Consider the following 121,743-nt stretch of genomic DNA (forward strand, 5'->3'; position numbering starts at 1 on the left):
GTTTCAGAGATATAAGAAGGTCCAAGACCACTTAGGAATTTATATACAAGTGCGAGTATTTCAAAATCAATTTTGTAGGATACTGGAAGCCAATGCAGCTTTGCTAAAACAAACATTTATTCTTTCAGGTTGGCGTCTTGAGCTGGCTCAGCTGGCAAGATTCTACAAACTTTCCACTTTCTGCAGATGGATATGAAATCAGCCTTTTAGGCTCAGACTCTGACAGTGAATCATTTTGCATGGAGAAGCCAAGACATCCAAATGTAGCACGTTTGAGTGTCGGGCACTTTAAAAAGTGAAAGACAGATATAAAAATCATTCTAAACATGTTTGTTCAGTGCGCAGGTTACAAGATAGGACAGGCAAATGATTTGTCATGAGTACTGAGGATTTTCCTGGAACATCTGTCAGCTACATGGCAGAATCTTATTATTAATGCTGCTCAACCTTGAAACACTAATCCCCATCTTTTTTTTTTTGGTACGTTTATGTTTGCATGTGGTGTAACCACAGACGTGGATGATGACGAAGATTTCTTTGGTGAGCAGAACTGAGCCACTTCTCATCCATCCATCTTCTTCTGCTTATCCTTTTCAGGGTCACGGGGCGGCTGGAGCCTATCCCAGCTGCCATAGTGCGAGAGGCGGGGTACACCCTGGACAGGGTCGCCAGCCTGTCGCAGGACTAACAGAGAGACGGGCAGCCATCCACACTCACATTCACACCTATGGGCAATTTAGAATCACCAATTAATCTAGCAACCAAAAAAATCATCAGGAGATTTTTGTAACATCTTTTTTGCAACCGATTTCACCGAACCCAACAACCTCCAGGAACCACTGCCTTCCAGTCGGGGAGTACAAGTTTCCCTAGCAACCGGTGGTTGCATCATGTCCAATATTGCAGGCAACACTTCAGCAATGTTCGCATGACATCACATAGAGGTAGAGGTATCAATGGCCAGTAATTTATCCTGTAGCGGGTGAAATACCACGATCATTTACATGGTAAAGCTAGTAATAAAGTGAGGTGAGAACATTTTTAATTAGATGTTATAATCAAATATGCTTAAAGCTTTCCAGCTTCATATTTTTATTTCTGGACACTCCTAGAGTAGCTTTGGATGGGCCTTGTTGCAGACCATCAGTTAATTCTATGTCTGAAACTGATTTAGCTCCTCCCTTTTAAAGTGGAACCATGACACCGCCACCGCTGGATGTCTCAAAACTTTTTAGAACTGAACAGACACAAGACAGAAATACTTGCTGTTGGTCCAAAACAAAATCAGAGACAGACAATTTGTTCATATTTATCATCCCTGTTTCTGAAACACAGTGAGCTAGTCAGGAATCTTGGCATCATTCTGGTCAGTGATCTCAGTCTTGATAATCACATCAATGAAGTTACCAGAACTGCTTTCTATCACTTACAAAATCTATCTAAAAATTCCTATCTCAAAGTGACTCTGAGAAATTGGTCCATGCTTTCATATCAAGCAGGTTAGATTACTGTACTGCTCGATTTGCAGGATTGCAAATCACCAGTATGACGACTTCGGCTCATTCAAAATGCAGTAAGCCAGAATCCTTACAGGTACACAGAAATTACAGACCCCAATATTACACCAATATTGAAGTCACTTCACTGGCTCCCAGTACAATACAGAATTACTTTAAAAATCCTGTTAGTTCATAAAGCTCTTTACCATATCGCTGACTGTTTACAACCCAGTCAGACCTTTCAGGTCATCAGGTGCAGATCTTTAGATCCAAGTGTGCCGAGTGTTATTATGGCGCTGTTCTTTGGAACAAGCTGCCTGCTGACATGAGATCAATTACAACTGTGCAAATATTCAAAAACAGACTAAAAACCTTTTTGTTCACCCAGGCTTATTAATAGGTGCTGCTGTTTTGTTTGATTTTGCTGCTTTCACTGCCTTAAGGCATTGCAAACGTACACAGGCTTTTATCATTTTTATCTTCTATGTTAAACACTTTGAGTTTACATGTAATGTGCTATATAAATAAAACTGTCATTGCCGCTTATCAGAGTGTGAGCTGCAGAAATCAGCTGTAGCTGTCTGATGTATGGGTTACAGTGAAGGGCAGCAAGGCGATGGAAGCACTCACTTCGTTCTCTGAGGGGCTGTACAGATAGTTGAAGAAGATGGGACTCCTCTGGTGCATCCTGTTGATGCACTCCCAGATACAGATGCCTCTCCGGGCCTGCTTATCACACTTATCCTCAAATAATAAGCCTGCAAAAAACACACACAGGAGAAAGTGATGAGGATATGAAGCCAGTTCGTCTCAAAGACTATTTTAACTGATTAACAGCCTCCTGGGTAGCTATGTCTATTTATATCAGAGACCTACACTCCTTTAATTACAGCCACAGAAAAGCCAAAATCTTGCAACCTAGGGAGGAGAGTGGGGCTGATGAAGGTGGGCCAACGATCTTTTCAAATCAATAAAACTGTTGTGACTGTTAATGAAACCAATATAGATACATAACTCAGTGTAATGAAGCATTTTTAGAGGAGAAGGGGGAAAAAAAAAAAAAAAAAAAGATCCCCTCTGGTTTAAGGACACTGACCGTGTTCCAAACGCTCGTAGTCCGAGTCCAACAGGAAGTTCTTGAAGCGGTTAGAGACGTGATGATAAGCCAGGAACTTCAGATAATACTGATTAAACTCAAACTCCAGAGGATGCTGCTCCAAAATCTGCAGAGATATAAAAAGATGGATAAAGACAGTTAGAAGGAGGTCAGCGTGTGGGCGACAGCTGCATCGTGTCCTCGTGTTGTGACTTCGCATCTATCCAGTGTATAAATGACCAATCGGAAACAGGAAAGAACCTCTCCTGCCTTTGTGAGGGCAAAGGTCAGTGATATCATAACCGCCAGACACAATCCAGACTGAGCCAGCAGGACCACTGCACCATTGTTCCCATCCAGCGCTGTGAGGTGGCCAATGATGGTGTCGAATATTTGAGGCCACCTGGGTCTGCTGGAAAAACAACAGCTGTTTTGGAGATGAGGCACTTCTAATTTTGAGCTCTTGTCCGAATCCCCTTTCCCCCACCGTTTATACCCTCAGACCCCCGATTCCTGCCAAACTGTCTTAGCCCCAAGCTTCTTTCAAGACAAATGCCGAAACTATCGTTGATGTAATTATGGAGTGGGTCTGTGTGACCCCAGACACAAAAAACCCCACACATTCCTAATGATAGTATTTCAGAACGACCAGCTTTTCGAACTCATCTGTGTAACTTCATCTTACTTGACAACCCTCCTCAAAAAAAATCCTAAAGCATACCCAAGCCTCCTAACACCTCAGTCCCCAAAACTGCATCTTCCACATCTGTTGTAAACACACTAAAATGTGAAGAGATGCTAAACACGCGAAACCGCACAGACGCTCATGCTGATCACTGTACAAATGGACCATCTGGCACAGCCTCGCTGCGTACTCCCGGTCCAATACACTGTGGTGAATTACATATCCAGTGTTGGAAAGTCGAAATTAAATTAAACATAGTTATTGACAGCTGACTTTCCTGCCTTCTCCCCCCTCGCTCACCTTTTCACTTTTTAAGGAATGTGATGAACTCATGAGGAATTAATGAATGACTCCTCAGGAGGGGAAAGTGGAGAGGAGTCACGTAGCAGAGATGCTTCAGGGTTCAGAGCACTATGGTACCTGCAGCGTGGTGAAACTCACCTGGTGCACACAGTCCAGGAATTGCAGGAAGATGGGTAAAGCCGCTGCCCTGGCTGCTGGGACTCAGGTTGCTCCTCTGCTGAATTTGTGGCCGAAGGACAGCCACTCTTTCTCCAAAAGGACCTGAAAACCCTCCAGAGTAGAAAGGATCGCTCAGGAGCTGCACCAAGGACACCACCTGCAGAGAGGACGAGAGAAAGGAGGAAAGATGACACAGAAAATTCCTGAATAGCATCCAGAGTACTAAAAATGATCATTTTGTTCTTTACTGTACTTCTTCTGCACAAATTCAGCTTATATGAACACAAATCCTGCAGTGTAAGAGCATGTTGTTCTTGGGCACTTCATAAAACTAACCTCTATGATTAGTGGACAACCTGCTCTACCTTCTGAGCCGAGCTGCTCCTCTGAAAGATTTTGAAATAAATAAGGGAAAGGGAAAACAATCATTTAAACTTAAAAACTAACGAAGGAAATGTGATTTAAGTGACTTTGAATGTGGCATGGCTGTTTGGATCAGACGGGCTGGTCTGAGGATTTCAGAAATGGTTGATCTATTGCGATCGTCCCACACAACCACCTCTAGGGTTACAGAGAATGATCCAAAAAAGAGAAAATATCCAGTGAGCGGCATTTCTGAGGCCACAGTTTAGACTGTAAAAACATTACTTGGTCTGATGAATCTCAATTTCTTTGGATGGCAGGGTCAGATTTTGGCATAAACAACATGAAAGCATGTCCATCCTGCATTACACCACCCCAGCATCCTGAACCATAAACATAATGGTTCAGGATGCTGGTGGTGTAATGGTGTGGGGGATGTTTTTCTCTGCACACTTTTGATCCCCTAGTACCAACTGAGAACCATTTAAAAGCTGCAGCCTGCCCGAATATTGTTGCTGACCATGTCCATCCATTTATGACCACCGTGTACCCATCTTCTGATGGCTGCTTCCAGCAGGAAAAACACACCATGTCACAAAGCTTGAATCATCTCAAACTGGTTTCTCCAACAGGACAATGAGTTCACTGCACTCAAATGGCTTCCACAGTCACCAGATCTCAATCCAGTAGAGCATCTGGACCAGCCTCTCCTAGCAGGACACTGTGCCTCAGCATAAACACGAAACACAAACAACAACAACAACAAAAAAAAAAAAAAAAAAAAAAAGAAGAAAAAGCCCAAAGTGATGATCCCGCCTCCAATTTTGGGTCAGAGTTGTTTTGGTGGCAAGATAAACACCTGGTGGCTTTAATGATGTGCCTGATTTTCCAATAGCACCCATCCTATAATGCAGACCCACTTATATTTCATACTTTTATTATATACAGGGTTAAAAGCCCATACATTTTGATAAATAAGATGTTTGAACATCTTACCACTAAAGGAAATTGGCAGCTGCATCACCACATCTGTGTGTGTTTTTTTCCTACTTGTCATGCATGGTTGCAATTTAACACACTCTAGTCTTTTTTATTTGGATGGCATGATTTTGCTTTCTATCTCCCAAAAAAAAGCTAAACACAATCTAAAAAATGACCTTTCATCTGACAATGCAATGTTAAACTGATCATCTGCTATCAATAACATTTATATAACAGTGTAGCAAAGCTGTAGCTTCAGGCACGCTTGAGCTCACTCCACAAAACGCCAGTTGAGAACCACTTGTCCACACATGCAATCTGGTTGGCTCGCTTCCCTGCCCGCGTCTCCTCCAACACAGCTAATGAGCCCTGACGCGTGTGGAATGAGCGGGAAAAACAGTTCATGGTTTCCCCGTGAGTTTACAAGAACATCCAGCCCTGCGTGGTCGAGAAAGCCCCCTGCAACCCAGCAATGAAATGAGCCCCCCTACGGCAGACTGAAGAGCGGATTTAAAAAGCAATCATGGAATGAGAGAGGAGGGTATATAAAAGCATAATGGCAGAAGATGGGAAGGAGAAACAGGAAAAAAAAAAAAAAAAGCATTTAGAAAGACAGTTCTGCATCCTGCCTGCTGGGTTTCTATGGTCCATAGCAGGAGAGCCGGCGCATATGGAGCCCATTTGCCTGTGCGGGTTGATCTGGACCTAGCGAGTTGGAGCCGGTGGCCCGTGGAGAAAGATGCTCTGGGCCGAACACGTGCCCCGCATAAGGGATCCACAAAATATACTTTTAAACGGCAGCTCGGATCTGCACAAACCCCATAAACACATCTGAAGGACACACACTTGCAACACATACATGTGCACTTTAACAGGTCAGTGTGGAAAATATGAGCTCAGAGGGAAGACATGCAAAGACAAACAGAGTTTAGCAGGAAATGGATACTGCGAATTGATCAGGATCAAAACAGACTTTTTTAAATTCCTAAAAATCTAAACTATGAGTTTTCATGAATGAAATCAGCACAAATCATTGACATAAGGCTTCGAGACTTTAGACTGTTTCACCTTATCTACACAGGTCATCCACTGACTAAACTGATTAAAATGGCCAGAAGAAGCAGGTGCAGTCTGGACAGATGCCGTGGGCGTCTGTGGGGAATCCCTAAAAATGTTTTCAATATCCAAAAATCACATTTAAATGGTACAAAATATGTTTTTGCTTTCAGTCTTAATTTGTGACTATAGAATAACAACAGGAGCTACATTAGCAGCTCAGAGGTATCCTCTCCCCTTAACATTTAGCCTCTTTTACGTAAGACTCAAAGCTCTGAAGAATTTTGCTTGTTGGAGTCAAAGTGACAATATTGTGCAGAGCACACTGATTAAATAAGTGCATGCCCCCCAAAAATGGAAAAAACAAAAAGGACAAAAACTTACTATTTGTTGTGTGTGCACACTTATTATAAAGTAAATATGCATTGTTGCTGTGGTGTATATGGGTATGAGATGATGCACTCATTGCTTGTTAAGTGTAGTAGTTCACATCTTCATTTAAGTAACAAAAAAAAAAAAGGAATAAGAAAAACTAAAAACTGTTAAAAGTTAATCATAACATAAATAGTTACCTATTTTTTTTAATTACTAATTAATCTTTAAGAACTTTGTAAACTACAGCTTGTATCCACAGGGTAAGTTGCACTTTCATTAATAAGCTGCCACAGGTTTTAAGCTCATTTTTGAAATTTTGGCAAATAAATGCGATCAAAAGTGTGGCTGAAGTTGACCTGAATTTGACACCCATCTCCCTCAAGGCTGTCCAAATCTGGACCATTTCAGGTGAGGCTGCAGTTTGTTTTTTTTTATAATAACTCCCTGGGTGTCCTGTTCAGCCTAATTGCACATGCATAATTTCACTATGGACTCAAATATCAACTTCTGTCTCAAACTGACCCAACTTTCATGCAGCTACCGTAACACCCTGAAGTGAACATTTATTGTAAATAACCTGAAATGGGACACACTTTTCACTCCCTACTACTGCATTTTATTAACTTTTCTACTCTCTCCTGCAGTCTGTGGCTTGTAGAGGCTCTTCTTTTCTGTCTTCTCTTTCCCCACACCACCTAAACAGTTGCAGCAGATGGCAGCCCCCTCCATGAACCTGGATCTGCTGGAGGTCTCTTCCTGTAAAGAGAGTTCTTCCTCCCCACTGTCACCAAGAGTTTACTCATAGAGGATCACATAGAGATGCTTAACCCTCTTAACTGGAGGGGAAGGCGAAATGTCAAAAAAGTAACTTAAAAGGCCAAACTGTATGTTATTTTTGACATCAATTCGTGGACCGGAAGTGGGCGGGGCCGCAAGTTTGGAGACCCCCTGACATAGAGGATCACTATTCACCTTACAATTTAAAGTATCTTCAGATGACAGGTGAACAGCTCCTATTAAGTAAAATAGAACTGAAATGGATTATGAAGAGGGGTTTGAAATGCAGCAAGTGCGACTTGTACTACGGGAAACTGTGTTTTTGTGCACTTACAGTCACAATCCCCTTTCAATCCTTCTGTCTATTGGCTCTGGAGTCCATGAATGATTAGTCTCAACTAATATCGAACAGCTTTTACAGTAGGATTTTGTTCATTAGTCACGCTTTCTTGCCTCGGCTCAAACCTGATTTTGCCCGTTTTTAATACTTCTTCTTTTCTCTAATCTGCTGTATTTTCATACAGAAAGTTGTCTGTGGAAAAATACCTAAAAGCAAATTTTGCACTATTTTAAACCTCCCCCTGGATATTTTGTTCTACTTCACATCTGTCCGTTTTTAATGGACGGTATTAGTGCATTTTTCTCACTTGTGTAGTAATGTCCCAGCCATCCTCCAGGCTGAGCATAACAGATGATCCAGTGTCCAGAAGCTCCACCAGAAACAAAGCCAGCTGCAGGATCTTCTGAAGCTGCGGGAGGTCAACATATGTGCATGTGAACAAATACACCAACACAGACACACAGACACACAATTAATCCTCTCTGTGCATATATCGCCATGTTTGGCCGGTCAGTAAACTGCCTTCTTGTTTCTCACAGATGATATTTTTCAGCAGTGTAGAATATGTTCAATTTAAGGCTGCTGGGGGTCAATCAGATAAACAGCCCGATAAGGACTGTGCTCTCACTGTATCGCTGTAAATCTGTTTCTCTTGGGAAAATGGCTCCAGAGTGGATTCACATAATTTATCCATTATGTGAATCTGATACACAGGATGAGCAAAAACAGTGGCCCGATGGGTCATTCTCACACACTTTTAAGAGTCAGACTTTGAGTTAGATCAGATGGTTTAGAGAATTAAAAACTGAGTGTGTTTGTAGATCATAAAAACAATGTTCTCCATGTGTTTTGTTACCTGCTGGATCCATTCGGAGTCTTCCAGAGCTTTGAGGAAGGAGTCCTCCGAATCAGACGAGGTGGCGCTGGGAGCGCAGGCCCTCAGTAGTTTTTTGAAAGCAGCTTTCACCTGCCGTGTGTCTGCAAAATCCACTGGCACCAGTTCACAGTTCAGAGAGGAGTCCACTCTGAGGCCCTGCAGACAGAGAGATTTAACATGTCACCAGGAGACAAATACAAAAGCGTGCAAAACGTAGTACAAGAAACAGATACAGTACGCTACTTAAAATGCTGCATTTTTGTCAGAATAATACTTAAATTGAATCAATTAATTTGATCATTTTTAAAATTTTTTATTTAGGCTTCAGGCTGTTTCGGCTCTCTGTGATACCAAAAAGAACAGAGAGCCTTAATGTCATCATTTTGGGCATACAAGTCTTCTTGTAGCAAATTGGAAAAAAAGTGAATTAAATGGAGGGAAGCTATAAATGGAGAGGAAATAAAAGGCTTGTTTCAGACAGTAGATGAACTGAGGGGCTGCACCACGGCCCAGTGTAAGATAAATAAGGATTATTTTTAACTCTGAATCATGCAAAGTGAAAAATTACAATATGCTCTATGTTATGCTTAAAAGGTGTGCAAAATATTTTCCTCCAACTCATTTATACATACGTGAATGAGAAATGCAGAAACAAATAAACACAGGCTGTGATGCACTCATGCATTGTTCTACATTGTGGTGTTGTTCGGTGGTGTTTTTTCCACTTATCTATAGACCTACCTTTAACCTCTTGCGTGCTGTAATGGTTAAAGGAGGGGGAGCAATGCCGATGTCAGTTACTTCTACTGCAGATTAGAAGTCATTCTACTTGTGTCTTATGGATGCCAGAACAATAACTCAAGCTGAGATTATACACCTTTGCAAACAAGGACACGGACAGCTGCACACATGGACGAGCAGTCATTCCGGTTACAGTTCTGTGAATTCCGCACGGAGCCTCACGCTCAGTCTGACAACAAAACTTATGTCATTTGAACTCTAGCAGACTTTCAGACGCCAAAACTACAACACACCTCTCAAAGGCTTTGTCTTAAAAGTTGTACTGACATAGGTAAAACTTTGTAATTGTAGGCTTCTGGTAAAATGATTGAGTCATCGCAGCAGAGGTACTAATTCATGTTTCAGCACTGAGATTAAAAAAAGTGAAAACTTCATGAACTTTAAAAAAAAAAAAATAAATATTAAAAACATTTAATTTCATGTGCAAATGTAAAAAATTATTTCAGACAGCTCTGACTTTTGTGACCACCTGATACTGAATGATTAAGAGGACTGAGTGCACCACAACCCTAGATAAACTGTCTTTTTTTTTCTCGTGACATTGGACATTCGGAATGGGACTAAAGTACTTTTAAAAGTCATCCGGCATCAGGTCAACACAATTTCTGAAATGCACACTAAAAGCAAACAAGTTATCTGACTCACTTGATAAGGCAGCATACCTGCTAACAAAGCATCTTTTGATAGTACAAACTAACAAAGCATGCATGACCATGAGAAAAATGACCTCCTCCTCAACTGAAACCAAGCTTTCTCCATCTTGCTAACTTCTGAGGGAGCTCTCTCTGGGATGTGACTTACTCATCAAACTCTTCTCCAGATTAGGTTACAGTATGGATGGACACGTGTCCAGGGGAGTGGCTGCAGCCCTTTGCAGCTTGCAGCAGCAGGTTGCTGTGAGGCTGCAGCATGTGAAGGATGTGGCCACCTTGGTTTGTCTTGTTGTCCTCGCTGTCTCTCGGCTTCTCATTGCTCCAGTGAAGGATGTTGTGCTGCTTCTCGCTCATCGTCTGAACATTTGAACTGATTCTCAGGTAATCACACTCGCAGGCTTCACCAACTCATTGAAATTCCCTTTGGAGTTTCGGTATAGGGGTTTGAAAAACTTATGTGGCTTGGGGATGTACATCATCAGCCCCAATTTTCTCTGCCAACATGTTTGTTGTGAATAACACAAAACTTCATCAATTTGTAAGTTTAAATATTTCTTTAAATTTAAACACAAACTACTTTATCAGATGTGGTACTTTATGACTTTCTCCTGGTATTAATTCCACGTTTTCCTTGGGGATGAATGAATCACGAAACAAACTGTGCATGACAAAATCTTTGGACAAACTGCCATTTTTCAAAAATCCAGACCCGTTTTACAGCAGCACCTTTGATTTGAAAAAGCAGGTGTTACCAGTAAAATGAAGTTTTAGTGGAGTGGAAAGCCTTAATTAATGTGATTACCAAAACCTGTGAATTAGGTTTACTAGGAAGACTCCTATGTCTTGATGCATGCTCAAAAAAAATCCAGGTAAGGAAAAATGATTCTGTTCATCTGGACGCAACGTTTTCAGTGAGAGAAATGTTTCATCCAAGCGACGTCTTCAGCCTCAGCTGACTGCAGGTTTCCCCAACCTTATAAACAGTACAGCTGCATAACGACTGAACCAGCCCCTTTGGGCCCCTTCCTCACTTCAGCGATGGCAGACACCTACTTTCTACTGCAATTTAATAAAACTGTTCTGCCATTAACTCCACCCTTACAGAGTTTACAAGAATAATTTATGTTGACTTTGTTTTAATTAAATAATATTTTTATTGCCGGGTCTGAGTTAAAAGTGGCATTGTACTGGACTTCATTATGTCTGTTTACACATCTAGTACACCACAACCAATAAAACATAATTTAACACGTATGACAGCATAAGAAACGTAACGGGGTTTCATAAAACTCACAGAAGAACAGATGCGCTGGATTGCACAAGGCTGCGCAGAAGGTTGTGCAGGTGTACCCCATAAAGAGGCCGCTGAGTGCAGATTTATAACAATGTACTACAACACCCCATAGCATCCTGTCCTCAGTCCCCAGCAGCTTTGTTTTCATTCTTACCCTCAGATGTGACTTTTCCCCAAAGATGTAAAGGGCTGCTTGATGTTTGAGGAGTTGGGCCTGCAGACTGTGGCTCCCTGCAGGGGGTGCCAGATCCTTCCCTGCTAGTCTGGCACCCACGTCAGCTGTCAGCGGATGCTGACCGAGTCTGCTGCTGGAGCGCAGGCTGGCCCACATGCCTGCAAACACACAGATACAAACAGAAGTCTCACACACACGCATACATGAGCCGGCTAGTTCGAACGCCAGAGACGCACACATGCTGTCAAACAAACTCAGACTAAATGATGAACAGCACATGACATGCGAGCTACGTTTACATGCACAGCAGTACAACAGGGATTATGCAAACACCTTCATTCCTTCAGTCCACCAACAAAGCAGTTGCTCTGACACTCGGATGTGCTGGGATATTAGAAGCAGAAGTTGGTGGAATTTTTAGCAAGTCAACAAGTCTAGATGATGTTTCTCTGAATACCAGCATGCAACGGCTTCCAAAGAGAATGAATCACTGCCAGGAAGGACGTGATTTTTCACACTAATCAGTTTCAGGCCTTTTCAGTTGCACTTGCAGGACTATTGAACCACAACTGTCAGCTGCTGTAGCCAGGTCAATTATACAAGAGCATAAACTGGTTTCAGTTCAGCATGTTTGAACCCAAAAACGCTGTTTTTTTTTCCGTCCAGATGTGATCAACAATGTAACAGTTCCCACCTGACTGGCATACCTGGTGACTGTTGGTTAGACCTTTTATGATTGAGAGATAAACAGGAACTCAAACCCCGTAATCAACAGTGCTGAGGAGGTAACTTCTGAAATGTAATGGTTTCCAGAAACTCTGCTTAGCAGGTAAAATGTAATAAAAAGTGCAACTGTTTTATCACATTAATGAGAAGTTTTTTTTTTTTTAAGCCTTATTTTTAAAAAAGTTTTAAACTTAAATACAGCAACTGGTTGCGACATTGCAAATATTGCTCTACATAAAAACATAACCATGCTTAGATATAATGAATTCCATATTTATTTTCCGCAAGTGCAACTTACTACAGTTAAAATGACTCATTACTAGTTACCCCCCCAACACAAGATATCTAAGACTTTACAAGACTTTTTCCTTATTAACTAAATCCTACTCTCCGTGAGTCACATCTACAGAATATTTGAGCCGTCTTCATTATACTGCAGGAGGGCCTCAATGGCGGGGGCCTCATTTTGTGTGATTCATGATTTGTGTGCCATGACAAACAACTCCCTTTCCTCCCCAGTTTTAACTCGCCGCTGACTGACCACAGTTAGCCCTGCTGAGCCAACACATTAACAATAGAAAAGACCACATTAGAGCAGCCACTTAGGTTTGTGAAAAACCACAGCTCCCAGAGGAGCACCCACTAAGTCAGTGAAGATTAGCACTTTGCCCCGGAAAGTCTTTGTAAGGGGTTTGCAGCACAGTGCACTGTGGTGCTCGGCTTGGTTAGTGAGCGTTTGTGTAGGTTAGAGAATGTGTTAGGAGTGGCGCTGTTACAGTACTGGCAAGGGGAGAAGGAACAGTTTCACTATACCTTGATTGGGGATTTTCTCCTTACTGGGAGGCTTTTGGTTTGAGTGAGTGAATAGTTTATCTCTGTACTCAAGCACTGGATGGATGTTTTGTAGAGGAGAAAGGACGAGGGCATGGAAAACATAAATCAAGTCAACATCAATATGAACCACCACGATCACCTACACTACTACAGAGTACAAAACAAAAAAATCATGCAAATGAGGATCAAAGATGGGACTTGTGTTCGTAAAAAACAATGGAAAGTGCTTTATTCTAAATGATCAAGTGAATAATGGTTGCATGCATGAATACGACTGTCTGTGGTTATGATTGATGGTGTGAAGACAAAGGGTCAGATTTAAGTTGTTTTTTTGTTTTTTTTTTTTGTGGAAATTTGCACGTAACAGATGTGATATGTTCACCTGTAGGTGTGCCAAACTGGAATTAAGATATGTATTCCAACTGATTCAATTAAGTTACTGCAAGGCACAGTTTTGCATAGCAAACCCTCTGCAGCTTAAGAGAAGGGATTACATTGTTGCAAAGAAATGAGATAAAGGTTTCTGGTGGGGGAAAATAAAACAACTTAAGGGAAAGAAATATAACTTAATGGATTTTACGTCACCGTTGTGTCGTTACCTGCTACTAACAAGACCCATCTGAGCAGACATTTAACAAAAATTACTTCATGCATCATTAGCCCTATCAATAGCCTCTTATTATGTCGCTGCATCTGTTTTTCATCTCTAGCAATTCATCCTTAATGCCTCAAACTGCACTGTTATTATGAGCAGAGAATCATTTTTTAGAGTAGAAAGCCCTCAGCACTATCAGAGGTTTCCTGACCTCAAAAATCTCAGATAAACCAGATCAATTTATCTGAGCCCCTCTTAGCAAAAATGTGTCACTGATACTGCTCATGTTCCACAAAAACTTAAAAAAGCTGTGTCATCCTTTTCAGTGCGTTTAAAAAACAAAACAATGAGTCACTGTTTAAACATCGTGTTTGCATTCGTCTGACTAACACCTCGGACATGTGCAGACTTCATGCAAACATGCGGCCCAGACGAAAAACTCGGTGCTCCTGTTTGTTTTCAGGACTTTACATTCCAGTTTAGATGGTCACCACGATGCGTCAGCTTAACAGCACGTTAAACTTTTATCTTCTAAGATTAGATTTAGAATAACGGTAACATGCCGAGAACGACAGGTCAGGGCAGTTAATGTAGCTGCAAGTTTCTTTTGAGATATAAATCCTTAAATTTCACATAATTATATTTCTTGAAGTTGAGGTTGCACAGCTATAATGTACAGATATCCACAGAGATAAACAGCAAATAGCTGCCTGATACTTTCAGTCTGGGGAGTAATGCTTGAAAAGTTACCCAACACTCACAATATATGCTGTAAAAGCTAAATATGATCACAACTCCTTCAAGTATAGTGTGCTGCGCTGATCTGTAAGCAAAAAGTACACCTCTCTCTCTCTGCTAAATTTCCTTCAAATAACTATGCAACTGTAACAGTTCTGCTGTTTCATATTTCACCTGGCAGCAGGAAGGCGCATGAACTGCCAAGCAGGAAACAGAGTAAACCACTCACCTCCTCTAGTAAAGCTGTTTGAGAATGGGATGTCTAAATGGACAGGAGCCATCTTTGGTATCCTGGATATCCTCCTTTCGCTGCCTGGGAGCAAAAAATTCACACAGCACGCAGGTGTTCATTACAAACACACAGAATAAACAGCAAAAATGAAATCCTAACAAGGCGAGATGATACGACAGCTCTGAATGATACAAAAAAAAAAAATTAAAGAAACAATTTTTAATCAGAGTTTAGCATCAAGTTGAACTTCGGGGATATTGATCTGGTCACTTAAGTAACAGAGGGAGTTGTTAATCAGTTTCAGCTGACGAAAACAACCCCCAAAACAGGAATGGTTTTACAGGTGGAGACCACTGACATTTTTCCCTCCTCATCTTTTCTGACTGTTTTTACAATAGTTTTTGCATTTGGCTAAGGTCAGTGTCAATACTGGTAGCGTGAGGTGATACCTGGACCCTACAGAGATGGACTACCTCCTGAAGGAGGTAGTCCACCTCCTCCAGGATGGCACATCGATATCTGCCATTGTCAGAAGGTTTGCTGTGCCTCCCAGCAAAGTCTCAAGAGCATGGAGGAGATTCCAGGAGACAGGCGGTTACTCTAGGAGAGCTGAACTGGGTTGTAAAAGGTCCTTATCCCAGTACCTGCCCCTTTGTGCAAGCAGGAACAGGATGAGCACTGCTAGAGACCTACAAAGTGTCCTCTAGCAGGCTGCTGGTGTGAATGTCTCTGACCAAACAATTCGAAACAAACTTCATGAAGGTGGCCTGAGAGCCTGGATGATGAATGAACTGATGCCACTGACTGGCTCCCATACCTGTCTGACCTAATCCAATAGAACACCCCTGGGACATTATGTTTCAGTCCATCTGAGGCTGCCAGGTTTCACTTCAGACTTTCCAGGAGCTCAGTGATGCACTGGTCCAGATCTGGGAGCAGATCCTCCAGGACACCATCCGTCATCTCATCAGGAGCATGCCCCAACAGGCATGCATACAAGCACGTGGGGGCCATGCAGAATACTAATACCATTCTGAGTTGCTGCAATGAAATTTTGGCATAATGGACTAGCCTGCCACATCATTTTTTTCACTTTGATTTTCGGGGTGTCTGAATTCCATCCTCTATAGGTTGATAATGTTCCATCAAACGATGTGGCATCCTTTGGTTTTTAACACATTATTCACTCCATATCAGAATAAATATCCAGCATGATTTTTTTCTCACTGAGATCTGATGTGTTTTGAAAGTGTTCCTTTAATTTTTTTGAGCCATGTATGTATATATGCAACTGATCTTAGTTTCACTGATTGCAGCACTTTAGATTGATTTTTCTTGTGTTTAAAGCTATCATAATCATGCACAGGATTTGTGCGTGTAGAGTTTATTCAGGATACAGGCAGAAGGAGGTGAAGTCAGAGGATGGATTGGTGGGGCAGTGTCCTGTGATTCCTACACAACCTTTCAACCTTTCATTGTACAAAATTTCCTTCTTAATATCAATAAATATCACATTCTGTATTTCTCCCATACAGCTGCTCTCTCTCCATATCACTCACACACACACACACACACACACACACACACACACACACACACACACACACACACACACACACACACACACACACACACACACACACACAGAGATAAGTAGGTAAAAAAACAACTGCTGACCAGAGCAAACACAAAAAGGAAGAGAATGAAAACATGAGGAAAAAAAACAGCCGCAGAAAACTAAAATAACCTTGAGGGGTGCAAGTCTGCAGTTTTTCTGAAGACGTGAACTATGTCTGTGGCCTCTTGTCCTGTTAAAACAAACTTCTTTTCTTTTTGTTTCTTTTTTCCCACGGCACATACAAGGCCACCTCATAAAAAAAACTTTCAGATCAGGTAGAAGCCCGTGAACCGGGTGACACAGCTTAGGTTTAAGGAAACAAATTACAGTAATTGCTTTCTACCAGTCCCAACAGCTGTAGTACAATTATGGCCCGTGTAATGCTGTGTTATAAAGTGGCATAAAGTTATCTGATGAGGTATCCACCTATCTTTGCAAGTTGGATTTACTGGAGATTTACACAAGGACACAACTTAAGGTCATGGTTTGGGGTTGAGGTCATCCACAATCCTTGTAAAGATGGTGAAGTATGTGTATGTCTTCTTTCTCATGCCCCACAGTTTGACCAACAGCCACCAATGTTCACTGATAACACTTATGGCAGCGTTCCATTTATTGTACATGTTCTTGTTTCAGGCACTGGGCAGGGAGGGTCACGGGTGTGTCTTTGTGGGAAAACTAAATGAAGGCGAGCCACTGTTACTGTTTGATTTACACCTAAGATTTACAGTATTTACAGTATTTTCTCTCTAAATCAACAAGAGACACTAACAACAAAAGGCCTCACATTCCCAAATCACAAAGAATACTAACACAAGTTTGAGAAATCATCATCACTGATGCCGATCTCTAAACGGTGAAACCACAGAGATGCTCTGCCCAAAACTGGAACTAGTAACATCAGTGGCGATGGGAAGAGCTAGCTCAAAAAAAAAATGAACAGATAATTTTGCAGATGGAGTCCACAGATTTCATCTGCCATTAATTTCTTCCCATGAAATTGGTTCATATACTAATATTTGGTTCTAAAACCTTTCAAAATGTGGTCTACTTCTCAAAAAAACCCCAAACAAACACACACACAAAAAGTCACAACGTCAGCACTGGCTCTGGGCCACCATCAGCACAGTCGCAGGTTCTGTGTTGGCAGATGTGATGTAGGAGTTGCATTTTAACAGATGCCAACTTGCATCATTATGAACCTTTACGGTCTATGTGGCACATAAAACATACACGTGAGCATTATAATCTTGGTGAAGTGTACCTGGCGAGAGGCCTATCAGGGAGCGGTTGGTCAGCGTGTTGTTTCCATTCATTTTAAAGTAGATTGGGATGGACTCCAGAATAGCCCGCAGGTACTTCTCCTGTTCAAGACTACTGGATGAATCTGAGGACGAGGCAGGCGCTAAAAACAGAAAATGACAATTACCTTCACATTAAAAACCTGTTTGAATAACAGGCCACGTGATAAGTGTTTTATATGGAAAACACTACTTTTTTTTTTTTTATGAACTGCTCCAATAGAAAAACTGTAATCATTTACAATTTGCATGCAGAGAAACAGGACATCTGTGCCTCTCAGCACGTAAGCACACCTGTTGAAGATGGGTTCTGCGACTTGAACAGCCCCACTACACTCTTGCCATGGAAGCCTCCTGAGCGGAGTAGAACAGCTTTGGTGCGAGGATGTTTCCAACACACAACAGGCAGACGGTTGTGTCTGAAGCAACGTGCTACTTTGTGTAGACCGCTGTCCTGTACAACCTGAGGAACCACTAGCAGTCCTGGGTAGCTGTCAGAGAGAGAGAGAGAAGGTGTTAAAGACTGTTTGGCATTAGTAAGCTGCAGCAAAGCAAAATTTTTGGTACTCTTGTAGCAATGCATACATATGCAGATAAATAACCCCCCCCAGGCCTTTTGAGATACTCAGGCTTTAACCATTTCAGCACCACTCCATCAATAGGTGGTGTACCTGCGGCATAGAGCGTAGAGTCTGTTTACGGCTGTGATCCTGAACTGCTCGCCTGACTTGGAGCGAGACAAACTGGCGGTGATGGTGCCCATGCCCAGACGCTGGTAGTCACGGAAGCAAGACTGCTCCACAAGCTGCTCCATCGTGGACTTCTCCGACGCTCTTAAAGTGCTGCTGGGTGGTGGCTCACCATCGTCTGATACTAAAACACAAACGGGATTTTCTTTAGTCGTTTTTTTCCCCACCCCCACCCCCTCGCCACATTAAAATATGTCATTTCTCACTTGAAATATCGTCATCTTCATTCCAGGTCATCCTGCTGCCTCTGTCATTCTTCTTCAGCGAGGGCTGGCTCCCTCGGCCCATGGTGATCTTTCCAGCTCTCTTTGCTCCCTTGACAATTGTTTTTGACAGTGTTCTGTGACGAGTACAGAGCAGAAATGATTTACTGTAGCGTCAAAACTACTGCGGCATGTCTTCACTCACAATAATATCTCAGATAACCATATGTATGAATCATACCGGTGCATGATTCATGCATGAAAAACAGCAGTCAGTGATGTCTTTCAAATTCATTTGCAATAACAAGCCGGTGCAGACGGCTTGTTAGTAAAGCTGCATGACAAACCTGAAGCCAGTGTTTCTCTCTTTTTGCTTTGGAAGGATTAGCTGAGGTGCTGTTTGTCCTGCAGCAAATGCAAAGGAGCTGAAGATGGACTGCGGGTAGCGGATTCTCTGGAGGTGCTTCCTGAAGATCTCCACCATCTCCGAGCTCACTTCCTCGTCAAAAGCCACTTTAATCAACTGCAAAAGCCATCCAGATCAATCGGGTTAAACTGACCGCTCGATCACACAAGCAATAATTCAAACACAGAATTAAACCAAGTGCAGCCTACAGGGAGGAACATTTAAGCCAATATGAGAGTGCCAAAAACTGCTGTCTGTGGTTTTTTTTTTTTTTTTTTTTTTTTAAAACACCTGGTGTGACAAGCAAAGCTGAGGGACACTGCTTTAGCATCCACTTTTACTCTAATGGGGGACAAAAAATGTACAAAATAAACATCAGGTTGTATTCAATAAGAGCTGAAAGTAGCAATTCAGACCTTAGACTTATCAGGAAAGTGTGATACTGAGACTAATTTGACCTAATTTGAGTTATTGAACCTCTCAACTGTGTTTGTGCTAGTCCTGCCTTTGGGAGCATTTTTTTTTTTTTTTTGGAACTTAAAATTTTTTATGAACTTTTTAACAGAGCGGTTACACAGCAGCATCAGCAACAATTCACATACATGTTAATAATGTAGAATCTTTCAACAATTAAACATCTCAGCATAACATTTAACAGTTTTATGTGGGTTTAGCATCATACAATACTAGAAAGAAGGGGAAGGAGAGAGGAAAAAAAAAAAAGGCAACGTAATTCAAAATTCCATCTCACTGGACCTTTACATGAGTAGGGCTTCTGCTGGCCCCCACCGTAAGCTAAAAACAGATTTTTGAAGTCTTAATAAATATGTTATCTTTTCCATTTGGTACAATTCCTTTACTTTTTGAACCCAGACATTATAGGAGGGTGGTTCTAATTGCCTCCACCTAATTGTGATACATTTCAGGGCAGCTGTAAAAAGGATATTTAAAAGATATGATTTAGCTCGTCCTTGCACACCTGCAGGTATAATACCAAGTACTGCGACTGTTACATCCTTTGGTATGACCTCCTGAAAAATCTGGTTTATGGCCTTATGTACCTCATCCCAAAAGTTTCGCAGTTTAGGGCATGACCAAAAAATGTGCGTATGATTGGGCACTGTAGAGCCACAATTTCTCCAGCACAAACTTGGTGTGTTAGGATCTATCTTAGCAACTACATCTGGGGTCCTGAAATACCTACTAATAATTTTCCATTTATATTCCCGCCATGTATTTGAGCTTGTGGCCCGATGTGCCTCAGTCCAGACTCCCTCCCATGTTTCATCAGAAATGGTTGTGGCCGTCTCTGCCTCCCATCTTTGTTTTGTCCAAATGGGCCTATCAAGATTCATTGACTGAAACACCTTATACAACTTTGTAATGAATTTCTTAACCCATTCACCTTTTTGAGTTTGGATTAGAATATTCTCTATAGGTGAGGGATTTAATACTCTTTCCCAGACTCTATGTGTGGTAAGAAAAGAACGTAACTGTAGATATCTAAAGAAATCACTTTTCTGGAGATGGAAATACCCACATAACTCTTCAAATGACATAAGGTTATTACTGTTGATTGATTGATGCAAAAACATGAGGCCCTGATCAGCCCATTTTGTAAAACTTTTGTCTAAGGAGTTAGGAGTGAAGGATTTAATATGACCAATACTTGTTAATGTTGATAAACCTCTTGGTAACTTAAATGCAACTCGTACTTTGTTCCAAATGTTTAATGTGGTTCTAGTCCACACTGATTGTTCCTTTATTGGTATGTCCAAAAATGGCAATACCTTTAATGATTCAGTGCACATTGTTTGTTCAGTGTTCAGCCATCTTGTGTGGGAATCCCCTTGTATCCATGAAATTAAAGGCTTTAATTGTGCTGCCCAGAAATAATATTTTAAAACTGGAAGGTTAAGCCCCCCCTTCTATCTTACTTCTCTGTAGTGTTTTATGTTTTATACGGGGGCGCTTACCCTGCCATATAAATTTTGATATTATTTTATCCAGATCTGTGAACATGGATTTTGGTATTCCAATTGGCAACATCTGGAACAAATACAGTAATCTTGGCAGAAGATTCACGCAAATAGTTTCAATGCGGCCAATGAAAGACAGAGGTAGAGCCATCCATCGTTCAAGATCCTTCTTAATTATGTCCAGCGTTTTACTGTAGTTGGCATGAAACAAATCATTTAGTGAGAGGGGACCTTTGGGAGCATTTTTAATACATAATCTTACAAATAATACAGACTGCTGTGTGGTTACTTAAACTAACAACCCATCCAAGAAGTTGTGCTTCAGTTTTGGCGAGTAAAATTCTGCTATTGAAAATTACTTAGCACCAATTAACTATAAATGCATCTTGCTGACCAGTAATGTAGAATTATTTGATAGCTTCACATGCTCTCATGCAAATATGGTGACTTCTAGCTCCAAAGAAAACCTCAAATACCAAAGGCCAAAATGCAGGAGTTGTGTGTTAATCATTGTCGATCTGCAACTTCAATATTTGAAAGAAAGACAGCAGCCCACATATGGTTTCTACACCACACACGCACGCACACACGCAGAGAACACCACATCTAAACTAAAGAAATGTCCACACGGATCAAGTGACCTGCACTCACTTCCATCAGCCTGGCAGTAAAAAGATAGGAATGAATCATAAAAGGTTTTACAGCAGTACATCTGAAGAGTAAAAACACATGCTTGGCTGAAAATTAGGATCACACCGAACGTTTGAATGTTAACTGAAAATTCTAGTGTTATTACTTGTGCATTCCGTTAGTTACAAATTTGTTTTTTGTTTATTTTTTTTTACTCTATGGCAGCTCAGTGAGTAAAGAATGGAAAAAGTTCATATAATAATGGGAAATAAATACTTGAGAACCACACATTTGCCTTTATGCTTCATCCTCATTGCTCTGACTTGCCCACCAAGCAATTCAACATCTTGTGCTCACACTAATTTGGGAGAAGTGTCCTTTAGTGTTTACCTGAAACAACGCAGAGCGGAGCTGCAGGCCTTCCTGCATGTTCTGCTGCAGCTGGTTCTGGATGCTGATCTTCTTCTCTTTGGTCAGCGTGGACACTGGGAAAGCTCTGATCACTGCCTGCTCCCCCACTGGACGCAAACACACCGGCATCACATTAGTCAGATCGAACGACAACAGCAAAAAAGTTGAGATGCAAACATGAAAATGGAATGCAATGCAAATCTCATAAACCCTGATTTGATTCACAACAGAAGACATATCAAATGCTTCAACTGAGATATTTTACTATTTAATTAAAAATAACACATTTTGAATTTGATGGCAGCAACATGTCTCAAAACAGTTGGGACGGGGCCAAGAAAAGGATAGAAAAGTAAGTGGTACTAAAAAGCAAGAACTGGAGGAACCTTTTGCAGCAGACACCATTCCTCTCCCAAAGGTCCAGCAACTGGGCTCCTCTCCTCAGGAACAACAGTTCCCAAATGTTTCCAGTCTGTAAACATTTGGGAACTGTTGTTAAAAGAAGAGAGAATGCTACACAGTAGCAAATATGGCCTTTTCCCAACTGTTTTGAGATGTGTTGCTGCCATCAAATTCAAAATGACCTAATTTCTTTCTTAAAATGTTCTCTTTTACAACATTCAATATGTTTTTCTATGTTCTATTGTCAGTAAAATACAGGTTTACAAATCACTGCATTGTTTTTCATTTAAATTTTACACAGCCTCCCAACTTTAGTTCAACATTGAAAATTAGCCAATAAATAAATATATGAGTATTTTTCCATTTTACTGAGACTGTTGCAGTGGTTCAGTATTTACCCAGTGGATCATGGGGTATGCCTTTGAAGATGATGCGGTATGTGGTCAGAAAGAGAGCTCCCTCTGCTGGCAAGATGTGCGGGCCCCCAAGGAGGCCTCCAGTGGCCTCTTCCCTGCCATCGGGGTCCAGAAGCACCCTCAGCCCCTCCGCCACCAACTCTTCTCCAGGAAGCAGCACTGGACGCAGAATCTTAGGCTGAGAGGTAAAAGCATAATAACACATCAAAACCAGGGCCAGACACGCACACTGTACCTGTCTACAAACATGTGTGAGCAGCAGTTTAGGCATTTTTCACTGACAACAAAGTACTCAAAATTGAGCACATGTGCGTCACTGAATCAGATTTAAAAGCCTCAGCAAATCAATTTGTCTTCATAATGTCAAATCACACCACCACATGAATTTTCTGGACAAACTTAAGCTACGCACAAACGTCATCATTTTAAAAAAAACAAAAAAAAAACATAAAAACCTACACACACACACACACACACACATACATCTTATCCATCAAACGGCATTCAAAAATTAAACTTCCAACAAAAACAAATTCCTGCTCTCCGCAGAGACCAATTTACCATTTCAGCCCTCCCAACAATTCATGATCTGCTTTTTAAGTGAAAATGTTTCTGTTTATCCAGTTCATTGAACGTCTGAGCAGTTATTGGTTTTCACTTTATGTCCTGAACATTTCAACATCTGGAAGCTGACTAATGTAATGCATTTTCTACCTATAGAACAGCAGACCGTGATAATGATAAAAAAGCAGCTGATAGGCAGTACATTATGTTCCCTCCATTTAATCATTTTGAAATTAAAAACAAAACAAAACAGTGCAGCAAAAACAGTAGAATTAATGTAATAGCAGCTCTTTAGATTGGAACACAATCTTGCATATGCAGCATCTCTTAGCAGTAAATGCTTTTCATATCTGTGTAATAGTTCATTCATCAGACAACGGCTGCAATTCGCTTCGGTTTAAGCTCACCTTCCAAGAATAAGTTAATGGCGCTTGAACTGCCACATAGAGATGTGTGTGACTCAGATCTCTGTTTTATAAGGTGTCTGATAATTAACTGTGTCCTGAACACCACATGACCATCTTTTCACACAGTATAAACTGTAAGTCAACAGTCACGTCTGCACCCAGCACTGCTTCGGCTCCTTCTGGCGTCCAAAGTAGGCAGAAACACTCAATTGTTCCATTGTCACAAATGTGAACGAGGAGGAACGTTAGATCATTCACAACATTTCCCATTAAGCCCACAGCTGACCTGGGGGAGTGGAGGCCCAGCCAGGAGATAATAATTGCTTCTTGTCCTTGAAGAGAAGAAGAGAGTCCCTCTGCACCTCATTACTGCTGCGAGCTCAGCTACTTATTATAGCTGCACCTTAAATGCATTCACTGTTTTTCTTCTTAAGTGTCATGGCTGCCATTACTACTACTATTCAGTCTTGTCACGAATCCACAGTCGGTGCTGTTTACACACTTTCAGCACTTTTTTGGCACGATGCTCGCAGCTAGCAGTCCAAGATGGGAGCTCTATCCAACACATAAACATGTGAGGAGTTAACCAAAAGCTACAACAGACAGACTCCTCACCGCAGAGTACAGGTTACTCCCTGAGCAGCATTGGCATTATGTTTTAATGTGTGTATGATTGTGTGATTTGCCAAAAGTTGGCAGGCATACGGTAGAGCAAGGTCCAAAAAGACCAACTGGTAAAATACGAAAGTGCAATGATGTGTGGAAAAGGCTGGATAGCAGTGGCTGGGTGCAGAGCAGCAGCAAACCAAACCCAACTGAGCACGTGGACTACACTAAGAGATGCAATATGAGTAAAAACCTTTAAGTCAACAAAGAAGAATATAGTGTTTAAAATGAGTCAACAATTGTCTGTGTCTCTGTGTTAGCCCTGCAACAGACTGGTGACCTTTCGCCTGTGACAGGCTCCAGCCTCTTTGTGACCCCGATTTGAATAAGTGGAAGAAAATGGACAGGTGGATTGTAATATCAGGTAAAGTAATTCAGATTTCTTTAATCTGATTTCGCCATAAAGCATGGACACATACAAAAACAGGCATAGCCACAGTGATGTCACCCATGGAGGGGTGGAGCTGACTGAGAAACCAAGCACGCCATCAGTAAATTGTTTACTGAGGTCTTAATCAAGTAAGCATCAGGGCTGTTTGCCTATAGATTTTTACATTTGGATTTAGTTTTGCAACCAGAGGAATCGCCCCCCTACTGGCCATTTGTGAAAATTCAGGACTTAAGGTACGTTTGTACTGCCTTAACTTTTCACAGTAGGAGGCTATGCCCATCTTTTCAATAGTTTATAATAGAATGACAGTCAGAGTCAAATGTCTCAATTAAAATTTGCTTTTTTTTTGACGGTTTATAAATTAACAAGTCTAAAAGCAATGAGTTTTAAAAGTATATTACCAGTGCACTCCTCACACATTTGTAGCAATTTGCAGAAATATGGGTCAAGTTCTCTATAGCTCATGATATTTGAATTAAATGGACCTAAAAACAGAAACAGATCTGACCCAATTTGGGCCAAGCTTTTTCATTTTGACAAATGGCCTCACATTTGACCCTAGAATACTTTGGTACACAGAGGAGTTTATGGTTGACTCAGGGTGCCCAGGTCCTGTGGCTGCAAAGCAAGCCCAAATTATCACCATTCCACCACCGTGTGTAACAGTTGGTATGAGCTGTGTGTACTGATACGCCACATTTCTCCACATTAGCCTCATTCACACAAAGAGCATTGTTCCAGAAGTCTTGTGGTTTGTTCAGATGCACCTTTTCAAACCAAAGCCATCCTGTCATATTCTGTTTAGACAGAAAAAGCTTTCTCCTGGAAACTACTTCTTCAGTCGTTTTCTAATTGTGCTGTAATATACTTTAACATTTGACATACTAACCGGGTCCTGTACAGCCTAAGATGTAGCACTTTTTTCTGAGTATTGCATGAATCTGACCTTAGGGTGAATTTGCTGGGAGATCCACTTTCACAGAGTCATTTGAAAACATTTTTCATATGATTGTAGCTGTATAAATACTGTATATACAGCTGCTCAATGTATGTAGTATGTAGTCCCAGCAGCTGAATGTAAAACAACACTCACTTTTTGAATGGGAGGTAACCTCCTGCTCTCCCGGTGAACCGCCTCCAGCGCCTCCATCTGCATAGCTACAATGCCTGTGGGTCAGAAGCTGGGGTCAGTTAACATATGTACGTACACATACATGCAACATGCATGTATGTGGTTTCTATCAGAATGTGTATTTACAGCTTTTATAGCCACTTGACATGTCAGAAGTTTAATGAGCTCACAGGCCTTTGTTGCTGTTGGCCTGAGCTGAGAAAAAACACACATCAGAGATTTACTCTGAATAAAGGTAAGGGAATCAGAGCAGTGACAGAGTGCAAATAAATACAGTTAGTGCTGTACCTGGGATCATGCTGTGCAGGCTTTTAATGTGTTCCTGCGTTACGCCACTCTCTGTGCACACCTTGTCAATAAAGCGGGCCACAAACCGAACCACAGAGTTGGCCACGTCGCTGTTCTCTGAGTCCTCAAAGCCACTTTCTGTATCAAAGCTCTCTGCCACGCTGCCAGCAATGCTGCAAACACACATGATGACACAATGAAAATGAGAAAGGTCGAATCATCAAGTCCAGGAGGAGATCTAGATTTAAGAGGTGTGTGTTGACAGAAATGGATTTAAACATGCACTGTGATAAAGAGCAGTGAAGGTGAGAGTGATTTGCAGCCTGGCACGAGCTATGTGTTGATGCCTGGATCAATAGCACAGACTCTATTATCCAAGGGGAATGTTTCACATGAGAAACTGATGCAACCTTCCCTTTGGATGCACAAATACTGAGTGATGAAATCCAAATGTCTTCTGTGGGAAACAAACAAGTCTGGGGTGAAAGCAACAGAAATTGAAAGAACTTTTCCACATAAATACATTCTTGGCTGCAGATTTTTCTCTCATCTTATTATAAATAGAAACGAAAGACATTATAAAATAGTAACATTGTGTTCGGAGCAAAATGTAAAACAACACTACATTCTTCTGATCTGCAGGAAAACAAGAAACACGAACAAGCAAATATGCCTGAATACCCTTCGATTTTAGGGGAAGACATTCAGGGGGATCTTCCCATGTTTAATAGACTCTACAGTTGCTGCAGAACATAGGAAATCACTCCCACTACTATTTTGTTTGGTTTGGGTGAGTACAGCACAGCTCCATTAAAAGACACCCTGGTGGTTTTAAAGTTTCCAGCAGAAGTAAATGAGCCGCACACTTGTTTTGTGCAGTAGCGATGTAAGCCCACAGGATGGATGTGTTCCGGAAACAGAAGAGGTGCTGCGATCCATTTGGCTAAATAGGAAGATATCATGTAGACCGTGAGCTTTGCCACATCCACCCACATGCTTATCATCACCTTATTAAGAGAGGTACACATACTCCCAAATCATGAAACCTGAACTGGAAGTTTCCTCCAGATAAGACTAATCGCTCTACCTTTTAAATACAGAACAAAGTCTTTGTTTTATCTGAGAGAAAAATAAAGATGTTAAACAGCAGCAGGTTATCGCTCTCCTGACCTGTTCGTCACAATGCTGTTGCTGCCGCTCTCCCAGTCAGCTGTGGGGTTGTTGCGCAGCAGCTTGTTCTTGCTGGTGTCCAATGGCACCAACAGGTAAACCATGAGGCTTGCATAATGGATGGCCTGGCTGAATACGGTGCTCTCCTCGTTCTTCACCAGCTCCTGCTGCTTCTCCTTGCTCAGGCTGGGCCATAAATGCAGCTGCTCCGCTGCCAGGTCCATGGCTGTCGTCTCCTCATCGTGATCCACTGCAGGCACGGTACCAGCATCCTAAAGACAGAGTTACACAGGTTTTTTAAAAAATGTTTTTATTTTAAGGCTTTTGACCCTTGACCTGCAGCAATGCCTTGTTTTATGGCATGAAACTCTTGTTTTGTATGCATTACTTAATGCATGCATAATATTTAATATAGTTATATTATTGGGTGGGGCATTTGGTATATTTAAAAAAAAATGCCCCAAGTCATTTTTTTTCAGGCTTTTCAGAAAAGACAAAAAAAACTGAACCAAACATTGAAAATATGATGATTTCGGCAAAAATAAAACTTTTGTTTAAAAAAATGACTTAGGCCATTATTTTAAGAGGGTGATAATATTTGACAACCTCCGAGGCTGAAAAATGTATGTTAAAGTGCCACAAACTGCAGTCCTTTTCAACTCTAATTTGGATTTAAACAGATTTAAAATGATTACTAAATATGCAACAGTCACTCCTATCCCTGTTTCACCTTTAGTCTGGCAGTGATGCTCCCATTTTCCTTCGGGGTGTTAAGATAAAGAGCTCGGATCTGGCCCTGAACTTCACTGTAGAAAGTGGCTTCCCAGAACTGCTGGTTGGTCCAGATGGGATGGTCCTGTATGCAGGTGTAGGCAAACTGGTTCACCCCAGGAGCCAGCTTCTGCAAGACAAAATGTAGATCTAACAGTGAGGACCAAAAAAAAAAAAAAAGAAAACAAAAAAGAAAGAAAAGAAGCAAGATTAAACAGCTGGCTGCTTGCGGTTACAAGTCTGTGTGGGGCTGATTTTTCACAGGATTTGTGACCAATACTGCACGTTTCTGCAGACACGCAATCTGAACAATGCTGTGTAGCGAAAAGAGCCGTCATGAATTTAAATGTCGGGGGTTATTAAATGACTATTAAACTAAAAAAAGAAAACAAGAATTTAAGAAGAAAAAATGTTTATGTCAGCACTGAGAGTGAAAGATACCAGATGTTTACTTGTCGGGCTTAAAAACAATGAAGTCTCATTGTTTACCACTTAGATACATGTCAGAATGGCAACTTAATTTAAAAAAAAAAGTGTATGTATTAGCTAATATAAGTAGTATAAACAAAATGATAATCCAAGTCAACCAAATCTTTATATGTATGACTTTGTCACCCCCAGTGCATACAAACACATGCTGCACAGCCAAACAAAGCCACACGACTTCATTTTGAATGGAAACCACACAGTGGGGACACAAAAATATCTACAGTACTGTGCAGAAGTCTTGAGTCAGACTTTCTTGTAATTTTTTAAAAGGTTCTCCAGGCTTTCTGAAGATTTTTCATATTTTTTCTTTGGACATTGGCTGCTTTTTTGCCCATTTGCAGTCCTTGTACCTGACTATGTTCAGGGGAAAGTGTTTTTGTTTGTAAGGCCACCTAACACTGACGTATGAATCATTCAAGTATAAAAAGCCCGCTATTGCAAGATGCCCTGTGTTGTGTATATACATAATGGACAAAATAAATGCATAATTTGTTCCTATTTTTTTAGGCAAATTATGTAAAGAATTCCATAGATAGCCCAATTTGAGAAGGCATAAAATAGAGTTTTTGCAATAACAAGGTGATTCTTGAAGAGCTATTAGTCAAAAGCTTGGCATATCTCCACATAGTGTACAGAGTCTCCTTCAAAGAATTTGAGGAATCTGGACCAGCGGAGGACAAAAGAAGTGGTGCATCTTAAAAATTATCTACAGCAGATGGACAGTATCTAAAAGTCATGTCCTTAAGAAATAGGAAAAATCCATCAAAGACCTGACACAGGACCTGAGATATGCATCTGACCCTTCAGCTGATCTACTGTTCACCAAAGCCTAACCAGAAATGGTCTCAGTGGAAGGGTGGCTGCGAAGAAGCCATTCCTAAGGAAGGGAAACAAGGAGAAAAGGCTGAGGTATGCCACATTACACAAGCACTGGACTGAAAATCAGTGGCAACAGGTCTGATGGAGTGATGGATCAAAAATTGTCAGTTTTTGTTCTAATCATCTTCTGTATTTAAGGAGGTCGTCAGGAGAGAGGTACAACAGTCAGTGTCTGCAGCTATCAGTAAAACACGGTTTAGACTCTGTCATGGTTTGGAGCTGCGTTACCAGCCAGTGGTGTTGAACCTCTTTTCATAATTCCATCAATTCTGACACCAGAAAAGTACAGTGAGATTTTGCTCCACCGTGAAATACCATAAGAAAGCAACAGCTTTACTTTTTGGGACAATGATCACAAATGCTAATGCAGTAAAAGCATACCTGGATAGAAAAAACACACAATGGAACGCTATCAGTCATGGATTGGCCTCCCCAGAGCTCAAACCTCTTTTGACAGAGAATGAAACAAAAAGACAACATCCAAAGAAGAGCTTTGAATGTCCTTCAAGAAGCCTCAAGAACTATTCCTTACTTAAAGAAAGCACAAGAAAGCTGACCAAGAGAATTCAGGCTGTATTAAAGAATAAAATGTGGTCATACCAAATATTGACTTTTTTGTTTGAGGGAATAGTACAGCCATAAAAATAAACACTGAATATAGTCAGTCACGTCTACAGTCTAAAGGTGTCACTTTTATATTTTATTTCTTCCCTTGAAGATGAACAGCAACACTGCCCCAGCACTGGATTACAAACTGGATCTTTACACCAATGCAGATCCACTCTTGTGGGGCTGCATACACTGCGAGCTGAACAGATATCAACTCCTAATCGAGCATCAACACACATCCTTGTGTTCTTATTCTTCTATGAAACAGAGCTGTTGTTTTTCACTTGTGTAGGCCAAGCAGTGAATCACCAGTTGCTTGCAAAAACAGCTTCTGTACGCACTGTACAGTACTCAGCAAAAGACACTGATGTTGCTTCATAATGTACTGTAAAAAAAAAAACAACAAAAAAAACTAACACGTTAAACCACACTGAGGAATGCTGAGGAAACAAAAATCACCCCATGAGTAACATCATCCAAATAGAAGCACAGTGTGCCATTAAATTACCATGACAAACCAAACGCCCACAACCGTCCACCTCCCTGCACAGTCTGACAGCCATATGTAAGGCTGAAGCCTCTTATTAGATTAGCTTCTGAACTCTCCCCCTGAGGCTGACACAACACAGTGGTTTCTATTATCACTTTATAGTTTGCCTTTGAAGGTTGAGAACTTTGGGGGGGTTACTGTAATTCTAATAGACAGAATCAAAATAGTTCTATTTCCAGTGAGATGGGCCAGAAGCCAGGAGACCGGAGAGCTGGGAGCTAATGCCCACAGCACTTCTTTCTTTCTGGAGCTGTGTTTTGTTACTGGTTCATGAGTGTTAATAGTTCAGACATTTTTCTTTAGAATTCAGATAAATTTAGTCTTCCGCATTTAATGCATACGTAATCGAAAACAAACAAACAAAACCGGCAGAAACATCTTGTTTCGTAAAAATGTATGAAATGAAAAAAGTAGATTAAACATCTTGAAAAAGTTAATTCCAACACACTGTTACACAACTGATGCTGAACCTTCCTCCGCTGTTCTAATATTAAATTACCAAAATGGAGCTGCTTTTTCAGGAAACATGACACTGCTGTGTCAAACAGACTCATGAGTTTTCAAGGTGGTTAAAATAAGAAGCAACAATATCCTGCTGGCTGATGATTGAGGCCAAGACAAAATCAAATTATCTCAATTCAGAAAAAGATAATATTAATAATAGTCTAGGTTACTAAAGGCCACTTTTTTTAAGCTCTTTTCCCAGAATTTTTTTCATATTTTAATAAATTATGGGCAAAGAACACCTGGAATCAAACCCTGGACACTGCAGTTATGTGGTGAGCATCCTAGCCCTGCATGGTTGGTGCTATTGCTTCACTACATGAAGTTTCTGTTCAAACCTGCATTGGCTGGGGCCTTTTGGTGTGGAATTTGTATGTTCTCTCTTTGCCTGTTTGAGGTTTTCTCTGGGTGACCCAGAAAAATGACAGGTTGTGTCCTGGGGGATCTCCTCCCAGATCTGGACCAGGGGATCACTGAGCTCCTGGACAGCCTGAGGTGCAACCTGGGAGCTGGACAGAAACATAATGTCCCAGAGGTGTTCTATTGGATTTAGGTCAGGCAAGCGTGGGGGCCAGTCAATGGTATCACAATTAACATGAAGAACCCAGGACCCAGTGCACCGGCTCAGGATCTGACAAGTGGTCCAAGGATTTCAGCCCATAGAGGTCTGTGTGTCCCTCCATGGATATGCCTCCCCAGACCATCACTGACCCACCACCGAACTGGTTGTGCTGAACAATGTTACAGGCAGCATAACAGTCTCCACGGTTTCTGCTTCAGGGTGATCCTACTCTCATCTATGAAAAGCACAGGGTTCCAGTGGTGGACCTGCCAATTCTGGTATTCTATGGCAAATACCAATCAGGCGCCATGGTGCCGGGCAGTGAGCACAGGGCCACTAAAGGAGGTTGTGCCCTCAGCTCGCCCGCATAAAAGACTGTTTCTGATTGCTTGGTCAGAGACATTCACACCAGTGGCCTGCTGGTGGTCGTTCTGTAGAACTATGGCAGTACTCCCGTTACTTCTTGCACAAAGGAGCAGATGGGTTAAGGACCTTTTGGAGGAGGCCATCCTGGAGGAGTTGGCATACCTGTGCAACCTCTGTAGGGTCCAGGTATCACCTTATGTTACCAGTAACGTAGCGACACTGACCCTTGCCAATTGCAAAACTAATGAGAAAAAAAAAAAAAAACCGTCAAAAAAGATGAGGAGGAAAAAAATGTCAGTGGCCTCACCTGTAAACCCATTCCTGTTTTGGGGTTGCCTCATTGTTGCCCCTCTAGTGCACCTGTTGTTAACTTCACTAACACCAACGCAATTGAAGCTGCTTAACAACCCCCTCTGCTATTTAACTGACCAGATCAATATCCCAGAAGTTTAATTGACTGATTAAAAGGTGTTCCTTTCATTTCTTTGAGCAGTATATGATGTTGGTGTTGATGTACACCTGATTGATCGTCTGTCTCTCTGTGTTATAGAGGCAGGGTACACCTTGCAATGAAGAACTGATAAGATATTAAGATCTAGTCTCACTGACCACTTCATTACCCCAGTCAATAACATGGCAGAAACTTAATGCATTTAGTCATGTAGACATGGTCAAAATGGCCTGCTGAAGTTCAAACCAAGTATCAGAATGGGGAAGAAAGGTGATTTAAGTGACTTTGAATGTGGTATGGTTGATGGTGCTAGATGGGCTGGTACTGCAGAAATCTACTAGGATTTTCCACATAATCATCTTTTTTTTTTTTTTTTTTTTTTTTTGCATTTTTGGCCACAGCGGCTTTTATCATCAGTGGAGAGAGACAGGAAATGGGGGAAAGATACAGGGGACGACACGCAGGCAAATTGGCGACAGGCCGGGACGCGAATCCGCGCCGCCCGCGCTGCAACGCGGCATGTGTATGTGGTCGCCGGCTTCACCACTAAGCCACCCAGGCGCCCCATAATCATCTCTAAGGCTTATGAAGAATGGTAAGAAATAGAGAAAATATCCAGTGAGTGGAAGTTGTCTGAGTGAAAATACCTTGTTGATGTCAGAGGCGAATGGCCGGAGTGCTTTGTGGTGATAGAACAGCAACAGGAACCTAAATAACCACTGGTTTCAAACAAAGCATACACATCAAACCTCTACTACTTCTGATACAGGAGCAGAAGACCACTGAAGGTAAAAGGGGGTCCAAATGAGTACAAACAAGTTGTAATGAAGTGGATGGTGAGTGTATATGTGTTGGCAATGCTAATGTGTTTGTCAAACTACTACTATAGAAATAGTCTTTGACTATTCCATGAAACAAATAACTGTCTTACAGCTGAAATAGCAGGGCTTAGACATGAAGTGATCCTTAACTGTAGTATACCGCACACACCTGAACTCTCCTGCCATCGAAACCACTCGTATTAAATAGAGATTTCACCTGATCCTTAAATGTGGGCCACTAGAAGACAGACTTGTAGAAGATCAAAGCCCAACATTAGGATGACATTAATGGGAATTTGTGTAGAAGAGCTATTTCCTCAAAATGAGAGATGATTATCAGCAAAACCAAGCAAACTCCTTTAATATAAATATGGGAATTATTAGGCCCAAGATGCACCAGATAAAATGACGACAAACTGAAACTAACAGATCTGCAGACAGAGGACAATACGTGGTTTCTGACTGTACAAAGAGCTCAAACTCAGTAGGAGTGGAGCGATGGAGTTGAACTGAACACAGCTATAAATAAACAGTGACAAATAGGGTAAGAAGAGCTGCCCCCTAGATCGTACCGTACTACCTTTTGTCAGTGTTATGCATCTTGCAAGAGATGCTGTGTGGGAGTGTGTCAGTTTGTGTAGGAGGGCCCAAGTGTGTGTGATTTGTCAGTGCTGTCTATACTCAGCCTGGTTGTACTTTCCTGACTTAACAAATGTGCTCAGGTCATTCTGACCGAGGTCGGCTCTTCCGAATTTGAAATCCACCAGGCAGATGTGCGAGGAGGAAGAAAAAAGGAAAGGACAGAAGAAAGGAAAGGGAGGAGGAAAGAATGGTAGGAAGCAAAGATGAAGGGAAGGAGGGAGTAGACCACTATTAGCACCATCTGGCTGTGTGATCAATGAAGAGGAGGAATGCAGGGCTGGGTAAAAACAAGCTGAAAAACCACAAGAGGAGACAGAAGGGAGAAAAGGCTGTGTACAGGTCAGAGGAATTAGGCTATCAGGATTTGGGATCTTGCTTTGAACTCTGGGACTTTATCCAGAGGTCCATAACATGATTGATAACGGCCTCCAAACATCAGCTGAACAGCCATACAGCATCATACGTCTCCTGCATCTCCGAGATGGTGAATGTTGTCACTGAAGGGAGGATATACTTGCATGCGGCCTGCTGAATCTGATATGTCACCAGCTTCGGGGCAGCAACATTATTTACGTATTTTGGAAGAATTCATAGCATTCCTGAACTGCTGATATAAAAACAGCCATTACTTCTGGATGAGTCTTCAGTGACCTGAACACAATCCATCTCGAACTTTTGCAATTCTAACACAAGTCCGTGTATTGTGAGGAAAGCTACTCGAGTCGTGAAGCGTCTAAAAGCCTGCTTTCGAACAGTCTATTTAAGTCAAACAAACAGAGAAACACATGCTGAAAGTCAAACTAATAAACAAGCCTATCGTGGCATCCACAACTGTGCAAAAACACAATGTACGAGTAACATAAACATTCTGAAAGAAAAATGAAAACATAGATATGGTAAGACATTTCAGAGATAGACAGGGGTCACCGAGTACGTCATCTTCTTTGTGGGGACAAAGGGGAGAGCGGTTTGACAGAACGAGCTGCCAAATGCCTCCAGGCATAAACTCTGGATGAAAGAATGCTAACAGTCAAGTGCTCTTGTTGTATAAGTCATCCAGACTTGTGTTTGGGTTTTTTTTTTTAAACTGCTGCTGTGTTCTGTGTTTTTCCCCACATGCAGAGACACTTAATCTGGTGACACATTCAAATGCAAGAACAAAGAGCTCAGGTGGGACAGTAAAAGGGCAGAATAACACATCTACACATTAATGACACCCTTTCATCTCTTGATAAACCCACGCATCACTGCAGTAGATAATGCATTTAAAAAAAAAAAAAAGACCTCACCTTTAACAAAAGGGCTGCTGTCCAAAGGTTGTGAAGCATTTAAATAAAACTTACCTGCACAGGCCAAATGACACCACCCACGCATGATTCAGACTAGACAATCTGAAATATTTACATTGCTTTAGTGTGAGCAAAACACTCAGGGAGTGGAAAAGCTGAAGGGAAAGCAAAACAACTTAACAGAGAATTTGGGTCAATAGCATAGGCTGCGAGTGCGAACATATGGCCAGTCATAAGTCTAAACACTGTCTCCATCCAGCAGATTCTGGGAGCCGACATTTGCAGAGAGAGAGGGAGCTTCCCACGTTACCTGACCTGGAGCCTTAAGGGGCCGTGGGGACAGTGCCACTGTAAGCATGAACACACTGTGAGCCTGCCAAAGTCTGGCCAAGAATATCAAACAGGAACTTGACCAATGTCTGACTCCTAACCTTGAACTAACAGTATTTAAAGTGCACTGTCTGAACAGAGGAAGACAATTTTTACCCAAAGTTTGGCATGTAGTTCAGTTAGGAAAAAAAAAGAAAAAAAAAAAAAAGGCACTATTGATTAAATTGTGCTTAGGCTCTGATTCAAATGACAAAAACAGAAACTAATTTATCTTTTAAATTATTTTATATCAAAAAGTGCAAAATCTCCTTCTTATGGGACTATTTCAAGACTGTCACAGTGTGAATCATTTGCAGACTTTGAAAAAAAAAAGTTTCTTTACTCATGTAGTCCAACAATGGCACTGGACTGTTACACTTTACTGCAACAAATCAAACTTATTCTCCAGTGTGGCTGTCAAACAATATTATGAGATTAAATCAGTTCAAGCGATGGTCATTCATTTAAATGCGTGGTTTATTGTGACTAATGCCTCTCATTTATGCAATAGGTGCCTTGTAGGTGAGTATTTATCACAGCTTTATTACACAATGCTGGAAAGCCCTGCAGAAGGGCTACTCAAGCAGTATTACTCAGAACAAGACAAATAACATACTGCATCATTCATAAAGTTAGACTTTATTTTTTTAACTTGTCAGCTATGTTTTAATAGCAGCTGCAATAATTAGGGATGCTTCATACAGCTACAGCAACACATCCTTGCACACTTCAGTAAAATTCAGCCAACGGGTCAAGGAATTATTCAACTGTGAGAGCTCACCTATCTGAAGCAAAGACCACAATGTCATTTGATGCAAGCACATGATTGCTTCTGTCTGCAGGTCGAGGGACAATTTATTTCTTATTTTGGAGAAGCTTATGCATGAACTTTACTGCTGTCTGATGCTGCAGTGATGTAATAAACTAAGAAAAAGACTTCAATAAACAGCTGGAAACATCGACCTAACCTCAGCTGCTAACATTTTATCAAACCTACTCATTTAGGGCAAAGTCGGTACAGGTGAGCATCATTAATCTGACCTGCCACAGACTCCGATACTGTTCAGTAAGTACATTATCATAAAGTTGTATTACAGTTGATTTTAAAACTGCTGATCTACTGGAATTTTCCCACACAAGTATCTCAAGGGTTCACAGAGAATGGTCTGAAAGAATGACCGGCAGTTCTCTGGGAAAAAAAAAAACCTTGCTGATGTCAGAGAAGAATGGCCAGACTACTTTGAGCTGATGGGAAGGCAACAGTAACTCAAACAACCACTCGTTACAACTAAGGTGTGGAGAAGAGCATCTCTGCACACACACAACAAGCTGATCCTTGAAGCAGATGGGCTAGAGCAGCAGAAGACCAAAGCATGTGCAGCCAACAAATCTGCAGCAGCTGTGTGATTCTATCATGTCAATATGCACCAAAATGTTTCTATGCCATGAAGAATTAAGGCTGTTCTGAAAGTGTAAGAGGCCCAACCCAGTACCAACAAAATGTACTTAATAAAGTGTCCAGTCAGTGCAGATGTGAAATTGTAAAGTAAATCAACTGAGGGAGAACAAAGTCTCCCTTGTAAAACAGATCTGATCCCAGTGGGACTTCCTTCCTAAATAAAAGGTAAATAACATAAACGAAGGGAGTTTCGTTATTTTGGAGAGGTCAGTGTGTGCGCTTCCAACACCCAGTGGAACACAGGCTATCTTTTGCGCTCTATGTGAACCATATGGACCATCTTAAGGTTTGTTATCTTAAGATAAAAAAAAAAAGTTAAAAGAAAACGACACGGCAGACTGCTTAAAGTTCTACATCCACAGTCAAGATACTTTTAGATATAAAGAAATCTGATTTATGTCACCAACCTAAGGTTGCATAGACAGATTTGTAAAAATTAATTTAAAAAAAAAAAAGGTTTAAAAATGTCTAGAAACATATGAAACAGGGTATAAAAATCAATGGTGAGATATCAGATCATGCATGCTTCTCTGTCCCCACCCAAGATGACAGCTGCTGCCATGCTCCATTACCGCGCTTTGTTTTTCTCACATTTCCACTGCATGATCCTTGTGTCATTAAACCAGAGATTACAGACATTTTTGGCAGATTCTCTCCTGACCTCACTTTACTTTTCCCCATTTGGATGAAGCATGGCTCAATGCTGTCATTAATTCCAATCATCTGTAAATAACAGAGAAAAATCGGTTGCTCCAAATGCCTTCGCGCCTAACAAGCTGTCTGTGCCACACAAGGAATTATTTTTAATCTTTTCACTGAAAAAGCAGGAAATCGCTGCAGTGTGCGGTAACTGTGACTTATGATCAGTTAATGTAGTCGGGACAGGAACCACTTTGTAGTGATGTTACATGGCAGATTCTGGGAGAAAATGATGAATTTTCAGTGCTGGTGGGATCGAAGAGAAATGAGAAAAAAAAAAACAAAACAACAAATACGGCTCATCAAAGAAAGTTACGCCAGTCTGTGGCATGTGAACTGGATAAGTCACACACAACGGGCCAGGTCCCAGTCCAGCCCATCAGGGTACAGCACTGGTATCCAACAAAAAGCCAGTGTGGACAGTTGTGTCTGTCCCTATAGCAACAAGTAAGCTGCTAGAACATAGTTGTGGTTGATTAGATGAAACCAAAGGCCACGACTGGCTTTAAAATACAGCTTGCTTCCAGCAAAGGTTGAAAAGTCAAGAAAGCTGTTCTCTCTCTGGCTATTCCCGGTCTAAAAACTTTTCTGTAGTGCAGGCAATGTTTACTTAAGGTCAACTAACACTTGATACACAGTACCAATCATTAATATTGCTGCCAGCAATGTTAATGATTGAGAAGTGCAAAAATCAGATAGATAGTTATATTATTATTTGCATGAACAAATAACTAATTATTATAATTTTTTTTTAAAGGATAGAATCTGTTTTTGAGAGAGGACCACAGTAAAGTGCTGTATGGGACACGGTAAAAAAAAAAATTGACAAGCTACTGCATGTAACAGTCACTGTATCCAGCTTTTGGTTACATTTTGGCTGATATGCAATCTAATCTAAAGCTGATTTTATTGCCTTCCTGCTGTATTTTTTTTTGCCTAAATCAGCTGTTACAACACTTCACTGTTTTTGCATAATCACACTTGTGGTGACAGTTAGGCCAGGGTGAAGACAAGGGAAAAGGTTCACAGTTCAGTTCCTTAAACCAGCTGTGCACACAAGCCCATCCACAATTTACAATAGCCAGCAAGAAACCAAAACACAATGAAATTCAAAAGATCTCCACAGTGGAATTCCAGACAGCGACAGTCCAAAATATTGACAAACACTGTCCCGCTCAACCTAACCCCCATGTCCATGTTTAGAAGTTCTCAGTTTGATGACACATACGTGCTCAGACCCTAACATGTTTAGGCTGACAGGTTTAAAGCCGACACTGCAGAAGAAGATTTTCTGCAAAGAAAGTCTATCAGTCTATCAGTGTTTTGAGAAGCTAAAGAACCCCCAAAAACCCAATCATCTAAAAGTTTTTACAGTGGTGTTTAGAAACAGTAGTTATATGCATGACTAGAAACCACAGGGGGGTAAGTAAAAATCTGCATACAGCTGTGTGAAAAATAAAGTTCACAGGACTCAATGCAGTCATGTGAAAAACTAAGCATACCCTCTGATATAACAGAACAACCTTTAACAACAGTAACTCGCAACGTGGCTGCAAAACAAGCCAAAATCATCACCCCGTCACCACCGTGCTTGACAGCTACTACGAGGTGTTTGTGCTGATGTGCTACTTTGGTCTCATCTGTCTAAAGGACACTGCTTCAAAAGTCTTGCGGTGTGTTTCTCCTGGAAACTACTTATTCAGTCTTTTCCTGATTGTGATGTCATGAATGTCAACATTTAACATGCTAACTGAGGCCTGAGATGTAGATCTTGGGGTTTTTTTTGTACTTTCCTTGAGCATTACATGGACTGACTCTGGGGTGGATTTGCTCGAATGTCCACTCCTGGAAAGATTGTGGCATTGTGTTAACACACATCTAAATGCTGCAGACCAGCAAACTGCCAAAACTTCTGCAATTTATTAATTGCTGCTAATCAATCAATCAAGTGCATCTGATTGGCAGCACCTGGCTGTTACTTACCCTCTTAATTCCTATGGAAGCAGCAAAGATGTGCTTAGTTTTTGTCACAGGACTGCAGAGAGTCCAGGGAAACCTTTTTCACATTTATGTTTATGTATTTCTTTTCAGTTTTTTTGGTTAACCCGATCCTTTAGATGATACCTTTCCACCGTATGTTTGACCTAGAAGAATATGTACATTAATGCACAACAAAGAAAATAGGTGGAAGAGAACATTTACATTCAATTCGCACACTTCCTTGTTTTTAAATAATTTCCTTACCCTATAAAATGCTGTTGACAGGGGCAGCAGTGCAGCAGCCACTGTGAACTCCTCAGAGCTGGAGCAGTCCTGTGGGGTGAGAAGTAGGGGAGAAGTGAGAGCAGGGCAGGAAAACAGCGGGAGGCATGCTGCAAAGCTCTGTGAGACCACCTTCTCAACCCCAAAACAAATGGCACAGGCTTCCAACACAGATGATAGTGCAATCAGTTTTGATAACTTAATGGGCAACAGAAGTTAAAACTGCAACAGAAGAAACTTGGTCTTTCAGGGCTCCACTGATAAACTGCTACAAATTAGCAATGCAGAAATGTGGTTTGGGGAAAACACTGGGTGGCAAAGAATCCATCTTCAGCAAGTCTAACGTCCTGTTACATAAAGACGCTGTTTTGTTAAATGTCAGGGCAAAGCTCAAAAACTGGCCTGCCAAATCCACTCACTCTGCTCTTTTGCACCATTATGACATATGCTTTCAATCATCTTATATAATCCCTGCCTTGACACAAGTGTCAGAGAGCCCCAGTCTTCAATTTATTGATACTGATTTGACTAAACTGCCATACAAGGATAATTCAAAAAAGAAGAAGAAGAAAAAAAAAAAGATGTTGCGTAAAATGCAGTCAGTTTGGCTACAAAATGCTGCGTCCATTAATCAAGCAGCCACGACCAGCCAAAAAACAAATTCAAAATTTATTTTTTTTTATAGATGTTTTTTTAAAAAAATGTTAAATCAAGGATTGGGTAAAAATATTCCCTCTATGACATTTAAACACCATTCCAAAGCATATTTGTATTTGAGACTGTTTCAGGTCACAGAGGCGGTGCTTAATGGTGCTTTTAAAAGGATGGTATTAAGACAAACACTACACGAGAGGCTTATGGTGGGAGGGGCCTAGGGGCCCAAACTAAAGTTTTCTTACACAGAACCTAGAAAACAATGAGGAACAAAAGAAAAAGAGCCAAGTTGGACTCAAAAGTACTTCACCCACAGGAAATTGGTACTTAACTGTGGTAAGCTTTGTTGGGATTTATTCGTTGAACTCTGCAAATGAAAGCAGCCAGAGGAAACTTGACTGAAGACCATGTACAAACAACAGCACTGATTCTGACCTGGTGCCTCACGGATAACCCTGAGTGGGACCTCGCAGCCACAGAAAAAACATGTATGACAAATATTTTCTTAAATTTTTATTTATCTATTTTTTTAAGACCGACAGTGCTCTCTAACATCACGTGCAAATGCAAACAAGAGCGCACACAGAAATCTTAAAAACACGAGTGCGTTCTTTAAAAACTGTGCACCACGCTATCAGAGTCCCTCATTTTGAAGTGGGGGAGATAGGCAGAGGAATGCTCCCCTTTCTGATAGCGGTCTGTAATGGGGGGCCTCTGTTACCACCATTCCTAAAAACGCACACACGTAAGAATGTACAGAGGGGAGAAAATGCAAAACACATGAAAGCCTGGGCCCCCCCATCGACTCAAGCAACACAGTTTCTGTTTTTGTGTTCTTGTTGCTCGTATTTTTTTTTCTTTGCAGTCATTTGGGCTGCGGTAAAAATGTTCCAGCCCACTGGAGCAGCACCAAAAGCATTGTTTACCCAGCATCCTTAACAATGCTGCAGGTCACAGGAGTTCACGGACCCCAGACAAAATAGAACAACAAGTGGAAAATGCACAGGCAGAAAAGTGTGAATATTTTACAAACCAGTATTATTCCAAGGAAAAAAGATGGAAATTTAGCATTGAGCGTCAACACTTCTGTGGAACAGAAACTCAGGACGACATGTATCATCACTGAAATGGTCCCAGCCTGGCGAAAAACAACAACAACAAAAAAAAACTCTACAAAGTTTTTGGCTGCAGTACTTCAGCATGTCACATCTCATATAAAGTAGACTTTATCAGCTTCACTTAAGCCACACTTATCACTTAAAAACCTCCACTTTAATCTCTTGTGAGCAGACAGAGAAGCTAAGTGACAGCTCAAAAGCTTTGGAGGTCAAGCAACAAAGTGACGAGATAACAGTGAAATCTACAGCAGATTAGACTGAATGAGCGCTTGCAGTCAATCAAACACTTGACAAAGGTACTGCATTTAGGACGCAGTCATTGTCACAGCACTGAATAGATCCATACGGTGCAGAATGGGGAACTCATGGTTAACATATGTTATTTGGGTTTTCAAGAATAGACGGAGAAGAGTCTGTTGCACATCCCCACATTTCTATTTGTGCGGACACCCTGCAGTCTCCATTTCCTTCCATTATTTACTGCCTGTCTAACCGTTTTCCCTCATTCTTTAGGATCCTGGAGCTATAACAGCAAGGATGACTAACACTACTATTCTGTCTCAGACACGTATGCAACGGACAAACACAAAAAGGCTGACCATGTGACCGAAACTCAGTAGGATGTGAACAAACAGTAACTTCCTCTGTTAGCACCTTCCAGGAAAGCTGCGGGATGACACTCGCATGGCATGAATTTATGAGACTTTCACCGCAATAGGCGAACAGCCATGCCCTGCCTCAGAGCCTATTACTGTTAATTGCGTCTGGAATTACGAATAGGAAGGGGAATAAGGCAAAATAAGTAACATAGTTGATGTCTGTGTCATCCGGATGAAGAACAAACAGAAATTCCATAGTGAAAGCATGATATCCGATTAACACTGATGTTTACCTGGCCACACTGGTGGACACTCTTGCGAAACATTTATCCGAACATGGGAATGATACAGAGAACAGATTCCCAGTGACCAGTGAGTTACATAAGGCAGTCCATCAAGACCACTAAGGCAGACGGGGGGGCATTTTCTCACAGCAAGAGACTAATTTATGAGCTAAATAATGTACAAATGTAATCAGTAATGACTATCAAAGGAAATGTTCAAAGTGATTAAAGCGCAACCGACAGCATTCAAGCTACAGTGGAGGGCTGAGGGTAAAGGGTACATTAGGGTTCATTAGCTCAGACTTGGCAATGTACAGTCCATACAGGACGGTTAGAGTGCCTCTTTTTTTTTCTTTCCAACAACATCTCTGTGTAACACGTGTTACTGCACACTTTTGCCCGTCACACGGTCGAGCTCGGGATCATAAACGACACATGGACTCCACGCTGCTGCGATCACTTCCTGTGGAACTCGCACCCTAATACCCTCTCTCAGTAAACCTCCATTCAGAGCGTGTCAGTGAGCACCATCACGATGCTCCGGGCCATGAGAGAGCAGAGCACAGAAGGCTAATAATCCTACCCGACAGGAAATGGTTGGGATGCCAGGATACATCTACAGCAGGGCTCATTCCCCCACATGGTTTGCGCAACTTTTACTTCTAAAAGCTAGAGCATTGACCAGTGCATACACGCACGCACGCACGCACACACTCACGCATGCACAAGCAAGCAATTAACAGAAATACCTCAATGAGGGGGGCATTACTCATGGCAGAGAAACACAGCAGAGATAAGGACTACAACAGATGTTTAAACAGGAAAAAATGTCTAACTATAAATTTCTTACAGACACTCACAGATTGTTAGCACTGATTTGTGACTAACAAAATATGTAAAAAAAAAGACTAATTAACACATACTTCCAAGGCGTAGTTCCGTCTGATTCAATGTCCTAACCTTTAACCTACTCTACAGTGTATGTACTACAACAGCACTTCCTACAAACTTTCCAAAGAAAAGCTCTGATTATAACCAGAGAACAGAAATGCTACACTGTCGCCTGAAGCTGACAGTTTAACGATAAATGTAAGTGTAAGCAGTTTCTTAATGATGATGCCACTGCAAATCAATGTGTCACATCAACACATGTGCCAGGAATACTAAGGAGGCATGTGGCTGTCATCACGCAAACAACATGAACATTTTTCTCAGAATAGGTCACTTTAAGCCGCGAAGAACCTTTGCACACACACACACACACACACACACACACACACACACACACACACACACACACACAAGACCTGGCTGGCCGTGGCGTGCTCTGTGATTTCTTTTTGGGGTCCTTATTTGGCTGGGTACTGAAACAAAGGCCATAGAGCAGAATATGAAAGTAATCACTGGCCCCACGCTAACACACGGCCAAGAGGTTTCGTGAAGGCCAGCCTGGCTTCAAGAGCAAAAGTGTTTTTACTACCTTGGAAAATATTATTTTTAAATACATTTACTTGTATGTTGCAATTAAAGGAAAAGATCAAATTAAAATGGTGAATGTCAGCATTAAACTGTAGTTTCACTCGCTTGTATTGTAGACAGCACAAAAGATACAGCTGGCCTCTTTATTTTTCTAGATGTGCATAATAATTACCTGTTCAACAGAATCTGTCTTTAATTAAATAAGAACTGCAGAACTCATTAATATCCTTTTGGGATCCTTCACAGAGGTGCTGCACGGTTCATTAGCTTAGGTTCATTAGTTAAAGAACAGATTTTTTTTTATAAAACACAACCAATAGATCACAATCTTGATTGTAAAGACAAAAGGACACACTGGCTTTGCTGCAGTCAGACACCAATGCAATCACATGATACAGAGAGCACACAGCTTTGCATCGGTTTATACTTAAGAGACCGTTTAACTAAAAGAGATTGTGGTTTTAAAAGGCTTTGGTTTTTTTGGCAAATGCAGAACAATGAAAGTCGCTGCTCCTGGAAATGAAGACAATCAAACAGCAAAAGGGATGAACAAACAACTGTTCTCTTCCCTTTTTTTTCCTCTTTTTTGCGCTTGATTTTAACGACTCTGAAACAAACGACACGTCCTGCACGTCCCTGGAGCAGCAGATGGTGGGATTCATTGGCTTTCTGTTACTGGAATGACTGGAATCTCTATAAATGTTGCACTTGCTGAGTATTTAAATTTTTAAAGTCCCTCTGATAGGTTTATTCAAGGTTATAAAACAAGGGTAATTACCAATTAGGACTAACTACCCTGTTTGAGTAAAGCTTTATTGACTGCACAAAAACACATTACATACTCACTTTGACAAAAAGCTGAGCCAGTAGGGCACCAGAAAAACAGAAACATACTATCTGATAAATAATGAGAAGCATGGTTGAGACTAAGTCTCATGACACAATGACAGACTGTTCCAAATGAAGACAAACTTGAGAATAAAAAATAATAAGTTACTGAAGATTAAGAGCAGGCTTGCAAGGCACAGGTTAGGCATCAGTCACACAGACCTAGAGATCGATCAGCGACACCCTGGCAACCTCCGATAGCTAGATAAAAATGTGCGTTCCCTTTCTAGCTGGCAAGTGGCTGCTGGTGGTCGGACGATGAAATCGGTCACAAAGGGGGTGCTGCCCCAAAAACCTCCTTGTAATTCCTTTGGTCTTTAGCAGATTCCCACACTTGTCCCTAGTTTCCATGAAAGGCACCGACTTGTCTGCAAACACATGTACTGCCAACATTTACTCTCTGGGCTTTATGGAAACAGAGACCGTTTGCCTTCCTTCAAAGTAAATGCGCCCTGCTACTGCAACCAACACATTTCAAAAGGCGCAACTTTTACTTTGAAGGTGAACATTCTCCCTTTCCAGTTTGCATCATATTTTTCACAGTTTCACCCTGACTTGGCAAGTGGTTTGCGAGTGTTTGCAGATGAGTGGTGACCTTAAGTACTGCTGCCTGGCTAACTACAGCCACTCATGAAACTCATAAGATACACCGTGTGGTACTGAGCTAAATTATTTACATGCATGTCAAATATATTAGTTTTACATAAAATGTTTTGTTAAAAAAATATCATCAAGAAGAACAACACAGGAATTTTGATATTCACAGTTTGCGGAAGCAATATGGACAGAGCATAATTTCTAAGAAAGACCTGTTTAATGAGGAGGGAAAAATCATTTAATTTAGATACAGTTGATTAAATGCATTGCCTTATAAATTATGAAGCAATTTTACTAAACTACACAAACCATCAGGTTTGTGGAGTTCTTTCATTATTTATTTATTTAGTATTTATTTTCTTAGAATGAAAAAAAAAAAAAAAAAGGCCACCACCCAAGACGACACGGTTAAATTGACTGCTTTGTTTAAAATCACAGACCAAAACCCAAATCTGGAACAAATAATGCAACTTTAAGCAGTCAGCTGATTATCAAAATTTTAAGCATTTCAATTCCTCGATGAGCTGACTGATTGCAGAACTAGACCCCCACATTGCAGGGAAAAAATAAATAAAAAAGCTTTTTTAACGCTGACTGCGCATGTTTACAGCACAGATGAAACAGTCTGTGACTTGTGTTGGCAGGATTATCTGTCACGTCACTGACCTGAAGGGCACAGTTCATCATACGAATAATGTAGTCAAACTGTTGGTGGTCCAGTATGGCGCGGTTCTGCTGAACATGGAGACTGAGTTCTTCGGTTAGACACTGGCGGGCTGCCTTGCCTTTCAGTGCACGCAGTGCAGCCGGCAGCGTCTGTTAAAATGAAGAAAGAGGGCTTTAGAAAGAAGTAACTGACCTGAGAGAAGAATTTGATTAGTACAAGACAAAAAACCAAAACAAAACAAAACTATCATTAATTTAAGACCATTCAAAAAATGGGAAACAACTCTGTGAGAAAGAAAACCTTTGTTTTAAAAAAGTATTGACCAAGAGTACAATTTATTCTTTACCAACTACAGTGCTATGAAAATGTACTTGCCCCTTCCCGATTTCTTCTTTATTTTTATGTTTTTGCATATTTGTCACATTTAAATGTTTCAGAACATCAACAAATTTTAATATTAGACAGATAACCCAAGTAAATACAAAATGCCGTTTTTAAACAATTTTATTTACTATGGGAAAACAAAAACTATCCAAACGTACCTGACCCTGAGTGGGAAAAGTAATTGCTTCACTTGTTAAATCATGACTTAACTGTGAATAACCACATGTTTTAGAAAGTTGAGTTCAATGTCACTAGCCACACCCAGGCCTGATTACTGCCAGACCTGTTGAATCCAGAAATCACTTAAATAGAACCTGTCTGACAAAGTGAAGCAGGGTAAAAGATTGGGCAATGATCTAAAGAAACTCAAGAATGGCTGAGAAAGTAATTTCTGGAAAGGGTTTCAAAGTTGTTTCTAAGGCTTTGGGACTCCAGTGAATCATGGTGAAAGCCATTATCGGATAATGACTTTCACCATGATTCACTGATTCAATGATTATCCAGTAAATGAAGAAAACTTGGAACAGTGGTGAACCTTTCCAGGAGTGGCCTCCCTACCAAAATTACTCCAAGAGCGCATCAACGACTCATCCAGGAGGTCTTAAGAAATGCGGGCCTCACTTGTCTCAGTTAAGGTCAGAGTTCATGATTCAACAATAAGAAAGAGGCTGGACAAAAATGGCATCCATGGGAGGGTTCCAAGGTGAAAACCACTGCAGACCAAAAAGAGCACAAAGGCTCATCTCACATTTGCCAAAAAACATCTTGATGATCCCCAAGACCTTTGGAAAAGTCTTGGGGACTGACGAGACAAAAGTTGAACCTTTTGGAAGGTCTGACTCCTGTTACATCTGGTATAAAAATAACACAGCATTTCATAAAAAGAACATCACACCAACACTCAAACACGGTTGTGGTAGTGTGATGTCTGGAGCCGCTTTGCTGCTTCGGGACCTGGATGATTTAACTTGTAATTGATGGAACTATGAATTCTGATCTCTACCAGAAAATATTGGTTTGTGCCCTGAAGCTCAGTTGCACTCAGGTTATACAGCAGGACAATGATCAAAATCACACGAGCAAGTCCACCTCTGAATGGCTCAAAAAACAGAATGAAGGATTCGGAGTGGTCTAGACAAAGTCCGGACTTAAATCCCATTGAGACGCTTCGGCATGACCATAAACAGGCTGTTCATGCTCAAAAAGCCTCCAATAAGGTTGCATTAAAACAATTCTGCAAAAAGAGTGGGCCAAAATTCCTCCACGGCAATGTGAATGCCTCATTGCCAGTTATCTCAAACACTTAATTGCAGTTCTTGCTGCCAAGGGTGGCACAACCAGTTATTCGGTTTATAGGGGGGGGGGGATTACTTTTTCAGGGCCAGGCAGGTTTGGATAGCTTTTTTCACTTAATAAATGAAATCATCATTTAAAAACTGCATTTTGTATGTACTCAGGTTATCTTTGTATGATATTAAAATTTGTTTAATGATCTGAAACCTGTAATAGTTACAAATATGCGAAAAACTAAGAAATCAGGAAGGGAGCAAATACTTTTTTTTCCCACAGCAATGTATATACCAACACTGTATGTCAATCAAAGATTTACAAACTCAGAGAATTCCTGCTATGCAGTTTTACTCATTGCATGCAGATGCAGGTCCAGATAATATAATTCCTGTATGAAACTACAGGGATACAAAAAGAAACTGTCAATCCCATTTTAAACACACTGGATTCAACATTGGACTGATTGTTCACCTATGAACTCCTACAGATCAGGCTACAGTGTGAAATAAAAGTTTGAGGAATGATCCCCGTGCAGTGTAAATACTTGCAGAGACAAACACATGAGACAGTCCCAACTGATCAGTCCCAGTTGTAATTATTGCTTGGCAACTTAGCCTGGCACAGAGATGCAGAAAGATTGATTACAGGCCCCTCTTCATTCCTGCTTCTGAGTGTCTGTGTGCCAGCTGGGAGATAATATGACTTCAAAGGTGAGGAGAAACCTGCAGCTCCATAATGACCTGAAAAAGCGGTGTTACCCAAAACACGGATGTCTAATGAGCTTGTTTAACATGCATCACCTTTTCAGTCTCCAGAGTCTTGCTGTCAAAGATGGTCGAGATGCAGTTCCTCACGACCTCCAGCCTGCGAGCGCTATTAAACACAGAGCCACACTTTCCCATGATGGATGCTGGAATAAACAGAGACAAATGAACTGGGAAATACTTTTTATAACAAAAACTGCAGGCAAACACTTTTGTGGAATGTATATTTTGTGCATCATATGGTTTTGAAGTGGGTCATACCAACAGGTGGTCCAGCAGGTACTACACACTTTTTCTCAGGTCGTGTGGAAGGAGGTGCACTGCTATATTTTGCTATACCCTCCTGCATAAGCTTCTCCACATTTTCTTCCTCTAGCACAGGGAAGGGTATCTGGTGTACACGCAGGTGGGATCCCTCGGATGGCCGAGGCACTTTCTGGAATGCCATGTGGGGGTTTGGGTTCTCCTAATGTATATCCACCAGGAAACAACATGTATTAATGGGACTGACTGTTGTAAGTAAAGCAGATTTGCAGGAGCATACATGTAGAGCAGGCTATAAGGAATGAGGAAAATCAGACCTATGCAGCAAACCAACCCGACAGAAGAAACTTTGTTGTTGTTACTCGCACAAATACTTACATTTCTGTATAGCTGCTCGGAGAGCTCCCTGATGCGCTTCTGCAGTTTGGCAGGGTTGACCTCCTCTTCCTTAAAGCTGTCAAAGTCTAAGGCCACCAACTACAAAGCACACCAACAAATAAAGAAAACAAAATGTAAACTGGGTCAATTGAATGAAAAGATGTTTATGTATGAGCTTCTGCGTTTAAAGTTAAACTGTGAAAGGTTTCAGTGGTGCATCACGGTACGGTACCTCATCAAACAGATCGCAGGCTCGGTAAGGTGGACCCCTCTCTGAGACAAAGCCAGCAAAGGCCATGCCATCCAAAACCTTGGTCAGGAAGTCATTCTCAATAAGGCCTCGCTGGCCCAGGAAGGCAGTCTGGATAATGTCAAATTAGAGCCGTTACAATTCCATACAGATGGGAGCAATGCAGTTGTGTTCATATGGATTTACTACAGACGGGAAAACAAGCACAGCCATAGCAATTTTTAGAACAGGATCGCAAAATCTTCAAAAATATCTCTGCAAGGGGGGGACTTTTATTATTGCAACGTGGATAAATTCTTCAGTACACACAGAAAGGGAAATAAATCCAGCTATAAATGATCACATGCAAATGAATTTAATTTACTTTACGCATAATTATATGTGCCTGTGGCTAGAGGAGATAAAACACAGTTCACTCAAGCCTCTCCCCCCCACTCCAGGATTCCAGGCCAATAAGCAGAGCTTTAGTTTATAATGTGATCCATGTGGGGTACTTTGAGGGGTGATTTGCTGATGGGTTACCACGGAGACACCACAGACACGAACAAACAAAAACCCCAGTGCAAAACAAAAATGTAAACCTAATACGTTTCATATGGCTCATTGCCGGCTTTGCCCAAGGTTACGGGACTGTGTCCGAAGTTTGCATAAACAAAAGGATAGCATCATGGAAAAGTCACAAAGTTTTTGTGACACGCTTAAAACAGCATGCATACACACAAAAATGCACACACAAACACTCGCATTATACACCTCTGACAAGTTTATCTGTCAGGTCTTTATGGGCAAGTCCACCCACATTGCTGGCTAAAACAGTCCTGGCAGATTGATGGAATATCATGTTTGCAAGGGAGGGATTGCTTAAGGAGTTTAATCGAAAGCTTTTGCAAAATGCTAATTTTAGCACTGGAAATTTCATTATGTCGTTTTCTTACCTTGTGAAAGTGGATAACGGGTTCGGAATGGATGCGGATGAGCTGCAGGCAGGACCTGTAGCCCTGGAAGAGTTGTGCAAACAGCCTGAGAAAGACGGCCCTCACCTCCTTGTCCTGGAAATCACACACACATACACACATGCACATTACACATCAAACAGCTATGCCACAAATGCAGTCTGATAAGTTAATAATACAAGAGACACGCTTTTTTTCTCTTTAGGGTTATGGGTTACCGTCAGTTAGTACCCCCACTCCAGCGCTAACCCCCCCCCCCCGTGATAAGAGATTTTTTCTGGGCAGTCTGTCCTCCTCATGTGGGAAGAGGAGGACATCACTCCTTACAATGAAATACACTGAGGATCGTGAATGAAATGAGGTCAAGTGTTAACACTCCTGACTTACCAACAGCTTGAGGTTGGAGGATGCAGTGCGAGGTGGAGGGAATGCATTGTCTGCTATCTCCAAATCAGGGTGCAAAACCTATTCAGATGATACATTTGTTTTCATTAATCCCAAGTTTTTAAATGGAAAACCACTTGGAATAATTCCAACATCAACATAATAAACACTGCTTGTGCACAGTGAATAACCAGGTAATGCAGTAAACAAGAAGTGTCTCATGATTTCATTAGGAAGATAAACATTTTAACAGAATCTAAGAATTCAATTATTTGATTAAGTCTGTATGTGTGTTCTCGATGTCTTTGTGAAAGATGAAATGGCAGACATGTTCTTGGTGCAATCAAGAGGTTCTGCAACTCTAAAAAAGGGAAAAATACTTGATTCTAATTCAGCTGATCCTCCCTTCAAGTCTGTCTCTCCTCTGACTTCCAGGGAACACTCGCTGCGCTCTGGCTATGCTCAGATCACAACGTGAATGCTTTGTTCTGAATCCCTGAATCAGATCCCTGCACGTATCTGATGGCAACTAGATGATCTCATCAGCATCAAAATGAATTCTTTCAACTAATTCTCATTTTCAAGAAGCGGAGAGTCTCAGTGCTAAATCCAGCAAGTAGTGCAGATGGTGAGTGAAGACTCGAGAGTTTGGCCAAAAAACAAACAAAAAAAAGATTCTCAGGGCACCTCAGGACATTACAGACAGTGGCAATTCTACAGTCTGTTGGGCCGGTAGACAAAAATACACAGGGGAGCCCTCCAACACCTCCATCACCATTCTGTTCTAAATAATCTGACACCAGCAACAACAGCCTAATAAACAATGAGTAAAAGATTATTCTAGAAATGGCAGAGATGATGTTTGTTTTTGGTAACAATACCTATGAGCCAGCTGTCTGGATATGAAGTGCTAATACTGTAACTACTTGCTTCAATGTTCCTTCAGCCTATCTGCTATGCTAACAAGTCCACTGCTAGTGTCTCAACTCTGGTGGCTGGATTTCTAAGGAGAGATTTAAATGTTGCGGGAGTGCTCACAGCACTCTTACTGTGCACTTCACAGTAAGACAACCTTGAAGGGGTCAGTGGCCAAGTTTAAATCAGGTGTGCTTTTTCCTTTTCTGTTTGGAGTTGCAGAACTTTGAGAGTGCACAGAAGCTAAACGAGGACATATCCCATTTCATCTATAAGGTATTCAAAGGTAACCAACTTCAGGAATATTTAAACCTTTGGGTGCCCGCTATACATGTTATCATCTTTAAATAATGTGGGTTTTAGGTGTGTGTGTGCTCACCAGGGACAAGGTAGACTGCGTTTGGTGTAACAAAGGTTCAGGGAGCAGGGACAAGGGCAAAGACTCGGGAATCTTTACTGTTCCTCCATCCAGGTCAGCAATAACAACATCCAACTGATCAAAAGACACAAAACAAGGTAGTTTTACTGCAGCTGGAGGGCGTGCTGTGTGGTACAACATGCATGTCTGATGAGATTCAACTGCAACCAGCTAAATAAATAAAAATCTTGTTAAGGGGCACATTAATTAACCCTTATGTGTATAAATGCCCTAAAAAAAAAAAAAACTCTCCTGGTCAGTAGAAAAAAAAAGCAAGTCCTTCAAGCAAGCCCTGCTTTGAGGATATCAAAATAAACCTTAAAAGACTCTCTTGTTTGTTAATGATTCACAGGTGTCTTTCAACAATTTATAATCTTTGACTTCTGCATGAAAGTAGGACAAATAACTAGATGGCCGTGACACATCTGCACTCACCAGATCCTGGATTTCACTCTGAAACATGGAATGCACGCCGATGATGAAAGGAGTGGGCGAACTCAAAACCTCCAGCAGTCGCGAAGGTAGAATAGGGATGTATGGGTAGCTGAACACATGGAGAATACACAAATTTACTAGTAAGACAGATTAAGAGAAATTATGCAATGACTGGTCAACCAAGAGCTTAAAATATACTTCCCCACAGGGAACAGGATGTGTTTGATTGCACGTTATTATGAAAACGGAACTCGGATGAGTAAACTTATTTCAAGTGATAAGAGAGCAGTAAAGCACGGGTGACTTTTATAGATTTTGCAAATTTTACAAGATTTGGAAATGTTGCATTATCATCATCATCTACTGGAAACTCGGGCTGTGTCAAAACTGGACTAAACCCCAAATAATTAAAATTTAGAACACTGTGTGTTGCCATCATGTATTTCATATCCTGTTGACACACACTCTCTTTCTAATTCTACCTGCAAAACAGAAAGACCGTGAATTGCATACCAGTCATCTGAAATGACCGTTTCAGTCTGGTTTAACATTTTCAAATAACAAAAGGGTTTGTTGAGACTTGCGGCTGTGTTTGTGCAAACTTCCAGCAGCTTAGGCAGACAAATAAACCGCTGCTGTCTTTAGCCATTTTTGTTGCTGTTGGCAAACTCAGCCCGAGCAAACAATAAAGGACACAGCATGCAAGGCAAGGGAATGGCAGAGTAGCATCATGGTTTCAATGTTTTATTAACTCCGCCAGAAAGGTTATGTTGTTGGGAGCGCTTGTGTGTGTGCGTCTCATTCTGCCTGTCTAAACACGATAGCTCGAAAAGTTTTGAATGAATTAACTGTCAGAATGATCTGCTGGAAAACTTCCATCCACCGAGGACTTCAAAGTCAACTTAATAATTTATTGGTCAAAAATTGACAAAAAGCCTTATAAGTTAGAAACTACGAATATTATGTCAAATAACCTCTGACCTCTCCTTCAAGGTCGACAGATTGATCTGAAGGGAAAAGTGATAATAATGCCGCACAGGGCTATTTAAAACTATGTTTCTAAATACCATTGTTTGTACTGACAACACACTGTATATGCATATAGGAAATGACATAAGGATTCTAAATATCAGACTACTTTGGACCTTGGACTTCTTCTTCAAGGTCAAATAAGGTCAAAATTTCATAAAATGTCTTTTATCTTTAAAACTGCTTAAAATTTTGCTGCCTTCATTTGTATCGGCAACATTTAGGAAATGATACTGATATATGGAGATTCTAAATATCACAGTATAGTCTGCATTCAAATATCATCTCACATTTGACCTCTGATCTCACGTTTACATTTCACATCTGCCTTTCTTTCAAGTTGACCCCAAAATGTGCTCCATCTTTAAAGAAAGTGCTGTCGAGAGAAAGAATGAAGCCACATAAATAAAAAATAATTATACTCAAAATCATGTCAAGCATTTTAAAATGGGTCTCAATAGGTTAAATAACACTTGTTTTTACTCCACTACAAATGGCTTAAAGTAGTGGAGTAAAAACAAAATAAATATATATTAAAAAAAAATCAATACTATTCCCTTTAAAGGAAATACTGCCCAGAGTGTGAGTTTGGTGAAGGTCTGTGCTCTCCAAGTGCTCTTTACTTATAAAAAAAAAAATAATAATAATTTTCAATTCATTGCCATGCCAAATTGTGACCCTAACATCTGAATGGTGCAGCAGAAATCGAGAACGGGCAATCTTTTTTCCAATCACCTGTGTAATTTTGGTGAGCCTATGTGAACTGGAGCCTCAGTTTTGCCAAGCTGACAGGAGTGTGGGTCTCCTGCTGCTGTAGCCCATCTGCTTCTACATTCCACGTGTTGTGCATTCAGAGATGCTCGTCTGTAAATCTTGGTTCTAATGAGTGGTTATTTCAGTTACTGTTGCCTTCAGTTACTGTTGTCTGGCCATTCTCCTCTGACCTCTGGCATCAACAAGACATTTTAGCTCAGACAACTGCCGCTTACCTTCCGCTGTAAACCCTAGAGATGGTCGTGTGAGAAAATCCCAGTAGACCTTCTGAAATACTCAGATCACCTGGAAATCCAGGGTGTGCTCAATTAAAACTGTTACTAATATTACTACAATGACGCCTCAAAATGTCTTCTGCGAAAAAGGCATACTGTCTCCTTCCTCCTGTGGTCTTCCTTCCTTTAGTCACGTGTTTTGTTCTTTTGTGCTATGTTTGAAGAGTCCCTCATCACATTTGGCCCAATTAGCTTAAAATACCTTTTCTTGCAATATTTGTTTCACAAGCGTGAGTGTGATGCATAAATCTGCTTTGAAAAGGGAAGTAAGTTAAATAACCACATATGTGAAAGTTAATGGGGAAAAATAAGAGGATACACAAGGTTACATTTTGTGATCTTAAAGGGTGAATTCATGCAGTGGATGTAACTGTTTCTATAGAAATGAATAAAAAATTAACAAAGTTAATGATCAGTCAGATCACAAGACAACAAAGTCACAATACCAGTCGGTGAGTTAGTGGAAAGTCACATGAGAATCTGTCTCATCCAACCATTTCAAACACATGCTCACCTGTATTTAAGAGGAAACATGAGGGCTTCCAGGGCGCGGCACGCCTCTCCAAGCCTCTGGTAGCTGGTGGAGTGGAATAAGACCTTTTGTTCTGTCAGAACTGCACAGAACAGGCTAAGAACATTTTGGATTCCTGAAACAAGGGAAAAAGGAAAAAATACAACTGAGAAGGAAATAAATGAGGTATTTGTTGGAATGTGACATTCACATTTTCCAGATCGTTCATCTAAAATTGATTTGCGAGGGGCTTCAAAAACTTCAAAAACAGATTAGAGCAAACAACATGTACTTTAAACTTCTGCGATAACCATAAAAGCTTCAAGATGGATCACTGACACACTAAGGAAACAATATTCTGTACACTCCTTGTTGTTAGAGGAATCTTAGTATAGAAGGTTTGAGGTTTGGGACACTCACTGAAATTTGATCTGCCTGTGATGGAAAAGTACAGGATGAATTCATAGGGCATAAAATGTGACTTCTTTTAAGCTGAAGTGCAAAGTAAAAGTAAAGTTCATTTATTTAGCATGTAAAGGTTTAAAGTCTTCAATTACATTGTATTTATATAGTGCCAAATCACAACAAAAAGTCACCTAAAGGCACTTTATACTGTATGGTAAAGACCGTATGGTAATTAGAGAGAAAACCCAACGGTCAAAATGACCCCCTATGAGCAAGCACTTGGCGACAGTGGGAAGGAAAAACTCCCTTCACAGACAAACATATTGAAAAACAGGAAAAGAAAGATAATGGCTATTTCTATTTCTATTAGAAATACTAACAAATAGAAAAAAATCTAATCAAATCCTGCAATTTAAAACAAAAAACAGGAGAGTGAGAAAACACATATAAAAATAATAGCAGCAGAAATGGGATATGAAATATAATAAATATACATCTGCTCTAGTGTGGAGGTTGCAGTATTTGCCTCAGTTGGTTCCTCAAATTAGATCCAATATTTAGTAAGAACACTATTCAAATAAAATTATTGAAAAAAGTGTGTATTTTAGGTATTCAAGTAGTGTGGACTGAATAGGGTGTCTCTGTACTTCACCTGATATAGCATTCAGCCCACGTATTGATGTCTGCAGTCCTTACTGCAGGTGCATGTGCTCGACTCAGGTCATTTACTGTGTGTCATTGCCCATCTCACTCTCCCCAGATTCCTGTCAGATCTACGCTATCACACTACACTACTAATACTACTACTACTACTACTACACGACTAATGCAGGCTTAAAAAAGGCTTAAAGTAGTATTTACTTCCCCCAGTGTTTTGTCTGGGGACATGAATAGAAAAGGTTTTCTCTGCAAAGATTAAATTGATGTTTAACAATTTGGAAGTGAAGAATTTAGGTACGCAGGTTTGGTAGATAAAGCAAGAAGCTGTCAGCAATGCAGCATGGTCCGAGACCACTAACGGCTTTACATACAAGTCCATAAATTTTAATGTCAGTTCTGTAGAACACTGAACTGATGCAATAATGTTTTTAGGAACAGCCTTTCCAACAGTCTTTTTGGGAAGTTCAATAAAAAGAGTGTTACAGTAATGCAGGCTGGGTTGTGCCAGGTCTTTGATTGGGAAGCAGTTGTGGTGGCAGCCGACTTTATTTCTTATCAGTATTGTTTTATGTGCACAGCTGACAGCAGCTTTAATGTTTTGTTTGTCACCTCCTATGTAAACGAAGCTTTCTTTGCTCTTTTGAAATTTTACAAAATTCCCCCCCAAATAAAATTGTTCACATTTCTTAGGGTTTTTTTTTTTTTTTTGCCTTTTTGTTTCTTTTTTGTGTGGCTGCCTGAACTGCAAAAAGAATATGAACAATTGAAGCAACTGCTGTAATAAGGGTGCATATCACTGTATAATCTGTAGTCAGTCCACAGTTTAAAGCCATGTAGCCTACTGGTGCCAACAGACTCATGAAAAACAACAAAAAAAAAAAAAACCCCAATACAATACATTTCCGCAACCAAATGGGACGTTTATACAGAAACACTGAATATAAAGGTAGGTGAAAAGTCATCTCTGAAAAACAAAGGAAATTACACACTCTCATACAGTATAAATAATATTTCAAAACCTGATGCGACAATCAGGAAGAATTCTAAGTTTACAGTTCCTGTTATTGTTTCCTATCAAGCAACTGACAGCCCAATTCATCACACATTGGAGTGATAAGGAAAGAGGAACACAGGCAGACATATCCGCACCACTGGGGGCGCTGGGTCTGGATGTTTGGCTGCCTGAATGGCGCACTTTAGTAATAAACAGGAAACATGCACCTCAAAAACCAAAAAAAAAAAAAAATCTACCTTTTGGAAATGAAAAAGTCTGTCTAAAAAGACATAGCAAGCCTAAATGATGTATTTTTGGTGGCGCTTTTTACTGAACTACTGAGGCTCCCATTTCACAATCACACCTCAGGTTCAGGTGTTTACTTATCTCATGGAAACAGCAACTCATTTCCGAGCCCTAAATAAAAAGTGGCAGCAACAGCAGAAGAGACAAAGGCAATAAACAACAACACCGGGGCTGTTGATGGTCGGTTTTATCTCGCCCCCGGTGGGGCTGGGGGGGGTGTACTTCCTGTGCAGTGTAACATGTTTAAAGCACATTCCTCTCTGGTGACTCGGTGACCTGCGTGCACACAGTGATGTCCCGACCTGCCTGTCCCCATGCTACTAGCAAATCCTTATATGGATGTAAGGATGAGCTAATAACGGGAAACAAAACACATTCGGGCTCTGCTGACGTGTAACTTATCAGCTGACTTTCCAATCAACGTGCAGAGAAATCAGACTCTAAGGGCAGAAGAATAATTAACTCTACTAATGTCTGACGAGGTCTGTAACTTTCACTCTGCATGCCAGATTTAAGCACATATTTATCCTGCACCTCAATCAAAAATTATTCTAACTACCTGTAACAGAAGCAGCACTGATTAAAAAAAAAAAAGAAGTTTATATTAACCTTGTGGCATATATTAAACATAATTGGATGGAGGAACATTATTATTGCTAAAGGGATAAGTTCAACCTTATGGAAAATAAGATTAGAAGTTCACATTCTTGCCAAGAATTGCATGAGAAGGATAACACCAAAGCCATGTCTACATATAAGGCTTACAGTTAGGAGATGGTTAGGACAATTTAGCCTAAAGCTGCAAACTGAAGAAGTCTGCCTAACAGCACTTCACTATACAAAATCTATTAAAATGTACCACTGCCTGCCCGTGCTACAGTACTCTTTGCTCTCTACATGCTGTTGGCAAACTGATACACTGGCTGGCAGAGCGTCTTTACACAAACAAATAGAAGATAAATATCAGACTGATTGTGAGTTTATATACAGCAAAATGTATTTACATCAATGTATTATTAAGGCACACAATCAACCATCCATTGTCTAAGACGTTAAGTGTAGTACTACACTCATCAGACACTATCCACCCACATTAAGTTTATAGAGGAAAAACTAGCATGCAAGATTTTGTCAAATCAAATATACAAATACAGTAAAAAAGGATTCCATAACTTAACTTTGATTATGGCTTCATATTTATGTGTGTTATGGTTTATCGATCTTTATGCACCTAAAAAATGCACAAAGATTTAGGCTGGACTTGTTCATATGGCTTCAAAACCTATTGCCTTGATGTCATGAAATGAAAACAATACCATGCTTTTACTGGGTGTTATAGGTGCATAAATGCTAAAAATGGGCCATTGTAGCTGGTTGGCAGGTGGTTGCTAGGCAAAATGATGACGTCATAATATCTGGTGTAGATAAGAACCTTCTGGGGCTCAAGATGTACCTGTGTGCAAAGTTTTGTTGGTCAAATCATGACTGTTTAGGAGCTGATGGACAAACAGACAGATATTTGGTGTACTACAGTAACAGAGAGAGTAGCTTTTCTTCATGCAAGTCACAAAGTTAAAAATACCATAAATATGAAATTTTCTGTAAATGTTGAGGTACATTCTGTGGTGACAACATATTGCTTTGCATGCAGGAAAAGCACATAGAGCGCATTTGAAAGCGTTGTTTTAGCTATCTGAATGTTTAATGCAGAACTTTTGACCAAGCGGCCAATCTGTAAACATTTTGCACTTCTTACGTGACTCTAAACATTAAAAACAACTAATACGTGCAGCTCATGTTTCCAGCACACATGTACTGTATGCCATTTGTTGCTTCAAAGACAACACTGAGCTGCAAATGTACTGGCCTGATTAAAGGAAGCAGGTTTATGAAGACTGACTGGCTGTGATTCGTAATTATGTCAACATTATTTTGTTTTGTGGATCCAGATTGGCAACAAATGTATGACTCTGACATGACCCTGATCGCATGTATTGTGTAAGTGTGCCCCCCCCCATGCTGCTTCCAAACAAAAGGAGGATGGTGTTAATACACTCAGGAAATAGAATCTGCTCTGATTTGAAGCACATTCCCCTAATCAAGTGAGGCCAAATGAGGGCCAACTTTCCATTACAAATCAGATTTCAGGTGAATTATATTTAATCACACTCTCAGCTCACAGATGCAAAAAGTGAAATAAGCCCCGTTGTTCAAGAATGACCTCAAAGTCTGCAAATATAATGTAAAAAAAAGAAAAAAGAAAAACATTTCATGGCTTATGCCAAATTGTGATTTTTCAAGTGCTAAGAAAAATGATAGACACTCTAAACAGGGCTGGACTCATTCATGATTGAGTCATCGCGAATCAGGCACGCCGTATCTTTAACAGAGCACGTATTGCCTGTTCAAATCGTTTAAGTCTGGACCATTAACATATTGTGCAAACACTGCAATGTGAAACCACAAAACCTAATCAAATCTTCATTATTGGCTCCTTCTTGCCCAGACAAAATTACAGAAACACTGATGGGACACAGAGCAAACCACACAGCCTTGCTTGAGACACATTTCATGTAGAATTAATCTGACCCCTTAATGGCTCACTGCAAAAGTCATCCAGTAGTGTAGTTTGGCACTGTGTGTTTAACAGTTACACTTACGTCACGTGCATAAAGCCACTTTATTAAAAAAGCTAAGATGTTTAATCCTTTAAAACAAATGTTTTTAAAGGTATCTGCTGTCAGATTATAATAGCTAACAGAGATGTCTTTGAACCTAAGTGGCGATCGAGTCTACATGACAAACTGATGAAGTCATAAACAAGTCATGTTGTGGCTCATGATTGCTGGTTAGTAGTTATCACAGTGACTCGACCCACCCAGCTGCTGGAAGAGCAGAGCAACACTCTTGCACGTGACAGGCAGTGTGTCGTTCAGAGGTGTCTGGATGAGCTGACGGTCTCCCGCTCCCAGGCTAAACAGCTTCTGTAAAAAGAAAAAAAAAAAAAGAAGTCAGAAAACAGTAATAGAACACTTTAACAACCATCACGTCTACAAGGTCAAGAATTCCAACAACTGGCAGTCACCCGTTCAGATTTATGACTGACTGCACCGAGCCTGCAGGGCATGAAGACGATGCATGCTAGTCAGTGCTATGCAAATACTGCAAGTGCGGAACTGAATGAACCATCTGAATATGTTTGCTTCTCACCAACCAAAATATCACTGATATGGCAACACAGCTGCATCAACATAAAGAGATTCTTGCACTGCAAACAGTGCGTGCTGTTCAAATCTGCATCCACTCTGATCAATCAAGTCAAACGGCTATGCTTTTAATATTTTTTTACAGATTCTGTGCAGGTATTCTCTAATACAATATCACAGTATCATATAAAGGTCCCGAAGGGTCTTCATTCATACAATTCCTGACATACCTGTACATTTAACACTGCTTTGTTTTGACAAACGAGTCTGCTTGGGTCTGGCAGACTTGAGGACAGATTGCTTTGTGGCGTCTTGCAAGCGAACGAGACAAGAGGCCAAGTTGTTCCTTCTAACAGCACATTATCCCTCATTTAAAACAAAATCAGATGATAACGGCGAATCCACGGCGGCAGCATGACTGGGGTACGTTTTTTGGTCCAGGTGTTTTTAATAGTCTAAGAAAATTATCCAATGCCAAGCTCATTATATTTATTTACAGTGTCATCTTCTGAAATTTGGCCACCAAAATACTTCATTATATAAAGAGGGATCCTATTGCAGTGATGCTTCAAATATTAAGTCCTGAACACTGATATAAATGTTCAAGAACTTTTCTTTCCTCTAACCTAAGACTATTTTTTTCTCTGAGCAACATAACAGAAAATGACAAACGTCACCTGAACACGATGATCATGACTGGCTGCAAAGCAAACATCAGTTTGCATCACTGAACCTCAGTCAGCCACATACAATCTGGCTCACAGTAGAACAAGGCTGATATTAACCAGTTCTAGCACCAGGTCCTGGACCTGTGGCCCCCAGTAACAGGCCAATAGCAGAGCTACAAAGTGGCTTGTAAATTGCAGTATTTGGGCACGTTCTCTCTCAGGTCAGACTTACCTGAGATCCACCGGCAACAGGAACCAGGAATGCAAAAAGGTTGGCCACCAGTCCCTCTAAAGGGAAACTCAGGCTATCGATGTAGACTGTGTAGATCAGCCCTAAGCACCCCTGTGAGAACAACACAAAAGGGGAAAGAAGTAATCAATGTGGTTAATAAGTGTCTGCATTTACTCTTTCTGGGCAATGAGCAAAATATCCTCAGTTTGACTGACATCTAGGTAAGGTTTGCTAGTGAAGTTATTACCACGGGTGGTGTGACTGGCTTTAGGTCAGCACAAACTGATTGTAATAAAAAGATCAAAGTTCCTTATGCACCTGTGACTCCTGTACTTTCCTGAAGTGCATGCCTACATTTAAACAAACTTGACCTATTTTGCAGACAGAACAAAGCAGATGAGTATCTGCAGGATGAAAACAAGATTTGACAAAAATTCAGAGAATTCTTCCAAACAGACAGAAAAATATTTTTTAATCAAGACTTAATCATATGGTGTCTTATTACCCGGAATATTTCAGGATAATCCAGCCTGGACACGAGAATAAGACTTTTTGGTGCAAACACTTGAGCTGGCTGGATCAGGCCATCCTCTTCTGCCTCCTCATCTTCATCTCCATCAGCTTCGATGTTCTTTGATCCCTGAAACATGAAAAAAAAGGAAGCTATGTAGAGCGTGCCAGCACCACTGAGCTGCTGGTTTAACTTGTGAATACACCGTGTGCCTCAAACCAAGCGCAGTACCAGTATGTATATGGCATGTATTACTCATCACGTGTGTCAATTTAAACATTTCTCAGGAAAAAAAAATATATATATATAAATTTGTGTGCAGGTTTTATGGTTGGACATTTCACTTGAGGTAGGTAGCTGAATTCTTGCATGAGACACTTATAGATGCAGCCCAAAAAAAAGTTTGAAAATGCCCCTTTATCTACAGAGAGAGAAAAAAAAAAGGAGGTGACACATTAATGGATAATTAATTATCCTCTTTCACAAGGCTGCATTTTAGTTCACCCACCACAGCCATTCAGTGAATTTCTAAAATTATGACGACGCTAATAAAAGATTTCTCCAAAGGGAAAAAGATTAAATGAGAAGATTTGCTTAGAGTTTAGGAAATGAATGCTTCTTCTCTCCCAGGATCACATCATAAAACAGCAAATGCAAACCATCAGCAGCAACAATACCAAACAAGTTAACAACTGCACAGTGCTTAGTATCTGTTGTGTAAGATAGAAAATTTACAGTTCTGATCTGGTCTCTATAGTGATCCATGAGCTGTATTACAACACTGATGCGCCAATCTCTCGGTGCTCATTCCAAACTAAAGCCTTTATCACAATCTAGTATATTTCTCCAGGCAGTGAAAACATGCCGCAAGTGCTTAGGTATCTCCAGCACCAAGGAGTGTAGGATCAAAATATCCCATTGAGATAGGGGGGGGGTCACATTTCTCCATCATTCTTAGGATTTGGTTCAATTATTTAACAAAATACATTCCTGCGCCGCCTGTCTGGACGCTCCCTGGAATCTAGCTGAGCAGATAAGGATGTCAATTTAGAGAGTTAAGATTGTTATAACACCCTCACGTTTCAAGAAGATCTTCAGCGCTATGAAGTAAACGCTGGAATGTCCGTTTGTTTGAAGTACCATGATGGGCTGGATGAGGCCAAATATAGCCTGATCTAATGATTAATATGAGCCTGACCAAAAAATATAAGTTGGTGTCATGGAGCGCAAATGTCTATAGGTGCAGTCTTTTCATTAGAGTGTGAAATCTAAACCAAGCGTCTCCATCAAGAGTCTCGCTAGCAAAGTCAAACATCTCAATTATTGTAATATAATTTAGTGAAAAGTATCAGTTAAACTGCAAGACAAACTGTATTTTCATATCATAATCTTTTCCATGCTTTTTTTAATGCTTATGCAGGTCACAACCATACTGACAGCTTTCAATATTAATTATATTAACTTTGCACTTTATAAACTAGTACATGTATCTGTCTCCTTATTAAAAATTAGAAGTATGTGCTGATCAGCCACAACATTAAAATCAATAACAGGTGAAATTAACAACAACGATCATCATCTTCCAGTGCAGTGCTCTGCTGGGAACCCTCAGGTCCTTGCAGCCAGGATGTCACTTGGACATGCAGCAGGTATCTGAACATTGCTGCAAACCAAGCACCCCACCCGCAAATGACAAACGCATTCTGTGACTCAGTGGCCTCCCCATCAGGACAATGTAGCTCACAACAACGCAAAATCTGCTTCAGAATCCCTCCAGGAACATGGCAAAGAGCCTAAGGCCTTGACCAGGCCCCATTTGAACTGAAAAAGGCTGAAACGAGCCCGATTCACAAGGCCCCCACATGATCTGCTGCCAATGTCCCAGTGCCAGACACCCCCAGAGGTCCAATGTCCACGACCCAATGGAACAAAACTATTCACGTGGCATCACTGACACATGCATTACTGATTAAACCAAACAAAACAAAACAAGAAATTGTTTGTACTGACTTTATTTTGCACAACTTTCTGCTTCAAGTGTGGTATGTTTGAATAGTTTAAAAAAAACGAAAAAAACCCCCAAAAATATATGTGTGTGTCACTTTTCAAGATTAAATTTTGAGACATGATTACTGTGTGATTATCCATGTGTTTACAGTCCTCTGATATATGTGAAACAAATACTGCATTTGAATTTTAATCCATTGGTTTGAGTCTTTCCTGTAGAATTTTGATCATGTCTGGTAAATTTCTGGAACAGTATTGAAATGTTCAAACGTTTCCTTGAAATATTATTTCCAGAGCTTATTCTCAGCATTTCTCAGCATGCTATGTCAAATTCTGCTGTAACGCCAACTCACACTCGCCACAGAGCCTTTGTGTAAGGAATTGAAAGAATGAAAGCGAAAGCTAGTTTCCGTACGGAATGAAGATCATCCACTTATCCATAAACTCTAACATGCTTTACACAGCCGAAAGGCAGAGCTGCAAGAGCAACAAGTGGTTGTTGCTCTGACAAATGTTGTCAGGTTATTGTCTTTATTTACTTTCTTTTCTGTGATAAATTGTCTTCCTCTCCTACTTTTAAAACCGATATGGAAAAATCAACCAGATGAGTGTTTGTGTAACTATGATCCGATCCACACAAGTTCAAATGGTAATGAGGAAAGGATGCACCACAACGAAGCTGAATCTGAACATTCCACCAAAGTGACTCGGTGCTACTTTAAAGCTGACACATTTCTCGTACGCGGCTCGATTTCAAATTTCACTCTAAAATGTTAAGCTAATCTAACTGGAATGTGATTGACGACCGCCTTCCACATGCGAAAGGATGTGAGGTCACACTGGGCAGACCGACAGAGTCATTTAAGGCCTCCAACAAAGGCCAACACAGTGAAACAATTATCTTGGTGGGCCTCTGGCAGGGAGAGAAGTTAACAAGATCATTGGTAAGTATAAAAATGATCCCATCGAAACTAATCTGTAATAATCAATAATTTATGGTGGTTTTGGACATTGGTGCTGCGATCACTAATCTGCAATCAAATACAATCTTGTATGCACGAGTAAATCAAATGCTGGAGGGGAGCAGAGGGTATCCTGTCCTTTATAAGAGAATTCCTCAGCCAAGTCACAATTTATTAGGCTGGATGGAAACAAGCTGTTTTCTAATAATGCCTGACATTCTGGAAGACCTCAACCACACGACAAGCATTCCTGAGAGCTTAAAAAAAAAGAAAAAAAAGGGGGCCAAAGACTTTTAAAACAAACAAACAAACAAAAAGTCAGTTCCAGCATTATTGCCCAACCATCATATCTCTCTAAGGGTTTCTAAGGGTTATGAGACACACCAGAATGAGAGTGACCTCATTCTCATCAAGAGACTCCAGGAAACTGGTGATTATCATTTAGATATTAGGGCCTTGGTGATAATGTAAAGAGGAAAGGTGGCTAGAGATTTGTATTATTTTTTACTGAGGCTCACATGGCAGCTCAGAGGTTAGCAGCAATGCACCAATCTGACATCTGGATCAGATACCGGCACGATTCTGACTTGAAAACCTGGATCGGATATCGGTGACAATGACCCGATGCTGCCTACAACTGAAGCATCACCAGCAGCCCGCAGGTTGCTAATGGGAGAGTTAAGGTAGCATGGAGGAAGCTACGAACAAGCGCAGAGCAAAGACACAGCAGCTGGAAGGTAATTCACTCTAGCTACACCAACAGTTTTTATTTGTTTGCAAAAGTTTTTAACATAACCACAAGATGATCTAGTGAACTAGGAAAAACTCCAACGACGATTATGCTCGTTCTCGCTCACTCGCTCAGTGTTTGGAAGCTTCTACCGCAGTTACAGTAACATTAAACGGTGTCACCAACTCCATGAAAATGATGTCTCCTCATGCGTCACTTGTCAACTCCACTCCACACACAATGTGTTTGTGTGGAGCGGTTAATGGTGGTGTGTTCAGACTGAGAGGGGACGAAAGGAGAAACGAGCGCTACTGTAAAATGATTAAGGTGAAATGAGACTGCAATCCTGCACCTTTAATTTCGTGTAGTCCTTTCTCTGTATATGTTACATCATATTTGTATGTTTTAGACGAAGGTAAGGAGCGGCCGTACCTGCAGGTTGACCTCAGCTTCGTAGAAAGTGAGGCAGGAGCAGTAGTGTCGGTCTGAATCGATATCTGTCAGCACAACAGTGAAGAAGGTGGGTGCTTTCCGATCCCTGGACAGCCTCCAACCTCCAGGCTGACAAAACTGAAAAGACAAAAATCAGTAAAAACAGCGTTACATGAGGTCAGCAACTGAGAAGAATCTGGTCAAATACAGTATATAAATAAACATTTGAATTTCTTAATAATTTCTCAGCGGTTATCACATCCTCTGAGACTTTTTGCTGGTAAACCATTCAAATTTCCAAATTACTGTAGCACGTCCTAGCTAATCAACGCTCCCAGAGAGAGCAAAGACAGGATGTCCTGTTCTGGGGTTGCAATTTCATCTCCTCTGCATTGGCACAGAGCGGGGAGTGGCATGTTCAGAATTTATTTTCTTTGAAAGTCATCAGCGATTGTGCCCGTCCTAATTTAACTGTCCGAACGAAAAGGAAAACATCACAAATGGGATTTATAGGGAAAACAAAAAAAAAAAAAAAGGAATTAAGCAAAATACCAGCTGCTTATAGTTAAGCACAGTGCATTAAATAAAGGTAAAAACTGAGAATAACGATAAATATTATTCATCCTGCAGCCTGAATTTTATTTTTATTATATTTTTGTATTCCTTGCCAATTAAGAAAAGATGTTCGAAAGCCTGAACTCTGTTTTATTGATTCAGACAGTCCAGAGTCAAACTGGTTAAGTCTGGACAAAGGTTTGGATTCTCCATGGGTGAGTCCAGTTCTTCCAAAAATCCTTCCTGGAATAACTTAGTATTTAGATTTCCAGACACTCTTGTTTACTGAGGATTTAAGTATCACACAAATCAATAATTTTCTATGCGTGACAGAACTGAGCCATTTTTAGAAAACTGTGGGCACAGAAACTCTGAAAGACCATTACAATAATAAGAAGCATCTTAAGCAGGTTTCAGGTCCCAGAGCAACAACAGTGTGAGTCATTTCCAATCCCGACACAAAACATCTGCAAAGTGTGGAAAAAAACAAGCTGCATCGGATACGCTGTTTGGTTAGACAAAAATGTTTTATCAATAAATTGACTTTACGGCTACAGACATAAATTGATGTTGATGTTGCCTTCGCATAAACACCTCCAGTTCTTCAAGCCAAAAATAAACCCATCCACTGTTTGGAGAAACGGATGAATTATCTTTTTATGAAGACAAACTTTGAAAAGTTTATCTTTCCAAAAAAAAAAAAAAAAAAAAAAAAAAAAAAAAGGACACGTGGCACATGAGAGAGCAGAAGGCCAAAATATGAGAGGCAGGCGGGCATTTGGTCAGAAAGTTGAGTGTTTGTGTCTGATCCTCCTCTGTTTTCGCTGGAGGCCTAAGTGACTCTGTTTTTGAAAATGGTGTTTAGACTGCTCCTCGGGGGTTATACAGGGGATCACCAGACACATGGAGGAAGAGAGGAGACTGGGTTAAGGAGGGGTGGGTGAGGGCAAAAACAGATGGACTGATGGGTAGATAGCTGGCTCTGTGTACAAGGTAGTGTCTCTTGAGCAGAAAACGATAAGGGGCTGACTCAAAAACAAAGAAAAAAAAGAAAAGGGAATTAAAGAAGAAGAGCTGGAAAACAGAGATTAAGAGAGGAAGGGGGTTGGGGGAGCTTGTTCAACCTGGTTTAGACCAGGATGCCATCTTCCAGCAGATACAATAGCTCACAGGAAATCTGTTAAACCTGTATTGTGTGTGTGTGTGTGTGTGTGTGTGTGTGTGTGTGTGTGTGTGTGTGTGGGTGTGTGTGTGTGTGTGTGTGTGTGTGTGTGTGCGCGCACATACATGAATGCTTGGGCCAGACAGGATCCAAGGACAAGTGTGGATAACTGCTCCTGTCCTGAACTATTCCAACTATGCCATTCATTGTTGTCAAAAAAGAGACAAACACATTTGGGACCACATAGCTCTGAAGATCACAGGAGATAATAACATCCTGTGTGTGTGCGTGTGTGTTTGTGTGTATGTTGTATTGCTCTGTGTCTGTTTCCGTAGTGGTGAACACATGTGTGAGACAGGGACTATGAGACAGTGACATGCAGGCAGCAGATGAAGAAATGATGGTAAAATGAAGAATTGCCTTCCATAATATTAAATAAATGTTTATTAAATCAGACGTTTCTCTCCTGTAGGTCTGCAGAGACACTTGAGGGCTGGCACAGGTTCAAAGACACTTTGAGGAAGGTCGGTGTTTTGTAAACTTCATCGTATTCGGGGACCAATGCATCCAGACAAGCTTCTGACATCCATTTACATACAACTTATGACTGTCTAAATAAAAGATGAATTATTGTCTAGCTTACAAGACTTTATAAAAAGGTGCCAGTTAAAGAAAATGATTCCATATATCCAATGCAGTTGCATTTTTAGGTCAAAGATCAAGTAAGCCAAAGGTTTTTTTTTTTTTTTTTTTTTTGCTACCAGTGGAGTTGCCCCCTGCTGGCCATCAGAAAGAATGCTGGTCTGAGGCACTTCTTTGCTGGCTTCGATTTCAGATCTGGAAGCTGTGCTCAACTTTTATGTCCTGCAAAAAAATGTAAAAACCTGCATTTGTTTCCTTCTGCACTACATTCTGCAAACAAAAGCAGTAATTGATCCTGGACAGATTACAAAGACCAAGCAAATGGTAACAAAGTGTGACTGACAGCATCAGACATAAGCTACACGCTGACCTACAGTGTGACACAGGAATCGATTACAGAGCAACGCACGCTAACAGTTTAGCCTTTATACAGCTGAGAGAGAGAGAGAGGACGTCTCCTGGTCCAAAATTAGACCTCAGTCAAATGACAAAGGAACTCTGGGACACACTTGCTGTATTGATGTCAGAGGCAAGCAGGCTGCAGCCCTTGAGCTAAACCCACTGCATCGCATCATGTGCTACAGCCCAGCATGACTGTCTCCCAATAACACAATTCACCAACTCAGTCAGTGACACTAGATATGCAGCCTGACCTGCTAAGCATCATCACAGCACCAAGCAAAGGAGGAAAAACAGCTGCATTGCCTGAACAAGACACGCCAACATTCTTATATTATGACAAGAGATTAAGGCCTGCTTAGGCCAGTGCAGGCCAGCTATAACAGGGGCAGCAGCCATTGCTAAAGATGACTCAGGGAAAAAAGAGTCAGAGACAATGCTATCTCGCCTTAAAGTCAGCTTTGTTTTCCTCTGGTATGACACACAATTGAAACATGACTGTAAAGGGGTTTAAGTGTTTTTATTACAACCACAACATTTCAGAGTCCTGTACTAGGGGAAATGCAAACAGACTCTGAAAGGTCATAAAACCTTGAAAGAGTTCCCATTACCACTAATGAACACAATCCCGCAAAACCACTAAAAGAGAGACTTATTTCATGTTTTGGTTAGGCTACAAACCCGAAAAAAAAAAAAAAAAAAAAAAAAAAAAAAGAGTCAGGGACAAAAGTTCTCGCATGTTTTCTCTCCACGGCAATAAAGTGTGTATAGACGGAGCTGTCTCCTCTAATCTGATCACCAAGAATGACCCAAACTGAACGAGAGAAAGAGGAAAATATTTTCTTCCACAATCTTCAAATTACGTATGCAACATTTTTTGTCTGTGTAGAAGTATGGACACTTTTTAAAACATAGAAAACCCACAAAAAATAACCTTTAACACAACAAACAGATGCAACGTGCCCACTAACATTTACAATCCTGAGAATATCCGTCTTGTCACAGCTTTGAAGCAGGTGCTACTGAAAGGAAACACACAAAAAAATGGCAACTTTTAAAGAATTCCAAGACAATACATAGCAGCAGATGTGCCCTACACCACGTGCTTCCATCATCCTCTTCCCTCTACCTTGCTCTTTCCCCATTCATGTGGAAGCATGCCAGGAAGAACACACAATGACGGAAAGTGAAGTGCAAGGTGTCAGGGGCTGGCCGGGGGTGAGGAGGTCAGCGGCATGCTGCCTGGCCAGGACTCCCATCTTTTATCAGGTCTGCAGGATGAGCAGCGGACAAAACAACCAGAGACGGCTGCAGGGTGAACAAACATGCTTACACCTCCTACCCCAACCCCAACCCCCACAACCCTCACCCTCACCTCATCTCCGTCTCTCAAGGTCACCCCAATGATTACAAGAAATGAAACTGTCAACAAAATAACCACAATAGCTTTTTCCAAATACTAGTCAGTGTTTGCAGTGAGTTAATTTAATGCACCGCAGCACAGATGCATCACGAAAGGCTCTGAGGTGACATCTGATCTCAACTTCCAATCCTGAGCTTGGCTACATGTAGGCTGGAAGCCTGGTTTTCTTTACTGATCTGTTATGTAATACAAGGGACATATGGTTCATTTTAAAGACAGATTATTTTTAGACAACCATGATAGAGCACAGTAAGCCAAAAAAAGAAGAAGAAAAAAAAGGTCAAGTCAGGCAGTGAAGGAAGAGTCATTGAGCAAATATGGCAAACATTAATGTAGTAATGTACACAAAATTTTGTGCTTCATAAATGCCACATGTGTAGGAAATGTAACACTGGAAAAGGACCCCACTACAACATTTTAAGTGAAAAGGTACATTTTTTTTTTTTAAATATTGCCGTGCACAGTTCAGCCACAAGCCTGCAAGGACAACTTTGCTTCAGGGCAAATACTTCACTTCAAAAACAGAACATAAATGAAAACCATGCAGACATTTTCACCACAAGCGACTTGAAAATAGAAATGCAGAAAGGGGAAAATAAAAAGGTCCCTTTGGAGAATTAAACATTCCTACTCATAAATCAACCCACTGTCAGCTCATCCTGTATCAAAACCTTCTCTCTTCAGCTTCACCTTCAGTTTACACGTAACGTTCTCGCCTGGCATGTGGGGTCCCAAAATTTAAACTATGCTAGTTTGGTCAAAAGTAGGTTAATAGATTCCATTTCTTCCAAGAATAAATGAGTTGAATCGTAGTTCAGGGAGGAATCTGCCATAAAATGTACTCAAGAGTAGAAAAATTCCCTGTCAGAATCCAAGGAAAGTCCATGGATTTTCCCAATACTGTTCAATCGCAGGTTCAAGCGATAAAACTGATATTAAAACCACCTGAGCAGCATGAAAACAATCATAATCCAATAAATTCTCCGATTGTGATGATAGAATCTGTCAAAACGGACAGAAAGAACAGCAGTAAAATCAACTGTGTAACGCCCAGCACGCTGTTAAAACAAACAAAAAAACAAAAAAAAAGAAAAGAAAAAAACCAGACCTGGTAAGTCATGTATGAACATGTTAATCACTTGTCACCACACTCAACTTCTTAAACAAGATTAAAATTGATGTGAAAGTCTTCTAAACACTACAGGATTTCACAATTCAAGGGAAGTGTTTTGTTTTAAACAGAAATCATGGCTTGTGATTTCACAATGTAAATAGTTTGAGAAATGACGTATGGGCAGATAATGCCAGCTGAGTACAACACATATTACGCTCCACACGACTTTCAACTTGTGAATGTAAAACTCAAGCTGGCAGCTTTAATCGCCCAACTTTAACGTAACGTGCCGATGGCCGAGTGAAAGACGCCACCAGACGCTAACAACATGATTCTGACATCTGTGACAGCCATGGGGAAAAAATAGAAACACGAGTGCCCTGCTCGGGTTCTACTTTCAAACACTGAAGGGACATATTAAACGAAAAGCAGGAGGCTTTTAGTAGAACTGGTGGTTCTTTTCAATATTTACAAAAGGTATGCTCGAGATATAGTAAATATTTGTGGAACAAAGGATTAGACTTCATTAGGATTCAAGCAACAGTGAGCCACACTTGCGCCAAACAACTGACATACTTTATTACATAAGATCATCCTCTCCCTAAATCATCCTCTTATAAAGACACTGGCACTCTTATAAAGACAGGCTTTCAGCCTTCTTTGCTGTAAGTTTTGAAATCTGCTTGCGCCTTTCATAACAAACTTTCTAACAAACAGCGGGACTCTGATTTTATTGACTCTACCAGGAACCCCGATACCTCCCGAGGACCTGCTGCACGCTCACATTTGGCATTCGAACCTAGACCGCCTGCAGATGTGCATCTGACCTTGGAGCACTTCATCTGCAAAACTGAGACAGGCCAGGATCTATATTAATTTTGGAGTGCATAGAAAAAAAGCAGAAGCAGCTACAGCTGTATCCTGAACGCCTCCTTTGTCCACAGGTCAGATCTGCGGTGGATTAGCTTTGTCTACCACAGGATTCTTTTTTGATAGGAAGTCTGAGGGTGCCAAAGTTAGAAAGTGGAAACCAGAAGCTAAAAATTTACAGGTGTGTGTATGTGGGGTTTTTTTTGTTTTGTTGGGGGGGGGGCTCGTTTTCCCATTAATGTATTAAATCACAATTATCACTAATATCAGATAAGTGCTAAATTTGCTCTCCTTCTCTATGTGCATAACGAGCATGTGGGGAAGGGCTACATTAATCAGAGGGAGGATATTTCTGTTGGCTGTTTTGATTTCCTCTCCTGAACTTTTCATTTCACTTTTCGTGTGAGCCATTATATGCATATGAAAGCAAATTGATTGAATTACTATAACTAAAAAACTAAAACGATAAAAACATTTAAAAGAGCTAATTGAATGCAGTTCAAATGGGCCAGACTTATTTTTACATTTCAAAGTACCAAATTAGGGCTTTTTTTTTTTTTTTTTTTTGGCCTTACACAAGGATAGGTAAACATGGTTGTTAAGGTTATCTGTAAAAAGTAAACATGAAACATCAAAACACATTTCTGAGCACATGGAGTGATGCATGAAAGAGCAGGGTAAACAGCTTTATCCTGATGTTGTGGATCAGTACAATGGCTGTCCAGCTCAGCAAGATAATAGCTTTGTAGCAGGTGCTTCCTCCACTGCCTTGTAGGGGCCCCTGGCTGAGCTGCAGGAATCACCATACATACATACACAGGCTCTGCTCTCACTTCTGCTGCCCTCCAACCACAACATGTTTTGTTCCTCTTCTGACTCTGCATTAATGTAGTGTGGAGAGTAAATGTGAACCTGTGAAATACACTGTGTTTGAGTGGGTATAAACTCAGAGGGATCTAATCAACTTCCCAGTGTACAACAAAGACAGACACATACCAAAAAAGATTCACAAAAGTTTTACTGTGACAAAAACATGACAAGAGGAATTGTTCAGAAAACAATATTTTACTTGTCAGGTGTCCTATTAAGGAGATCATGCAAGATAAAAAAATAAAAAAATAAAAAACCTGGATGATGACCTGTCCAACTCTTAGAAAACATTTCTTTTAAGAAACCCAGTTAACATTTAACTGAGTATTTTTTCTTTCTCAAAACATTTTCCTACTGAACTGGACTACACCGGAACAGACAGCTCAAGGAGAATAATAATGTGTACTATATGGCTGTTATTATTAATAAGAAAAAAAAACTTGGCGTCCAGCCATAGGAGCTTTGGTGTTGTTCTCAAAGAACACTGGATGTTATCTGTGACGTATGTACAACATCACCTCCTCTGCCCGGGGGGGTGGTGGTGGTGGGCTGTTATAACTGCACTTCCTTGCATGGCCAACTTGAGGCTGGCTCCAAAAACGGAGTCAAATCTCATGTTAAAATGCCCAGCTTTGGAGCTGAGGTCCAGAGCCGGTTATAAAAAGCAGTTTGGGTATTTATAGCTATGTTCCCCCTTATTGCAATGTGTTCTTAACCTGTTTTCACTAGCTAATATTAGCATCCTATTTACTATAACAATGAATCATAAATGCATCTTAGTAACCAAGCTAGATAGATAGACCATATTAATCCCACACTGGGGAAATTCACTTGTTACAGCAGCACAAAGGTCAGGAAGAAAAAGTGAATTAGAGTTATATTAGAAAAATAAATAAGAAAATGGGTGTACAAAAACCCCAAAACTGCTAAAAATGCAGAATCAATAAAATACTATAGAAGAGCAATTTGTACTATGCACAAATGGTTATAACTAACCAGTGTTAGCTCACAACTTGCCAACACCAGGCCCTTGTTTAAATATGGCTTTACCTCAAAGTCCTTATATAGGCTGATGTTTTATTCAGCACAGTACAGGAACCATAAAACATCAAGGATGCATTTGCTGACTTTAATTGACTTTAATTTCCTTACACAACAGTGATTTACTGAGTAACTGTAACTTAGCTGAACACCTAAGGTGACCTTTGCACTAAGACATGATCTCAGTGTGACCTGTGCCAAAGTTAGAGGTGACTTAATGGTAATGCTCATCTTCCTTTATACCAGAACAAAATTAGCTGAAAAATAGATGTTTGAAAGAGACAGACTCCATCCATCCATCTTCCACCTATCTAATTCAGGGTTGCAGGGAGCCTATCCCCAATTGTGACAGGGCAAGAGGCAGGGTACACCCTGGACAGAATGCCAATTTGTCACACAGCTAACACACAGAGACAGACAACCATTCATGCTCATATTCACACCTATGGGCAATTTAGAATCGTCAGTTAACCTAACCTGATGCATGCATTTGGCCTGTGGGAGGAAGCCAGAGTACCCAAACAGAATCCATGCAGACACGGGAAGAACATGCAAACTCCACACAGAAAGGCCCCAGGCTGGATCCAAACACAGGAAATTTTTGCCGTGAGGAGACACTGCTAACCACTGGGACAGACACAGACCCAGGGATAGACTAATGTGGAGAATACATCAGCAAGTCTGGTTTTATAGTGGAGATGCTGTATAAAATGAGGATATAAATCCAAAACCCATGCAACCACATTTTCCTTAGGACATGCTGCTCTTTAAACCCACAGACTAACAGAGTTGAACAACCACCCAGCACTGCTATCCGAAGAACCCCGGTCTTCCTAGCACTTAAAAAAAGATTATATATTAAGAATATATTATTAGTGTGGCATGTTTTTATTCTTTAAGTGGGATGAGGATGTTTTCTCCAATATTTTAATGGTGATAAATATTTAAGATTTAAAGCACATAAGTAGGACTCACAAGTTGTGCTGAAGTAAACAGATTCAATCAAGCGACGGGCTGCATGTATGGAGGCAACGGCTTTGCGGTTATAGGCTATGCAACCAGCCATTGGTGTCAGAAGCAGTCATAACATACTTACTAGCAACTGTGGTATTCACCAGCAACCACAGAGGGATGTCTAGAGCAAGCGGGTGGGTGGTAGGAAATATACAGGATAGCCGGAGTATCCCAAAACTTTGCCCTTGGACCTGTTAAACTGGCACCATTTCACAGCCATTGTTTTCACTCAGCTCCCAGTGGCACCTGAGATTGTTATTAACCATCATCACTTTCATGTATTGTTTGCTCGTATGGGGGCTTTCTATGTTATTACGCTCGGGTCGATCAGGAAATCACATTTCTGTTAAGTGGACAAGTCAGAAAGCTCTGCTGTATTTTATCTAAAAGTATGTGTGCTCTCCAGTGTACTGTGGCTTGATTTCATCCTGTGTATTCCCATTTCCTGGTTAGCTCATAGCATGGAAAGTCCTGCCTGCTTGACAACTCCCGCTTTGTTTCCTGATGTGTTTAGCTTCACTGGCACATAAAGCATTGATTACTCATCTGTGGATCTTCCTGATATACACATGATCCTGCTAGCTGGAAGGGCTTCCTGCTATTTGGAATGCACTGTTTAGTTTTTTTCTCTCATAGTTTTACAAACATCAGAAGACTGACGTGCAGCGCGACATGCCGCATTTGAGTCAATCTATAAGGTGACACAAGTGTGTTACATTAGTTCATAAGTATGGTGTTTGGCATTAAGCCTAAATCTGACTAACAAGGCCTGCTGATTATGAACAATACAGTAAAGCTTTGTCATGTTTTGGTTATCTAACCAACAGAGAGGTTAGATAAATGACCCCACATAGCTAAAAGGGTGAGTCTTGTCTCAAGTGAACTGAACTTGACCTAAGCCCAGATGCTAGGAAGTTTAACAAAACAGATTCAAGCTTTCTCTTTAGGTATGAGACAAAAGCTTCATTTATACGTGGCTAAAATGTTAAGGCACTTGATGCACTAAAAGAGATTTTACAGGAGTAAAATGCAGTAACTTCTTTCATTTGTGCTTATTATATTGCCTTGCCTGTAGAGCTGGGTGCAATATCAAAGATATTGCCACATTAGATGCTATTTAACAGATTATTTCGATTTGATAGACTATATTGCCATAGATGGAATACTGAATTTGTGTTTTAAATTGGCTACATTTTATCAGTAAAGAACTCTCTTTGTAATCGGGGTGTGCGGATATACTGGGTCTTTATTTCCTCTCTGAGGATAACTGGACAACTCTACTCAAATACACTGTGACAGACCTCAGTATCTTTATACACTCGCTGGCCTGCACCTCACAGGGGCTGAAGCTTTATGCTGGTAAGAGAGTAACTTACTTCCCACAAGGGTCAAAACTTCAATTTCTTAAAGGGGGTAAAGTTCATCCAGAATACTGCTGTTATCATGGCTGAGCACAGTGCACAGCTCTTATACTGTACAGTTTATGTCAAATTATTCTGTACAGAAATGGGGCTTGTTGCCTTACAGTTAATACTCAGTCACTTCATATTATATCAAGACAAGACCTTTAGCAATAATGCCTGCTCTACTCACATCATACTAATATATATATATATATATATATATATATATATATATATATATATATATATATATATATATATATATATATATACATACATACATATACACATACACATACACACAGACCAAGTACAGACCAAAAATTATATTCTATCCAGAAAATAATGAGTGTGGGAGGAGACTCTCAATTTCAAATGTAATCATCCATTCTATCAAAATGATTGCTACTGCTCACTGTAAAGCATATCTATAGGATTCTGCCGGCTGAGAAACATTTCCTTTGAGTTTTTTCATGCTTTCAGTGCTTAGGTCATTTGCAGGGGTTCCTTAAGAGCAGGATGATCAGAAAAGAAATACTTAAAGTGAAACCTTAAAGGGAAGGCTTAAAGGGACCGGCATGGTCGTGTGTTGATTGATGCTGTAGCTGTGTTAGGTTTAGGTGGGTTAAGGTTATTTGAGTCTAAAAAGTGTTAGGGTTCTCTTAAAGTGCCAGATTGAAGAGGAGAAAAGTTTACCAGCAACTAGAGAGCAACAGTGGCAGTATATCTTACCAACATTATTTGATCAGCAATGGGAATATGGCGCCAAGTCACCTGAAGCACAGCACTCCCTCAGACAACCTGAAAATTTTTGCTATAAAACCCTTTTTTTTCCCCACTACATCAGACAAGTTAAACACCATGATGTCACTGATGTTACTGTTTGTATTTTTAATCTTTGTCATTGAAAATGGTATTTGAGTATCGGCATCAAGTCTGCATTTCTAGTATTGTGACAACCCTACTCCACGTAGGGTTGGGTTGGATTAAATTTGGCCTCGCCTGTAACTTCAAGGAACATTTTAACTTAAGGGTGATTCAGCCTCTTGCTGCAAACAGGTCATAGACCTCTTTTTCTTGAAAATATCTCTAATTAAAACCATAAATAAATTTCTGTTAAACTTTCTCCATTTGTACTCTGGCCCAGTGGACATAAACCATCCACACATGACACTGGCAGCTCACATTTTTCTAATAACTTGAGCATCTTTTCTGGAAGTGAAAGCCATGCTCCTCATTACAGCAGGGATTTGGGGGAAAAGCAAGAGTTCAACAAGTTAAAGTTCTAGACAAGAGACATGACACATATGAGTCTGGCTGAGTCAGGTCACATTCCTTCAAAGGAAGCTGGGCCCTTAAATTTCATGTTTGAACATTTCTGTTGGAGAAAAACAAGTGAACCCACAAAAAAAGAAATAAATTTTATATATATATATAGATTATCTATCTATCGATCGATCGAGAGAGAGAGAAGTCTGCTGTAACATAAGTTTTTACAGTACATTTACTTCTCTGCATTTGATGCACGTACTCTCTATCTGTTTGCATTTACTAGATATACCAAAGGCAAAAAATGCAGACTACAAGCTAAGCAGTCTTTTCAACAACAGAGCACAGAGTGCAGTAACCTTTCTCTAATTTATACTAATGTCTCTATGCTATCATCTAGCCTTGGATTAGCCTCCTGGCACATGTGATTTAGTGTTTGGATGCAAGACACTAATTGCAATGCCTCAGAGAGCACTACGTGTACTGTAATTCCACAACTTGTAAACTGAAACAAGCAATTCACAAAAGCGCGCACACACACACACACACACACACAAACAAAAAACAATACAATTGAATAGGCTTAACTCATTTAATTGCATTCCTGTCTAAGTACATAAAACAGCAGTAAAACTTTTATACCTAAGTGTCAGAAGTTACACCTCGTCTCAGAATCAGAACATAAGAGGATCAAACCAGAACACAAAGGCCACAGCTTGGTTAGACAAGCTAAATGTCCTTAGAAATCACAGCTGTAGTGAGGGAAAAACAAACAAACAAAACAAACAAATATACAAAAAGTAAAACAATAGGAGAAGAGACACCCCCCACCCACCAAAAAAGAGAAGTTTCCATTTCTTGTTTTATACTCGATACCTTATTTCCTGTATTTCTGGTGACTCAGCTCCATATTTTTGGAGTTCATAAGGTAGGATGCAACTGCTTCTGTGTAGTTGCTGATAAAGCTTCAATCTTGGACTTTTAAGAGAAAAGTAAGCACTTTGAGGCACAAATAATTGTGTAATCCTGTTAAATTAACAGTGTCTAGTAATATAACACATGGTCAGAACTGATAATATTTGCTGCCCAGCTCCCACATTATTAGCTGCTACAATACACATTACCTTATTAACAGATGGCTAATGTAGCTATGAGCTAACTGCAAATAGTCAAACAGCTAATGTTAACGTGCGCACTGGCCAGGTTACCATTTATGATAACGGAGCTTTACAAAATTCTTCATGAAGACCGGGGTGTCGGTCTTTAAGATGCTTTACCAGGTTTGCTGTGCTGCTGTTCATGTGTTCAGCTGCTAGTGAGGGGAGGGGCTGAGGGTCAGCTGTAAGAGGTGAATAAGCTGCTGCTGGTATCAATATTGTTGCAAATGAGTATCTAATTCAATAGGAATATTCAGTATCAATTAGTATCCAAGAATGCTGCTTAAACTGCATACTGTACTGAAGAAAAAAAAGTGTATGTTTTCAAAGGTATGAAAGGTACTATAAGTATCAGTTCTGGTGACACCATTAACCAGTATAAAACTACTAGGTTAAAAAAAAAAAAAAAAAAAAAAGATGTGTCTGAGTAGCCAGAGTTGACCTTAACATTGTTAAGTCAAATGCTGACAATGCCACAGGCTTGTAGGCAAACAATTGGGGGTAAAAGGGTTAAACCCACATTTGCTGCAACAACTCCAAAACCAGTTTTCCAAAACCATCGCATTTAGGAGTTGTTTATATCATAGTTACTGGACTTAGTCGCTCCTTCTTTAAATAGCAGAGAAGCCCAGATATGCTGCTGTCAACTGGATTTTCAAGGATCATTTTGAAGAATGAATTTGGGTTCACCACTGACCACCATACTGAATGTGGATTAGAAATTTCAACAGAGACGTCTTAGTTGAGCTGTGGAGGGACGAGAAAGGAGACTGACACCTCACCTCAGCGTGACAGACAATCAAGAAATCATCTAAATTTACTTTTAAAGACCACGAAAATGCATACCAAAGATGACTCGGGCTAGTGTGAGACCATAATGTCATCTGGAAATTTATTGTAGCACTGCATCTTCAGGCCCTTTCATACTGGCTTCAGTGATTGGACCACTGTAGACGCCACTCGTGCAGATGTCTGTCTCTTAGTGACTGACATTCACCAATCTGAGGAAATTATTGCTGTGGGAAGTATTAGCACAACGCAATTAAAGCCAAATTAAATTAATTGCAGAAAATGGGGGGAAAAATTACCCCCTGAGGTCAAGATAATTCTCTCCCATCAGTCAGAAACCTAAAAACCATAAAAAAGCTGGAATATTTTTATTATTTAACATATTATTTTAAGGACGAATCAACTGTCACATCTTCTGCCAGTCATTTCTCTTTAGACTTACTAATCATTTCAACACTTTGACCTTTAGCGTCACATGCACAGCTCCAACCTGAGCGCAATGTGGTGAACCCTGTGCCTAACACATGATCAAAGGAGACTGATTTGAGGCTACATCTTCAGAGGAGTTACTTTGTTTTCCTGCCTGGAATTACAGAGGAGACAGCAGGAATGAGTCTGTTGACAGAACATTGTCTGCAGGCTACATGTAATAGACTCACCCTCATGTTCAACACTGAACTTTGTGGTGGTTTGGAATGTGTTTGACCTCTCGGGCATAGTTGTTAAGATACTTCACACAACACACATAAACAGATGGAAAGCCAAGTTAAGCATAAACACAAAGCCCTATCCATTTCCATTCCATAGTGTATTGTGTACGTACCGCTCAGCGCATGACGATGTCACTTTGAGTTAGAGTATTACATGTCAGTGACATTTCATAGCCCTCCAAATGATTTTTCCCAATCAAACTAATATTGTACGGTCAAGTTACAGATGGACCACAAATTGCAGGATTAAAAAACAACGTAAAGTGTGTAAATAAAGTTGCGTGTCACCAAGAACAGGTTTGGTAGACCCTGACAATGGTCCTCTGGAAGTCTGCTTCTAAAAGATGTTGGTGTTTTGATGTTGGTGGACAGTACTCCAAAATTAGGTGGAATTCTGGCGACTGTGAAGGCCAAAGCATAAGACTCAGGTCAGGTCATTCAAACTCCTCAAACTATTCAGTGAGCTGTCGTGCCCTGTGGATGGTGGCACTGTCATTCTGTAAGAGACCGCACCCATCAGTATAGGAATCTTTCAACATAAGATAAAGGTAATCACTCAGAATAGCTTTTCTGATTCGCAGTAACCCTTTTTCACTTGAATGGTCTTGATTTATATTTGTGCATTACTGTTTGCTACCTGTTTGGCAGCAGTTTGCCATGTCCACAAAAATAAGGATTTGCACAAATAGGCCTGTGCAAAGGTCTCTAGAGTCACCCCTCATTTCTTTATATACTGCTAGGAAAATGGGAAATAGGTGCAATGATTTATTGAAACACATGCAAACACAAATGTAAATACAGTTTATAAAGCAAAATTTTATAACAAGCTTGAAAGTGTGACCACCTTTATTCTTCAACACAGTCTGAACTCTCTGAGGCAGCTTTATTGTCATTTCTTTAAGCAGTCTTCAGGAATCGCTCTGCAGCCTTCTTGAAGGACATTCAAAGCTGTTCCACTGTATGTTTTGTATCCAGGTATGCTTGTACTACACTGGCAGAGTGTTTAGGATCACTGTCATGCTGAAAAATGAAGCTGTTGTCAATCAGACACTTTCCAGATAGTATCGCATGGTGGAAAAATCTGATGGTACATTTCTATGTTCATAATTCCATTAATTTTGACAAGATCTCCAACATCACTGGCTGAAATGCAGCCCCAAACCATGACAGAGCCTCCACCATGTTTTACAGGTAGCTGTAGACACTCACTGTGTTATCTTTGGCATTTTTTCATAGATTCAACTAAAGAAACGGGGACAAATTATGCATTTTTAAAACTGGTTGCTAGTTTAAAAAAAAAAAAAGTGTAAAATTTATTCTTTGATTAGTTGTCTGTTATATAAGACACAACAATGGTTCATTCTTTATGTACCTTTTTTATGCTCAACTGATTTTTACATATGTGAGCTTCCATCTATCTATATATTGTAATTATTAATATTTAAATTACATATAGAGATATAGAGCATGTGTTTGTGCCTTTTGAGTAGTTTCTGGAGACACAATTTACATTTGAATGGGATCAGCATACCTCATTTAGTTTATGTACTATATACAACAAATAACAGACAGAAACCTTTTCATCATAAACTGGAGCCAAAACACAAAACTGGTGACAAAACATAAAGGTTTTAAAGGTGAAATTAGTGGGTAGAAATTATAACTTTAATCAGCTAAAGCAAATTTGGACAAGCTTTTGTGTCTGTTGCAGATCAAACAGCTTCATGTCCAAGTGGTTGTCTGACAGCGTAGATTTTATACCTATAATTAATAGAACCAATTAAATATTTCAGAAAGCAGAAGGCTTTCTAAAAGGGGAAAGGGAAAAATCCACAGCTCACAAAACTACATTTGATACCAATATGGTGTCAACAGCTCCGAGCAGCTTATGACCACTATGACAAGTAAGCTCAGCAATTCAACAGTGAACACCAAAATTATACCAGGCAGTCTTTAGGAAATCCGTGTGGCACCGATCATTTGCTCAAAAGTATTTGACGGTACCACCAGGGCTAGTGGTGGGTGATGTTTTAACATCTTAGACCAAGCAGGCAACTAGTTTTGTCTATGAATGAGTAATTAATTTAACTGAAGAGTATTTCTGGCGCTGACTAGTGATGGCAGAAATCTTTAATCATATGAGGCAGCTAGTAACACATTTCCCTGCTGAGTACTGCTAAAGCCAAACTTTTTTCTATTGCCAGTAGGGGGGTCTTTGCCCCATTTGGCTTAAATAAACCAGAATCTCTACATGCATGACTAAGGCCACAAGAGCAGCAATTTGATAACTGAATGTATTGGTGGGCAGAGGTGGCAAAAGTACAGACATTCTGTACTTAAGTACAAATACAGATACTTGCATTAAAAAAAATACTCTGGTGAAAGTTGAAGTACTGATTCAACTTCTTTACTAAAGTAAAAGTAAAAAAGTACAGGCTCTGAAAGCTCCAGTAGATTTTCTTTGTGTGTGCACTGTGATCAGCTGCTGCTGTTTTGAGGTTTACTGCTCTTTGTGGATTTACACAACTGAATTAAGCCAATATTTCATCAGCTATCTTAGCTGATTTCCATCCCCTACACTGAGAGTATAAAATTGGTATAAAAGGTTGAATTCAGTGAACCAATCTAAGCTTCATCAGCTTAAATTCAAACTCATCTCTGCAGTGCAACAGCCCAACACTGAGCTTCACTGTAAATTCACCAAAGCTAACCTGTTTATCCTACACTAAACTGCAGTACTTTCATGCAACATTTGAATAACACAAACTTAATGTACCTCAGTTTGTTTTGCACGATGTTTAACATTATGAAAAATCACAACTTCACATCATAAACATATCCAATTTAAAAATGATTACATTACATGTAAGCTATAAATTTTCAGTTTTTTTCAGATGTCACAGAGCAGTCCTTACCCTTAAACTTATCGCAGCTCCCCACATTCAATCTGAATAGAATAACCTGCAAACTACTGCTCAGCTAGCTTCTGTCACATGATGACTCCATGACATCCTTGAGAGCAAAAAGTTAACGAGAACCAAACATGAATTTGTTTCTACAAACAGTGTTATGTAAGGTGGCCCTGAGAGGTCAAAGGCACTGCAACTTAAGAAAACACCAGCTAATAGAATAATGCTGCAAAAGCACATCAAACACAAAGGAAGTTGAATAAAACCTGGTGGAAGTAGAAACAAATGTTACTCCTGTTTACCTGGTAATGACTCAGACAGCAACTATTCTTTCTGAAATTTGGTAGATTTTTTTTAAAAATTAAAAGTCTCCTACAGGAGCCTACAATTGGATTACCTTCAGTCCATTTACAGTATGGCATGAGGAAGTGCCCTGACTGAAAGCTGAAGTGATGAAAATGTAACTAAGTGCACTGACCTCCATCTACAGACCGAGCTCATCCATAACAGATGAGGTCTTGGGCTGGTTCCTATCATCATCACTTGCCTGCAAAGATTAGAAACACATTTTTCCAAGCCCAAGTTGTAAACGCTTTTTCTTGGTGCATTCCTCATCTGTGGTTATTTAGTTTGCTGGGGGCCTGTTGTGACCGCAAAATGCTTTTCGTGCTTAGCTTCATCCACTGATGTGTTCCTTAGTGTTTGTAAAAAGCGATTTTCTTTTTCATGGAGTGGAGAAAATCTGCAAATAATAATGGTTTACATACCAGCTCAATACAGGGCCAAAATGCAGATTGCTTAGTGGGTCTGTTAAACACTATGGTGTATCTTCATTAAAGCTTCAAAGTTGGAATTTCAGTCATTTGGCCCCTGACCAAAGTTTGTCACACACAACATAGAAGGAAAGAAACGTTCTAGAACAACCCCCTCTTTCCTGTCCTTGCTTACCCCTCTGGGTGCTTTTTCTTTTTTTTTGCCTAATCAAGAACATTTCAAAGACTTCAACATGCGAATCCTATTCAGCATGTTATTCAAGAGTCCATACTAAACTCGCACATACAATCACAGCTTCGAAGAGCAAAATGTGATATCGGCAAAAAAAAAAAAGCCCCCTAAAAAACACAAAAAACCAAATCTGCATTGATCTTATTTCAGTGCCTTCAGTGAGTAACATCATCCCTATGCTTTCTTTGCAAACTGGGGATCGCAGTACGTCTTAATTTCAGTCTAGGCTGACACATAATGAAGAAGCATTGGTGAGGATCACTGCAGCAAGATAAAATTCACACACCCCCACAAGCACAAAAAAAAAATGGTATGCAGGTCCTTGATGACATCTGGAACCACTAATAGATTTAGCTAAACTTGTTACAGTGTTTCTATATTTAAACTCTTTGAATCCGTGACAGGATACTTGAGGGATGATGCAGAGAAAACAGAACCACCTCGGTTCATTCTCTCAGACACACTGACTGTAAACTAGAGTTTGAACCCAACAGAAAAAAAACAACCTAAAAAAAAAAAAAAAATACTCGACACGTTGTCTAGACGGGACGCTTTTTATTTAATTTTTTGTATTTCTCCAGTCACTTTTTGTTGGCTTTGAGGAGCCCTGTGCTGCATGACACATGGCTGCTCATATTTAAGTAATAACTCCCACTGAGACATTCCTGTCGGCCACCAGCAGACTCAGTTAGTTACACAGGAAGACGCCTGCATGCCATTCAAACCACCCACTCACAATATGTCCATTTGTGCCGGAATAACAGCCTCACTTGTCCTCATCTGCCTTATAAATACTGCTGTGTAAACAAAAGTCTTGGAATAATAGTGTCTCTTTGACCATGACAGAGACACCAAAAATTTCAGCTGCAGCCATAATACCTTTAGGTCATCGTTTATCAATCATTAAAAAATAAACAAACCTTAATTCATAAATCGTCTAAAAATAAATAAATAAATAAATAAGACAAGGGGGATGATTAACGTTAAACTTTTAAATCTTCAAATATTGCACAAAAAAATGTAAACTATACAGTGCTGTCCCCAAAGGACCCTGTCATAGTGAAGCAATTACCTCATCTAAACATGACTTTATATGGAATGCCAAATGTTTGCATAAACTAGGTTTATCTTGGCTTAGATATCTGACCCACATTATGCAACTTGTGTGTGGTCAAGTTACTGAAGGGCCACAAATTAAAGAGGGGGGGGGGGGGGCAACAAAGTTTTTTAGTGAGGTGTTGAGTGACCAACCCTGACAGAGCGGTTTTAATACATCTTGGCATAGATTCTCTCCCTGAAACTCTTCTGGATGGTTGAGTACCATTCTTCCACAAAATATTCCATCATTTGGTGTTTTGATGATGGTGATGGAGAGCACTGCCTAACACGTGTAGTCTAAAATCTTCCATAAGTGTTCAAAAGGGTTGAGATCTGGTGACAGCAAAGGCCGCAGCATGAATCACAAGATAGGAAAAATACAGGCATGTCCACACCAGAAAGTGGGGCTGGTGCTGGGCTGAAAGACATAACAACACATCAATAAAAATCAACACTGCAGCACTCCAGTTTGATCTATTTATTGCATTTTGGTAGGGTGTAACATTTGGAGCACACCTGCTCTTCATCAGAGGATGATCAGGAAGAAGTTAGTCTGATGAAGAGCAGGTGTGCTCCAAACGTTACACCCTACCAAAATGCAATAATCAATCAAACTGGAGTGCTGCAGTGTGTGAGCGGTTGATTTATTTATTTTTTTTTATTGTGTTAAAAGCGTGAGTTGCATCATGTCAAAACATTCGCCTTATTGATGTGGTCATCCTGGAAGAGATCACTTTCATCATAGGATACAGGTAATGACTGAAAACAGTGTTGTATTGATTTGCGGTGATCTCTTTTCCCTATAAGGTAGGGGTGTCAACCCGGCACCATGTGACTTTGACAAAAACAAAAAAAAGGGAAGGGGGGGGGGGGGGTGAAGAACTTTTTTTGTTTTGTTTTGTTTGCATTTGCTACCAAGGCTGCTGGCTTTCTGGTTTGTTTGACCTGCAGCTGAACTTTAGTCAAAATTAAACGGAAGTGGACCCTTTTTTATTTTTACTATTAATTTATATATTTTATTTATGATTAAAGCAGTCTAATTTCAATTTGATTAATTTGCAAGAACAGAGGAAGGACTCAAAGGCTACATTCACACTGCAGCCTGAAGTGACCCAATTCCAATTTTTTTGCCCTCATGCGACCTGTATCCAATCTTTTCATGACAGTCTGAACAACACAGATCCGATTTTTTTCAAATGCGACCCCGGCCACTTGGATATGTGGTTCTAAATCTGATACGTATCCGATCTTTTCAAATGCGACCTGTGTCTGCACGGCCAGGTCAGCTGCACGTCATTGACACTCGACAAAGGTCACTATTCTGCGTCCCGTTACGCGGACGCGGGAAACACTGAGCACGCTCGGTACGGGTGACGTTATCGCTTCCTGTACTGCGCATGCAGGACACTTTCAGGTTTGTCTGCAGTTCGCACACAGATCACATCCAAGTCGCATATATTTCGAAATGTGAACGACCACACACACACACAAAAAAAAAGGATTTCACAAAAAAAAAAAAAAAAAAAAAAAAAAAAAAAAAAATCGGAATTGGGTCACTTCAGGCTGCAGTGTGAACGTAGCCAAAGCTGGCTGCATAGCTTTGCTCTCAAAGTAGGCCCACACATGCTAGTAGATTTCTTTTGGTTTACAATTCCTGTAATTTCAGTTCCATAACTTATTAAATGCACATTATATGCCAAATTGTCATAAATAGTCCACTGCAGAGCAGTCACATGTTAACCTGTTAATTAGTCACTTATCTGTAATAACTATGTAAATACTTCTGCTCCTGTTGTTTTAAAACATGTAGATCACAGATTATGTGATTGTGTGCAATCACATAATGTGCAAGCTAAAACCTGTACCATGTCATAATGGCACAGATAAGAGGTTAATAAAAAAAATTATTAAAAATTAAAAACATGAAGAAATGTGGGAACAAAGCTGTACAATCTTCAGGTTGTTACACTGATGTTGAGGTTTCAGTAGAACAGGCGCCACTTTGGAGAACCAGAAAGTGAAACTGTACAGATGAGCTGGACAGCATCATCTAAATAGCGAGTACTGTGTTTGGATGCAAAGTCCCTTTTGCTGTTTTCCCCCCTTGTTGACTGCCAGAACCATTCAGCTTAGTCATTAAAAGCTTATCTGCAGTAGCTAATATAAATGAACAAAACAGATATAATGCAGGATACTGTTAACTGCTAATGTTACCCCAGAGATCGAATGTTTTCCCAGTCCTGATAAGCAAATATTTGTTCATCCATTTCATTGTCCATACAAGGAAAACAGACCCCGTGTTACCCTGCAGAAAAGGGAGGGAACAGGCTAGCAAATATTCCCTTAACCGTAAGATGAGACAATCCGCAATGGAGCCCAGATATTAGGGTGGACATGATGTGACAAAGAGAAGAAAGAGGTTCCCCAATTAATGAATGTGAAAAGGGTTTAAACAAACCGGAATAAACAATTTAGCTGTAACAGGAAATGCCGATATCTGCTGCGCAAGCTCCAAGGGCAAATGAAAATTCCCTGGAGTGCAATCTGTCATCTGACGCTGAAAATACTTCAAATTTTTTTTTCTGTGACAAATGGCTCTTATGATGCAGCGCTTTACACAGAACACAGTTCCTAATATCAAATCGGGAAGCACTACAGACTGCAAATCACAATAATGATTGAGACATTCATACATCAGTCAATCGATCAGAATGAACTCTACCCATCAAATCAAGCAAAGCAAGCTGGAGGCTAAAGGTGAAATGTCACAGTTGTTCACAAGTATGCAGTGTAGTGTATGTGGAGGTAGTGGTAAAACAGGGCGAAAGAAGGGTGAAACTTTTCCCCATCCCTCATATAAGCTCAGTTTCTCCAAAATGCTGCCTCACATTACTGTTGTACACCCTTCAAGAAAAGATATTTTCCAAACTCTACAAAGTTTCACTGCTTTCAGAGTTTGGTTTCCAGCCACAAGCCGACGACATTTTCTGTAATTCAACATCCTTTAAATTAACAAATTTTAAACTACAGCTTTGAAACCCAAAACAGCAAACATAGGCAGAGTACACACTGACTGATTATGAACTACTCACACTTCCCATCACAGACCTGATGGGAAATAATTGCTGTTGCTACAGCCTCCTTTTATTAGATTAATAGACTACAGTGTCAAACTGACCCCCTAAGGTGTGTCAAGATTAAGAATGTCAGGTTCTCCTCCGCTCCTAGTAAAGCTTTCTGTCAGCTTAATGCTTAATTAATAATTGATCAGTCTGGGAATTATTTTGTTTGATGAAAGCACTTTTCTCTTGCAGCCCACAGTCATATGCCATCTGCTTACACTCTCTGGCCACTTTGTTAGGTACACTTGTTCAACTGCTCATCAGCCAATTACATGGCAGCAGCTCAATGCATCTAAGCAAGATGACCATGGCTGCATGTCTTCTGAAGTTCAAACTGAGCATCAGAATGTGGAAAAAAGGTGATTTAAGTGACTTTGAATGTGGCATGGTTGTTTGTGCCAGACAGGCTGGTTTGAGTATTTAAAAAACGGCTGACCTGCTGGGACTTTCCATACACAACCATCTCTGGGTTTACAGAGAATGGTCAGAAAAGGGAAATTATCCAGAGAGCAACAATTCTCTAGAATAGAAAAGAATGCCTTTACTGTCATTATACAGGATGTACAATGAGATTGGAGGGCCACTCCTGTTCAGTGCCATGTAAAATGAAAATAAAAATATTATAAAAATATTATAATCTAGTATAAATCTAGGTGAAAATGCCTGGTTGAATTGCTTTCAGTTGATGGAAACGTAATAGTAACTCCAATGATCACTTATTACAATCAAGATATGCAGAAAAGCATCTCTGAATGCTCTTCTGCATCCTGCATATTATCAATGTCTCAGGCCGCTTGTAGTGATGTAATGGTGTGGGGGATATTAGTATTACTATTAGTGTTCTTCCTGACTTTCATATCCAGTGTACCCATGTTCTAACAGCTGCTTCCAACAGGATAATACACAGAGGAATCGTTTCAGCACCTACGCCATGAAGAATTGAGATAGTTCTGAAGACAAAAGTGGTCAAACCCAGCACTAGCATGGTGTAACTAATGAAGTATCCATTGAGTAAATGTAAATGGGCACTAAGTGATCAAAAATTAAGAACCCGTGACCTAAGTCTACTCATCTTTAACTTAGAAGGTGTACTTAATATACTGTATAACTTTGTTCAGTTTGAGTTATTGTGAGTTTGTAGGAAGATGTCATCACTTACCATCTCCACCCCCTGAGGAAAGGCTGTTCCCTCCCAGTCTTTCTTGGGGAATCGCTGAATGATCTTTCCACATCCCTCTCCTGAACCTGGAGATTAACGCAAAGACTTGTCAGTCATTATAGAGGACTTTTAGGTCATTAACATAGATTATACAGGGTAAGGAAACATGATTAAAATCATTTTTACAAGTTTAATATTCATAGTGCAATAGTAATATTGCAAAACTCAAACACTATTAAGAAGGTCCACCCACGCAGTATAAATGCAGATAGCAGGTCAAGTTGCTTAATCATGCCAACATGTCGGCCACAAAAAAAAATAGTTTCCAGAACAAAACCACTAGGTAAAAACGTTACATCTAACTAAAGGATGGAACCCTCTGAATATAGTTATGCAATGAGTAAGAATAACAACAATACAGTCATCTACATCATGTTCTACCAGCAGAAACTGATTCATTTTTCCAAAAAGAAATTTCCTACATCAAAAATAATATACATTTGTGAAAGAAATTCATAAACAACTGCACACACATATAAAGGGTAACTGAACATTTTGAAAAATGTCAAAATCTTTATTTAGGAGCTATTATACATCTAATACATCTCTCTTTGTAGACATTTTCTGTCAAAATCTCTGCCTCTAAAGGCACTGTTCACTGTTTCAGTGTTGACCTACCACACACCACTGCCTTGAATTTTATCTAATCGCCCACATAATTTGTGTTTACTGTTACACGTTCCCTGACCATAATATATTTGACCAATGCAGCAGGGTTATTACTGTAAGTGTATGGTTATGTGACAGTCATTATCTTTTTCCCCCCAACATCATCAAAATAAACCCATTAGAAAAAATATGCAGATGTGTGACACAGCAGTGCCTCAATTTAAAGATCCCTCTTTATAGACTAAAAAATAAATAAAATCAAGTCGTTACTAAAGTATGTAACGTGAAAACATCCTGTGTTTTTTGCAACAGCCAATTAATTTCCCAGTTTTTCCTTATTCTGATGAAAAACATCCAATGATTTCTAAGAAAAGCAATTCAAGAAAGCTAACGTGAGAATTTTTGTTCAGTTTTCATTGTAAAAGGGAACCGAGAAAAGATCATACTGAAAAGAGAGACACGCACATTTGTTAACAGAAATGACATATGAAAGTCAAATAAAAGAATGAGGATAATATACAGGAGAACTTCAATTTATTCACTTTAATGGAAAAGAAATACCAAAGAAGTTGAGTTAAAAGAGTACACCGTGCTAAAATAACTAATTTATGGTTAATAAATACACCACCTATCTTTTTTTTGTGAATGGCTGCTATTTTCAAACATCACTGCAGGAATAACACCAAAAATCAATTGAATTACTTTGAAACGCATTCTTTCAGAGTTGGTGAAAAATTAATTTTGGCCAGTCCCAGTGGGACTGAGTAAGTCAAGATGTTTAAGGAGGAATGTGTTTGAGAGACATGAAAATTACACCACTAACACAAAGCAGATCACGGGACTGAGAAGCCCCTTCACTTTTTCAGTGATAGTGTTCGGATGAGCAAATACATAAGGGGGCCGAAAGTCAAAGTTAAACCAAGAAGCAAGAGGGGCCACATCTTCATTCTTCACTGTTCAGCCACAAAACCCAAGTGTAACATGAACTAAAATTAAAACCATGACACTATTCCGCCCTTCTACCTGCTTTACCATGGTACACTTTGATTAGTGCATTGTCTGGATGTCTGGGCTTTAGGGAAAACCCCTAAATTTATGGTATGTGAGAGTATTTTAAATTATTTATCAGCAAACTTCAGTATGCATTTATGGAAATGAAACGCATTCAAACCCTTGATAGTCATTTCTCCCTGAAGATGTACAGCAGAGATTGTCTTCACTGAAATTAACACTATAAATACTCACTGCTCCACACTAAAGTCCATTATTAATCTTAAATACATATTACAGTGAAGTAAATACACTGCAACTACTGCATGAACTGAAATGAATTGCCTAAATATATAAAACGCCAAAATAAAATTTGCCATTAATTGCTGTCATTGCCTTAATGCAAATATTTATGTTGGCAGTGATATACATATATACCAATCACTGCCATCCATACTTACAGTACATAGTTAGTGCTGACAGAGAGCTGGATACCGATCTATAGCAGTGAACTTCACATTTGTGAAGTTGACCATCTAAAGCTTTACCGCTGAAATAACTCCCTCTTAGAGTTCCCCCAGGAACCCATATGGCTGGGTCTTGCAAAACCCCGAAACCAAAATTAGAAGCAATAATTCATTTATGCAAAAACAATATGTATTTAGGACTTGATATATGACTGCAACTTTCTTATTTAGCAATCCTGAAGGCTAATAAAAAGCAACATTTATCTAATTAAGGAAAAATTTCCCCCACTTAACATGCCAAAAACAGCATTTGGGGGGTCTGTTTCACAACATGCCGTTTGTCACGATGTATCGCCTGACCCCATGACTTCATCCTCACGTTATTTTAAACTCTTAGTCACTCTCTGACACCCTTTCTATTCATCAGCCAAGGGAAAATGGTCTTTTATCAAGAGGGTAAGAAAGAAACAGACAGAAATTGAATACATGTGGCCCATTTCTTGGAATCCTTTTAACTAAGCTGTGTAAATAGACACGCATGCTTAAAAAAAACAAAACACATAATCAATAAAAATATTCTGGTTAAATGTTTTTGTTGCCACATACTTCAGCTTTTAAGAATCTCAATAATTAAAAACACTTCAAAAATATTTTTGTATTTACTATATGAAAAAATAAATAAGTAAGTATTTGCTCAGATTCAAAAGCATGATGTAAGTTTTGGCTAGCAGTAAAACCATCTGAAACTGCTACTCTGGTTGAAGAAATCAAAAGCAAACAATGCGCCTTCAAAACATCATTTGTAACCTGCAACTTTAATCCGAGACAATAAAAAAGTCAAGTCATACAAGGCCATTGCTGGATTTGAGGATGAGTGAGGACGACTGCAAAGTGCAGCATTGTTAGTACATACTGTCAGTGCTGAGAGAGAGAGAGAGAGAGAGAGAGAGAGAGAGAGAGAGAGAGAGAGAGAGAGAGAGAGAGAGAGAGAGAGAGAGAGAGAGACAGAGAGAGACAGAGAGAGAGAGAGAGAGAGAGAGAGAGAGAGAGAGAGCAAAACTGTAAGCAGCACCTGTCAAGCTCAGCACTGGAAAAACTACTGAGATACTTCGAAAGTCCTATTACGGCCCACTGCGAGAGTTTGTGTGTGTACCTGTGTTGCAGCTAGCAGCTTATGACAGGCTATCAAGTATGGGTGTAACACTATGCATATACCTCATGAAATGCATTTACACCCTTTGAGCGACAATTACTGTCAGAGGTCTATTTATGTCACCATACTTGCTCTCCTGGGACAAGCTCCACTTGGAAGGTTTTAATGCACCAGTTGCTGTCTATCAGCTATAGCATGCAGGTAGGGTAACCCTTGAAGCTTGCACAATCAGAATCTGTGACTTTGCTGCATACTCTAAACAAATCAACCTACCTGCCACTATGAAGTTCAAAACCAGATATCACAGACTGTACGTCAGGGGTGTCCAAACTTGCGGCCCGCGGGCCACATCCGGCCACGCCCACTTCCGGTCCGCGAATTGATGTCAAAAATAACATACAATTTGGCCCTTTAAGTTACTTTTTTGACATTTTGCTTAACCCTCTTAATTGGAGGGGAAGGCGAAATGTCAAAAAAGTAACTTAAAGGGCCAAATTGTATGTTATTTTTGACATCAATTCGCGGACCGGAAGTGGGCGTGGCCGGATGTGGCCCGCGGGCCGCAAGTTTGGACATCCCTGCGTGTACGTGAAAGATGGCCTTAGCTTCTGGACCTGAGAAGATAAGCAAATATGCACTCCCTCTAGTGGCCAGCAGGTGGCAGCTCCTAGTTTGGTTGTGTAGACGTCTGTGAGAAAACAGACGTCTAGGAGCCCAGTAAACACTTTCCCGGTGAATTTGTGGTCTTAATCGTTTTTTGAATACAACATACTGTTCAAATGTTATTCATGATGGTTCTAATTAGAGTCAAAATGCATCCCTACCTACAGAGGGGAGCCTGTTTGAACTTGTACCCTAATTGTTGGTCATGTGTACGCCTCTTTAGTCACCATTACTGTATATCATTTAGAACTGAAACTAAAAAAAAGGAAGAAAATTGAATTTTCATATAAAACAACAATTCCCATTTCTTGATGACTATCAAGGTTTGCCAGTATTTCCAGTAGGCAATAGGCTACCAGTGGTGGTGTAAGATCCCTTCAGTGTATTTCACAAGTCTCAAGTCAGCACAGGCAAATGCTGTAACTCAGCATGCTATTGAACAGACTGCTTATGAAGTCCCTGTGTCCCAGTTTGGCCAGAGGTCATATGCCAAGGGAAGCAAAATTGCTTGAACAAACAGGACGGGGGGGGGGGACTGCAATACATTATCAGAATGACATGAGGTCTTCCAGCTGCAGCCTTCATGCACCAAACGCCTCAAGTCTTCTGTTAGCAACTCCTTGAAACATAGATCTCTGCAGAAGACAGCAACTAATTAATCATGCTGAAGCTCTTTGGCCTGAGTGGGGACACGTCTTGGTTGGGAACTGTATGCACAGAATTGTGCAAAGGTTTTTAGGCACTTGAGATGTTTAGATTCATTCAGAAACATGCAGCCAGAGTCCTAAAAATTATCGTCAGCCATAACAAGTATAAGGAGACCTGCAACAGATGGTATGGGAACCCCACAGAGTCTTAATCTCATCACTGAAGGAGTGTAGGTTTACATAAGGAGGCAGAAGACAGTGAGATATCCTAAATCAATGATACTGTGTTGCACTCTATAACACTGCAACAACCAAGGGTTTGGCAGAAAGGAGGGAAAAGATTTAACCTTGCATTCAGGTAGCATCCTTCTATCCTCCTAACAGAACAGTTTAATTACTGCTGGTGAGGCAAAAGAGACACAGCCTCAGGCAAGTTTATTTCCTACTTCCACCATGAAGAGAAAGTAACATGCACTCTGCCAGCTGAAGACCTTCATTCACATGCAACGATGAATGACTTAACCTGTGCCCCCCCCCCCCCCCACACACACACACACACACAGTCTCAGATTTATACAAAACACTCAAGGGTGAAACAAAAAGTCTGGGCAGGAAATAGCTAGCATCTGCACAAGCTCACAGTTTACATTAAACTTTCATTTAAAATCAGACAGAAACTCTCTCTGCCTGCTTTCTCTCATTTTGTGATACTGAATGTGGCAGATCCCCACATGCACATTCATTTCAAAGAGTGCAAAGGTGTGCACACTCACAAATAGCAGTGCCACAGGTCAACTACTGCCTTGACTGGCAGGATATAGGCTATCACTCTGTTCACTATGTCAAAGAGTTAAGTGACAAAAATAATTAATGGCATTATTTTGGAAAACACGAATGCTTTACTCTTAAGAGTCTAGAAAACAAAGAGAAGCGTGATGCTCTCTGTAGAGGCGAGGAAAGCATGTCGAGATACAGTCTGCCTTGTGCGAGTAGAACATCCATCTGCCTGCTCGTTACATGTCTTCAAATCTTTACAGCTCCTCTAATTGAAATCACATGCTTCGAGTGCTCCAGGTTCTAATTTTGAACCGCAGATGAAAATAAATGACAGAATTCCTCATGTTCCACCAGGCTGCACTCTCATATTAAAACAAGTCATGCTTTCAAATACTGCCCCCCTGATAACTATAAAGAACCCCATCGGAGAGGATAATAGAACCCAGGCCTGAGAGGGAACATGCTAATTTGAACATCCGCTAGCACGACATGAGGGGGGACGAAGTCCAAAATCAACACCCGGCTTTTTATTTATTTATTTGTTTGTTCTTGGCCAGAAGCTGCACAAACCAAAACTTGTCCAAGCCCCCGGCACGTGCATGTATGTTTAAAAGCACGGCATATTACCAGTGCAATAAAGCACAACCTGTGTGTGGTGCAGCTCAACAGCACGGCCAAATTACAAAAAAACAAACAAAAACAAAAACACTACAATGAAATATTTTTGAGGTTACTGATGGAATTCAAGATACGTCTACATAATAACTTTTTAAATGCCTTCAGGGAGAAATTTATCAGGAACAATAAATATAGGCTAAACAGCCTTTATTAAGTGGTGATGGAGAGTTGTACATTCCAGTAATAATATTTAAAGTGCACAGATCTTATTTTAACTTACATACACACAAAAATGATTGTGAACTCTTAGGGGACAATTTTCTTATTAGAAAAACAAAAACAAAACAAAAAAAAAAAACAAGAAAACAAACTTTATACCTGCCAAAGAGTGCTTGTAAACTGACACCTCGATGCCAGCAAATTCTTCTCAGAGATTTATGGCAACTTCTAATCCATAAAAGAGCTTATTAAAAACAAAAGAAAAAAACAAAACAAACTGGCAAATATCAGTCAGACATAAAATCCTATAACTGTGCAGCAGAAAAGGAAAAGAAAAATGTGGCTATTCCTCCGATTTGTTGTATCCCTAAAATCTTACATTTTTAGCTTTAAACCTATTCATCCATAAGGTCTCTTTGTAGTTTGTAGCTAATTTTGAAAAGTGATTTGCTGGGCGAGAGATGAAGGCGTTCGGCGTGAAACATGATCACTTTTTGTTCAAATCTAATGAGTCTGCTTTAGTAATCTTAGGCCTTGATTATACTCCGTTGTGGACACGGACAGCTGGAGACCCGACGGGTAGTCACTCCTGTTATACTTCTTTGAAGTCTGCTTTGAAGTCCGCTGCCTGGGGTGCATGTGGATGAGTCCACGCAGTCCGTCACAAGACAAGCAAACACGGGGACATCAGCACGAACCTTCGCACTGACAGTCTGACGATGAGCTTTACGTCAATCGAACCCAAGTGGACCCTAGTGTACTACCAGAAAGTATAATCCCAGTTTAGTCAGCATTAGGGATGGGTACCGAAACCTGGTATTAAATGGGCACCAGGGCTAAATTATTAAAAGACCAGAGTATCGATAAGCTCCAACTGTATTCGTACTACTTTTGGAGAAATTAAGAAAACAGATTTATTATTGCTACATGAAAGTTATCTTTCACATTTTATCTGACCACCTTCACTACTGCTTAGACAATCTATGATGTATTTTTGCTATTCCCCATCTAGAAGAGAGCTCTCTCACTCCCTCTCCCTCTCAAAGGTTGCATGTGAGGGGTGGGGCAGCTCACTTTCTCTCACCTGCACACAGACCCTGGTCTGAGTGACAACAACGCACAGAACTAAATGCTCAAAAGCGTGGCTGCACTTTGCTTGAGTCAATTCTGACTAGTGGTCTTTGCAACAAGTGCAACAGGTCTTTTTGCTTGTAAAGGCAGAAACTCAAGCAATAATATTTAGTAAAAATCCATCACATTCAGATGGAAAAACCCCTTTTGATCCCCCACCTGTATCACTTTCTTGAAACACCAATAAAAGCCATAAAAAATAAACAGGATCGGCACCCAGGTGGCTTAGTGGTGAAGTTGGCGACCACGTGCATATGCCACGTTACGGTGCGGGCGGCACAAGTTCGAGTCCCGGCCTGTCGCCAGTTTGCCCGCATGTCTTCACCCCGTATCTTTCACCCATTTCCTCTCTCTCTCTACTAAGAATAAAGCCACTGTGGACAAAAATTAAATAAACAGGATCCATATGCATTCATTTGACCACATAATGTTATCTACAAATTAAATAGCTGAACTGTAAATCACTATTACAACTCAAAATTATGTTTTTCCTTCAAAATGGCACCAATAAGAACACTGTTAAAGTACCAGACTGATAAGCAGTACCACAAAGGCAGGCTGTACCATTAAAATCTTAATGACACTCATCCTTTTTCAGCTCATCAGTTTAGTCCAGCTAAGATAGCGCTGGACTAAACTGACAGCTGGACAGAGATGAGTGTCCAGTGCTATTGCACATTTGCATGCACTCTTATGAAATGCAAACAAAGTGCAAAAGATCTGAGTCTCCCTCAGTGAGAAATCTAAGAGGTGGCATAGAGGTGCTTTAAGACCGAGGCAAAGCCCAATCACTTTGTGGACAGCTCAAAAATGAGAATATTTGGATTATATATTGGTCCAATCCAAATATTCTAATGGTTCGATCCTGACTCTAGATCAGGTACTGGCAATAACGCGCTGATCTCTGGGATTTATGGCTGATCTAGGTTTACTTAACAGCAAACTACAACAGGACTAATGAAACAATGCTTTAGCTGCTCTCTTTCACAAAATACAAAATACAGATTTAAAAAAAATATACTGCTGTACTTTTTCAAGCACCAACTGGCACCATCACAATGACTTATTAATGTAGTGCTAAGGAAACCATTTCGTAAAGTCTTAACTTTATTAAGGTTCTCACAGCTCATTAAATCTTTTTTTTTTTTTTTTAAGGGAGCCTTAAATTCTGTAGCTACACACACACACACACACACGCACACAAAAATGTGAGACTTAGATCGAATGATCCTAATAATTTATTGCTCAGTTGTGTGATTTAGCACAATCTCAACAAGTGAAAAAAAACCAGAGGAAAAGTTGTTAGTCTTTCTTGATTAGCACAGATGTTTCTCCTCTTAGAACAAAAAAACTCAATTTATCTTTCTGATTTATCTTCCTGCTGTTACTGTTGATGAAATCAGCCAGCCGCTCATTTTACCATGTATGGAAAGGCCACCAGTGGACTCTGCCAGTTTACGTAACACGCACGTCAGCGTCTAACCTGATTTTGGCCCAGCCGCTCACACAGGTGCACTGTTCTGGAACTGATTCACAGGTATGGCTAATTCACTTTCTGTCACTTCAATATCACTACCTCAATTTAAGGAGAAAGTCCAGGCAAAAACCTAAAAAATACCATTTGCTTTAAGGTATTTCACTGAATACACAATCAATCATGTCTTCACATCCACTGACACTGTTTGAGCACAAGCTTTTTCCATCCAAAAGAGTTTAGGTTGAATGTACAGTCCTCCAGATGTGAGGGAGATATGGCTATGGTAGCAATCGTCTTTATTTAAAAAGTCAGTGTATGGCACAGCTCCAATTATCTGACAAGTACCACTGTCATAATCGCCCTGCCACTGTTACCTTGACAATAAACATGTTGCAGATTCTCAATTACAACTGAGCTGCAGTGTATGTAAATGTTTTAATGCAAATTCTGTAAAAGACCCAACAGTTCCTGTAACATCATCACAGGGAAGCTCAGTTTGACCTCAAAGTTGACCAAGATCCGGAAGCTAACTTGTTCTGGATGTTCTGTGTTCAAGATATGCAAAGAACTGAGCTGTGGTTTTGTTTGCATGGTGAAAGGGTACCAGAGATTAGAGAACTGCTGATGTCAATTAGCTGAATTCGGGACACTTAGATAGCTGAGGTACAAACATGTGAAAAGATAGACTCCCTTTAGGTCATGCCCAGGTCAAAAGCCAGGGAGAGGCGCTTTAGACAATTACAGTCAGGTGCAAAAGAAAGACTCTATGCAGTCCTGTGAAAAACTAAGTACACCCTTACTGTTTCCATAGAATTAAAAGGGTAAGTAGCAGCCAGGTGCTGCTAATCAAATGCACTTGATTAACTGGTCATCAGCAAGTGTGAAAGCAGATGTTTTGGCAGTTTGCTGGTCTGGAACATATATGTGTGTGTTAACACACACATATATGTGTGTGTTAACACAATACTGTAATCTTCCCATTGTGGATGTTCCAGCAAATTCACCCCAAGGTCAGATCGTGCAATAATCGGAAAAACTGCAAACAACTCAAGAGTGAAAACTCAAACTCTGTAGGTCCCAGATGGCATGTTAAATGTTAAAGTTCATGACAGCACAACTAAAAAAGAATGAACAAGTATGGTTTAATTGTAAGGGTTGCCAGGAGAAAGCCTGTTCTCTCTAAAAGAACATGGCAACACAGCTTATGCTTGCAAAGTTGCATGTGAACAAATGTCAAGACGTCTGGAGCAATGTCCTTTGGACAGATGAGAAAATGTAGATGTTTGGCCATAATGCACAGCACCACGTTTGGAGAAAACCAAACAGTGCATCAGCACAAATACCTCATACCAACTCTCAACCACAGTGTGGAGGGGTGGTGATTTTGGCTTTTTTGCAGCAACAGGACCCAGGCACCTTGCAGTCACTGAGTCGACCATGAACTCCTCTGTATACCAAAGTATTCTAGAGTCAAATGTGAAGCCATCTGTTTTGTCAGCCTTCCCTCTGCTCACAGTGTGAAAGCTTTGTTTTCCATCTCAAAGATTAAATTAGACCAGTTTCAATAATCCACAGACATATGGTCCCCAGTGGGTTTCTACAAATTAGTAAAAAAAAAAACATTAAATATACCAATCAGTCAAATTCTCACCACTTTCACTTAGCTCATGAAAAATAAAAGCTGTGCTGCTCACTTATATTAATGCCTTACTCGTGACTTAGTACATGTGGTATCAAGCAGTTTCACCCCCCCCAAAATGACTCCCTTTTCCAGCTTTCATCAAACAATTATTAGATGCAATTTTTTTTTTTTTTTTTTTTTTACAGCCCCTGGTTATATCTGTTGATATACTTCTATTGAGACTAGTCTGTTTATCACAATGTCAGTATATCCAGGCTGAATTTATTTAGGTTTAATACTGTATTAATTTCAATGTTTTACAGTATTTTGTGTTTATCCAGCTGTATCCTACCAACCTATTTTATCTGTCACATTACATTTACCCATAAAATGTCCCTGCTAAAATGCTTCCTGCCGTGAACTTTACCGTAATTTGCATAACCCTAGAAATCACAATGGTCTGATTGTTTAACACCTTTCAACAGGCTGCAACTGGGGTAACAGTAGCAAGTGGAGTTTCCCTACATATCAGTTTTGAACTTCAGCACAGAGGAAGGAACTCCCCCATTGTGGTTAGGGTTCTTTCCACCACAAAGTTTAATTCCAAATGAGGCGCTGCCAAATGTGGAGCTCAAAAGAAAACAATCAATGGAGGCAGCAAATCCAAGTGTAAAAGCAAAAGTGAGTCAATTCCACATCTGCCATCTTACTCAGCGCAAGAGCCATAAAGTCAAAACTTTGTTAACAAGCTGACTGTTGGTGATGAAAAATGTAAGGACTCGTAATCAGTGTGCAGGCCATCCAAATGTTTCTGCTAACAGGGATTTCAGGGTCACAGGACCGATGTCACAAATGCAAAAGTTAAAACTGACATTTTTAAATCAAGTAACCAAAACCAAAAAAATGGTAGATATTAAAACTGTAAAAGTGTAACCTGCAATTAAACATTCAGTTGCTTTAAATCCAGTTTATTTTTCTCAAAAATAACATCCAACACACTTCATTCTGTATAAATCTTGTCAACAACTGGCTGTTTTGTGTTCCCGTCATGCCCTCCCCAGAGTCCAGACCTCAAAATTATTGAAGCTAGTGTGGGATCATCTTGGCAGAGAACAGAACAAAAAGCAGCCAACATCCAAAGAAGAGCTTTGAATGTCCTTCAAGAAGCCTGGAAAACTATTCCTGAAGACTGCTTAAAGAAATGATAATAAAGCTGCCTCAGAGAGTTCAGGCTGTGTTGAAGAATAAAGGCAGTCACACCAAATATTGACTTTCAAGCTCATTAGAATTGTACAAACTCTGCTTTTGCCTTTTCACTGCATTTCAATTTATGTTTGCACATTTCAATATACCTCTGCACCTATTTCCCATTTTCGTAGCAAAATATAAAGAAATGAGTAACATGTATAAAGGTCCTGTTTGTTTTCTGTGATAAAATGTAATAAAAAAGAAAAGTCAATTGATTGTAACCAATATATGGATGGAAAAAAACATGTTCATCTTGAACAAATATAAAAGAAGCAAGGTTTCTGATCATTATTGATGTTTACTTAATAAAAAATATTAGAAATTAATAGAACAAATTAATCTCAGTCTACACAATGCATCAGCCACACTGAACAAACCTGCCTATACAAGAGGAGAGTGTTGCTGTTTGTGTTGAATTTGTACTGTTTCTTGCATTTGATGCGTGCATACTGTGTCCTCCTGTCCACCTTGGGTCCACACACAGTGCAGCTCTTTTTTTTTTTTTTTTCTTTTTTTTTTGTTGCTTCTGGACCTATAAACAGATTTTATATTTGGAACATCTCCTGATCAGGATGATTTTCTGGATGGGTTGAAAAAAAATTTAAAAGCAGATTTGATGTCCTGCACAAGAGTAACCGCCGAATCATTTCTGTCTTTAGTTTTTAGTACCGAGAACTGTGTCACTTTTTCCAAACTTAACTCGTCTTTTTCTCAAATTCCTGGTAAGAAAGTTTATGTTGCTATTAGAAAATGCTCCAGGAAAAGTGCTATATTTCATCCAGTCTCTAACAAGCAGTTACTGTGCGGGTATATGGAGAAGACAAGAAGCATAGTGCATGAGTCTAATAAAAAGGATCTGATCCTGTAAATGAAACTATGAACAGATCAAAACAAGCTTAACAACCACTGAAAAACAAGAAACGGTCTAATGACAAAGTTAAGTGAAAGTTTAGGGAGACGGCCATTAAAATAAACCAGAGAAGCATGAATATATGCTGTTTTCAGAGCATTTCCAACAAAATGAAATAAGTGAGCAAAGATAGGGGACGAAAACATGAACCTCTTAAATATTAAATTGACATTTTTTGTTAAAGAAAACTGTCCTTTATTACCAGCGTGCTTTCCTTGAGGGTAGGTTCAAAAGCCAGCACAAAAACAAAACACGCTCTGAAAGGTCCTAACAAAAAGTCAACTCATGGAAATTTTGGAAACCAAAACCTGGCACGAAATTATGGGTTTAGCTATTAAAGTAATACATTTTCCTCTACTTAAGTTTTTAAAACTTCCATACTACTACTACAAAAAAAACCAAACAGTCCTCTCCTATTTGCCAGGTTACAGCTTCTATATTCCACTATTAATAAATCTGGGAGTAACAATGTATTCTTGATAGAGATCAGTGAGACACACATATGGTGTCTATACCAACACTTTACTCTAAGAACCAGCTGACCATCATTTCCATTTGTGATATCAACCAGCCAACAACCAGCTACACCCGTGCTATCACTGACTTTCTAATCAGACACGTAGGTGAATAAAACCCAGATGAACTGTAAACACAATAGAACAGAACATGCAAAACGTTCTCAACTCTCCCACTCATGACACTGCAATACAAACACAACAATTCCTCAGAAGTCGCTTCAAATTAGTGAAAACATGTTACTAGATAAAAAACCATCACTTCAAACCATTTTCCTGGGATTGTCCTTATCCCGTCTGTATCTGACAACCAGACTTTATTTGTTCCTCTTAACCATGACTCAAGCCATAATCAGCTTCTATGTTCAGTAATATTGTGGTTATCATAATAAAGAGAAAATCCAAGTGGGGAAATAGTCTGGAATCTGAAGCTTTTCCCACTTATTGACTGACTCCATCTTTTATGCATGCCCCCAGTCCTTAACTGTACTGGGTAAAGGAAACAGCATCATTACTTGTTCCTCCTAAATCCGAGGTTCGACTGACAAGCAGGCTCTAATCTCAATTACCCTGAAATAGACCTTTCAAGGTAGTGGCAGAAGGTTTCCAGTGTGGTGGCCTCAGAATCCCATCTCTGCATTTTGCAGATGATGTGGACCTTGTGGCTTCACTGAGCAGTGACCTCCAGCTTGAGCTGGGGAGGTTTGCAGCCAAGTGCAAATCAGCAGAGATGAGAATTAGCACCTCCAAGTCTGAGACCATGGTTCTCAGCCAGAAAAGAGTTGTGTGCCTACTCTAGGTTGGGAAGGAGTTGTTGCCAGAAGTAGAGGAGTTTAAGTATCTACTTTTTCTATTACTGACAGTGCCTATGAGCTGTGAGTGACCAAAAGAATAAGACTGTGGATACAAAAAGCAGAAATGACCTTCCTCTGAGGGTGTCTGGGCTTTCCCAGTGATCAGGTGAGGAACTGAGTCATTTAAGAGGTGCTCAGAGTAGAGCCACTACTTCTCAAAAAGAGCCAGTTAAGGTGGTTTGGGCATCTAGGATGCCTCCTGGATGCCTCTTAGATGAGGTATATCAATTATGTTCTAACAGAAGGAGACTCTAGGACAGACCCAAATCACACTAGAGAGATTATGTCTCTTGGTTAGCTTGGGAGTGCCTTGGTATCTCCCCAGAGGAGCTGGAAGACGTGGCATCAAGGATGGAGGTCTGGGCAGCTCTGCTTAAACCGCTTTCCCCATGACCCAGACTAGGATAAATGGCCGAAAATGGATGGATGTGTAGGTTTATGTTACAAGTATGCCTGATAATCCCTGTATATTTGCATCTGTCTGGGTACAAATAGCATTAACATGTACTTAAAAGATATCTGCAGATGGAAGTATTTTGCTCTTATGGAAGTTGTTTTTTGTGTTTTTTTTTTTTGTTTTTTTTTTTTGCTGAAAGTTACATAAACCATTCCCCAAGTCCAGACTCAAAAATCCAGACCGTAGGGGTTGGGCTGTGTCTGTGAAACACATTCCAAGAGCAGTTTGATTCAATAAAAAGTGATGATAGCCCACCAATAAATTGTTTCAGAAAAGCAGCTGGGCAGATGCCTCTTTTTCACTTGGCAAATTGCAATTTATGGAGAACAGCAAGCCAGAGCATATATAAACCTTCGCCAGTAAAGTGAACCAGCGTCCTAATGCAAAAGGAAAAATACAGGATACAGTGCGGGTTCAATACAGGCTGCATCCATCAAACACAGTGCTTGCACATTCCAACTCATTCTTGAAAATAATTCCAGGGTTTATGGCTCATGACATTGGCCCCCAGGGAAACAGACTCAGGTCAGATTTCTAAAAGAGGAATCTGCCGGTCATATTCCTTGCTATCAGACTCACCATTGCACATAATTTTTATATATCCGAGGCACTTAAATGACAGCGTGCCAGCTATAGGTTCAACCGACAGCAACAAACGTTGGATGTAGAAGTTGCCAAAGTTCAGTGTTTTACTGCATGTTTTAAATCACTTCGGTCTGGTGGACCAAGCGCAATAATTTGACCATTAAAAGTGTGTCTTTCAACATATTTTTCTAAATGGGTCACTGGCCTCATAATGAAAATATCACAAAATTTCTGGCTGGATTTTATATTGACACTCAGGGGACACAGGAAAGAAATAAAAGAGCAATGTTAGCAAGTTAATGAAACTGGGTCATGCAATTTCAAGGAAAAACAAAAACAGACTGTAGTGACAAACAATACTACTCATGCTGCTGTACTGTAATCATTTTAGGGATAAATGCACTATACAGTATTGCAATTTCTACCTCACCTACTTGAATGCTGTCATCCAGAGAAAAGCTCCACTGCCACTAATAATATAACCTGTGTCTTTTGCCCCTCAATATTTATTGAACTTATGTCCTATTATTGCAATAATAATCAATACAACAATAATCCATAATAACAATACTTACATTATTTCCCATTTATTGGTATTTAGTTTTTTAAAGCTGAATTCTGATTTTACTACAAACTGTAATCCAGCCTATAGCTTAGCAGATTGCGTGCTCAGTGTTATTTCCAACTGATCCATCCATAGTAATCTAACAACGAGAAGTGGGTCAGGCCAGTGGAGCAAATGCCAGCACAGCGCAGGAGGGTTAATGAGGACCCACGTAGGGATCCCTGGTTTGAATTACTGAGCAAGGTGGCCAGGAAAAATCTGCCGTCTAGACGAACTGCTGCACATTACCGTGACAAGCATGCCTTCAACGAGCCAACCTTGTTCACTAAAGTCACCGCGGTGGCGAAGTCATCTGTTTATTTTCCTATCAAATCTTAAAGATGTTTTTATTTTCAGGTGCCGGAGAAAACCCCTGCAACTTACAAACGGGGACATCTCTGCAGGGCCGGCGTCCAAATCGTCACCTGATATGCTTCCCTGCACTTAGCAACACACAATGAAAGCTGAAAAATACAACTTCAGTAAGGAGCACAGGAATAGTTTTGTCCCCAAGAGAGGCTTACACATAGATCAGACATAATCAACCACAACAATCTGTGCTAGTGGACTTTTACTGCATGCTCCCTCCACAGTTGACTTCATCATTATCAGAGGCCAGGCAAGAAAAGACTTAACTCGTGGCCCCTGTGTCTTCATGTGGTAAGGCTGCCTGAATGTGAATCCATTCAGACTCCTCGGGTGATGCCAGGAACATTTTGTCCCCGGAGCACAAAATATTCATTTGTCAGTTGGCGCTGGGATGCACAGAGCCGATGAAAAGCACTGTTTACCTATTGTGCATAGCAAGATATGGTGACTGGGAGGATTCAACTGCTCAAGCCCCTCTCTAAAACACATGGCACTGGACGGATGCCACAGAACGGGCCAAGAAACTCTCTTTTGTTCCCTTGTGGCAGATTAACTGAATATTTTTTACTTTCTCCGGGCAGCTCATTATGCAATATTCTCACAGGATGCTTTAAAAAATAAAAGTGCATGATGAGCAGCAATAAACTGCATGAACTTTTAACAGTTTATGAAGTACCATTCATGGCATGTGCAGCCCGAACATGCGTGCAATGCCAAGATGTTTTCATCTGTTTATCTATGAATGCTTGGAAATGTGTGCAAAGCTGTTTCCTGTCTTGGATGAAAAGAATGTGAGGCTGGACCTGAGGCATGGCTTGTAAGTGGAAGCATGAGGAGCTTCCTGTCCCACAACAGCGGGAGGGAAGAGGAGGGATGAGGCTCTGGCTGAGAGCAGGCACAGCCTTTTGTCGCAGCTGTGTAGTTACGCCCATCATGAACCATTTCAGCGTTCTTCCGGCTAAATAAATAAATAAACAAAACAAATCACTGACAAGTGTGGCCGTAGGGGGTAAATACAGACCGGAAACAGAACACGCAGGACAGTCGAGATGCAACATCCCACCACCACCCAACTTGAACCCACATAAAAAATAAAAAAAAATCCAAAACATTGAAGCAAACACTGACTACCAATAGCAACCCTGACCTGGCTTGAGTAAGCAAACAAATATGACAAAGGAGGAGCTAGGTTTGGTCTTATATGGCTAAATGTGAGCAGTATTAAAGTGTGCCCCATTAGTTGGGAGCGTTGTTAGCCCCCAGACCTGACAAGAAGATCACGATCAACAGGACAGGATGTGACAGATTTTGAATCCACGAAAAGTTTCAGCTGATCCAAGTCAAATATCCCAACTCCTCGTGTGTAAACATCCACTGTGACTTAACACCAGGCGTGTGCTTTCTGTGTAAACACCCGCCCGCCGGATCGTACTGAGCGTGTGGCCGGTTAGGAGGAGAAAAATAGAGAGGAGGGGAGAAAAAGTGTTTCCCAGTCTCGCCTAGTAGCCTTGTGGCTAAGCTAGCGCAAAAGCTATCTAGCATCAACATCATCGCACACACTGACTGACGGCCTGGACGTAAACCTCAGCTCCGCGGCTCGATATGCGAGCCGCTTCGCCGCCAAACTTACCGGCTTTCTCCTGATCGTATCCCACGACAATGAAATAGTCAGCCAATCTAGCCATGTCTGCTGCTTTTCCCGAGATATACCAACACAATTCAGCATTTTTCCTTCTTCCAAAGCACAGCCATGTTTGACAGAAGGAGTGTCACTGCGCTTGCGTGCAGGAGCGGGATACATCCATGGGCGTGGGGCCTGTCGAGTTTACAAATAGAGTACTGTGCCCCAACAGAGCCTCTTTCTGACCCTAAAGCACAGGATCTTTTTATATCGAGGACAGACAAACCTACAGTCCCCAGACCAGAAGAATACTATATTTTACTGTAACTGTGTGAAATATAGTACATTTATTTTTACTTATACAGGCCAAAATCACAGCACGAGTCATCTCAAGCACTTGTAAGTAATATACAATAGAAAGAAAACCAAGAGTTATAATAGGGATTTTGATCTGTATCATTACTGTGCTTGCTAGAGACCCTGTAAGGAGATGCTCCAAAATACTAAGATGACTAAAACATACTTGCAGTAATGGTAGGTGACTATAAGAAACTTTCACTGAGTAATGTAAAATATTTGCATCAGTTTTATATCATATGGTTATATCACAATATGTTGATTCATATGCAAACTATGCTCTTTTTTAGATCACTGCAATGTATTATTAAGGTTTTGGTGGAAATATCTTCTAACCAGTGGGCTGTGCACAAGTCCTCAATTATAAACTGCACATCAGCCACTAGTCAGGTCTGTCTGAAGCTGCGTGAAGTTAAAATCTCTGGCTCACACACCACAGCAAGCTCTGTGGGTCGTTTTGACTGTTGGGTTTTCTCTGTAATCCTTCTATGGTCTTTACCTTACAATATAAAGGCCGCTGTTTGTTGTGATTTGGCACTATGTAAATAAAACTGAATTGATGTTCTGATTCATTTTTACTCTTTATGTTACAAAGTTACTCCAACTGCAAAAAAATCAAATCACCATACAGGAACTATTCCATAGACTCACAAATTTAATGTAACATTTCAATTTTCCTTATTCGTTTTTGTTGTTGTTATTGTTTTGTTTAATAAGCTGGATGCGATTGTGATCCGACAGGGAAAGGTGTTGTGGTTTGTGCAAAATATTTAATATTCATGACAAAAAAGCAAAAAGCCGAGTAGCACGTGGCGATGTGTAATATGTGTGTGAGAGAGATACAAATCCACCACCGCCAGCTGTCAACAATAGCAGGAATACAGCAGGCAATTTCCTCTTGCTCTCTCTTTTTTTTCTGCTACTCTTCATCTGCCTTTTTGTTTGCTAGAAAAATTACACTGGTAGTCAAAGAGTCGAGGCTATGGCAAAACATATAAATACAGACCCGCTTTTTTCATATAGTGTTTATCACAGGGGACCTCCCACACGACACAATTTTCTAGGTTAAAAAAATTATGACTCATCTTTGAATTTTGTGCCTTTGGGGGTGACAGCCCCCCCAGCATACCAACTATTGCTCAGCTTTCCTGCCACACAGACCTACTCATGTGTTAAGTATATGGTTGTACAAAAACTGTCGGTCATCCAACCAGGGCAACATCACAAAGAACTTTCAAAAGATTGCTATATAAGGACCCGAGAAGCACCAGAAGAGTTTTGTTGTCATGATTGCACCATCTCTTGTTGTAAACTCTGCTAAGGGGATTATTTGTCTGCTGGAGGCAATTATCATTACAAAGTGCTTGCAAAACATTTGGTGGTTTACAGCACATGTGTTTGTCATTTATGTATTTTTTGAGTTTGAAATGTGACACCAAAGAATGAGGTCGTCTGAGATATAAATAAACAAAGAAAGTTTGTAATTATAATGAGATATGTATTATAGGATGCTGAGACGCTACAGGGGAATTTCAAGCATTACGCTACGCTGTCTTTAATCCACTTAGCGTTTCTTCCCCTTAATTGAAAGTGAAACAAAACTCAAAAGTGAAAGAAATCCTTGGACCTGTTCTGCTGTGATAATTTACACCATACCCAGTGCCTCTGGAAATTTCTACACTGGAATTTCTTTTCTGAACAAAAAGAAGGAAAATGTTTTAATACCTGGTATTTACAGCATTTCATACATTTCAGAGAACAAGGGTGTATGATTTCAATATTCTTGCTGTGTTTCTTGGGTGTGTATTACCTCTATATAACAATATGCTCATCCCAAATACAGACATATACTAGCTGTGGGTCAGTGAGATGAGATAAAGTTTCAGCCTCCTCAGCTGGTTATTTTTTATTTTTTTGTGATCTTTTTTCCCTCCCTAAGGGGCTCATAATAAGCATCTTTCTCAAGAATCCCACTCACAGTTTTGTTTTTCCAAGCTGTGATTTGAAACATCTTCCCGTGTGTTCATGTAAAAGGTGCCACATGAAAGTTCTGAGTCATAATGTAAGAAAAATATGAGGTGGGGTGGGGTTGATATCCTGTGAGACATGCAGACAGCATTGATGGCTCTGCCAGTATCACCCAAAAGCTTCTCCTCTGTGCATTCCTAAGGTGAAGAGTGAGCTGAAATCGCTTATACACTATAACAGAAACAAATCAGCAGGATTATTTTAAGAATGCCCGAGTCAATATTGTTCATACATGACAGTTCATTTTCTGACTTTATTTGTAAGTAATTGTAAAATTCCAGTTCACATTAATCCAAATATCAAAATAAATTCACAGGAAGCTCATAGTCAAATAGTTGCCTTGTACAAACAAACACATAGAGCATATTCTGTTTATAGTCAGGGATACTTATAATATTTAATAAATTACTCAATTCAGTGTCTCTTTCAGCATCTCAATTCATCATCCAGTACATTTTCAAGCTGACATCGAACTTCACTGCATCAGGGAGTGCCCTGAGAAACAGACCGAGGAAGCATTCCTTAAATTTCGCTATAAACAATTAACCCCTTGGACTGAAAGGAACATTAACAAAAACTATATCCATCTGACCTTAAAGTTAAGATATTATAACTAAGTTCAAATATTACAGCCACAAAGGAAAAGGCTGAAACATTTTCTTTCTGTGATTAACACCCACTATAGGAAACAGTCAGCTGACATGAACATGTTGTACTCTTACTGGGACGGTGACTTCACTATTTGACTTGTATAAATAATGATCACCCATTTGCCGACATTATATGCACATACAAATTCAAAACAACATTCTGTAATAATTTTCAGACCCATGCTGGAGTGTAAAAAAAAAAAAAAAAGAACAATGAAAAAAAAGGTTAGTGCTATGACTCACTGAAAGCATGAAAAAAAAAAATACAATGACAGCTTTGAACTCCAAAAATTCCTCTAATTCCTTATGACTGATTTGCATTCCTGAAGTTTTAATTGTCGTTGTACATGAGCAACAGCACAGCAGTAATGGACTGGATTGGGTGGAGGTGGAGTGGCGGTGGGGGGGGGGGTGGGGGGGGATGTGTGTCAGTCAATTAGCCCCTCCCACCACCTCGCGCATAAAGGCTCCCTGTCTGGAGTGTAGGAACTATTAGCAGAGTGACACAGCTGCCTTACAGAACTAGTAGCAATCTCAAGAAACCTGTGGAGTACTCTTTCCCAGCTGATTCTGGAGGAAGAAGAGCTTTCTCATCCAGCTAAACGTCAGAGAATATCAGGTCTGTGCACTTTCCTTTAAAATAGGCATTGCTGTAATTTGCTGTGCCACCAGCTGATGGCTTTATCCTTGCTTTTTTGAGGTCAGGGCACAAGTGTAGAGACATGAACAGGTTATCTGTCTGGTTATATAAGCAGTTCAGCTCTTAATGTGTGAGGCTGTTAAGGAGTTGCCTTCAAGGTGCAAAGCCTCCAACAGAGGCACTGTGTTGTTTATTGGTTGCACATAATTTTGCGGTTTTGTTCTGTTTAATCAGGTGACTAAGTTCAATTACATTTGTTTGTGAACTATTTTGGCGCCCTTATTGGTAGACTGTGTCCTTCACAGAACTGGCCAGGGGCCCAGAGCATGGTTGTAGGTTTACTTAGCCCAGCAAAATCTGACCTTAGTTTAACTTTCTAAATAAATGAATGATATGTGCAAATAACTTGGCTTTTGGACTCTTGTGTAAGCAATCACAATTATAGCAGTATGACAGAGTCTTGCATGGATTGAGGGACAGCAGGACAATTGTATAGTTAAATATATATAAATATTTATTTATTTTTTTTAATCACAAATAACTAACTATCAAATGTTTTCTCTTCTCCAAACAGGAGCCAACATGAAATTGATCTTCCAGTCCTTCTTCTGCTGCTGTTTGCTGGCAACAGTAGCACACTGTGTGGAACTTGAAGTGAATGATGAGTTGAAAAAGAAGTGAGTTAACTGAGGAGTGATTCATTTATTAGTCAAATAATGTTTTCAACTGATACAAGGTGTGACTGTCAGTATGCTGAATTATCTATTTTGGACTAATGGAATTTTTTTTCCTCCTCTGACAGGCTAAACATGTGGCTAGGGAGCAGATTGAGGCGAGATCTTGACAGCATATCAGTAGAGAAGACAGCAGAGTCTGAGCACCTTGTCAGACCAGAAGATATCAGGGATACTCTGCTGCCACATTCCAGGTAAGATCATGCGATTCTGAAAATCTATCACTACTTGGTATCTTTTATTATAATTTAAATGTATTATGCATGTATTAGAATTATATAAAATATATATATAAATTTAACAACTCAGGATTGAACAGTATAGACTCATGTCCTCTCCCTTTGTCCTTCAGCACTGACATCCATGTCCGAACCAAGAGGTCTATAAATTCAGGCTGTTCCCTGGGCACCTGTGCAGTGCACGACCTGGCACATCGTCTGCACCAGATCGGTAACAAGATCAGGAGCGGGAATGTCCCTGCCCACAAGATGAGCCCGCACGGATACGGCCGGAGGCGTCGATCTCTCCCAGCACACAGAGTCACACTGAGGCTAGAGCAGGGCAGGCTGAGGCCCGTGTGGAGCACAACTGACTCTCAAGTTCACAAGCTCGAGGCTCTCCTCAGACAGACATGAGAGCCACTTTGCAAGAAGAGTTGGGAACAAAAGCAAGGGAGAAGCTAAGAGTTAGTGTCTGCTCTGTTCTAAAATTCTTGAAGTGCCTCGGACTCCAGCCAAGTATTCTACGGCACATTTGTTCCAGGCATGAGGATTGAGTCAGTGAATCAGAGCAAAACTGGCTGGAGCTGAGTTTTGTCCAAAGGCTGAGCCTTGCAGTGAGCTCAGCAATGTACAACTTGCAAAGAAAAAAAAAACAAAAAACTGCAGCTGCTTATAGACACTGGATGGCACAGCGTGGAGCAAACTACAGGTGCTGCTCTCTGCACAGCAGAGGAAAAGGAAGAGTGCTAATACCTGGCAAAGTGGACTCATCCTCTGGCTTAAAGAGGGAAAACTCTTCTAACATTTTGGGACTTAACACACTTATTCCTCAAGGCCAGGACTTTGATAAGTGCTATCCTTTAAGGATTTGTGCCATCATGTTCCATGAAACTGTCAGTACTTGTCTGCACTTTTCCATTTGGACTTAAAGTCAAATGAATCATCAGGAAAAGACATCTTCAACACAATGCCAAACGGGAAGATAGGCTCCAGAGCTCTAAAGTTATCAGTTTATATCAAGTTTTGGACACTGTATAAGGGAAAAATGCCTTAGATTATGTGAGATATGTGCCAGTCCATAATGGATTGAAATATACTTGAAAATGTTATTGTTTGTACAAAAACAAGTGCAATCTATATTGTTTTTATTGCAGGTATGTGTATATATGAATTCCTTTATTTAAATATTACATAGAGTTACAGTAAAGTACTTATACAGATAGAACTATTTTTGTACAGGAAGAAATATATATGGGCATTGTAGCTATTTGTCATTACTCTTCCAAACTGTGGTAATAGGATATCTGTTTTATAGGTATATTATATATTTGTAAATGTGTTCTATTTTATTTGTGTCAAAGCAATAATATTGTCATTCAATAAACATTTTGCATACAAAATCTAAACCTTGCTCAGATCTCCTTTGTTTTTACTTTTGGCTCGTGGAAATTCAAAGTGGTACTCTATTGTCTGGGGGCACACTGTTACATCAAAACAAAAAGCACCTGGACTCTGTTAAGCATTTAAAGGTTCTCATTAGAGCCCCCTCCCTTCTCCCACTACATCCCCCTACTTATGATCCCACTCAAAAAAGGGCAGACAGGTTGCCAGGCACATTCCTGCTAGGTTCAGCTCACATTTGCTGGCTCACCCCACACCACAGAGCAGCCCTGAAGACATTGGAGGAGGCTGAGGCTTTGGCTACATCTGTGTTCAATGGAAGATGGTTGGGATACAAGTCGACTGATGCGGGGGGTTCCGGTCTAACATTCCTTCCATATCATCCCAAAAACTACTCAATGTGCCAATCAAAACCTTCCCATTGAAGAACCCCCAAAGAGGATCATATTTTCACACCTTGTACACCACTTAATGTATACAGAAGTATTTACAATGTAATATGCACTTTTTAACACCACTATAGGATAATATAGAACCCATACCATTTTGTATCAGCTCAAAGATCATTAGTACTCTTTAACTGTAATTAGAAATGAGATGGTTTCTGCTTTTAATTTAGTGGAAATGCCTATTACAGCTGTTCAAAGTGCAGGTAGAAACGAATGAGGGTCAGAGCTGTATTATGTGTCCTCTATTGCCATCTAGAGCGAATCGATGGCTATAACTGCAATATTATGGTTTAATTTAATAGTTTCAATTGGTATAATTTATTCACTCAGGTTATTCTGTTGAATTAATTTGTTTTTTTAAAAGAAAATCAGCTACAATGTTGGGTGAGGACCTTCCTTGTACTGTATTACAGTGTTGGATTACAAATTTAAGTTCTGCACATACCTATCATGTACATTTACTTTTTTTTACTTTTTTTTTTTTTTTTTACAGTTTGTGTTCGTTTTAAAAGCTGTTGTTTGTATTTGACTGATTTAGATTTGATTTCTATTTCTGTAATACATCCAGTGATACATTTAATCTGCAAAATATCCAATAGCTAAAGACAAAACCTGCACCACAAAAAACAGAATAGCAAGAGACCAACACATAGTGTAATAAAACTGAAGCAAAGCAAATGTGCCATCTAGTGGCAAATTCAATTAAATTAAATGTATTTTAATTTTGGGACTTAAGTTCCAAGACAAAATGAAAAACCTGCAGGAAGTAAAATTGTGCAGTTTCTCATCACTGCAAAATCACTCTAACAATAGAATGAATGCATCTACACAGTGTACTTTCTAACTGTGTAAAGGTGTCACTCCTTCAGTAAGCCAATCAGCTGGTGACGCCAGAGACAAAAAGTCACTGGCGTCACCAGTCTGACAGTGGCATGGTGATAGCATCAGCAAACTGATGAGTGTAGCTCAGCAGGTAAAAAGCAAACAAACAAAACCTACACACATGGCGTTACTATTAAAAGAAAGAGCTATCATGAAGGTTATTTTAGGACCGGCTTGATGTCATCTAAGATCCATTCACCATTTAAACTTTAATGCCAAAATGCAAATGAGTTAAAAAGGATCATCTGGAAAATACTGTCGAGACCTATGATAGCAATGAGATCGCTTACTTACATTCTTTGAGGTACTGCTGAGAGGAGATGAGGCAGTTGAATACTCAGTCTGACAATACTAATGTCAGTCAAAATGATACAGGTCCAACACTAAGAATCAGGCCTCTGAAACCAAGTCTAAAAGTATCTTGACAACTTGACCTGAGAGGATTAGCCTTATAATCACCACCACTGTCAGTCTAAATCTGGGACTGGACTTGCTTGTGGCTACACCAGTAAATCTGAGTCCTCTTATGAGGCGATGTGAGGATTTGTGCAGTATCCATGCATAACTTACACTCAATACCCACTTTATTAGGTGCACCTGCGCAACTGCTTGTTAATGCAAGTATCTAATCAGCCAATCACTTGGCAAAACTCAATGCATTTAGGTATGCAAACTGATTCTCTTAGCACACTTTGAGCCCCGCAGTACCAACTCACCATCATTTTAAACTCCACATCCTACCTGAATATTGTTACTGATTATGTCCACTGCTTTATGACCACAGTATACCCGTCTTCTGATGGCTGCTTCCAGCGGGATAACGCACTGTGTCACAAAGCTCAAATCATCTCATCTTCTTGAACATGGCAGTGAGTTCACTGCACTCAAATGCCCTCCACATTTACCAGATCTCAGTCCAATAGAGGACCTTTGGGATGTGGTGGAACAGGAGATTCACTTCATGGATGCACAGACTGTGTGATGCTATCATGTCATTATTGACCAAAATATCTGAATAATGTTTTCAGCATCTTGTTGAATCTGTGCTATGAAGAATTATGCCACGAGTAATACCGTTGAGGTGGCTGAACTACAACTTTCTGTACACTAATTAAGAAACTGAAATTACAGAGAAAGAAGTCAATGCAGAATTTTAGGCTTCAAAAAAAGGGCCTCTTTTAGTGAAAACTGTTACTTTAGTTATAATCCACTGTTTATCTTATCCAGTGGTTCTCCAGCTGCGGTGTCGGTCACCATGGGCAGGTCAAAGAACCCCTGAAAGGAGGACTTTGAGTGTGATATATGTGGGGGAAATAAACAATGCCATGCTGACATTTACAGATGTTTCTAAAATGTAACTGTTATCTTTTTTTGATTGTCAGTGATAGATAAAAAGTATGGGATTGAGGCTGTAAATGTTTTTCCAGCTCCTGGTGGTAGGCAGGGGGGGGGGACACATAATTATGAACATAATGAACATAATTATTACTACACTAACACTGGCTGATAAAGGAGTGAAAGAACCAATGGCAGAGTTCAGCATTTGATTTAGCTGCTATCCTTGTGTTAAGTTTTGGCCACGAAAGAGTTAAGGATGGAGTGATGTGAGCTGCAGGCTGGTGGAAGAGAAATCAAATACTTTCTCAACAACAAGAGCACAGCATGACTTAGATGTTTCTCTAAGAGACCTTGTGCCTGGTTGGAACACACTTCAGAGACAGCAGAGCCTGAGGAGGTGAGTGCACTTATTTGACATATTATCTATCATATTATCTAGCAGCAGTAATGACCTCAGTTATGAAGAATAGAAGGCAAAACTCACTTTAAGTCTCTTTCTATGTCTTCACATTTGCATTATTCTTGTATATATATATATATATATATGCTAAATTTGTGTGTGCAACTTTGTAAGTGGTACGTAATTAATTTCTGTGTACCCATATCCAAACCTATTCACTGGGTCATTAGAAAAATACACATATAGACTTACTGGAAAGTCTATCTGACAAGTGTTACAGAGTAGCTGTAAGGATAGCTGTTTGACATTGGCAACTGAGTGCTCTGTTTTTTTATCTTTACAGTTTTCCAGGCCCTGGCCACTAAGAAAAATGAGAAGAGAAGACACACCACTTTTAAAGCAGCACTCAAATCCCTGCTTAGGAAAGAGTGAGCCCTTTTATTTTTTCCCCTCTCTCATGACTATCTTTCTCTGTAACGTGCAAATGGCTTTCTCTTGTGCTGTTGACCTCTCTGTCAGATATGATTTTGACAAAGAACCAATTTGGGGGCCGGCCACAGCAGTGAGGTGTCTGAGAAACATAAAAAACAAACAAACAGAAAAAAGACAAGATAAAGGCAGCAGAACACAGCGAGCGGGATCTAAGATAGGCATATGAGTGCTCTGTTAATGGCCTCATGAAGCCTCCTAGGGGACTTACACAGTTAGTGGGAGATGATATGAGTTTCCATATTACAGTGCACTTAAATCAGGCTCACAAATACGATGGTGCACAGACCCACATTAGCACAGTCCACATTGAGAACCATTAAAGTACTCTCCACATTAGTGTCTAACAATGCTTTCTGCCAGCCAACATCACTCTCAGTTTTCTGATCCAATGTTTCCAGACAGACAATCTGAAAGGCTCCTATGATGCTGAACAAAATGTTTTCCTGAGCCGGAGAGTCATAAATATAGACTGAAAACATTTTAAAGGACAGAGTGATCACAATGCAACAGTACAGTGGAAACCAGCAGCAGGCAGATTCACAGTAATTTGTTAAATATCTTAAAATTAAAAAATATTAACTGTTATCTAAAAGTAAATAAACATCAATTGGTCCTTTCTGTCACATCCATTTTAAAAGATAAAAAAAAAAGGGGGGGGGGGGTATGGTTGAACAGATAAGATAAGACAGGAGAAAATCTTCCTGGATCTGAAGACATCAACTCAAATCAAGACAAAAACTCTAAAAGGGCACACAGACCTTAGAATAAAAATAAATAAATAAAACCCCAAATTAACCTCAAATACTGCACCACTTCTCTGTCATTCAGTCATGAGATGGTCATTTATCAGTGTAACTGAGAGAAGAACAAATTAATATTTATAAGGGTAGTACTTATATAAGGGGACCCTGTACCTCCTACCAGAGCTCATCAACACAAACTCAGAGAACAACGCATGTGAGGGGTCAGATAAAATCCTGTTAGCCTGCTGAACAGTAGAGTGTATAAAAATCTCATGGGGAGTGAGGCGTGTTGATCCTGTGACTTTTCCATGCTGTTATAATCAATCAAATTAAAAATTTTGCTCTTGTCTGTTAAATTTCCAAACCAGCTGCTGATGCCATAGTGTATAACAGACTCTATAGTAGCCCAACAAAAAAAAATTTACATATTTTTGCAGATACCAAAAACTCTTAGTCTCCAGAGAAAATGAAGACACTGATGCATTCTCATACACACACTTTCCACATATATGTTCCAAGTAAGTGCTTTTTCAACGTGTATTTGTACGACAACCTGTCTAGTGTCATGGCCAAGTATAGTAATAGGGATCGGATCTCCAGCTGTTCTGGGATCTATAATAATTTCTTCTGTTTTCTGTACATTAATGTGCAAGTGATGCTAAGAATTACAGTATCATAAGAAATTGTTACAACATTATGAGGCTTTTTTGTGTTTCCAGTGCATTAGTGTAGAGATGGCATCACTTGTACTAAGAGTTCTTCTATAAACAAACTGATACTTATCCAAAAATGGCTCAACCTCTTTACATAACTCTTCAATTATGATCTTTTCAAATACTTTCATAACATTAGAGGTTAAAGCCACTGGTCTTCCTGAGGACAAAGCTTTTCTAATGTTCAGAAACTGTGCCATGCTTGTTTTCAGTTGCTGTTATTTAATTAACAGTGGTTGAACAACATCAGAATCATATAATATGAACATTGTTTTAATAAACTGGTACAAAGGATCAGCCTAGCTATTTGGTTAATTGGCTACTGAGCGGTGACAGAGGATATTGATTTATACCAAATAGTAGGAGGGGTCAGCGTCTTTCCAGCGCATACATCTAAGTGAATCTTATCATGTAAACAAGCCTGATGTGAACCTTGAAAAGGTAGTTATTTGTTTAATCAGTGACTTTTGCCAGAACACCACAGCATGATTGTGTATTTTCGGCTGGGCAGAGACTAAACCAAGGTCTGAAAATAGATCAAACACAGTGCCAAGAGCAAGAGAACAGAGATAACAAGAACAAATGGGCAACTCCTTAAAAATGATCACAGCAGCTTTTGAATTAATAACTGAATAGGACTCTGATGACTATGCCTCTTTGCCACAGAAGTAGCACTTTTCCTTTCTCCCTCTGTGTGCACACTGTACAGTAGGTGACACACTGCTGTGTATTTGTATTAGTGAGCCTGTGTGTCCACGGTACAGAAAGCAGGAGAGTGAAAAAAAGCAGCAGGTTATGTCTACTTTGACTGAGGCCCTCCCTTTGTTGACAGCCAGTTTTGACACATTCTGAGGACTAGTCGCTCAGTCAACATGATGCCACAGGCTCCTTTAAATAGAGAGAGAACCAAAACTCTAGTTATATACCACTGCAGGCTCATAGACTGCAGACAGCATCTCTTAAGTTCCCACTGAATCTGCACAGAGCTTATTTAGAGTCCAACTTGGGAGTACAACACGTCCAGATAAGGCTATGAGCGACACTGAAGGTAAGTGCAACAGGTTAAATGGTTGCGAGGTTGTTAGGCTTCTTCTTTTTTTGGCTTCTCCCTTTATGGGTTGTCACAGCAGATCATCTGCCTCCATCTCAACCTGTCCCTACATCCTCCTCTGTCACACCAACCCTCTGTGTGTCCTCCTTCACGACATCCATGAATCTTCTATGTGGTCTTCCTCTTTTCCTCCTGCCTGGCAGCACCATATTCAGCATCCTTTGTCCAGAATACCCACTGTTCCTGCTCTGCACGTGTCCAGACCACCTCAACCTTGCCTCTCTAACTTTGTCTTCAAACTGCTCAACTTGAGCTGATCTGTCCCTCTGATGTACTCCTTTCTAATCCCGTTCATCGTGGTCACTCCTAGTGAGAATCTTAGCATCTTCAGCTCTGCCACCTCCAGCTCGGCCTCCTGTCTTTTTATTAGTGTGTCTCCAAACCATACATTATAGCAGGTCTCTCTACCATCTAAAGTGTAGACATAGGAGTAACAGTTCTCCAAAACCACACCACTTTTTTCTTTAGAGGGGATGAATGGGGAAAATTATTCTTACCTCCTTGCTTGATCATGACTGGATCATAGCTTTCACCAGAACAGCACACTGTAACTAGGCTTCAACAGCTCAGAGTGAATGTCAGGGTACAGGAAGATGGACCTCCAGCAGCATGAGGACCACAGCAGTTAAGACAAAAGTTAATTTAAGGACATCACAAGAAAGAGAAACAAAATCCTGAAAGCAATGCAACAACACTTAAAGGAGATAAATAATCCAATAATCCAGCTAAAAGTGGTTAACATATTTTAAAATAAGTGAAATTTTTAGTTAAATAGCAACAGTAACCAGTTCAAAGGTCCTGTTAAACAATGGTTAGCTGTTAGTACTACTGCCCAAAAGTTAAGATTAAATATACTTAATGTAATGAACAACTGGTACGCTACAGTAAATGTAATGGTCAAATGGCAAGCTGGTTATCCTTGTGCTTTAGAACAGCCTAGCTTAGAGAACAATGTGTTTTGGACTGCATTTATTTCTGACTGAATGTCCCATTCACCCACATGAATCAGTCAACACACCTGAAATATCATTATTACATCTTTGACCATTCAGTTTGTCTTTATTAAACACCGTTTAGTATAATAAAATATGTTATTTATTATTAGTTATTTCAGCCAGATTGCATTAAAAGTGAGTTTTCTGTTTTTAGTTTGAGAAGAACGAAAAGTGGCTGCGTCGAGCCAAAAAGTGATTGCTGGTATTTAAACTGTTGTAAATGACTTGTTGACCTATAATCTGTCAAACATATCTCATCATCATTGAATGATGACAATAAAAGAACATTTCTGTCACAGGTAGAAGCTCCAATCAGGGACTTTTATATATTCTTTATCCAGGTCTCATTGAGATTTAAAAAAAAAAAAAAGAGAGATCTGGTCGAGAGAGCAGCAGAAATTGCAACAAATATAAAAGTTCTATAAAAATAGTGGCCACAAAGGAAAAACTGATTAGAAAATAGAGCAAGGAATAGGTACAATAATGCATTATTAAAAAACAGGTAATTTCTTTATTTTATATATAATCCCTCCTGTTGACTACAGCCTATTTACCAATATAAACAAGGACATTTGAAAAAACAAACATACAAATCGGTGGCTTTGTGGTAGACGACCGGTGTGCCCTGGGCCACAACATGGAGGCTCAGTATACTAATGATGCAAATTGTTAAGTTATAGAATTGCAGTGGCCTGCAAATAGACTGGTCCAGAGTCTGATCTGTGCTCTTTTAGCTGAAATTGGAGGAATGTGAAACAGACTCGGGAGCAGATTAGGAACAAACAAGAAAAACATTCATGCATTTTCTGCATCACCAGCTGAACGTGTAATGAAACCTGCTGAGCC

General features: G+C 40.1%; 2 protein-coding genes across 2 annotated transcripts; one reads left to right on the forward strand and one right to left on the reverse strand.

Moving 5' to 3' along the window:
* Nucleotides 1-2,129: 2,129 nt before the first annotated feature.
* Nucleotides 2,130-107,884, reverse strand: sbf2 (SET binding factor 2). Its single transcript, XM_030721929.1, has 36 exons — nt 107,753-107,884; nt 90,149-90,234; nt 66,438-66,575; nt 62,301-62,435; nt 61,796-61,906; nt 60,568-60,673; nt 55,328-55,460; nt 52,736-52,844; nt 52,262-52,375; nt 50,971-51,048; nt 50,566-50,679; nt 49,613-49,741; nt 49,381-49,479; nt 49,000-49,204; nt 48,775-48,884; nt 46,300-46,449; nt 39,997-40,065; nt 28,023-28,193; nt 27,293-27,564; nt 26,123-26,295; nt 25,796-25,869; nt 22,657-22,852; nt 21,836-21,963; nt 18,778-18,953; nt 18,434-18,567; nt 18,150-18,351; nt 17,773-17,969; nt 17,442-17,582; nt 14,557-14,640; nt 12,974-13,048; nt 11,414-11,592; nt 8,491-8,667; nt 7,942-8,043; nt 3,722-3,899; nt 2,596-2,722; nt 2,130-2,257 (listed from the first exon to the last, which is right to left on the reverse strand). The coding sequence occupies exons 1-35, from the start codon at nt 107,805-107,807 to the stop codon at nt 2,694-2,696; spliced, it is 4,629 nt and encodes a 1,542-aa protein (XP_030577789.1). The 5' UTR covers nt 107,808-107,884; the 3' UTR covers nt 2,130-2,257; nt 2,596-2,693.
* Nucleotides 107,885-111,265: 3,381 nt separating this feature from the next.
* On the forward strand, nt 111,266-113,046 carry adma (adrenomedullin a). The gene is made up of 4 exons (XM_030723633.1): nt 111,266-111,397; nt 111,993-112,095; nt 112,221-112,346; nt 112,505-113,046. The coding sequence occupies exons 2-4, from the start codon at nt 112,001-112,003 to the stop codon at nt 112,785-112,787; spliced, it is 504 nt and encodes a 167-aa protein (XP_030579493.1). The 5' UTR covers nt 111,266-111,397; nt 111,993-112,000; the 3' UTR covers nt 112,788-113,046.
* Nucleotides 113,047-121,743: the final 8,697 nt, after the last annotated feature.

This window comes from Archocentrus centrarchus, chromosome 3 (genome assembly GCF_007364275.1).
Source record: "Archocentrus centrarchus isolate MPI-CPG fArcCen1 chromosome 3, fArcCen1, whole genome shotgun sequence".
NCBI classification, from domain to species: domain Eukaryota; kingdom Metazoa; phylum Chordata; class Actinopteri; order Cichliformes; family Cichlidae; genus Archocentrus; species Archocentrus centrarchus.

What these genes read in the sequence shown, in the direction of transcription:
- sbf2 (XM_030721929.1), bottom strand. Translation starts at nt 107,807, where the DNA reads ATGGCTAGATTGGCTGACTATTTCATTGTCGTGGGATACGATCAGGAG. An exon ending in GGTTACCTCCCATTCAAAAA is followed by an intron (nt 22,853 to 25,795) that starts GTGAGTGTTGTT and finishes TTTACCTCTCAG; the next exon opens with CCTAAGATTCTGCGTCCAGT. An exon ending in TGAAGATGACGATATTTCAA is followed by an intron (nt 18,352 to 18,433) that starts GTGAGAAATGAC and finishes TTTGTGTTTTAG; the next exon opens with TATCAGACGATGGTGAGCCA.
- adma (XM_030723633.1), top strand. Translation starts at nt 112,001, where the DNA reads ATGAAATTGATCTTCCAGTCCTTCTTCTGCTGCTGTTTGCTGGCAACA. An exon ending in AATGATGAGTTGAAAAAGAA is followed by an intron (nt 112,096 to 112,220) that starts GTGAGTTAACTG and finishes CTCCTCTGACAG; the next exon opens with GCTAAACATGTGGCTAGGGA. An exon ending in ACTCTGCTGCCACATTCCAG is followed by an intron (nt 112,347 to 112,504) that starts GTAAGATCATGC and finishes TTTGTCCTTCAG; the next exon opens with CACTGACATCCATGTCCGAA.